Raw genomic sequence first — 135,400 nt, 5'->3', positions numbered from 1 at the left:
CCTGCTGTTAGGTGCATGTGAGGGATAACATTTCACTAAGAAAAGGTCATTCCACAGTCTGCTTTGTATTCAGAGCTTCAATGTATTCAATTAAAGTTGCTTTATTCTGGTGTCCTGTGTTATTTCTCATACATTTAAGCCAGATACAGCCTCTGAAGGTAGGAAAATCAATTTCTTTCTCTTGTTTATTCACAAAACCACAATTGAGAAGGAAAGTTCTTATTTCCTCCGGTGGCAGTTTTGATTAATACTGAAATGCATCAGCATACGAGAACTAAGAATTTGTCATGAATACAGTAATTCTGAAGTCAGCAGCTCCACCCTAAAGCTTTTCAGTTAAATTTGCTCCTTGTAGAGAAGACAATGTTCTTATTGTTCAGCCAGTCTGTAAAACATTTTTAATTTAATTTAATTAGGTGGAACAAGCTTAAACTGTAGATACAGTCGTTGCTCAGGGGATGAGAGGTTGCTTATTTTATCTAATTCCTCTCCATGTCCATTTTCTGTCCAGAGCCACCTGCGAAATAAAGAGAAATATGCTGATTAAAATTTTGTTGTGAAAATGTCAAAACAATTTAAATGAAACGTTTCTTCAATTACATCATTTAAATGTGACATTTGCAAAGACAAAAACTCGATGTTACAACTACCCACAACTCTGGCAACCAGCGCTCTGGCAAACAGCTGGTACAAGAATCCTACTCGATTTTCCATCATCGCCCTTTGTGCAATGGCACGAGTTTCACCCCACTGCTTTGCACAGGATTTAAAGTATTATCTGTGATGCTTTCAAGAGAGCGGGCCAAAAGACCTGACCTCTGTGCAGACAAAGTGTCTGAAGTTTATACAAATTGGACTGGGTAACTGCTGTTCGAGTGAGTGGCTTGAAGAACATTTTAATGTATTCTGCTTCGCACATCTAGTACTTTTAATCGCTTTACTTCAAAAAAGCTTAAATCTCAACCTATGTCCACTTTTGAGTCACTGAAAGTCCAGTTCTCTCTTCTTCAAAGACGAAGATCAGCCTCAGCTCTTTGAACTGTCGTCAGGCTAAAAGGGTGGAAAAGGAAACGAAGAGAAGCCTTTATATTAGTCTACACGTAATAAGCTCAGTGTTGTCTTCAAAGACTGAAGGAAGGTCACAATTCTTTGAGGCCTTATGGTTGGAAGTCTGCATTAAACCTGCCAAGAATAGCTTATAGAGAAAGTGATTTCCATGCAGCTAAGGGACAAACAAAGATCTGAACATCCGACAGTGACATGTATCGCATCCCTCCCCCTTATCCGATAAAGCATTTCATAATATCAGCGGTGTCATGTTCCCCCTTCAGAGCTAATAAGAGCCACTGGCAAAGTTTGTTATGTTAAACCAGTGTTTGTACGTCCTTGTCCTTGATCAGACTTGCCTCTCCTTGAAGCTGATCACGGTTGCGTTTGTTTTTGCTGGAGAGTCACCACTGTAACTCTCAGGAGTGGGAAGGCTGTGCAGACAACTTCACACATTATTTTCGAAATACCTTTTTAGGCGTAGCAACCAAGCACACACACACTGTAAACTTGTTTGCATCCCTTGAAGATTGTGTTATGTGGAGACGCTCTCCGACATGACAGCTGAGTCATGACAGTCCGTGGGAGGACTGCTCATTGGGCCCTGAATACAATCAACCCAAGCACAGCGCAGCCCCACCTCCCTGCAGAACAGCAACAAAAATCCTCCACAATTTAGCTTACTGGCGTGATCGCGTCAAGTGAGCAGAAATGAAGGCCTTTATTGTTTAGACACTCTGACAACAGCTCTTTGATTCCCCCAGATGTGTTTCGGATCAATCTGGAGCTCATTTGGAGGCTGACATTGTCTTTTTAGATCAGCACCTCATCTTGTTACATTTATTCACAGTTGTCTTTGTTGCCTCCTTTCATGTTTACCATAATCAATGAGAGCAACACATGTTGAGGGCTTGTCCTGACATCACCGTACCAGATCGATTAAAATATGAATTGATTTCTGTCTTTGATCCAGTCTGCAAATACTTATTAACTGCCGGACAAAGAACAGATGTAGGATACACAGAGCTGACATGAGCAGAGATGCAGACTTAACTCTGGCCCAAAAAAAAAACATGAAACATCGACATATGGTCTCTTGACGTCCTCATCTGTCACAATCTGTTTGTTTTTTTTCTCTTCATTGGTCCCAGCTTTTTAATATCCAGCTTGCGTGTTGTATTACCTTGAAACTTACTTGTGATATCTCTCCCACTCCAACTGATGCGGTCTACTTTCCATACCTGAGGTGTGTTGTCATCCGCTCTCTACCCTCCAATTACCTTGAAGTTCAAAAGGTATTCTATGGCACCCACCTGTCCCACCCCCGCATAGTTTTCCTGTGCCACCCATTGACCTCCATGATTAGAAGCAAGGATATCACTTACAGTCTAGCCTGTAGGCCACTTTAGTGTATAATCACAGAGTTCCTGTACATCGTCAACCTATGACGGATTCACATGCAGGCGGCAAGTCTATCTCACAGCTCCCTGCAGCATATTTCGCATGGCGATGACACACAGAAGAAATGGCTTTGGCAGCCATACAAACTGTAATCATTCATTTTCCCCTCATGGCCGTTGTCTTGTACATTTATTACACATCTGCATCAATAGCCAACTTGTAGAAAGCATGTCAGCCACCTAATAACTCATATTTACTGCAAGCATTTTCACCTCATGGCATCTGTACATCATCAGTCGCTCTGAGCGCACATGTGTTGAGGTATGCGAGATGTGTGGTTGTCAGGTGAGCGTGCATTCAACCTACTGTAAGACTTAAAAGTGTATCAGTTACCAAGCTTATAATGAGGCATCTGGTCATGACATTGACTGGCATTGAAGCCTTTATGATTGAATACCCTAAGGGCAGAGCAACTATGCCTCTGCTATCTCTTGCCTTTTGCCCGGATCTGTTACAGTTTGGCAAGTAAAAATCATTCAGCCGTAAATGCTAAAGGCTTTCGCTCTCTCTCTCTTGCTCAGACAAAGAGCCATTCAAGGGCCCTTGCAGTACTACGAAATAATTTTGGGTAGTGCTCCAAAATTGGCATTCCTGCTTCATTATTCCTCAGGAGGCTGTGATAGTCGACATGCCTCGGCTTGTGCTGGCTGATGACTGACATCTAAAGCATTGCAAGGCACAGACCCACAATAAAAGTCACAAATGTCTACTTCTCTCTGTTTCTCTTTCCTCTTTTAGGAGTTGTGCAAGTGCAATCATAAATCATGCAGGGGAAAACCTTGTAATGAAGTGTCTGCTTCGTGTGCAGCTCATCCTACACTCATAGTCACAGGTGGAGAACATCAAGAGGAAAAGATAAATACTTGAAGTAGTTGTGTATGATCCAGTGCCAAGAGGGAGGAACCTTCTAAAACAATCAGAGTCATAATCTGAAAAGTGTTCGACATCAAAGGGAGAAAGTACAAGCACTTTTAAAAAATGTAAAATGTGTGCAGAGAGTGTGAATAGTGGAATTTGTGGAAAGATATTAACTTTTGGCTATTTTCTTCACATTAAGACATTTGACAAAACAAGTTTCCACAGCCTCAGAGCACGGCCTGTCACAGCAAACTAAAAGGGGTTATTATTAGTTAATATAAATATGGTAACATGTGTCTGAACAAAACCTACAGTTGCCCCTCTGTAAAGCAGTTAATGGGCCTCACCTGTTGTGTTAACAGGAAGCTATTACTTATATATGTAAGTCAATCCAGCTCCAGCCAGGTCTTTAATTGGATATACCCTCTAATGTTACACAGTGCAGTTCAAGTCTATAACCTGGTTACACAGCAGGCTCCACACAGTCAGGACAATAGGCTCGGATATCAGTGACCACAGTGCTAATGTAGCCAGCCAACCCCCTCTGCAAGTCTGCAGCCTGCACTGAGGGGAAAACAGCGGCCACAGATGTTTGTCATCTACCCAAACAAAGACTTTCGAAGTTTCCCTTCTCTTATGCTTCAGCTTACTGCTCTCTCTCTCTCTTTTTCACTCTCTCCAAACAAAGATAGCGTCTTACCCCGTAACAGATAAATATAATGGGCTGTAGGTGACCAAGTCTGCAGTAATCACAGTTTCACAGCGACAGATAAAATCCCAGGATTCAGTGCTCCCTCCTGTTTGTTGTGTGTTGCTTTAGTCATGCTGCTGCTCACCTGTACTCCGGTGGGTCTGGCTGTGTGAGGCAGTGAGCGTGTGGACTGCCCCTTTTCAGTTCCTACGACTCTACACACACACACACACACACACACACCCTCCCCCTTTTTACCTCTCCTCTCTCTCTCACTCTCTCTTTCCCTCTCTGTCTGTCTCTCTCTCGCAATTGAAGCAGGCGAAGGATGGGGGGTGGGGGTGGGGGTCAGTTGGAACACAGAAGGCTCTTTGTCTGGGATCTTTTCATATGGTTTCCTTCAAGCTTGCATACTGAACACATTATGCTATAATATATTTTCATATTCAACACAGGGATGTTGGGGGACCAGTGGGCCCCACTCTGTTCTCTCCCCCCTCTCTGTTACTCTCTTGACCCATTTTCCCGCCATGCACGCCGGGCAGAGAAATCCAAATAAAGAGTGAAAACTATGCGAGAAAAATGTGGACTAAGTTCCTGCTAAACCCACTGAATTTGTTGATGCAGTCTCTGGCTGTTTTTTGAATAATAGACCTCAAACACAGAAAATGATTTCCTCTCAAGACTTAGTACAAGAAACATCAAATGTGATAATAATAAGACCCTACAGAGCTTCTTACCATGTGTGTGCTCAGGACAGTAACTCATGGACAGCTCATACTTGTTTTACAGTACACGAGTTTTGGGCTCTATGCAGAGGTGTTATACCAAAGACTATGTTGGTCACTTATATCTCCTCATATGTCCAAACATTTGAGTTACAGAAAAGATCCCACAAGTAAATGTTAGCGACATCTGGTTCACTGTATGTGTGTCTAAATATGCGTCTGAGGCTCGGAAATGATTAGATCTTTAGATTTATAGATCTGGAGTCTTCTGCAGAGTAACATTTGGATATATTTCATCTTTAAAATCCTTCACACTGAGTCCTGAAGGCCCTCAGTGAGATGAGGGCTGGCCATTGGCACTGCGTTGTTGGATCTGTTGGAGTCATGGTGGAAGAAATGTATCTTGAACATCTGCCAGGCTTTAGGAGTAACGTCTTAATCTCCCTTCAGCTATAGGATAAACTAACTTAACTTGATGCAGTGATTCTGCTTGTGGTTCACCGCTCTTAAAGCAGCCGACTCCCCAAACCTCTACTCCCCCAAATCACTTGGTATCATGAGCATTTTTCAAAGAACACAAAATATTTCCAGCATCTTTTGTGATTCTGAGCGTGTTGTTGGTGATTCGTCAGTCATGTTTATCTGAACCTTACCTCAGCTGATGGATGGTCCTGCCAAGCTGCTCAGACAATCCATCACCTTGAGGCTACTTTAAGTGATGTCTCAGCACTCCCTCTTCTCCTCCTTCAACACCCCTCTCCTCCTGCTCTCACTGTCTCTCTCTGTATACTTCTATCATTTTCTCAGCTTTCATCACACGTCTGACTGCCCAGATCAGTTTTCCTTCACCTTATCTTTGTATTTTCTTTCTTTATAGTCCCACTTTCGGCTACCTATTCCTAGTTTCTCCTTCAATCTCAATCACCAATCTTCTGTGCTGTCTCCTTTGACCCAACCTCCCCTGACATGTTTGTATGTATAAGACCCCATGCAGCTGGGAGAGCAGCCATTAGCCACTTTTTCTGTCTTTCTTTCTTCTCCCTTTCCAGCGGCTGTGCTCCTCTGGCGTGACTCTCTGAAGGGCAGCTGTGTGTGTGGGAGACCAGGGACCTGAGGGGAAATGTTGCACACATTCCTTCATACGAGGGGCTTTCGCTGCAGAGTGAGCGCCGTGGAATTTCCCAAGTGATCTGGTTTGCATTCCCTCTCAAGTTGAATCCATCCACAGAAGTTATTAGAGAGTGTTTGCTACAGCTGAGGCCTGAATTGATTAGAATCACACACAGGCCCCTCTCTGCTTTCTTACTCACCATACCAACCCTCAGCTCATCCCTCTGGATGTAATGGGATACGGCCACAGGGCTGTTCAAAGGCACAGCTTTAGTATGAACATGGAGAAAGATGGAGGGAGAATGGAAGAATATTCACTGTGCTTGTGGATGTTTTGATGGGTAGATGTTCCTCAGTGATTATGAGGCGCAACTCAGTCGAGCTCATAGTGTGCAAGAGAGAACAACTCCATACCGAGTGCGGTGATTACCAATCTTCTAGGATACCGAAAGCACGTAGGACTAATTTGGTTCAGGCACCCTCATGTTTCTGTGCTGCCTCTGTTCATTTTCAATCAACCAGACATCTGTAGGTCTCATAAACTACCTCAGCGGGTATTGTGGTCTGAAGCAGAGATGGATACAGCCTGGCAGAATCAGGGTGTGTCCACTCGTGGTTTGATGATGCATACGAGTATAAGTATAGTATGATGCCTCCACAGTATCAGTTTATAGTAGTGCCTAATGACAACACTGATTTCTCATTTTAAGTACAAGCAGGCTTTGATATTAGCGTGGCTCCTGCTAATATGTTAGGACTCACACAATCCAGTATATATACTAAATATACTCCATGGCACAAGTCCCACTACAGTATAGTTTTTTGGTCTAAATTGCTTCTACAGACTGGGCAGGGCATCTGAGCTGCTAGTGGACCCTGGAGTTCTTTTTTTGTTGTTTGTGTGTTTCTACATGTGTGTGTGTGTGTGTGTGTGTCTTCCATTTATGAACTGTATGTGTGTGCCAGACTTAGACCCACAGCACCATAAGCATATGGTGGGAGTCCCGGTGCACTCATACACAGACTGAGACTGAGCCCAAACCTAAACCACAATCAGCTGGCTCAGTGTGTCTGGGTAATGTTGAAACACACAAAGAGCCAACGGTGCTATTTACACTTGACAAAAAAACAAATCAGCTATAAGGCAACAGTGCCTCCTTTTTAAAACGTTCTTGGCAGCGATACTGCTCAGACATGAGGGAATCAGAAATAACTGCAAATGAGTCTCGGAGGCCTTGCCCTGGACACAATCGCTGTTTCCTTCGCTGCCAGCTCGTCTGGTTTTGATTTGTAATGTTTTAATGTAATAAATTTCTGATGTTATTAAGTTTAAAATCACACTCATCAGTGTTCACATGACTCCTGCAGCCAAGACAAACAAACACCGGATGTTGCAAAAAAGAAGTTTAGTCAGTTTGATTTAGTCCAAGTTTATTAGTGCAGAACAAACAGGCCTTCTTATTCCACGTTTCCATGTATGGACAATGTGCCACCAAGGTTTGGACAATGTTTGAAAAGGTAAAGAAGTGCCTAGTGAGTGACACAGATTACACAGCGCTTTGGGTGAGAACAGCGCTACACAACAAGAGCTGCAAGTCTTTCACACGCAGTGCAGGTTGTAATCTGTACAGGACGTTACTTAATTCAATGGAATGTCATGCAACACTATTACTCCTTATTTGCTCGATTGCTATGTTAAGTGTCAAAGAATAACGGGAAGTGGGTGGGAACTCAACTATGTCAACCCCCCCCCTTAAAACACACACTCACACACACACACACACACACACTGTAACTCTGTAACTTGTCGCTCTGCTGCAGCCTGACTTTAGCTCCTCTTGGCTGCATGCTTCCAGCCAATCAAGTTTAAGCACCAAAAAGTAATTATGAACTGTAGCTTTTCATAGCAGTTCTTGATCCATCACATCAGTATATGCACAAGCTTATGGATCAACTGACGTGACATTGAGACATTCAAGCATTGAAATCGTCTGATTCTGTTTGGCGCAGCCCATTTCCATCTAAATGCCTTTCTGCTTAGTAGCTGGGCCTCTCTGCAGATGGGATAGGAACAGGGCAGGAATTATTCTCCCTACAAGAGGCTGGCTCTTTGTTTGGATCAACGCTCTGCAGAATGTAATCAAAATTTATGGGGAGACAAAAACAAAATGCCAAACACCGATCGGGTTCAATGCCACGCAAGCTGAGGACTTAATTTGTGTCACACAAAGCAAGGTCCTGACAAAATATTTATTCCTCTTCCCTCCTGCAAATTACATCAGTACGTGGCCCAAAATATCTGCCGCAGTTATTGGAAATGTGTAATGTAGTGAAATGCCTGGAAATCAGAGGCCACAGTGTGTGTTTGTGTGTGTGAGAGGGAGAGAGAGGAGACAGAGAGAGAAAAGAAAAGAGTCGAAACAAGAGTACAGACAGAGAGAAAGTGAGTGAAATTCACACATTTTTCATTATCTTGTATCTCATTTCAAGCCTTTGCAAGTTTAAACTTAGCCTAGTTACAACACTAAGTGGTCGCTAAATTAAAACGGGTTGCACAACACTAGATATTAGATATTAGATATTGAACATTTACACTTAAAACTTACTGCTGTAACTGTTATGTAGTTAACTGAACTTCTGACAGAGCTAATGCAATTTAAATATTTGAAAATATAATTTTCTGTGTGTGCTACAACTGCATATCATTATGGAATCCAGATATATTGACAATAATAAAACTTTGAATTCTTGTCAGCATCGGCATGTAATATCTGCAAAGCACAATATTTCAAACTTGAAATAAACTGCATGAACACAACTAAGTCTGAATCTTGATGTAAGTTTATGTTATATGGTAAAATCCAAAGATTGGCAGTTTAATAAATCACTGGGCGACTAAAACTGTAATGTTTAGAAATGCTACAACTGTATGCTACAATGACTTCCTGTTTACATTCTTGATCGCTTTTGATTGGACGGTGCAGCAGATGTTTCCTAGAACATTTGTAGGTTTTAACGGTGCAATCTAGTGATGGATTTATGGATAGCTCATGAACCCCAATCCTAGAGGTGCCGTTTATGGTGACATCAGTAGAGGGCTGTCGTCATACTGTCACAACGTTTGTGTCTGTAGATTCAATCAAAAATCCTTCAGAGAGCAAAGTTTCTCTTCTGCCTTGTCCTGATTTTCAGTAGAGATTATGGCTCAGCGCTCAGCGTGATGGCGCTGCCTGTGCCATTGTCACAAGTCATTTGATTCATTCCAGACATGGTGGCTTGTGATGATATTCATCTCCATCAGAAGTGTCTCAGGGTGTATTTGTGCAGTTTCAGTGCCTTGTACCCCCCCTCTGCCTGCATCGTGTCTGGAAGCAATTAAATTCATACCTTCATACCTCCTGCCATCTGGACTCTGCGTGGTCCTCTCACTTTTTTACTCCTTAAATTAAGGACTCAGTTGACTCAGTTGTTTTTTTCCATTCTATGGACTCATATGTATCTGAAAGACACTGGAGGCTTTGTGTATCAGTTTTTCCTTTAGCCTCATTCTACATTTCTCAGTGAAAATATGCCACTGGAGAAGGCTTCAATCTCTCACCTGGGAATAACTTACTGTAACAGGATTTGCTGAGTTAATGTACAAATCACGCAGCTGCAAAAATACTCAAATATGTCAAATGATGCCGTAGCGGGTTTATAGTGAGTCATAGTCTTTTGAATGATTTCATTCATAATGCGAGATCAGTTCACAGGGCTTATTCGGAGAGAGGGAAATGTGATAAAAGAGCGAAAGCAGAAGATGCTCACTGTCATTTCAGCTGCCAGGTTATCCTTCAAGGTTTGCCAAACCAGTGAGTCGAGTTGTAATAGGTGTTCCTGCTGTTCGAATTTGAGCAGAGTCTCCACAGTATGCTCTGCTCATCACTGTCACTCCACAGGTTTAATGGTCTTTCATTGGCCTGCAGTGGATCCCATTACTTTGAGCTCAGTGAAGATACTGGCGAAGACATGACTTTTCCATTAAGGAGAAAGTGCTAAAGGAGTCCACATGGAGGCGAATGGACTGGTCATGGTGAAGCTGCTTCAGAGGCTGGAGCTGGTTATTTATCCTATTTGGCTAGATTCGAGAGACCACATGAGACATGCCGTTTCTGAAGAGGACCCCTCTGAGCTGTCCACCAGCCGCCTGACAGATGGGACTAACAGCAACAGAGAAAGTCTCCCCTGCACCCTGGAAAAAAACATACTCAGGACCTGATAATGAGCATCTTCCATCTCACTCTCACCAACTTCTGGCTTCTTTTAAATCAATGATGAATTAAAACCTACTCAGCCTTTTTCAATAAGATTTTACATGCTGCTTCAAATTCATGAACAGTTGGTATACCTTGACATGTTTTTAGGATAGACAGTCATGCAACTGTCATTGAACTTACCCGCAAGCAGCGGGAGCTCGCTAACTCTTTTTTATGGCTCTCAGTGATTGGTCTGTTCCACCACAATGACTTATTCAATAGTGGTTTGTGCCAGTAAAAAAGATTCAAAAATCCCCAAGTCAAACCCCAGAAACTCAGAGGAAAGAATTTCCTCTGTAAAAGTTACAGGCAACTTGATCACGGTTGTATGTAAGGGAAAATCCTGACACATTCATGAGAGTTCACATGCAAAGTAAATCTGTGTGAACATCACTTTTAAGGAGAGGGAGAGGGAGAGATGTCCAGGTTTTATGGGACTCCTAGAAAATAAGGGAATACTGGAGCTCATTGTGGAAGTGGTGGGCAGCCTCGTTGTCGAAGTGTTTGGGGTTTGGAGTGTGTGTGCATGAGGGTATGTGTGCTTTGATGGAATGAAGACAGGCGGTCACACCCTCTTTCATTTCTTTTATTTCAGTGGTTCAGGATGAGAAAATTGTTCTTCATGGTGGTTTCCAGCCTGAACTCTGAGAACTGGTCTGACTGGAAAGATTTTAGCCATTAGTCAGTGAGGGAAGCCAATCAATTAAAGTACAGTTTTGATATGAATTTACTGAAGACAATTCAAATTTATTTGTGTAGCACCATTCAACAGCAAGGCCAATCAAAGTGCTTTACACGAGACAGAAAGGCATTTAGAAAATATATAAAACAAACATAAGCCATTATAAAAAAAGACAATATACAATTATTTTAAAAAGAGCAAAACAAAATAAAATAGAACGTAAAATAATGAAAATAGAACAAGCCAAATGAACAAATTACAGTGTTGTGCAAGATATGAATCCAAATAGTCCAAAGTGAAACTGAATAAAAGTCATTGGCAAACAGAAAGGTTTCAAACTGTGATTTATGGGAATTGAGAGGTGGAGCAGACCACAAGTTTTCCGGGATTTGTTTTGTGCATCGACTCAGTGCTTGTACGGGACCATAACCACCTGGTGACATTATTATATAAATCGATGTGTCGTCCGCATAATTGTGATGAGATAATTTGCTGTTTTCCATCATCTGCACTAGTGGTAGCATGTAAATATTGAACAGACAAGACCCGCAGATACGTCAAATAGGATTTATCACTTTGCCAGAAGGTCCAACCCAGTTTTCCAGCAAGTCTAGTAATATGTTGTGGTCAACCATGTTGAATGCAGCGCTGAGATCTAATAATACCACCACTGAAACCTTTCCACTGTCTGTGTTGAAATGGACGTCATTTAGGACATTAACGAGAGCAGTCTCACTCTAATGTGGAAAACATCAAAACAATTGTTTAGAGACAAAAAACAAGGCCTTTTAGTGACTTTACTTAAAAACCTGTAATTGTCAATAGTGAATTGTTTAGATGACTTTTTTTTAATTGCTGACTGTTGGCAGCAGCAGCAGTTAGGGGAGGGGGGAGACGCACGTGGTCTAAGATGTGTAGATATCATATAGATAACCTTTAAAGTCATTTATGATCTGAATCAGGAGGGGGATTTCAGAGGTTGCACCATTTCCTCCAAGGTTGTATAGTTAAACGGATCAAATTGTGTCATGCTTATTGAATAGGACCATGAATTAGCAGTAGGTCTATGTGCAGGGACCCTATCTGTCATGGGCATCTTCTCTTCAGTCTACGTTGATGCCAGGTAGATTTACTTGGTGTTTATTTGAATGGCGGTGAGTGGATTTCTAGCAGTGCAGTTTTGTGGCATCACTCCAGTTCCTTTATCTTATCCTTCATGATCGTCGTTTGTCAGAGATTTTCCCAACAGGGGAGAGGTGAAGGACGTTTGAGGCAAACTTTTGATGACCTTGCTGGCCTCATCAGTCTCATCAGAGGGCCAGGAGAGAGCCGTTCCCTCTTTTTGTCTCTGTTTTCACCAAGGTTGTTGTGACAGTATGTGCTGTGGGATTATTTTTAATGACACTGTTATGTGCATCAGTGAATCTGAAAAGGAATGAAGCTGGGCAGCAGGGAGAAATTAGGAGACTGATCCGTGAGCTTGTTGTCAGCATGCTGACATTGATCCTGTGCTGTTTTGTCTTTGTGGCGCCGAGGCTGCTGTGTGTCAGGGTGCATCATCTTAGGCCTGGCCGATGGGTGTCGCAGACTAAACCATAATTGGTCCACCAGGACTTTAACTCCAGGTCTGCTTAAGTCTGCTGATGAAGATGCAAACATCATTGGTTCAGACATGTGGAATTATTAGTTCTAGTCTGTTTATTTATCAATAAAGGAATTTTCTCTTTTTGTCACACACCATAGCATCTGGGAATTTCTGATAGCACCATCTTAGCAGAGTCACAGGTTCACTCTTTTCTTTAGATGTTTTTTCCCCCTTTTGTTCCACATGAGACTTTTCCCTCGACTGGCACTCTTCATAATACTCCCATGTCCAAACTTATCAGCAGTCATCTCTGCTTCTGTCTCATTGAGATTTACACTGTGGTCTGTGTTTATGCCCACCTTTGGCTGTCCTCCAGATGTCCCCGGGCCACAGTTGGCTGAGCTGAATCCATAAATTTTGCCCTCTGTGGGAGTACAATCTTGCACTTATCTTCAGGTTTAACACCTAGATTAACCCAGAAAGGAGAAATCCTATTCATAGCAAACAACTTCACCGGTTTAGTTTCAGCGAGTAGAGATAGCTGTGCATCGATTCTGACGAGCAGAGCAGCCTCGTGCATCAGCATAGCAAAGCAGGAAGTGTATGATTGAAGTTAACCGTGAGATGATTTTCTGTTGGTTTTTTTCTGTAAGCTGTACATTTAACAGCTCTAACATGATCAAATTTCAATAGTTTTTGATTATCATTGGTAGAGAAGACTAAATTAGACTATAGAAGCTACTGCGTGATGAACGAGAGTGAACCGGTTCCACTGGGTCTGACTTCCCCTAAAAAGCTGGACAGACTTTTAGGTCTCCAGCAGAAGGGGGATATATGTTGAAATGATGGTGATTACTCCTGTTTATATCTGTTGGCTCATAGTCTATTATTTAATCCCAGAATCTCTGTCTGCTTAATGTGATTTATTAGCTGGCTAATCAGTTTTATATGCCTTGGAGTTTTGGGAGGCGATATTACTGTCAGCTCCTGGTGAGAGGACTCAGCGTCCATAGTGTTCAGTGTCCTCTCCGAACTCCTGTCAATGTCAGTCACAGCTCAGTGGTCATGTAAGCGTTGATGGCAGTGTAATTGTTTCTTAAAGATACAGTTCTTGATTTATTTCACTCTACTCATGAATTCTCTGGAGGAGTTTTACTTTTGTAAAGTTTAAAATAGTGTTTTTCTACATTTCTTGGTCAAAAGAGAATTCTGTTTCAGTGTTGTGTTAGTGATTGTTGTACATTTTATACAGCACATTGACAGTCTCTGTATTGTTCAACAGCATTCAAATGTAGTTATTTTTTAGTTTTTTTAATTGTCCATCACTATGGAACCAAAGCCCAAAGCAAACCAAAGCTTGTTTCACTGTTCTGCTCTAATGGTAAACATCATAATAAAGATTTAAACTGTCTTAGTTCTTAATCATTGCTGGACTTTGTAGTATTAACTGAGTTGTTCCCAGACTTTTCACTTGAACGAAGACGGAGGCTCTGACATTTTCTTCTCGACTTTCTCCGTCATGCTGTATGTATTTACTTCCTGAAGCTAGTTTTCATTTTGATTGGTGTCCTCTTTAGGAGACATGACGCAATTATGTTCTAGTAACCGTCAACTGGCAAAATACAGGAAAATCTCATGCTACATTATTCGTAAATTAAATTTTTGTAAATTACATAAAAACACATTGACAATTGATGCACGTGTGTTAATTATGCATCGAGGGAATAAATGTCAGTGTCAGTATATTGTTATATTGATTATTTGTCCTATCCTTAGTTAATAATGCCTCGTTTCAGCATAAGTGTCAGCATAAATTGTTGTAAAACTTTAACAATGGACAGTTTGGATAAAATGTTTATCACTTCTAAATACGACCTTCATAGTTTTTGCCCCACTGGTAGGAAAGATGTAACACAGCAAAGTTTCTCATCCTCCAACTGTTCTGTTTTCTGGTGTGTGATGAATATTACAACCTTACAGTGTCTCTTCCATGGCGACACATTGTCTTTCTCTTTTTTTTTAAATACAGTAAGAGTTAAGAAGCAGCTGAAGATCATCCTCAGTTCTTCTCCATCAACCATGATGGTTAATGACACGTAACTCCTAAAATTACTCACTTGGGAAACTAAATACCAGACAGGACTGAAAACATTCTTTAATACCACAGGTGGGTGATTCAGTCTATGAAAGCACAATGTGGAGGAACATTAACTCTATGATCTTGGTGCACCACCTTTCACTACGCCCTTGTGAGCTATGCTAGACTCTGGCCAGGTGATTCAGATGACTGGAGCTTCACTCTGCACTCATGCATACGCGTGTACTTGCACGTACATGCACACACACACACACACTCACTTATCTTTACCAGAAGTGTTAAATCAGCCTCAGGTGTTGTCAGCCTGCTCCACCTTATTGACAGCAGACATGGCCTCATCCGGATGTCTGGAGAAGATGCTGCAGCTCTGACATCATTGACTTTTCCCATAAATACCAGATCCTCCATCATGTCCGCTACTGCTCCTGACCCCTAACAGGCACTTTGGAAGGCAGGGTAATGTGGAATCAATACCCAAATTATTCACACGGCGTGTAGAGGAAGTGTCCTTTTCAATTTAAAGTGAACTCATTTGTTATTGTAAAGAGAGGGTTACACCTTAGGCCATCCGACTTGTTTATCCATAACTGCCTGTGAATGCCGGTCGGGTTTAATCCCATCTGCTCAGCATATGGGTTTGAGGGGAAAATACTCTTTGCTTTTTACAATGACCAATTAAGCAAACATGTTTTTTCACCTGATACAATTTGTAATGGAAAACCTATCTATGCCTCCAGAAAACCCCTCATCCATGACCACCAGCCACCCACCTGGATGATACCACTGTGGCCCTTACGTGCTTAGAAAAGCAACACACTAAATAAAAACAGACACCAGAGACTCTTTTTTTAGGCATCCCACACAAGCCTGTTTTTAAGCTCTTGCCCCATTGGCACGACTGAGGGAGACATATAGTTGCAAACTGTTGAATACCCATAACCTCTCTTGTATGGATGCCATAGCCTGCAGCTCCCTTGATTGTTGCTCTTCCAGTCAAATGCAGGCATTCCAGACGGCAGCAATGAATGTGTTGTAAATAGACAAAACATGCTTCAACAGGCTTCCTACAAGGTCTCCTATTTTTGTGACAGCTTCTTTCTTTTACCTCTCTGTCTATTTTGATTTCTGTCTTTGTTTTTCCTACTCCACCCGCTTTATTAGTAGGCCACTCTTCAGACCACAGATATTCTCTGTGAACCGAGCCAGTTTGGTTTAGAAAATGGAGTGCAATGAAATGTCCTTTTATAATCGAGCCAAGGCCTGAGTAGTTGGAGGGGGCTATTTTATTGGAGTTAAAGTCACAGCCGTCACAGCTCTGCGGTTTGTGCGTCTGTGAGAGTCAGACGGATGCAAACAAAGCTTCAGAAGCAGTAAAAGTCAACAAAGAAGAGAAGGATCCCATGGAGTGACAAATTAGATTCAATACTTTCAAGTGGATGTTTGGCATGGTGCATAGTTTGTCCATGTCTGTCGTTTCATTAGTAAGCATGTGTAAATCTTTTACTATGCCTTTTTTTTTATGTCCGTGTATGTGTGTGCACTCATGAGCACGCATGCATACAATGCGTGCCTGTCTGTGTGCAAGTGTGTTTAGTCTACAGGCAAAGGGAAGGAGCTTGTGGTTTGACAAAGACGAATAGCCGAGTTTGTTCCTCTCCTGTGAACGTGTATCAGCACATGACATCACTTCCATTTTCATGCTGTCGCTGGCTGGTGGTCAATGTGCTCTGGGCTCACAAATATATAATAAGTAGAATGCATCACTGGAAAACAGAAGGAGTGAGAAAAAGACAGAGCGAGATCGGGTGCAGTGGATGATTAGATAGATGGTATGCCATTGTCACAGGATAGAGCAAGCTGCTGTGGTGTTAAGTGCATGTGCAACATCAGCTCAAAAATACGCTGAGCAACAGTAACAGTGTTTTTAGTGGAGAGAAAGTCATTATATTAAAAGTATAACACACACTTAGAGGGGACAAAGGATGCACAACATAAACTGTGAATGCAAATTATGTTGATTATTGTCAGTCAAAACTCAACTCAGTAATATATATATCAGTACAGCTTCATTGCTAACTGGAGGCAGAATTTTGTCACGCAGTTAGTTATTTTGGTAGATTTTCTTTTTTCATTAGAAGAAGCAGAAGGAGTTTTTAAGTCACTAAATGTAAACAGGGACTAACATATTACCACTTTCTAAGTCAAAATGGCTAACTTGTTGGCAAGTAGTTGTGTATTTACATACCCAGAAAACATGGAGAAATATTAGAAGTCATTTGGAATCGTGTTTAGGGACCCATGATGTGTGTAAGTCCAATATTCACTCTGCTTTTAGCTCCGTTTTTGGTCTCCTCCAATTCCAGAGGGAAATATCTTACTCTTTGGCGGCTAAATGCTTCAGTATGTACAGTGGCTTGTTGCTAAATTTGTCTGTTTGCAGTTTGGTGATGCGCAGCCAGTTTTTACAGCTTTGTCTCTGAAAAAACAGCTGCGGCCATGAACCATAAAACCAAAACAATGAGCTAAAAGACGCTCTGAATAGTTGATGGGAACTGAAGAGATAATTCGCTGTGGGATCCTGAAAACAAGTGACTCCCTAACAAATCATATAGTCTTTAGATCCACTGTTATTATGAAAATATTGACAATACTTGCTTTTATCAAACTACTTTGCATTGCTACTGTATACTGCCTGTCCCTGGTTTATGAGCTGTTTTGTCTTTAGTCCCATAATGTCCAACACCTCATAAATGGCATTTAACACCATAATATGATCGCGTTCCCAGCAGAGGTAAAATAAGCTCTAGACCTACGGTGAAGTTGTTTGGCGGCTCTGACGTCAACAAGTGTAATTTGTTACTGTTGTTTGAGTCTTATCACGGTGCCTGTAGTCCCTTTTCTTCTTGCTTGGGCTCACTAACATTTCCCGCCATATTCCTTTGATTAGGAGCACATCTGACTCCCATTAAAACTTCCACATGCAGATCCAGGGGCTGCTTTGGAGATGGATGGAAAAGTTTTTTTTTTTTCGTCTTCCCTTCTTTTCATCAAACCAGAGGCCAACTCGAGCCTTTAGCAAAGAGAGCAGTATCTGCCTCACAGTGAAGGTTTAGATTTAGGAACCAAAGTGTCAAAGCAACAGTTTTCTCATTTACTCTTTTTTTTAGCAACACACTCAAAGCTTCAAGTTTTCAACTTACCATCAAATGAGCAACTAAATGTTACTTTAATGGCTAAACCAACAGCATATACGGGTATGGTTTTGAAAGATTGCTGGATAATGCTGTCTGCCTTTGGCCACACAATAAAGTCCTCCACCAAATGCCATTCAAAGCCTGAGCATTATGTTGAAATGGATGACAGTTTCACTGCGCTTAAAAATTCACAATTTAATTTTCCAACAGTTAAGTGAGAAAGGGGAAAAGAAAAGCAAAGGAAGTAATGTTTAATGTTTTTGACAGTAGTGGACATAGTGCTGACCGTGGTACAACCATAAGGCCATAAAAGCAGCTGTGGACAAAGACGAGCTGCGGCCAAGTGGGCCACTGCCTGGAAAGGACAATAGGAAGTGATATGACTAATCCACGGATTCCAGCGAGGAAATGACACACTGTGGAAAGCCTCAGAGGCCTTGAATCCCACAGAACATCAGGCGATGTGGAGTCCACCCCTGAAGGAGAGGAAGTCATTTCACAAACTGGGCACATATTCTGATTCCTGTATAGCGGTCTCACTGGCCAGATTGTCACTCAGACAACAGTACAGTGTGTTTTACAAGAGATAAATTCTGATGGACTGGAAGACTGAAGACGGCAGCATGTCATCACATCATGTCGGCACAGTTTACAGAGCTCCATGTCTCCTGATTCTGTGTGTTTCAATATATCAAATGTCTCAAAATATTTAAAGCCAATAAATAGTCAATAAAAAGATTAAGGATTTCCACGTCTGTTATTTATAAAAATATGAAATACAATATGAAACATCCAAATGCTTTCACAGATTGCACAGATTGCAGTTTTTGGGGTCTGTTCAAAAGGCAGCATTTATTTCTAAATGTGTAAATATACTCTATTTGTACACATGTGCATGCATCATACAAGCCAATGAACAGTTTATTTAATTAATCAAAATAGAAGTCTTTTAACATTTTGACTGCTCTCTGGAGCGATCAAAGCGTGGAACACCATATGGGATGTATTACCATTCACGCCCTGTTTCATATTGGCTACCAACACCTCTATATCATGGCAGATTCATGGCACTGACAGACCAGTTATTTCGGGTCATGCAGCCTTGCCACAACAACCCAAGCATGCTGTAATTTGAGCCGGTCGCCAGGAATTAATTGTCTTCTTTTTCGCCAGAAAACATAAATCAGTTGTCTGCATCCTTTCAGTCTCAGCCCCCTTTTGCATGGTGAGAGGAAGCTAGGCCTGTGCACTTCTGACACGCTGAGGTGGGTCATAATCAACCATGAAATCAGCCATTCAGGATGCAACATGCACTTGGGAGGTAAAGGTGAAGTTCAAAAGTCTCCGCCAGTTCAGAGAAAGAAAAATAAAATAGGTACAGATGGGAAATAACAGGAAAAATTGATGTGATTTTCCTCATTCATCAGTCCTTTTTGTTGATCATATTTTATTTCAGTGTACTCGGAATAAAAACAAGATGTCTGATAAGATCTGGACACATAATCAATAGTAACATATTTCTAATGAATGAGTTCGACATAATAATAATGTCGGACTGGTTGCTTGTTTTCACAAGTCCCTATTTCCTGCATGTCTGGCTCTTTTCTCGGATTAGCTAAGTGTTTGCAGGGTCCAACTAAAACAAAGATGACGTTGGTAGCTCGAGCACTGCCCTAAACCACCATCCAATCTATCTGCTGATCTCAGCCTAGATCCTGTCCAGACAATACCCGGCTTCCCCGTGCTGCACCAATCAAAACACATGCCATTATATGGCAGCCGGGTTAGAGGCCTGGAGACGAAAAACAAGGAGAAAGTAGAGTGAAGGTGATGGAAGGAGAAAAGAGAGGAGAAGAAGGAGGCAGAAAGACAAAAATACCAGGGTGAGCTGTTGCTGCTGCAAAGCTAAAGTCATCAAATGGAGAGAGGCATTTGTGTAGTCTATTTCGACCACCCTCTCTGCCTTTGTTTAGTCTTTTGTAGTGTTCCCATAGCCATGACTCTGCTGGCTGCACTGCCTCTCCTCTCCAATGCTCTCAAAGAAAACCCCTTCAGTGGGACGGAGAGCAGTCCCCAGCCGCTGGTGCTGTGCAAACCAGTGCTGTGATGAACTGAAGGGACTGGGGCTGCTGGTCGGTGGCAGTGAACTCGGTCCTCCCCTGGTGCTGTCTGACAGAGTCTCTAATCCATTTAGGTCGAGTGCTGGCAGAGAATCTGAGGTCTGACAAAGCCCAGCTCTGTCTCTGTGATCCAGCTCACTGCGTTTTAAGCTTTTACAGATGTGTGGAGAAAGTGGGCATGGAGCAGGCCCAGGTTGGGATGGCTGACTAACTGGACACAGGGTGCTAAATCTGCCTGTCAACAACAGCCTGATGAATCCTGCTTCCTGTCTCTCCAAGCTAACCAACACGCAATGAACTCAGACAGCCAGGGCCTGATGGGTATTTCCAAAACTGATATGGCAGAATTTGGATGTGATTGGATACTTCTTGTTGTGTACAGGGCATGCAGCCAAGAGTCTTATCAGCCCTGATGTTGTCTTTCTTGGTTTCTGTCCCAGTGCTTTCCAAAAGGAGAGGAGGGTCCGATGAGGAATGTAATTTCCTTTGACTTCCTTTAAGATCACTAATGAGTGATTGCAATGCTTTTGCCATGAAGCAAACCACTGGAAAGTCTGGAAAAATGTAACATCTCTCCGATCAGACAAGTCATAGCAACAATTACGGCAAGAATGATACAGAGGGCATCAAAGCCGACAACCAAAGTCGACTTTGATGACGGGCCGTACATCTAGATTATGTCATGGCAGCTGAATACAGAAAGATTTATTCAGCATGATGCTGAAACAGATGTCAGCAGCGTTGCCATGTGAATGCCCCTTGCTTTCCTTTTCCAGTCAAGAAATGATATACAGGGCCGTCACGGTAAAATCCACATCCAGCTTCTCTTTCCCCCGAAAAGTTCTCATTGAATCAATTTTCTTTAACTCAGATCGAGGCCAAAATGCAAAGTTAAAAAGACAAGGCACATCATGAATCGGTTAAAATGGGAAAAAGAGAAAACAGCATCCTCTAGTGTACTACTGTACGATCATGCAGATCAGAGATACATGAGTAGAAAAAAATGAGCCTAATAAAAGCTGCACCCATGAGCCAAGATACACACCTACCGCAGTGTAAGGTCAGTGATGTGACAGTGTGCAGGGGTGAGCTGAGGTGACGGATGAATGTATGACAGAATAATTAGATCTGGACAGGAAAGACAGAGGGTGTGTAGATTTGAAACAAAGATGATGGGCCGTGCGTGTGTGTAGAGATGGAGGATGTGGTGCTTGGCTGAAATAAAATAGGCGTGTGTTAGGTGTGATAGCTGCACTTTCCCTGTGTCATTTCCTGGCCACCTGTTTGCCAGGGAGCATGAAAAAGAGAGAACTGTGCTTCTCTACGTTAGCACTTTTTCCTCCTCTTCCTCCTCCTCTTCCTCCTCCTCCCCCTCCTCCCCCTCCTCCTCAGAGCAGTCTAGCAAATACTAGGTCAGACTCCATTTGAGAAAAACAGTAACACACTAGTCATTTCACCAAACATTTCCTGACAACCAGAGAAAGGTTTCAATGATGTGTGGGCTGTAGTTTCAGATTTTGGCTGAGCCCAGCGTGTCTCGTAACCCTAGTATTTCATGCAGACCTTAAATAGTTGGGGATTTAATGTTGAGGAAGTCACTAGTTCAGGAGCAAATAAAAAATCCCAGCTGGATGCTTAAAAGGAAAAGCAAACATAACTGTACTTGATGTTTTAAAGGAACAATTCAACATTTGGGAAAATATGCTAATGCTGTTTTTGTTTGTTGAGAGTTAGATGAGAAGATCGATACCCCTCTTATGTCAGTTTTTGCAGTATGAAGCTAAAGCCAGCAGTCACTTAGCCACTTATTTGGCTTAGTTTATATACTGGAAATTGCTAGCATGGCATTGTCTGACTGTTACAAAGTTCATTTTCAGAAACCTCTAAAAATCACCTATTAATATGTTGTATCATGTTTGTTTTATCTATTGTTCCTACAATTTTTTTTTTGTATAGAAACAAGATATAATGTGCATCAGAGGTGCTGGAGAGCAGATTTTGCAACCTAGCTGTCTACATGTCTATGCTAAGCTAAATTAACTGGCAGCTGAGTTTAGCTTCATATTTAGCATGATAATGGTATCAATTTGCTCATCTAACTCTGGACAAACAGTGGTGGAAGAAGTATTCAAAACTTTGGCTTGGTAAAAGCAGGAAATCCACAATGTGAAAATACTATTACAAGTAGAAGTCCCACATTAAAGAGTTTATAATAATACTAGCAACAAAATATACTTAAAGTACCAAAAGTAAAGTCCTTATGCAGACTGACCCATTTCAAAACTATATTGTTCATTAATAGCAATTGTAATTACTTTGGATTTCCCCTGGGATCAATAAAGTCTTATCAACCTATAATAATACACCATACTGTCAATTATATTTTGTATTATTTTCTTGAATCTGTAAAGTAGCTAATAATTCAGTTTTCAGTCAAAGTGTAATATTTACATCCAAAATACTAGATTAGAAGTACAAGATAGCAGAAAATGGAAAGTAATGTAAAAGTACCTCAGAATTGTGTAAAATATGTGATATATATAAATATGTGTGAGGAGCTCGACGGCATCACACAACAAAAAAACTAACTGTGCTAAATGCAATGTGAGCAATCAAGCCGATACAAGACTGAAAACCCACACCAGAGCAACACAACAATGTTATTATTGTCTGTAGAATCAAAGGAAGGATAGGACCATTTCTTCTGGGATTGAATCCAAACCAGCATTCTGCTTCCTAAATCTGAGTCAGTAACCATCGTGTGTGCTTTCCAGTGGCATGTCTAATTACTGGCTGCAGCCAGGGTTAACTGACAGTTTGGGCTCTACCATATTTCCCCTCATAAACCTTTAGTAATGTAAGGCGACACCACACAACCCATTAAAACAAGTGAAGAAAAAGTATGTGACAAATACCATCTTTTTGCAGAAACTGCACACCCACAGGTTGCAGAGGTTGAAGAACACATTCCAGGAAGAAACGGGTTCAGCTCAGGTTATTTCACTGCAAAAGCAAAGATTGTATCTTCACAATACAATGTGTTGTAGCTGGATATAATACTGTGTTTTCCTTCTCACTGGGACTTTTTCCAGGATTCAATGTTTAACAGAGAATCCATTATAGAAAAGAATCATAACTGTTGCGTAAAATCTTCGAAACACGGAAAAAGTCTTCAGTCTATCCAAATATTCCTGTACAGAAAAAACAATCATGCAGTTATATAAGTGAATGAAATAAAAGCTCATCAGGTATTGATATAACAGCCATGTAAGTTATGAGAATATCCCCAGAGACACACCCAAATATAAACAGCCTGAAATACTCGCCTGCCAATCTAGCCAGCGGCAGCCATCTGGGCCTATCCAGTTACAGTGCTGAATAAGAAAATGAGAAAATAAATAGCTAGCAGTACCAAGTTCCTGTTCAGGCTGACTCAAGAAAACCGCCCTCTCCCGTTCCAGCTCACAGATGATCGAGCCAGTGTAAAAGCTCACTAATAAATTCAGCACCACAGTCCCCGAGGTGTCTGGGATTCGGGGGTCTTGATTGAGGGGATGTTTGACCTTCTGGTTGGAGCTTTCTGTCTCCAGAGGGCTGTTTTAAGCGCTAAAAAGTTGTGCCTGGGTTTCAGTTTCGTGACCCACTTAAAGGCTATGTGCTGGCTAATGTGCCCGAAAGGTTTCTCATCTGGCAGCAAAGCTGGTTTGCTCGACTCCTGCTCTGCCAAACTCACAAGCTCAGCAACAGCGCTCTTATTTTAACTCCCCTCTAATTAGGGGCTGGGCTGACCAGGAGGAGAGAAAGAGGAGGAAATGGACAAATGGAAAAATGGCCACAGAAATAAAGAAAAGGAGAAGAAAGTAAAGATGTAAAGAAAAGCTGTGAATCTGAGGGAGCAAATGAAAAAACATGGGTAGAGCTGAGAGAGACTGAGAGCTGTAGATGATTTTTATTCTGCGCAGAAGGAGAAGGAATGCTTTGTTTGGCTTTTCAAGAGGTCATGTTATGATAACCCTCAGCGTGAAAATATTTATGAACTCAGTGAAGTCAAGAAAAAAAATAGGATCTTAATAGCACATCATGTTGGACGTTTGCCGGCACAAGTTTCTCCTAACAATGTTACACCAGAAACATGAAATTGTTGTAACAAGACTTACACCCACATGTTGTTTTATTCAGTTCAAGGAATATCTCGGCAGAAAATCTTCCACTCTAACGTGGATGAAACTACACGTCAGAGGTGGTCCCACTTTCAGCAAACGGAAAGTTGTTCAGCACTGAACGCAGTGATGTTGTTCCAGTGGAGAATGTGTTGCTCTTGCTTCAGGGTGAACAAGGTCAAGTACTCCGAGGTCATGCTCATCCATCCTCTGGCAAGTGGAAAGATGTCAAGTATGTATTACTACTGCATAGCCTGGAGTGCAGCCTCATATCTGTAGCTGTGGGTGAGCACACATGCAGACTTTCCATTTTTGAGGACCTGCTAATGCTGCTATTATGTTAAATCGGATGTTGCACACTTACTAACATGACTATCTAGTCTGAGCGCCAATAATATTACACAACTGCAGACACACATGGAAAAAAAAAAAAGACGCATGTAGATTCAAAAATGTGGCTGAAGAAGTGAGAGCCCACAAGGAGTCCCTGCTGCTAAGTCTCAACCATTCGCAGAGGATGTTGCACAGGAAAGGAGTGACAGATGCTTCAGATTGGTCCCAGACCAAAATATTCTCCTCCTTTGAAGACATATTTTCCTCCCTCAGGACCCCTCTCTCCCTCCCTGTCCTCCATCTTCATTATTCCTCCTCTATTTCTCTGACCTTCTTCCACCCTGCGACCAGGCCGAGCCACTTCCACTTCCACTGCACTGCGGTACCGCCACACTGCACCGTCACAGATATGGTGTAAAGCCAGATTTTTATTTAGTTAATGTTGATGGAAAAGGTCGATCATGTTATTATCTCAATTACGTGAGTAAATGGGAAATACGTCACATGCAATGGCCTACACTAATTCTTTTCTCTGTTTTCACACTCTCCCGTCAAGTTTTATAAAAAAAAATTATGAAAGTAGACACACAACAGATGTGAAAAGCCAGTGAGGTGGTGCTGGTGCTGGTGCTGGTGCTGGTGCTGGTGCTGGTGCTGGTGCTGGTGCTGGTGTCGGGGTGGGGGCATTGAGGGTCTCAAACAAAGTCGTTCTGGCTCACTGGAGTGAAATCCCCACCAAAATCAGCGGATTGGCTACAAGTTTATCTTTCCCGCATTGACAGGAAATCAGATCAGTGAGCCCCATCAACAGGAAATTAAAGAGAACAACACGGTTTAGACAAAAGCCAACAAACCCCTGGTCGATCCAGATCCTCCCAGCAGCAACCTCAGCCAGTGACAGGGCCTGGCAACGCCTGAGGACGTCCTGACACTGAAACACTCATCAGTCCATTCTGTAGATAAACAGCAGCCAAAGCCTTCAGACAGCAGACATCCTCGTGTAAATAATGAATGTTTGGAAATTTCCACCTCAAATACTAGTGAATGTAGCCTCCATCCTTTTTTCCAGGTTGATTGGGGCTCATTTTATTCATATCTCATCAACGTTTTGAAAAGGCTCAGCCAATGGAAGGAGTTTACAACATGAACACATAAAACCTTTGGGTTAAACATTCAATGTGAAGTTAAACTACTGCAAAATCAGATTTGAATGAAAACCTAAAGATAGATGGTTGAATTTCTACTTCACAAACACCCTCTTTGACTACAATTAGCTTTCCTTAACTGCACAAACTGTAAGCCATCGTGGTCTCATTAAATGTTCCTTTTTTATTGTTTTAGCAGCGATGGCAAAGTATAATCTGTCTTAAATTCCTCGGGCATGACTGCAATTTGTAACTCGGCCCTCTGTTCTCTGCCGACAGTCCCTGTGGGATCTTGAGTCTGACTCTGTTTCCACAGCTGAGCTCGAGTATCTATAAAACTCTTTTACAGATGATCCTCTCATTAATTCACTGCGTTCAGGTTTAGAGTTAGCAGTAGGCAGGGGGAAATCACTTTGGATGTATCTACATAATCAGTACTGACCGAATCAAAATATAAAACTCTGCATTAGCTGCAAATCATGCAGCAGATCTAAATGAGTTTGGTACGCAAAATCTGCAAGAATCACACCGTATGTAATAAAATGTGAAATGATGTGCTTCATCTATGAACATGGACATTGGACTTTATAGGTAAGTGAGGTCCGAAGAGCAGATGTTGGCCTTTTCAGTCAGTACTGGAGGTAATTCTGACACTGTGAAAGTATTCAACAACAAATTCAGTGATTAGAAATCAGACAAAAATATTAGATACTACAGATCTCTCATAGTGTGGACCTCATTCGACGACCCCCAGGGGGTCCCTGCCAATTTATTTTCACTAATATTTAATCCATAAGTAACACATTTGTATTATTGTTGTGTTATTGTATGATCGACTGTTTTGGTCAAGGGCTTTTCATACTTTGTGCCATGAAACATCTTAAAGCAAAAATGAGAATCCTGAGACAAAGTCTTATCAACTGGGGGTTCATGGTCTAGTTTGTGTTGATGTAGGGGTTTTTCATGTCATAAAGTTTGAAATCCACTGCTACAGACATATCCATCATATATATATATATATATATATATATACACATTGTATATATCACTAAAATACTGCTTTAAATCAGTGGCTCTCAAACTACACTGAGCAAAAATAGAAACGCAACACTTTAGTTTTTGCTCCTATTTGAGATGTGTTGCACTGCGTGAGGCAAACGGAGGTCACGCCACATACTGACAGGTTTTCTGACCCCCCCAAACCCCCCAATAAAGCAAAACTGCACATTTCAGAGTGGCCTTTTATTGTGGCCAGCCTGAGGCACACCTGTGCAGTAATCATGCTGTCTAATCAGCACCTTGATGTGCCACACCTGTGAGGTGGGAAGGATTATCTGGACAAAGGAGAAGTGCTCACTAACACAGATTTAGACAGATTTGTGAACAATATTTGAGAGAAATGTTGTTTTTTTTTTGTATATAGAAACTGTTTTAGATCTTTGAGTTCAGCTCATGAAAAATGGGAGCAAAAACAAAAGTGTTGCGTTTATATTTTTGTTCAGTGTATTTGGCTTGTGCTCCACTGTATAGTCACTGGATGTGAAGTTAGTTGGATTGTGAAACAGCCTGAAGAGGCGAAAGTACCAAACTTCTGTTCAAAGTATTATAAATACATCTCATATATGATACATATGTGCAAAACGAAGACGTAAAAACACACCAACACTGGCTGGTGCTGTTTACTTCCACTACAGTGGACTCAAAAGTTGAGTCTGCAGAGGATTTTTCTTGTCCTCCAGCCTTTTAAAGGCCTCTTCAGCCTGTGAAATGTGCCACTGATAGAGTCTACAACCAATCCACATCTACAGTTTGACATTTCATATTCCTGCCCTGTAAATCCAATGAAGATCTCATTGATTCCCTACATTGATTTAACTTAGCCTCTCCCGGGTGAAATACAGCACCGCTCAGTGATGGGAACTTGTGTGTGTGTGTGTGTGTGTATACTGGATGTGGATGTACAGTATTTGTGGTGTGGTGGTGGGTCATATTGGGTTGGGCTTCTGTGGCTTTGGCTGCACGCCCCAGGACGGCTGCACAGCGGAAACCAGCCGCCTTTGTCTTCGACATCCATCCACACATTCTCAGCTGCCAGCACACTATCAGCAAGACCTAATGGGGCTTAGCTGCCCCAGAAGCCTCCCACTATACGTCCTCAGTGAGACAACAGCAGTGCTTATAGATATTACAAGTGTTGCCCTAATTGAAATCCTTTATTTATTGAACTTAGCATTTTTGCTGGCGTGCGGCTGAATTTCTTTGGGGCATGTAATTCATTTTGGCAATTAATGAACCTTGTTTGAGTGGATGCATGCAGACCACAGACGATTATCTTGTGCTGGGTGTCATTGAATTAAAATCTTGGCAGGTGCAGAGATGCAGGCCCAACTCAAGCTCTGCTCTGTTTGCTGTTTGATATAAGCAAACAAAAGAGTGTCATTTGTGTTCCAGGGCAAAATGCCCTCTGAAAGGAATCGTGTGTGTGTGTGAGAGAGATCCAAACCCTGCTGGAAAATTCAGGCCCAGGTGTGACTGTGATCTTCAAGGTGCCGACGTGGCTCCGGTCAAACCAGTGCACGTGTTTGTGAAAGTCACCTCTTATTACATTTTGGAAATATACTTTGCTTTCTTGCAGAGTTAGATGAGAAGATCAACACCACTATGATATCTACAGCACTTACTACATATGAAGCTACAGCGGGCAGCAGCCTAAATTAGCTTAGCATAAAGACTGGAAACACAGAGAAAATGCTGCTTCTGTCCAAATGGTAAAAAATATCAACTACCAGCACATCCAAAGCTCCCTAAGTAACACAGTACGCCTTATTTGTTTAATCCATTAATTACACTGTTTTGCTGTTAACAGCTTTTATACTAAACTAAGCCGGCTCTGTTTGTGACTTCAGCACTTGGTACATTGCCTACAATACCCTCTACCTATTATCCAAGGTGTTTCTTGCAGATATTTTTTTTTGCCCAACATGATGGAAAATGTCTTTCCTGCATGAAACCAACATTTAAATCCAGTATTTCCATGAAATGCGCCTGATTGCTCCACTCTTATTCTGGCTTCGTACTGGGCAAATAGTTTATCTCTTTGGGCAGGCAGATGACATCTGTGAGGAAACAAAACACCTTAAAAGGGGAAGAAAATACTGTTTTTAATTCTCTCTTAAGGTCTGTGAAGGGAGCGCTGTGTGACTGACTCATGGAATAATGTACAGAGTTGCATAAATTGGGGCTACACAAAACATCAAACTATCCCTTTAAGGGTGTTATTTCCTTCATTAAACTGTGCTGTACTCTTGTCTTTCCATTCAGAGGGAAGATGCAGAGTAAACAGCAGACTGTCAACCCACTAGTGGCTTTGGTGGATCCCCTGCGGCCCCAAACTGTGACACTGGCCTGAACTCGGGGTGCCGACTCTCTTGTGCCCTTACACACGTAAAGCACCCGGCGAGCAATTGAGCAAATAATAAATGAAAGCACAGAGCAGAGGCCTGCAGTCTGCCTCTCTGACGGGGGCTCAGAGGGGGTGTCGAGGGTCAGCTGCTTTCTCAGAGCGATCTTTTTTCAACCAGGAGTCCAAAGTCAACATTCCAGCTAACCTACAGCCATCAGACTGCAGACTGAGAATGAAGGAGAGAGGAAATGGAGGGGAGATGGAGAGAAAATGACAAAAAGACTATCCTGCAGAAAGAGGGTTTCTTTTTCTTTCCTGAAAAGCTAAGGTTTCCCAGGTTTAGCTCTCCCAGCTTTGGAAACCCACATACCTACAGTCACTCATGTGGGTAGACATCATCAATGACCTCTAATTAACCAGATGATGGTCTGCTGAGCAGAAAATGAAGGAGACGATTAATCACTCAGAGCACCTCCAGGCCTACTAAAAAAGGGGGACGTAAATGAAAAGAGCTGTTGGGTCTTTTTCGCTTCTGCTCCTCAAGCCCAGTAACGGGACATGTCCAAACTATTCTGGTTCACAAGCAGGAGCAAATAAAGACTTCTGTGAGGGTTATATTGGCAATATCTATCTGCCTGACAGACCTAATGGAGAAAGCACAGCTCGTGCGTGTACAGTACACACTGTGGCCCACAGTCGATCCATGACAGGGCGAATACATAGAGAAATGATGGCACTACGGGTTTCTTTGTGCTATCTTTTAATAAGATGGAGGGAATTTACTGCCTCTGTTGAGATATAGCCTCTCCTCTTTTACTTGTTTATGTCATGCTTCCTCTGCGGGTGAGTTACTGTGGCGGTTTGGGGCGATGACGTAATTGTGGAAAGGTCCTGGGTGCAGTCAGACTTGTAATTCTGTGAGGAATTTCTCATCTGGTCAAGGCTGGCCAGGTCTGTCTTTATAAATAAAGATGTTAGTCTTCAAAAGAGGAAAAACAGAAGAAGAGGAAAGGAGAGATTTACAAACGCTCTTGGTTACTCAACACTGTCGGAACACCCTGATATTCATTTCTAATCCCCCCATAACACGGTCACAGGTCACATTTCTGTGCTGTTTACAGTATGAGGTTCTGCAAATATGAACGGGCTAATGCTGAGCATGAAATAATTCGAGCCTTGATCCAGGAAAATATTATCCCAACCAGAAGAATCCAGAATTTGTCTTCCAGACGGTGATTTTGGGGAACATTCAAGGCCTGATCGTGAATCAGTTATAAGGTTTCTGCATATATCTTCACTGCCATAAGCAATTCAGTCATTGCTAAATAATCTTTGTTGATCTAAATTAAATCATAGCCATGACTATACAGGTTTAGCATAGCAAGTGTTCATCTTTTTTTTTTTTTAATAAAACATGATAGTCCCAGCAGGAAAACAACCTCCCAGCATGCAACAGGTACAGTGCACTGCCATGAACAGCTGTGGGAGTTTTTGAAGTGGGAGTCTGGGCTGCTTCATTGGTACAGACTCACCCCATGTCTGCTTTCTAACCTCATCTTCAGGGGTGATTAATGGCTCTTGCACAGGCCACTCTCCTGAGCTGTTTATGTCTTCAGAAGATAAAAGAAAATCATGGCTTTATTAGCCAGACGGAGTGGGTCTGTTTACACAGCAGACAGGCCTCATTGGACAGCTGCACCAGGCCTGCAGCACACAGATCTGATCTCCTTCCTCAGACGTAATAAACTATCCCATGTGTGTGCTGGACTAATATGTTAAGTACAAAACGGTACACAAATTCCGAAACTGTTTACTCCTAATGTTGGCAAATAGACATTTTACCCTCATGACTGCTGTCCTGAAACAACAAAAAACATGCAGCTTTGCTTGGATTATTATTAACATGTTTGTGCCTTGCACCTTCTGAGCCAAACACGACTATACTGTTTCAGCTTGCAGGGAAATTCAAGATCATACTAAAGGAACACATGTCCTTGTATTTGTATCACTCTTTCACAAAGCTCTCCACCTTGCAAATGCTGTCTGTGAACTGTTTGCCTGCAGCGCCATCATGTGGTGAGGGTAGTGACACTACAAGGCACAGAGGAGTTTGGCAGTCATTGCATCATTCAGTCACAGCTTATGACAAAATCATCAGCCATCATCAAAAAAAAAAAAAAAAAAAGGTCAAGAGTTCTGTTACAGTATCACATTATTTTATTAGCCGGTACAGAGGATTAACTGTTTGTTGTAAGGCTCTGTTTTACTAACACACGTGAGACCAAACATGACAGCAGCTTACGATGTACACTGACAGAGGAGTCAGTGACTTCTACTAACCAAAAGGACACATTTTGAAATCTGGAAAAAATTATAGTGTTTCAGTACATTAAAATGACAAACACTTTGTACTTCATGTAACTTGCAGAGCATCTTATACATCCTCTCCATAGCGCCAACAAAGGCTTCTGTTCAGACAATAGTAAAACTATGGGCAGGTGTCGCCTTAAACCAAGAACCTTTGGGCTAAGAAAACAGTGCAGGATCAGTAACTGTGATGACATTGTCTAACGTGTGCAATATTCACTATAGCTGAAGCATGCGAGTTAATACGACACTTTTGTCTGCAGGAAAGGATGTTGAGGAGGATACATGAGCTAAAAGCGCAGAGAGGTGTGTGTGCTGCACAGTTGGATTGTTCAGATTGTTCTCAGTTATGATTTCTGATTCTGCTCATTGACTCATTTATTCACTACCGTTTCTATAATGTCAGTGTTGTTGCATTAATGTAGAACCAGTTGTTCTCATCTTTGAGCGTACACCGCTGTTTTCTACAAGAAGAATAGTCCAAATAAAATAAATCCAAAGCTGAAACATTTAATCAGATACTTAGGTTATAGGTGCTTTGCCACTTGAGAAAATAAAAATACTGTGTACAACTGTGATAAATCCTTTTTTTTTTTACATTCCAGCAACAGCAAATAAAACAAAAATGAACACTTTTACATAAGTAATTGTATGTTATATATAGGGTTCTGCTTCCTGTAGGTAAACTCACACTAAAACGGCTTTTCACTGATAGATGGTAGTGTTTAAGCTGAAGAGGATGATGTGGTGAAATACAGTACATCATCATGAATAAACAAACAAAAAGAAAAATCATATAGTGAAGATAACCTTGGCTTATCAATTAGTCTACAGTCATATAGTGGTTTCACATAGTTTTATAAACTGGGCTGTCATGCAATCACTGTATGTTTATGTATGTTCTGCAATGTATCTGATGCAACACAAAAAAAACTGAATGACAAGTAGATGTGAAATAGTTCATACATCAATAAGAAGAATCAGAAATCATTTGTAGATTAAATTAACCCCACAGTTTAAAGACGTTAGTTGAAAGAAGAGTAGGACTAGGTAGTCATGTTCAGGGAGCCAGTGGTCCCAGCCTCAGCTCGACATGGTGCGTGAGCCAAATGGCCTCTGCGGTGGCGTCGGCTCCCTCCTCGCTCGGCCTGATGGGAGCTGCGAGGTTGCGGAAGTCGTGTCGGATCTTAAATGAAACTACAACATCCGCATCCTCTTCTTTCTGGGGGATCACTTTGATGAAGAAACCAATCTTGTTTGATTTCCTGAAGGCAACAACGCTGTGGAACAGACAGAGGGATCAGGTTATGAGTTTCCTCGCACTATTACTTGTCAGTGTGTGAACGTGTGTGTGTGTTAACTTACTCTGGGTCATCCTGGAAGTCCTGAGGTTCAGCCAGCTCATCATACTCAGCAGCAGCATCCTTTCCTGCCAACACCAGTTCCTTACTGGGTACGATAACCTTAGTAAATAAAGTAAATTAAAATAAATCAAGTTCCAACGTTCAATGACTTTCAGACTATTGGATGAGTCAACCTAGATTTTAAACGTTTCTGTTTCAAAGCATGTTTATGTCAATTCATACGTTTTGAGGAAAAAAGAAAATAAAAAAAAAAAATCGCCCTTCAGACAAAAACGCGTTTCTCTTGTTGTCGCTTCTCTTTGATGTTCGACATTCGCTGTGCGTCTTGATGCATGTGCAGTTTGACACAAGAAGGCTGTTTTCACATTCACCTGCTGAAGGACAAAAGCTCCTCTGTGCTTAAGACGTGTGCACACAAGCACAATTTTGTGACATGACCACGTATTTGGAAAGCTAATCGGGCTCCAGTATGAAACTTAATGAGGAAGATGGAAGCCTAGGGTGCACATATAGACTTTTGAGTCCAGCAGTTAAACTTTTTAAGCGAATACTGTTTGCATATCCACAGAGAAGAAAGAAGTGGATTTAATAATTTTAACACAATAATTTAATCTCTTGTGGATAAAAAAAAACAATCAGAAACAAACTTATTTCATTATTAGTTATTATTAACTACAAGCAATGTCTCTCTAACAGCTTTGGACCCTTTATGTGACCACTATCATTTCAGCTCTTTGAGGCGGCTCTGCTCCTTCCAGACTTCATGTTATCATGTCCCAAAATCCGATTTGGACACAACTGATTTATGTTTGCACTCCTCAGAAAACAAGTCAGTCATATCTGTGTCATCATACGCGAGTGGGAAAAATGGATACATGTAAAATGAATACAGCGTACCCTTGAAGTCATCAGCAAGCTTACACAGCGTCACATAAAAACACATAAAATACAAGCCATCCTTGGGAAGAGCTGGTTGATGAAATCAACCAAGCATGGCTAGCTGTGGTTCACACTGCCCTCCAGGTGTTTGAATATCAGATCAAGCAGAATGACAGGACTGCACACTCTGTTTGACCGTGATGTGAATGGAAATGGGTCATGAAGATGCTGTTTTAGCCAGGAGCTCTTCCGTACTTGGTAAGGCCCATGACTTCATCTCTAAAGAGGACAAGACGACCGGCCTGTAGTCACAGGGAGCATGGCAGCGGCTGCTGGCGAGCTCAGCGTGCCATTTATCACAGGAACGCGGCACTCTTAGCAGTGCGTGTGACAGCTGACAGATGGAAGTAGAAATGGGACACAACTGCTTTGCATATGAGATGATGACAAGGCTACCTATTCCACACGGAGCAGGCAGCGTGATGGAGCTGACCACCCAGCGCTCCCTGAAGCCGGCTAGCAAGATCACAGGAATACTGCTTGATATAAAATATTCAACAACAGGCAGGTGGTAAACAACTGCCACAATCTGTGACTGTGCCCATTTCCTCTGTTCTGTATTTAAGCAATGATGCCATTATAGCTGTTGAAGCTCCTTTTTCTGATGTTTGCCCACCATGTGGGGCAGAAGTACTTGCAAACATATTATTGCTTCATTCAACAATCCAGCAGATAATGTGAAAGAAAATGATCATCCCACTGAAATGTTCCTGACCGCCTGACAAATATAGTTCACTGGCCTTTAAAAATCAGTCTTTGCGTTCAGTTTTTAGCTGTTAGACTACAGAGTCAAGTAATAATTCTCTACATGTTTGGCACAGAGACTCTTTTCAGCACCATTACTGTTTAAATCATATTCACATCATATTGTCAATGTTTGGAGTAGCAGAGAGTAATGACTACTGCTCACTACTTTCTGCGACGTGTTTATTCCAACAGATAAAAGTGAAAGAATAATTAAATACCTATAATTACATAATTAAATACCTTGGCAGTGCTGTTGATGTCGTCAGGATCTTCCTCCTCACAAGAGACCAGTGTGACGTGCGTGATGTTCTCCACTGGGTTGGTCAGGGTCAGCAGCACTTGGCTCTCCTAAATGGAGAAAGCATTGGGCAAAGGACACAAGTTTTACCCAAATGGCCTTTCAAAGCTGCATGAGTTCACTTGTTTGGTAATGCAGTGCTGCTCTGACCCTCTTTTGATCACTAACATGTCTTTAGGACAAGGGATTCTTGTTGAGGACTAGGTTTAACCAACAACAATAAATACTTGGTATTAACAGCATGTTACAGATTCAACAGATTGAGGTTAGTTATGAGAAGAGTGGATATATGCAACCTGCCAGAACCAGTGCACACACTGACCTTCATGTACCGGAGATTTGGAATGGACATAATTCTCACTTCAGGGATATAACTCCTGCGGGAGGAATAGGCAGAAGGCCAGTCAGTACACTGTAACACACTGACATCATTCAACCACATTCATTAAAAGCTTAGAGCTGATTTTTGGTGGTACAAGTTAGAAATCATTCCATAACACAAACCGTGAAATCCTTAAAACATCAGCAGGCTATTTGTACAGGATGGATTAACCCCCACCCCGAAAAACTGGATTTATTTTTCAGAAATTTTTTGGTTATTTATTTCAAAATAACAAAATCCATTTAGGGTTAAGCTACTTTTGCATAAATAATATCCTGAACATGTGCTTACAGTTGTACTTGGCTAAACTGAACTTCAGGGCTGTAATCTCATTACACGACATCAAGCTTCAGGCTGGTTTGTATTTTTCATGAATTAGCAAAAAGATAAACATCATCACAAAAGCACATGTTAGGGGACAGAACTGATGACCTATACTCACACAGCCACCAGCTGAATTTTAAACTTGATTGAAGTGGGATTAAACTCTGGTTTGCTCAGGTTGTGCTCACATTTCTGGAAGAGGAAATTAAGAAAACAAATGTTATCTTTATGCGATTTACATAAAAACAACAGCCTTTGATTGGCGAAGGAGAATAAAACTGACCCTGCAGCGCAGTGACCGCTTCATCAGGAGGTGTTTGTGTCTGGGGTGGAGCTGAGACGCCCCTGCAGGCTGGAAGTCAGGCTGCAGGAGCCGCTGGCGCAGCGTGGTCACTGGGAGGACACAACAAAACTGAGATTCAACTCTTCCTAAATTAGACAGACAAAGCAAAGTCATCAGTATCGTTTTTCTTACCCTCCGGTAAGCTGATGGGCCTGGTATAGCAATCGTCGGGCAGGGGTTCCACTTCATCGAGGGCCTGGGCAGGTTCGATACTGATCTCCTTCTGGTCCTCACCCTCTTTAAGGCTGGTGAAGTTACACAAACACTGCTATCAACAGTCAGTTGTCTTTGGTCAACATTATAGTCAAGTTGTATGGTCATGGTCAGTTGGGAAAAGAGACTTAAGATCTCAGTAGTGGTGCCTTCAAGGACAATTTGACATTGAAGATTTTAGACTTGGCTACTGAAGGGCCTTCTAAGACCTTCTAAAATATGATGCATCCAAATTCAGAATTATTTTAATGGTATTCATGGAATTCATGGCACTCAATACGTCACTACAGTGTCTTTTGTCAGCAAATTATTAATTTTCAAATGCCAAGCAGTGTCCTTGAATGCATCCCGGTGGTGAAAGTTAAAAATGTTCTTCGCTCACATCTATATGAGTATAAAGTGATGATGTAATTGAGAGAAATGAGGGTGACAAACTGTTCGCTGTGATGAATTATATGTGTCTCAAACCAAGATTCAAGGCTGTGCAAATTGATTGCAAAATCATGGCACACTGAAATTAATGAAACAAAACCTGCCGGAAGGTAAGAAATCAATTTATCCAAGTCACCAATAATATGTGGTTTGACAAAGTTTTACTAGGTAAAAAAAAAAGTCCCACGTCAGGAGTCAAAAGCAGCAGTAATTCTGACAAAAGACGACTCACGAAAGACCAGCCAGGCTTGATATGGGAGCTCCAGGCCTCTGCCTCTGCAGTCTGGTTCCAAGGCCATATTTTTCCTGAGTGGATTTAACAGGGGAAAAAAAACAAGATACGTTTTTTTTTTTCCTACTGAAAATCACAGAGGACACAAGACAATGAATTAAATCAACAACCATTTTTCTACATGGCTACTTTTAGCACAAAGTTTTGACAACTATGACAACTTTAAAAACTGGAAAGAAATGATTTTTGACATTTAAATAAACAATAAGTGAGCCAAAAACAATTTCATTTATCTTATGGAGAGAGACACTAGAGGAGCCTTCCTGCCGAGGGCAGTAGGAGAGAATCAACTCTGACAGACTGACAGTTCAGCACTTAACTAGTACAAACATATTTTTGTCTGGATACACCGACAAATAAAGTCTTCTATTTCTTCTCTCCCTATGACCGACATAAAGGCTCCCATTGTGTGAATCTCCGTCTCATTTACCCAAGGAGACATTCATGTGATCTGTGAGGTCACTCAGTAACAGATTAGACAGGAACAGAGATAAAGACAGCACTACTGTAAAGATGGGACTACCCAAGTTGTGAAAAATACAACTCACCACCACATGAATAGTGTGTTGCTGGGGGGTAAAAACCAAAATATCAGAGTGCATAAGCAAAGAAAAAAAACAGAGAGAACAAAGAACCAGGTGAAACCAAAGCGATTTAGCAAACATTAGTGGCATTTGGTGACATGCAACAGCAACAGAAATGCATCAGTGATGGAAAACAACTGCAGGACATCACAGCTTAAGTGTTTAAAAATGGTTCCAATAGACAGTAGGAAAGATCGGTTTGCATTACTGGATGTTAATTACAATTAAAGCAGGATGCAGGAGGTGTAAACAATATGCTAACAAGCTCAATAAGCATGAAGGCCACGTCCACACCAGGGCGACTACATGTGAAAATGTACATGCTCTGTTTTGACCATTCCGTTGTTTTGGACATTTTTGAAAGCAACCTGAAAAGGTTTATGTCTTTTCCACATGTAAACAGAATTTTCAAATGTATCCGCCCAACCATAGACATGGACTCAAGCCAATCATTACAGCCGCCAATTATTTCCTCCTGCTTTGGTTTAAGGTGTGCATGTCGTATAATGTCCTCAATGGCAGGTCGTAATATTAGTACGATTTAGTTGGAACCTCTTTATCAAATCTCTTTAATATATTTATAACTGTTGGGAAGTTTTTTTCCCCCCAACAGTACCTGAACATTTTGTGACAAATTGCAGTGAGACAACAGCTGTTTGACATTTGAAAAGGTTTAAGAAGAAGACATTTTTGAACAGGCAGAGAGGGAGTTAAGTACCGAGAACGCCAGAGGCATGCACTGTCGTCTCCTGGCCAGCTTCTTCCTGTCTCTCTCCTGCTTCTCTCTGTGGGCCAGCTGCTGGTAATACTCGATCAGCTTGTTGATCTGCAGGGAACAATTTCATCCAGAGACTGGTCATCAACCCAGGGCCCCCTCCCCACCCACATTCCAGTACAAGACAGTATATCACTTTTATTTTTAAGAATATAAGGGACTTTAGAGTGTCACAATAACCCAGAAAGAAATAAAAAGGTAAAACTGTAACGTCTTCCCTCAAAACAATTACTTAACATACTTTTCATTAACGAAGTGTAAAGAAATGTTAGAATAATGATCAATGAAAGAAATAAATAGAAAATATTTGGTACAGTAATTGAAGACGTAAAAATAAAAGCTGCATCAAAACTAATAGAAATTAGTTGCAACACCCACTTAAATTATGAAAGAATGAAAAAAGGAGGCATTTATGAGATTACTTTTTGTCCCATTGACACTGCAAAACAAAAATAAATTTGTGGTTAAAGATGTATTAATGTGAATCCAAAAGTTCTGAGTCGAAAGGTTTTGACAGGTTGGCAACATCCACTGCACTCTGTCCTCTCCGTGAGATGGAGAGCTCCCTCCCTAAGATCGAACTGTCCAATGAAAGCATGGCCTACATCTTTGTCCTACATCCCGTCTGTGAGATTAAGCTCAACAGTAAGCAAAACTTTTGGATTCAGAAACTTTTGGATTTGCATTCATACATTTATAATCAACTTTATTGTAGTCGCAAGAACATTTTTTGATTGCAGTTTTGAAGGTTTTGCTCTCAGACCTGTCCTGTTTAACTGTATAATAAAGACACAAAATGAATCTCATACATTTATGTTTTGTTGCTTACGGCGCATTTGTGGCCTCAGCAACTAAGCAACTACTTAAGTTTGCTTTTGCCTTGGGGGGGGGATGTGTGTGGATATTACTTATTCACAAATACATCTATTCAAAAAGAAGTTACGTGTGATCAGGAAACATGTGAGCAACTCGAGAGAATTTAAATGTCCCGAGGGGGAAACTTACCCGTTGAGTATGAGGGTTCTCTGGCTCCTGCCATCCACCACTGGCTGCAGTGAACAAAATCCAAACCATGTGACTTAGACAGCCATAAGAAACGAATACAACAGATAGCAGCTTCCTTCATGAGCTGAATCAATGAGCAACTATAGACGTACAGCTGGAGTTTTGGAAACATTCATATGTGACCATGTTAATGTGCCATTAAACCAGCACCCACCAACTGATTTGTCAGCCATTCCCACATCCCTGGAGGTCCAACGACAGAAGCCACAGGCCAGGTAGTAGGCCTTCTTCATGGCCGTCTTGGTGGGGTCATCGGGCAGAGGAGCTGGGATGTTGGTGGCCCGGGTGGACAGTGTGTGCATGCAGCATGGGCAGTCAAAACAATTGGCACACCTACAGTGGAGCACAGACAATCATGAATGAGTGAAACAACAAATAGGCTCTGTAGCTTTCTTTATGCTACTGCATGTCAGTCTCACCTGTTCTTCTTGAGCTTAGCCTCTGCAGAAGGCATGTTCTCCAGACAGCTTGGACAATAGTGGGAGTCCACCTGATCACCGCGGACAGGAGCACAAGAGAGGAATCAATTCAGCTGAATTTATTTTAGTCTGGTTTGTTTTGAGAACTGCTGCATTAACGATGGTGATTATCATTAAGCGTAGTTAGCATTTGTTTGGGCAGTGTGATATTCTGGGGAAGAGGGGAACTGAATGTCTTTTACAGGTGGTAAGATTTATGTTTCAGCGTGTTTAAGAGGTAAAAATAATGACCAGTGATGTGAGGTTGCAATAACATTGACATTAGATGAGAGACCTACATCTGTCTGGGTGTGGTGTCCAGGACTGTGAACCACATTAACAAACTGGATTTAGACAATGGGAAGGTTAGCTAGGGAGGCCTACCGCTGTAACAAACAATTTTACTTGTCGGACATGCCGCTAACATCACTTATAGATGGGCTAACCCAATATTTAACAAGCTTAAAGAATAGCAAACGCTAGCTAGCTTGTTCGTCCATTTGTGCTGTGCTAGGCGTAACGCTAACTCCAACGGAAGTTCTACGTCGCTGACAGCCAATGAGATGGAGGGACTGTCGGAAGGAACGTTGATTGACAAGCAGCTCAGCCATTCAATGAGCGAAGTTACTGGACTAACCCCGCCTACCTGTCAAAGCTACTAGCTAGTAAGCCGGCTAACAACAAAGTAGCTAAATAACGCTAACAGCTAGCTTGGACAAAACCCAGCGTCCACAAAACGTCCACGTACCTCGTGAGACACACATTCCAGAGATCGTAGTTCACTACAGTAGCGACAGAAATACAGCTGAGATAAAGAGGCTCTGATCCTTTTCTCTCCACGGACCAGATAGACGACTCTGTCTGGCTGCAGAAGGGACGCCATCTCCTCACCAGCGCAGCCGAGTCGGAGAGCGGACTGAGCGCACTGCTCCTGTCGATGTCACCGGCGGTCGTCTGGCCTCAGAGGAGAAACATGGTGTGCTCCATGTCGGCCTCTTGTGGTGCAGCCAGGCACTGACAGCTGTGAGGCTGCACCCCCACCACAAAACCAGGGGGAGTGTTTTTGCACTTCCACTTTCAGACAACTTTTCTGTTTTTAAACATTTTAGACCTTTAAGACCTTTATTTGTTACATACACAGTTATACACAGTATAATGTGCAGTGAAATGTTTTGAGTGCCTTTTCCAGACTGAAACAATAATACAATAAAAATAATAATAATATAAAATAACATACAAGGTGAAATAATAAGAGCAGAAACACAAGATAAATAAATATATATATAAAGATAGAGATAAATAAATAAATCAAAGTCTGAAACCTGTACAGAATATGGATGCATAATCTATGGTATTGTATGTTATTCTATGGTATGGTACGGTAATCTATGGTAATCTATAGTATTCGACATAAAAAATGAAAATCAAGACAGAGAAAACCATAAAATTTGTTATATATCTAAATAAAGTTTAGAAAGAAATTGCATTTAAAAGACTTTTAAAAAAAAAACACACAGTAGTTACAGATAAAAGGAGGTTATGTAACTAACGTCTTAGAAATCCACAGTAATCAGTCATGTTTTAAGGACTGATTTAGACCAGCTGACAGTTTTAGCAAACGTCAGGTGTCCAGGAAGCTTGTTCCACAGGTGGGGAGCACAGAAAATAAAAGCTGCTTCACCTTGCTTGGTTTTGATCCTGGGAACACTGAGTGGACCTGCATCAGATGACCTGACAGGTCTGAATTCCTCATAGCGTACGAGTAAATCAGAAATAACACATTTTTGACTTCATTTAATGTTTTTTATGCATAGTGTCCTCTAGTCGCCTATTTTTCTCTGAAGATGAATATTAATATGGTTCTATTGTGGCAAAAAGCTTTAGGAAGTACATAAAAAGCCTCTGCATATCCAGCATGGACAAAACACTGAGGTTTCAGCACAGTTTTCTGCAATTCACAGTGAACGTCAACTTAAAAAATATATCTGAATGACACTGAGAGGAAGCATAATGAGTGGCACCGGTGCTGTGTATGATGGGTTCTTTTGTGTGCCCAGAAGCTCATTGTCTCATAATCCATCCAAGCCCTCACCAGACTCATTTTGCATGAAAACCCAATCTTTGCAGGGTGCAGTGGTGCGTGCGAACCACTTCCTGCAGTCCAGAGGTTTGTAAAGGTGACAACGTCACGAAATTAGCATTAAATCAGCTGCAGAATCCAATATCAAAATGCATTTTCAAGTTTGGTATGTGCCTAAACAGTGTGCATCATAGAACAAGGGGAAATTAATACAGTGAAATAACTGATTTATTTTTGCATTTAATTGTGTTACATTGATCACATCGCTTGCTCCAAGAAGACTATGTGGCCTCGTGGGACACTGCAGATCTGACCACTGATTAACATATAGTTTATGAGGTGTTCTAGTAGGACTGGAAAGAGGCCCAGCCACCCACAGGGCACATGGCCATGTACCAGCTCACCATGGCAACAGCTGATCCCAGAGAGGAGAAATGATCCATGAATAAAAATTAAACAGACAACGTGTCTCCTCTTTTCAGGCGAAGCTTATCATCTTGTATTCATTATGATTCAGCAAATTCAAACTTGTCACTCCAATAGACTTTTTTATTTATGTATTTATTTCTAATTTTTCTCCTCGGTCTGAATGAAGGCTGTTTATGAGTGTTCACAGTAGGTTGAGCACCAGGCATGCTCACAGTGGCAGACACACAGAGACCTAGTTAGTTGTGCTTTGCTTTATTCTTGCCACCCCACATGCAGGGCTGATGATACTGTTTGGCACCAAAAACTTCAAGAAGTGGGTCAGTAAGTGGGCATAAGTGCAAAATAAGTGACAACTTGTAGCCCAATAGAAAGCTGCCAATTCTTGACTCCAACCTGTTTTCATTGATTGAGCAACTGCCCCCCCCAGAATAACAACAACATAACCCATCACCCACACACAACAGGGTGAACACCTTTCAACCAGTTATGATCCGGTGAGACTGCAGCAAAACAAGCTTATGTTAATCATATAACCTGGTTTATCATCTTTCAATCTAACTAACTAACTAACTAACACATTGGAGATCTAAGTTTCCATCTTATTATATCAATAGTACTCATTCATTCATTAGTTAATCATTCATTCATAGTCTATCATTGTATACGTCGTTGCGTCAGCAGAGGGCGTCATCATAGCCAGCTGTGTCCCCCCTCCCCTCTCCTCCCCTCTCCTCCCCTCTCCTCCCCCCTCCTCCTCCCCTCCTCCCCCCGCCCGCAGCCAGAGGATTTAAATCATCCGGGGGGGAGAAGCGGACAGACACCCAGAGCGAGCGGTCACCATGTCGGGGAAGGACGGCGCGATGTGGCCCCTGTTACCGCTGCTGCTGCTCGGGGCGCTGCGACCCTGCACCGCTGCAGTCTCACTGTCACAGGTAGCTGCTGGTGTCCACACACACACACACACACACACACACACACACGGTCACACCTGTCCACGCGCTGCTTTAGGCCTGACGAAGCTGTAGCTCAAGGAAGTATGATGTTTTTCTTCTAGACGAAGTCAGTAGATGTTCCTGTACTGAGCGGATGCATTTCACTCCTACTTAGACTGGTTGTTAAAACAGAAGGTAGTCAGTAATGTAAGGGCACTGCTGCCACACAGGTGGGTGTGTGGGCATTTAGCAGCATGTGTCATCTCTTATCAACCCTGATGGTCAGTTTTAACCCTCCTGTTTTCCTCAGTTCTACTATTTTGTCCTCCATCAAGGATGGTAACATGCAGGCTGTTATGTTCAGGCTCAATCTGAAGCCTGATGCTGATTGGTAGTCAGACTAAATGTCTGACACTATGAGGATTTGAGGAGTTGTGTGTGTGTGTGTGCGTGTAAATAATTACCCATTACTCTGAATTTTGACTACTACGCTCTGTGCTGCAGTGTTGACAACACATGAGACACCCACAACAACAAAAATAGTATTTAACAAAGCAGAAGATTGAACCTTTTTAAGTGTATCAACTTGTTGAAAGAAACTTATCATTAAAGGAGGATTATTGTGAGACAGAAGTCGTATCTCATGTCAAAAACATCCTTCTCCAAGTTCGAGCTACAGAGGCAGATGTTTACCATTGCAACACTTGGAATGACTTGTTTTTCTGTCTCTAATAGTTTCTCATATCAGAGTTCTTTGTTTGATCATGAACTTATCATATTTATTTATATACTAACTACTGTCAGGTTTTTCACTGTTACCATATTGCTCATTATTAGCCATAGTCCTATTGTCAGTACTATAGCTGCTGTTATTTGGTTTGTCATGGCGCTATATAAATAAAGATTGATTGACTTATCAGGAATATTCCTACCTATTAGGAGTGTGGCATGAAGGGTGTATAAACTGATGAGGAGAAATGTTGTCCTCTTACGTCTGGCATCCAAGCCCTTTTTATAGTCCAGATTTGTATTGCACTGTTCTTCTAAACAAAGGCGAGGGCTTTGTTCTCCTGTATCTCAGTGTTTGGTTCCTGCTAGTGGCTATTTCAAGTTATTGAAAGCCAAATGTGAATTAAAGATCATCCTCAGACTACAACAAATGTGTCTTAAATGATTTCAAATTTTGGCCCGAGGACCACTGGTGGACGTGCAGATGCAATTTGCTGTGCTGATCAAAGAAATTGTTAGTATCTGATAGTGGGTTTTATTTCTCAGTGGGTCAAAATTAAGTGTTCTCACTCAGGCTGTGAGCTTTAATTCAGCAAAGTGCCTCTGGCTCTTTTGAGTGCTATCTGCTCTGTTGACACTGGACTCGTGTTTTGTAGTCGGGCAGATGTCGGTCTAACAGAGGTCTGAGATGGATGGGAAAAGGTGAAGTGTAGCAGCTGTCCCTTATTTGGCTAAAGCTTTGGGATCCATCTGGTAAATAAACTGCTGATGTTTCCATTAGACACTGGACAGACTGGAGAGAGGTAGATAGTTTTAGATGATCCTCTTTTCAATATTCTTTTGGCACATTAGAATTCTTTTTCTCAGCTTTCACCCAGTTAGAGTATTAATCTCAATTACCATATTTCCTCGTTAAATGCACTGGACTCATGTGGGGCTGCAACTAGCAATTAACTTTATTGATTTAACCTGCACATTGTTGTCAAATGTCATTTTCTAACCCATTGTTTTCCCAAACCTGGTGCACTACCCTGCATGTTTCAGGTGTTTTGCTGCTCCAACACTCCTAATTCAAATGAATAGCCTCTTATCAGGCATCTACAGAGCTTGATGACAAGCTGATTTGAATCAGATGTGCTGGAGCAGGCAAACGTCTACAACCTGCAGGGCAGTGAGCCTCAAGGACCAAGAATGGGAGATCTCTTAAAGCCCAATGATCAATTTACCATCATGTAAGACGAGCAGTGAATCCTCTCATTTGAGAAGCTGGTATCAGCAAATGTCTGACATTTTTTTGTTTTGAAATGTGACTCAGAAAATGACTGGTCTAAACTAATCATTAAAAGGAGTGGGTGACTGAAATGTTACAAAACACAGCACCCATAATCAAACATTTGTTTGGCGCGAGAAAGGTCAAGGCCTACTGTTGACGAGAAAATGGGTGTTAGTAGGAAATAGAACTCCAAAGCAAATAATGGACGTCCTGCAGGACAAGTCGATATGGAAGGTGTTTGCCGTTTTGTGTACTTGGACACGATCTCTTATGAGCAAACATACTACATTAAATCAACACTGATTGTGTCGAAACAACTACAACCTGCTCTGTCCTGTGTTTGTACCCCCAGCAATGTCAGTCGTCCACAGATGACACCATCTACAAATACCAGGCAAAGACTCTAAATGGGAGTTGCACTGTGAACCTCAATGACTACAAAGGCATGACTGTCCTCTTTGTCAACGTGGCCACGTACTGAGGATACACCTATCAGTATGTGGGTAAGCAGCTGCACTGTGGGCATCATTACTTTGTGACTCTAAAACCAACAAGGTTCTCCACCTGAAGACATTTTACTCTCTTCTGTTGTCAGAACTGAATGCACTTCACGAGGAGATGAAACCTTTTGGATTCACCATTCTCGGCTTCCCCTCCAACCAATTTGGGAAACAGGAACCAGGGCAAAAACACGAAATCCTGCCTGCATTAAAGTGAGAAATGTGTTTCATGCAAATCTATCTGATCACAGCCACAACTCGCTGAACGAAACCGTTCCAAACTCGGCCACTAATTTTGGGTTAAAGCCATTTATAACTGCAGTTAGGCAAAAACTGTCAAAATCAACTTTTTGGAGGAAGATTTGGAATCTCAGCCTATACAAGTCCTGAAAGCATGCGAGTCCCCTATGTTTGAGCCACAAGCTTCTCACTTGACAGTATATATATTGTAATGCCCTGTAACATAAGAACGTTCAAAGCTGGATGTAGAGAGGAATGCAATATTGGTAAATCCCATCAATCAACAAAGCTTCATTTAATTGAGGAAAGCGTCCTTTGGCAATAAGATCAGTTTCTGTGAGTGACCTCTAACACTCATACAATTTATGTCTCAGGTTCCATCTTATATCCACTGCAATAGACTGAGTGATTGGTTTTGCTCAGCTTGTAGTGGCACCAGGGCAGCTGCTAAGCCACAAAAGTGCTCACAGGCACGTCCACTGATAAGCTGCCCTCTTTCTGGATTCCAGGCATGTTAGACCAGGCAATGGATTTGTTCCAAACTTCCTGCTGTTCGAGAAAGGGGATGTGAATGGAAAAAACGAGCAAGAGGTTTTCACTTTCCTTAAGGTATGTTGTGGTCTGCAAAATGTGACTAAACTTGAATTTATACTGTGTCAATAGAGGCGGCCTGTGTATCATTGTGTTCTCCAGCTGTGCACATACTTAACACGTATCTCAGTCTCATTACTCTGACGAGACAAGTTGCTCTCACGCAGTTCTTGTTTAATGAATAGTGCAGACAGAACTATGGTCACACCCAGCACAGAAGCATACGCAGACAAACCCAGTAGGTGTTTTCCAAACATATGACTGGCTATTAATAGCTTTGCTTTGTTGCAAATCGGAGTTGGCCATGAGCCCGTACAGATCTGAAAGGTGGAGGTCGCTCACTTGGCATCTCATTATAATCCTGTGCAGAACTCCTGCCCTCCAGTTGGAGACGACCTCGGCAACCCCGCCAGCAGACTGTTCTGGGAGCCCATGAAGATCAGCGACATCAAGTGGAACTTTGAAAAGTTTCTGGTGGGGCCAGACGGGAAGCCGGTGAAGAGGTGGCACCCGAGTATCAACATTTCTGAGGTCCGAGCTGACATCCGCAAATACCTGTTCAATAAGTACACACACATTTTTAATTAGATCTGATTCGTCGTACTGTACTGTCTAATGAAGTAACAGACTAGTAGTGATATTGTAAAAGTGAGTAATGGCAACAGTTTCTGATCCACGAAGATGGCATGCTTAAATGAAGAGGAGGCTCGAAAGCAGTAACTCTGTGGTGCCTCGTCTGAGTCGGGTTGAAGCCAGCTCTTGAGTGCATTCAGGCTGCCCTGCAACCCCACAGCATGTCCTCTTCTCATCACAGGGCCTGTTGGTCATTACAGCCTGTATGTTAATTACTTCTAATAAATCATGGAGAACAACACTGATGTGTGGACCTTTTTTCTTTATGAGAAACTGTTATACGGTGGGTGTCATTTCAGAGAGGTGACTGTGATGTAGCAAACATGTGCCCCCCCCTCCCCCGGCATTTCCATCCTGCAACAAAAATGGACAAGATGAATAAACGGCGTAAGATTCTAACAGACATTTAGAATAGATTTATTAAGCCAGTCAAATACAAAAAGTCTCACATGTGCTTTTGCCTACAGCAAAAAAAAAAGGAAAAAGGGCTACAAACCAAGAAAATACAACTGCCAGTAATTACAGTGTACCTTTCAAAGTGCAAGTCCACTAATTTCTCATTTCAGCTCTCACCCATGAGGATTTTGTTCCCTGTAACTTAATATCTTGCTTGCTAAAATGGAGTTTTGTTCAAATTTATCAGCACACTTTTTGAAGCCCTTCATCTGACTACCTGATATATGCTATACTAAGGAAGTTTTACTGGGCATTCAGCTAAAACAGCTTCCTTTTCAGATTGGATCTGCCATTTTCAAATGGTGACGCACACGGTCTCAAGGAGCGGATCCTGTGTCTGTTATCAGGGCTCTCGAGGACGTGTTACAGCAGCTCACAGGTCAGTCGGCATGGCATGGATTGCTGGTTGAAGTGGGCAGAGAGCGAAGCCAGACATCCTGGCAGAGGTTTTCCTCTGAGGAGTGGCTGTAATGCTGTAACACTGGATCTAGAGCCTCTGAATACAGATGAAAACCTTCCTCTTTCTGTTTGCTTGAGTAGAATTTGAAAGTTGGAGTACTAGGAGTTATAGTTGCCCTGATTCCAACTCAAACTAATGAGAAACAGGATGAAGAGGAAGACTGTCACCGCTGCTGCCTAAAGGTTTTGGTGCTGTAACTTCTAGATACTGTGTCAGGGCTTAAATGTGGGTAATAGTACAGGATGCAGTACAACGTGTATGAATATCTGAACGAGTGGTGAAATGATCAAATCAATTGTCAAGTAGAAGTGTTGTGTTTAATGAGATTAGGTCCATCATCATGGGGGAAAAAAAGGTTGTGTATGTACTGTGCATTGTGTACTGTGTCTGATACAAACATACAATGTCAATAGCTACAATATATTGGGATTACACTAACAACATAGAACAGCTTTACTAAAGACAATGATTTACACTTAGTCAATGCAACTATCAAAACAGCAGGATATAAATAAATTATCAATAATCACAATCATGTTTTTGGTGTGATACCATCAAAATTCATTTCCCAAAATTTTTCGTATTTCAACAACCACTTTTGAACAGTTACACATATGGGACAGTTCTAACATCGATGGTACTGAAGAAATCTTCATAAATCAATTAACATTCACATTGTAAATTCTATGATCCAATGTACCTATATAGTCATTCATTGTTGGAATGAGTCTATGTAGTCTTAGTCGTATTGGGGAATGGCTTCCTGCAACCCTACAAGTAATAAACTAAGTTTCAGGTTGTTACATATTTGCAGAGAGACACGTGTATATTTTTCTGGAAAAAAACAAAACAATGTTAATTATTTCCAACCTATTTAACAAATGACTTCAGTTCCTGATAAAAAAATCTAAATAATATTTCATGTATATATTCAGAATAGCGAAGTGTTTCACAAATAGCCTTATAAAACGCAAGTATAAACAACATTACAATAGGATATCTACAGTTCAGTAGGAAAATTATAGATCAAATCACACCTTGTCAACTCAAAAACAAACTGATTTCATGCTACTACCCAGACTCTGTTTGGTGGGTACAGTGATGCTTTAGTGCTTTCCAGGGTCAATGTTCTGTCGCTCCCTTTTTCCAAATCCTGCTGCTGCTGCTGCCGCCGCCGCTGCTGCTGCGGACTGATCTACAGACACACAAAGGCACAACATGACATTATCTTCAGTCAAAAACTTTGCTGCTACGCACTTTTCATTCAAAATAAATACAGTAAACTATCGTATGGTGTAGTCTCATGATTCAGAAAAAATAAAAAAAAATAAAAAATCCTGGGATCAGTGATGGTTTGCATGAAGGGATAACACCGGCAATATTCTATATTGTTCTTGTATACAAAGAAAACCACATTGAATTGTTCCCACCTCAAGCCTGACATAGCTTACTTTTCATGCCATAAAGCACCATTGTTGTCCAAGAACTATTAAAAACACACTATTATACTCTGTGACTTTCCTATTTTGAGTCAATCTCACTTACACCTTTCTAATGTCATAAATGCACACTAGTATGTATATGTATGTATACCATCACTGAAAATTGTCCAACAAATGCTGTATTTACTCCTTTTTTAATCAATTTATTTAGTCCTTTTAATAATGTCACTATATATTTGACCTCTTTCAGACATTTACATCTTCAGGTCTGAGAGCCACAGACAGGACAGGGAAATCAACAAGTATTAGGAGATGAACTGCTACTACGAATGCATTGTTGGTTTTGACGGTTGCTCTTTCGATTACGTTTTGTTGACAATAAGGAAAAAGCAAAGCAACACCAGTCTTATCCCTTGAGCAAGTAAAATGGAGCACAAAAAGTTGATTTATAACAAACGATAAGAACAAAGCATTGTTCTTCTTAGGTGGCTGTATCATACCTGCATTCTCTGGTGGTGGTCTTGAACTCTCTCCTACTGCTCTGGCCCCTCGGGGCTGCGGGAATGACGACTGCCAAGGAAAACCCTGACCAAAGAGAAAGCACCCCCTTAGTTCAGGTCACTAAATATACACATTCATCACAGCCAGCAGTCCTCAAGTGTTTGCCGTAACCTAACAATCACTACTGAATACAAGTGTGGGTAGATTGAGCTACAGTTAGACCTCATTACATCTGCTTGTTCCTCCCAAAAGATTAAGGGGAGTAGAGCTAAGACAGTGAACCTCAGTGAACCAGAGTCACTCCAGAGACAGAGACAGAGGGGCCCCTTAGAGGACCCTTACCGGGGTAACAGGCTGGAAGTCTCGTACAGGGGGCGGTGCTGCTGCGGCGGCTGCGGCTGTGGCGCCTGCTGCATTGGGCATCCGGGGAGGGAAGTGTATGGGCCAGCCCTCAAGGCCCTGCGGTCCCACCTGCACAAAGGGACCACAGTAGGGAGGGCTCAGCGGGCCGTTCACTGAGCCTGACGTGGGGTCTGAGGTACGTCTTTCCTGCTGCTGCCCCTACGAGGGATCATAAGTACACACGTGATCCCCAATCAGTGCACGGCTGCTACTCTCAGCGAGCACAATGGCCCTGGGCCACTGCTGACCTTCAACCCTACTGCAGCTGCCTCCCACTGAGGAGTGTAAATGTTCCACCTGTTGCTCCCGAATGCACTGACAAACGACCTAGCTGGAGTGAGGCTCTTGTCCTGGGGTATTGATTTGTCTACTTTTAACTAATTTTGGTCAACATCTATGTGGCAGCGTTCGGTCACAGGGGGGCGCTAGTCTGCAAGGTTTCCCACAACTTATATCTTACTAAAGATGCATCTCAAAGGCTTGTCGAGCAACTCTCAGTGAATCCCTTGGCCCTGATTAAACGTTCATGGCCAAAATGACCAATCATATTCACATGCTCAGACTGACAGCACCATTTCATTGAGAATGTCCAACATGTCTGCAACACTACCAGGCTCAGACCTCGGCTGCAGCCAGTACCTGTTTGTGATGCTGCATCTGCAGTCTCTCCAGCTTGCATCTCTCTGTACGTTCTCTCTGACACTCGTTCTGTGCCTGATGAAGCTGAACCACAAACAGGGACGCACACACACACAAAAAAAAAAAAAAATCTCACATTAGAGAGCAGTTACGGCATAAAACATAATATATAACATAACGTAAAATTAAAAACAAAAGCTCTCCTAATAATGCCACATACAGGAGAACATACTGTAAAAACAGTTTACCTGATTGGTCAAATTAGTAATCTGACCCTGGAGTCTCTCAACTTGCCGCCTTAAGTCCTCTTTTTCCTCATTCATTCGCTCCCTGTCGCTCCTCTCTTTTCTGAAGTCTTCCTCAAAGATCTTCACCTGTAGTAAAAAACAACAATTAAAAGTTGAGGAAATGCACATATTACTTCTATAGACCCATGTATATCTGTGTGTGTGTGTGTGTGTGTGTGTGTGTGTGTGCGCGCGCATGTCGCTGCCTGTCTGACCTGTTCTTTTAGTACAGCAATTTGAGTGAGCAGCTCCTGTTTCTTCAGGTTATTGGCCGCATCGGCAAAGTTACCCTGGCCAGGTGGTTGTTGGGAGGATGAGGGGGGGTGCAGGTTTAAGGCTTCCTCTAAAGCCTGAAGTAAGACAAAGTGTAAGTATTAACACTGAGAGAATGTCTGTGTTCTTCGTCTTCATCTCTCCTCCTGCATCTTTTCCACGCTCACCCTGTTGAGGCGTTGGATCTCCTTCTCCTGGTACTCCCTCTGTTTGCTGAGGGGCAGCAGCTGATCCTGCAGGTAGCGAATCTTCTGCTTCAGCTCAGTGGTCTCAGAGTTCAGGCACTCCTTCTCCCCCTGAAACATGCCCATTTTTTCTGTTGTTTTTGTGTCCTGGTTTTGAAATGTTTCGCCAGGAGTTTGTGTCCTTGTATTCTCACCTGCACATTTTCAATTTTGGACTTGGCCAGCAGCAGCTTCTTGTCGTAGTCACGCTGCCTCTGCTCTCGCTCTGCCTCCAGCTCAAGCACAGTTTTCTGGGACTCTGCAAGCCGTTGTCTGAGGTCTGTGATCTGAGACAATGTGAACCTTTTAGTCGAGGTCAGAATTTATTTGTCCACTAATCACAGTTTTAAGGCACAATTCACATGAACACAAATGAAAAACAAAATTGTTAATTCAGTGATAAAACTCTGATGAAGATAAGGACACAGGCTTAGAAGCATGTTAGAATTTTTTTTATCAAATTATAAACTAAGCCACAACGACGAGGACACATTTGCAAACACGCAGTTCTGTTTTTGTGTAAAATATGAACAAGCCTAGTGACGCAAATAGATATATCTAGGGTTCTGCGGTTTAAACCCAAGGCTGCATGGTGTCCCTGTCTCTACAAAGTGTGAATATAGGTTTGTTCACGACTGTGGATGTGCACGCGCATAGGTGAGTGTGAGAGCGTGTGCATATTTGTGTCTCTGCTGCCCTCTGACTGCACCACAGCAGGAAGTCAGCGGGTACCAGAGAGGTGAGGGGAATTCTTTTCTTACTGAAGTGCGACAGGCCTTGTGGTAAGTATGCTCTCAGATAGCGAGCTATTGCAAGATTGCACCTTTTCCACTGGACAAGCATACAGAAACACACACACGCACACATCTAAGAGTCCTGTCCCTAAAGATATTTCCGAATTAAAAAAAACAAAATCCTTGCCATCTGACATTTCACTTGATGTAAAAAAAAAAAAAAAATTATTATTATTTCATTGGCATCTTGCAAAATGTTCACAAGTGTCACAACATTATAACTATCATTTTGAAAGTCTGCTGGAAAGATTATACTATTCTATTTGACATTTACTGGCTGTGTGGTGTTCAATAGTGTTCATCTATTTTATGGCAAAGTTTACATTGTTTGGGAAAGAAAACTTTCTTTTTTTCTTCAAAATGTGTTACTAATAACAGTATTAATGGCAATTCAGGAAATGAATTAGACTGAAAAGAGAACAGGGAGACACAGTTGAGTAGAGCTCATTTTGAACCACAGGCAACAGAAGAAAGGAACAGTATACTCTAAGCACATACATGATTTATATTGAGTGAGAACAATTTTATGAAAAGATGGAGGACAAATACTACATGTACTTTTTGGACTGTGTGCAGGAAGTCTTTAAACTCTGACAGGCCAAAATGAACAGAATGAGTGAAGAAAAAAAAAAAAAAAAAAAAAAATGTGGCGCTTCAAAGTGAGTTTTGAAATGACAAAAAAAAATTAGAAGGAATTTGGAGAGACTTGGGTATTGGTGCTCCTCCAACAGCTCTGCATCAGTCGAGGACACAGAGGTGTCTTCCCACACCCTTCATAACAGCTGTAAAGTCATTACTATACCTTCTGTTCAAACTGTGACTTCATGGAGTTCCACTGAATGTCCCACTGCTTGTTCACCTCCAGAACCTGCAGGCAGCGCCAGAAAGTGAAACAAATGACACTGAACATATAGGAAACAAAATACACAGAGACTTTCCCCCATGGCAAAAGAGGATGAACACTATGAGCAAAAAAGACTCACATCCTTTCTCTGCTTCTCCAAAAGCTTGATCTTCTTTTCATACACCTCAACATCACAAGGTTTGGTTGGAGTTTTCTCTGCAGTTTTTCCACTCTGGGGGCACACAAAGCATTCCTAAATCCACAACAATTCCTCCATTACTCTAACCCCACTTCATAAGAGTGTGTGAGTGGAAGTGGAAGCTATTACTCACAAATTCAATGAGAAAAACTTCAATGAATTTCTAAAAGCGAAAATACAGTTTGAAATAAAAATGTATTCGGTATGTTAATATTTACATTAAGCGAGGTTGTAAGGCGTGTCTGTACATTATGAAAAAAAAATTATTGGCTATGTAATTCAATTTTAACTACCTTCTGTGGTGTGGTGGCCTCCATCTTCGGCCTCACAGCGGCTGATTCCTCCTTCACAGGCTCCTCTTTGGCCTCTGGAGCTTCGCTGTCAGATGGCGCTGCAGATGGAGATGCTGCTGCTGCTACTGTCGCTCCTCCTGCTCCTCCTCCCGTGACCAGCTCCTTGAGTTTCTGGTTCTCTTGTCTGAATCAGCAAGAGAAAGAAAGTGATAGCATTTGCGAGCAAATTCCCTTACGAGAGTTTGCTGACGTTTTTGCGCAGCTTCAGGATGTCCTTTGGGAAGAACCTATAACATGCGCTGGGAGGAAAGATGCCAACAGAAAGCAGTGGAATAATCCCCCATCAAAAGTGAAAGCATGGTCAACTGTCATCATCTCTGATAAAATACATACTAATGGGAGGCTGACTCACACTACATTCAAAAAGGTCATGAGAAACAAAAAATAGAATGACCAGAGGAATGAGAATGAGAATTGAAGTTGAGTCTATTGTTTAGTTATTTGTGGTAAATATACTGTGGGCGTGACAGTTTGTTCAGTTTGGCCTAACTAACAATAATGTTTAAGTAGCACGAAGCCCGGTCAAATTAAAAGAGAAGGACAAACATTACCTCAGTTGTTCCAAGTCTCGATTCCTGATATGATGATCCTCTTCCATTTTTTTTCGAAGCTCATTGTTTTCCTGTCTGAGCTGCTCACAGAGAGTCTAAAGAGCCAAAACACTAAATCAGCACAATATCTGTATAATTATGTACAATGACATCTGTATGCAAACAAGAAGCCAGAAGCAATTGCCTTTTAACACAATGGTACATCACAAAAGGTCATTTTAGTGGAAATTATGTTGATATTCACTAGGAAACACATCTCTGCTTTTCTAACACATGCTGCTATATCCATATATTATTTTCAATGCACAAACTGACGACCATGACATTTTTAAAGTTTATCTGAGATGTTTTGAAATGAAATGAAAAAAAAAAATTATAGTTAAACAAAATAAACTAGACTAAAAATATGAAGAGCAGGTCACTGCAAACGCTGCTTTACTTTTGTGTATTAAAATGAGGCCGTAATGTATATTAGACGTTCAAAGTGATGCACTTCCACTTGTACAGGCTACAAATAGACGTCCTCCTCAAGTGGATATCTATGTAATATAGTAATATAATATTTATGATATTGTTAAGAAATGTGCCAACTATGAAGCAATTAAGTTGTTGCAGTTAAAATTACAATGCGTTCGAAGATAGAAAAGCTCTAGCCAGTAGTTCTAGATGTTTATGGTTATGTATTAAATGACCAGCAAGCACAGAGACTGTACAAGGCAGCAACATTTATCCAGAAGGGATATAACTTCTTCCATACATGCTCTACAAATAAAATCTTTCCAAACAGACTCCTTTCATAATCACACAGCTCACATCTTTTGAAGGCCATTTTACTGTCATTTAATCACATTTAATTTATTATTATTATTATTATTATTATTATTATTAGCAGCAACACACACACACTTTCTCCCACTGAATAATAAGTTTGAAATAAGCTCTTAAGGGCCGTTAAAGCCATCTTGGAGGAATGGCACAGTCGTGGTGTCACATACCTGTAGGAGGGAGGTCCTCTGCTCATTCTTTTGGACCTTAGAGGAAAGATGGTGAAACTCCACGGCCATGCGACCGAGGTGAGCCAACAGCTGGTTCGGGTTGGACTCCTCTGCGAATATGCTGAAGGAGCTCTCTAGTCTCTTCAGCTGGCTTGCTAGCTCGATGTTCTCCTGAGGCAAGAGGGGGATCACTCCTGCTACTGACCCGGCCTGGAGATACCCACACAGGGGAAGAGTCAGTCAGTCATTACTCTCAAGCTGACTCAGTGTGCGCGTTAACAATTACATGTGTACTTCAGCCAGCACGAGACTGAAAGATCAACATACCATATGAGTAATCATGCTACTATTTCTATGAAGTGCAGCACCTGATTTATCTGAAAAGTCAAACCAGTTTTCCCGTTGTACAGCTGATTGTGCACCAAAACTATTCTGTTCCTGTTTGGCAACTGTGCTAAAGTAGGCTGTGGATGTTTTCAGGCTAGTAAATAACTTTTGATGACATTTGTGCCTAAAATATTCTGGCATGGTGTCCTATTAACACATCCCCAAGGATGCAGTATGTGAATGAATCAGCAGTGTAATTCTAGTCAGTAATAATCCTGGACTTTCCCCTGGCTGACTCAGGCTGGAGCTACCAGTATTGGGTTTGTTGGTGAGTCACCTAACCAGAGGATATGTTCCTAATATTGAGGAAATCACTATCAGAGGAAAAGTTGAATTTAGCCCAAATAAACTAATTAGCCTAAATAATAAAGTTGCCTGCCTAATAACTTTTAAGATTCAGCACCAGGAGTATTGTGATATTCTAAACATACTAAATAGCTTGTTAAAGGTCTTTGAGACACAAACATTTCAATTCCTGTGGTAGTCTAAAAATTGTTCATCTTAATTTGTGTCAAAGAAAGTCTGCTACGTACAGTCAAGGCATCTGACATCTTCCCATCCATATTCATGACCTCAAACTCTGGTGAGGCTTCCTGTAAAGACCAAAATGTAAGTAATACCATAGTGAATGAAGTGTCCATACCGTAAGAGTAAAGTACACATCCTCCAGCTAAGCGCTGCCAAGTGTCATAGTCAATGCCCTGCCTCGAATGTTAACAACATTTCTGACAAAGTAGTTGTCCCACACAGTATAAATTACTTACATTGGGCTTCTCAGGCTGAAGGGTCCTCCCTAAGCAGCTTGTTCGCTCCTCCTTCTGCTCTGCAGTGGCGTGTAAACAGGGTTTACCTGATATAAGCCACATCAATACCAAGGTTAATGCAAGTCTCAGTAGAATTCAGTAGTGACTCAAGTAGCACAGCAAGCCATAAGACTATTAAAATGTATCTACAAAGTTAAATTCATGATGACCATCAAGTCTGTGAGACCTACTTTGTGTCTCAGTCTGAATGGGCCCTCCCATACACAGACTGGCGGCAAAGCTGGAGGACTTGAGGGCCTCGTTGTCTCTTACAAGTTCCTCCACTCGCTGCCGAAGCCTCGATGCCTCTGATTGAGACTCTTCCAGCAAATCGCCTGCAAATTTCAGAGAGATCTTGTCTCCGTCCAGCAGCACTTCACTTAACTTTTTTCCAACAAACACTGCTAAGGCTCTGTCTGCATGTGCAGTCATTACATATGATAGAAGTTCAGTGAGAAATTACGTGCAAGTGGCACTCCTTTAGTGAGTCACAAAGAGCAATCACATCGTTGAGATGAGAATCATCAGGTTTTACTACATTCCATCTCATGTGGCGCAAGACAGTTTCCCTTCTGCATTTATTTATTTTGACTGGGAAATCAAGTATGTAATCTGTTATAGAAGACATCATACAATGTCTTTGTGGGTACATTAAGTTAACATTGGATAATTATAATTAAGTGCTGCTACAAAAAGTAAGCTGAAGCCAGTCTTCTGTTATAGATTTTACAAACTACAATAAAGAAATGAATGTCATTATATGCTAGCCAATCTGGAAAAATCAAATCTTCTAGTGTTAAGTCACAACAGATGTGTACTGCCAAAGAGCAGCTGGCGTTAGCCTTCCATCCACAGCCTTGAGGTAACCATCCTGCCATCAGGAACCTACCTAAGCTCTTAAGTCCCTTCATCCGCTCCCTCAGTATGCTGTTCTCCTCCAGTAGCTGTCGATAGCTGCTTCCCCCGCCGGCATCCTCCCTGGCCATAACCTCACTCCCACCTGGATCATAGATGCGGTACGGGCCTTTCCCTTCCATCGCCGTCGTTCACTTCCTAGACATGGTCCTCTGAACTGTGGAGAGAAGACACAAGCTGTTATTTTCAACGTAATGAAAAACACATATATAAGTAACGGGAGCTGCTCCGTGAAGCTGCTGACCTTTACAGAAAACAAAAAGTGCTGATAGCAAAGCCATAGACATAGAGGACTGAAGAGTTGTGCCGACACTGGTCCTGGTTCTCTTTGCAACAAAAAGAAAATGGAGAAACAACTCTAGCTTTAGAGTAACAAACACCAAATGTGTTCACCTAGATGTTCGCACAGAGGAAGGCAACAGCTGAATAGAAGCAGTGGCTGTACAGTGGGAGGAAAATTAAATTACACATTACTTACTGTAGAAACCCCCTTGAACCACAACTTATACTGTAGCAATATTACAACCACTCATAATGTAACAAATGGCGTTTCTGTTACTTCTTGACAGCAGATGAACTATATTCCACCCACTCAGATGTGCAGCTATACGTACTGCAAGTTACCCAACTGCAACACAACCTTTTCGACCCTTCTCTCACTCTCGGGTACAAACTATCCTCGGAGTGATGAAAATAAAGACCAACCCACAGCTTTGAGAGGACAAATAACGCAGCGGTATCACCATAATGCCATCACAGTGAAACATAAGGCAACAATGTGCTAACGTTTGCGATGGCTAAAGATGACAACTACAACGTCCATATCCGAGAGGAAAAAGGGGACAAAAGCTGAGGAAAAAAACACTAAATATTGCGTGAATCCTGCTAACCAACATCTACCCGACAGATGAGAGTCAAATACAGCACGATCTACCTAATGATAGCTACCTTGATTGGCTGAAGAAGGCTAATATTAGTTTTCGCTGTTGTCATGCAAATTGCTAGCAACATCCTCGTTAGCAGTCGGCTAGCTAACACTAGATGACAGTGCGGGACAGGAAGCCGTTAGCTCCGCTTTTTCACCCACTACAGACACTTTTATCGATGCAGTAAGTCAGTCGGAAAGCGGAGTTAAACGACAAATGAAAGAACAAAGAGGTGTCTATTGTCTGGATACCTTTCAGCTCGCAGTGGCCTCTCGTCTCTCTGGCCAGACATCTATTGCGGAAGTGGTCTGCTGGTCTGTGCTGTAACCTGGGAAATTCCACCTCGCAACGTTTGATGTAAACAGCGATGATTGACAGCCCGGCGGACCAATCAGGGCGCGGCTCTGTGTCAGCGGGGCACCAACAGGAGCCGCCGGCCGTAATGTAAACACTGGAGCTAAATGCTCCACATATTCCTATTCCTGCCTTTCATGGCGGAGATTTTTACAGAAATGATCGACCCTGTTCACTTGGTGCACTTTTAAATGTGTGCACGAGTGTTCATGCACAGTAAAAATGGAGCAGATGACTCAATGACACTCGGGTGAGTAACACTGGTGATCAAAAACAGTCTGATTTTTTTTTTTGTTTTAGCTCGTAATGATTTTAATTAAATTGCTTGTTAATCTTCGTTTTACCTGTTAAAACTCACGCGCCATAGTCCAGGGACAAACCCGACCATTTTCACTGAATGACTTTTGTCTTCATTGATAATTTTAGAGAAGGGGCTGGTGGGGGTTTCTGTGATTGCATCACATTTTTCCTCTGAACTAGTTCAAGTTGCGCTGAGCTTTTTAAGTTCACACTGCAGGCCAACAAGAAATACGTGGTGTGACAGCTAAGAGATGTGATGTTCATATTCCTACTAGGGCTTCGACAAATGATTATTTTCATTATTGATTATTGATCAATTGATCAATTAATTGTTCAGTCTATAGAGTATTGAAAAAAAAAATTAAAGTGCCCATCGCAATTTCCACAAGTTGACACATTCAAACACTCCAAAAGGCACTCAGTTTATTATCATAATTTACTATAATCAGCAATACACTACATATTGATATTGGAGGAGGTGAGCCAGTGATTCTTTGGGTATTTTTAATAATATATGACTTAAACAATAAACTAATTTGACTAATTGATTAATCGAGTTATCATTTCTTCTTCTGATTGTGATACTTAGTATCACATGGAAGTTTGGGTGTCTTAAAATAATAATGGTTTGAATGTTTTCCTGATGTTGAGGGCAAATACAACCTTTTTTTTATATATATATGTTAAACATCAGTCACAGGTTAAGAGGTGTTTGTGAGGCAGCTCCGTGTCACACACAGTAATATCTATGTTTGACTTAAGTATCAGAGGTTTCTTGCAGGCATCTGACTGACCAAACATGAATAATTCAGAGCAACAGTGACATCTTGTGGGAATTAACAAACAGGTAATCTGCGGTCATATTTATTCCTCTGGGAGATACAAAGACCACTTCTTAGTTGATTGGAGACGCAAATTATTTCTGGTGCATTTTGGTTTGTGGCTGCGTACAACTAGACTGAACCACACAAGGGTACTTGGTTATCCCAACTGAGTATTGTATGTTTCTAAGGCTCTGTAATGAGTCATGGTCATTAATGACTGATCATTTATCAATCAGAATCCCACAATTGTTTCTCCCTTTACTTTCTGTAATGCAAAAAATGTGAAAAAACAAAACAAAAAGCAGCTTAAAGCACATTAGATCCGATTGAAGGGTGATATGCCTCAATTAAAACCACGTACAACAATAAAACAACAGACAATAACATTTTAATAACATGTTTGCTGGGTTTGCCCTGCAGTGCCCCGCTGGCCAGAAAACACCGGTGAATGTGTGTGAATCTGTTATCAGTTGGCTACGGGAAAAAGCAAACATACAGTTCATACACAGATGTTGTTTTTCCCTCAGTCCTGTGCACCTTGTCTTTGTTAGGATATGCACAGTGTTTCCATGGTCAGGCTGCTGTGATGTTCTGAGATAATAAACGGGGGCTCTGAGCCCCCCCAGCACAAAAACAGAAACCTGAGGATACGGGAAATGCCAGCCACCTTTTAGTCCTCCTGGGTGACAAATTGCACACTTTGTTTTCTCCTCTCACCCACTTTTTAAAAGCACTTTTACCCATTTTCCTCATTGCACAATGATAGAGGAGCAAGCATATGACATGTGGGAAAGTGTAGTCATCAGATTGAAGCCCACAGTGTCACAAGTACACAGAGTATGCACCTCACCCCTGCTGAGACACAAGGACAGTCCAGTCTCCCATCTCCTAGCAGCAAAATGAGCAGCTGATAGTCATTAGGTCTGTGCTGCTTGATACAAAATGTCCTTTTGTTAGCTGACTATTGACTCCAGCTGTCCTCTCAAGGCCTTAAACCTGGGACATCCTTGCTGCAGAGTCACTGGCAGATATGCTTCAATGCTAACTCTAAACAGGTTCTTCACATTTCTTTTTATTTAAAATCTATAACTGTCATCAAGAAAACAGGGGTGCAACAGCAAAGTACATTTCTCCCAGGATTATGTATAAAAAACAATAATCATAATGGCTACATCTTATTGTTGAGCTAAATTTTGTGTTATTTTGTCTGTAAAAACTAAAGTCTTATTGCCTTGTTCTTAAAATGAATTTAGCAACATGCCCATAAAATATTACAATTAAAGAAATATTGAGCAGGTTTAAGTTAAGCATAATATAATAAACATTGCATTTAAGACACATTTTTAAAGAGGTTTCTTAGGATTAAATAGCAATTAATCCCTAAAACAGAAAATGCAAATACAATTGCAGAGCTTGTGGTATTTTTTAAGCCATGTCGGATTTGCCTCCCATGTCATGTTCCAAACAGAACAACAACCCACATTTCAGTGACAAAATAAAATTATTTAGCCTGCCGTGAATAGATAAAAAAACAAGACAATGCCGAAAATTCTAATGATAAATTGAATACATTCTCTATACTACAGCTCAAATGTTAAAACAAATAAACAACAACTCACCCACACATTCAGCTTGTGTCGGAGAGGCACTTTTTAAGGAAACTGGTGAATAGGGGGGAAGCAATTTCACTGTGCGACTTGGGGAATTCCCATAACCCAGAAAATGGCCTGATACTGTACGCTCAGCCTGAACAGAACCTGGTGTGTATCCAACTGTGTGGCCTGCCTTTACTGAGTAACCCAACACTTTGTATCGTAACTTGCAGCACGTACACCAAGCTGCACACATTAATGCGTGTCAATAAAACTGAATGAACAGAGGAGGCCACAAAAACATGACACATGACCGCTTATATGTATTCATTTGTATACGCAGTAAAGTGCATGCAGCACAATATATGGCTTGTTTGCACTATCAAATCCTGATGCTCCCATAATCATGGAGACTGTAGATAAAAAAAAAAGTCAAAGGCTGAAGCAACACTCATAACTCTTTGAAACAGCAGCTTTGAAATATGCAAACTACAGCCTAGTTCATTTATGCTGCATGATGTTCTGAACACCGCACTAGAAACTTCCCCCGACTGTCAAAAGGGAAATATGAAGAAAAGTGTATATTTTGACATCGGCTTCATATTAACACCGTGCTACTGAAGTCCTCTCCTTATCTCTCATAATTATCATCAAATGGAGCATTTTCAGGTTGGGTGTGCCATTAAAACTAGAGTGTGACTGACTGCTGCAGACTCTATTTGTTGCCTTGGATTTTGGCGAACTGCAGGGGATTTCCTTGCCACATACATCGTTTTTTTTCTTCTTTCCTCTTTTAACTCAAAAGATGGCCTGACAACAGCTGCGCTCACACATATGCAACGAACTGAGACAGTGACAAGAACAGAGGCAGCTGTCTGTTGCTTTTCCTCTGCATTAATAAGTGTGAAGTGACATTTTTCAGTGTAAACGACATATTTTCTTTTTGTTCATTTGCATGTGTGGGGGTGATGAAGTACCTCCACAGTGAGTTTGAATGTAGAGCATCAAGGGGATTGAAAGGACTATCAAGTCTTGAGTTTTTTGGATTTTGGCCTACAACATTAGCTACTAGCTTTTTTTGTCGGCCTTTACTTACATATCATTACCTTTACGAACAAGAACTTGCGGGTATTTTTGAGTTTGCTAACCAGAAGAGGCATTGAATTGGAGTGGGAGTTTCCTGATGTTTGATATTGTAGTTCCCATTCTGCTCAGCCCAGTGCTATTGCCAGTATCGACACAGTTAATCATTGAACTGTCCAGCCAAATACAAAGCAGGGCGACCCACCCAGAACATATACTGTAAAGTGAGAGAAATGTGAACTAATATGATTTACATTTAACATGAATGTAATTTATAGATTAAAATCTATTAAAATGTTCACCAATAACATCAGAGGAAAGACAACATTTTTGGTATTTTTAATGATTTCATTCAGGTACATATGACATCTTAAAATCACAGTAATCGTTGGACGGCCTGAAATCTGAAGGCACTAACGACTTGCTAATTTCTAATGTGCAGTACATGTGAATCACCCTTCCACACTAACGTGATCGTCTTCGTGTTATGTGATGTTATGACTCTGTAAAAACAGGAAATACATCATCCTGGCAGGAAACTCAGACATGAGAGCAGAAAACTGGCTTGGAAAGCTGGGAGGTCATAGGTCACTTGGTTTGGCTGAGGAGAGGCAACAGTTTAGGGATGATGACAGGAGATACTGACGTGAAGCAGCACAGTTTCACTCTGTGATCAGCCTTGTCTCGTGGCTTGTCTCACTGAAGTCTGTGAACAGAGCTGCAGAGATGTGGCAGCTTTAATCCTCCCCTCCACAGAGCACCAGCAGGGTTTTACGGTAGTCTCCTGAGGTGTCACCCTAAACAGTGATGGGAAACACACAGAGAAGCAGCTTGAATTAATGGAAAATGCTGTTTTCATCATTTGGTCATGTCTGCTGACATGCTACTGGTAGCAAAAAGTTTGTCTTTCACTAATGAGTGAGTGTCATGGGGACAAAGAGGACTCTGCAAAAGTCACCAAATCAGCTTAAGCAAACAAAGCAGTTAAAAGAGGAATTACCCTTTGTATCAGCTGACACTCATAGATGCAGATTTCTAGCTTTATAGTCACCATCACAATTATATGAGACCATATCTTTTTTAAGAAAGAGTTCCTCATTTTGGGAATTACAATAACACTCTCACATCTGTATGGTAAGTATGAGAATACACACCACAGCTGGTTAGCTTAGCATAAAGACTGGAAACAAGGGGAATCAGTTAGACTGGCTCTGCCCAAAGGTAACAAAATTACTCCACAGCACAAAGCCGGAGCTGATATATCTAGAGGTGCTGGTGGGTGGATGTACTGCACAGAGAGGCATATTTTCTTATTTCTTTGAATGTTTTTTTAAATGCACCTGTCATTGACTGTAAGTTTTTAGTGCATTGGTTAAAATGTATTCAGTAAATGCACAGGCATTGTATTTGACAAATCACTTGAGTCAAAATCTCTTTTGCAACCTACATAATTTGCAAAATATGACATTTTTGCTAAACATAGCTACACAACTGTAAGAAAAAAAGTTCAAAAGTACAAAATGTTGTTATTTCTTCACTAAGTACACACTTAAAAAAACAAAATATGGCAATCCTTGCTGTTGCACAATCTGATAATATTTCTGGCAAAGCCAATCCAGGGCACCCTACTTGCTTGCCTGTATTGATGTCACGGTGATTTCATCTGTTAGTTATTATAGAACTGCGTCTGGGTACTTCCTGTCTCTGTGGCTGACAGCCAATCACACAGCGGATGTAGAGAGGAAGTTGAGCATGCAAGGGAAATTCCTAAACAGCTGTGCCGTGGCCACAGACCCATAGTCCACCGCAGGAAGCTATAGATTACCGTACCCCACCACCCCACCAAGGATGTGCAGCACACATTCACACAGACAAAAACTCCGCAGAGACACACAGATGAGATGAGAACACAGCAAAAAAACAAGCAGGAGTGTTAGTAGACAAATACTGCGACTTACAATCATAGTTTCTACCTGGATGAATTCATGGAGCGAGACATCATGCGTTTCCTTGAACTCTTTACGAACATTGAAAAGGTCGACCTCGCTACGGGACACCATGATGCGGATCAGTGCTCTGTCGTCTGTACCAAGGCCCTGCAGAGGAGATCAATAGATACGTTGTTTATTCCGATGTAGAGAGCCCTCAGCAGCAGTAATTCCAAGAAATGATAGAAGAAAAAGACACAAAACCTAAATGTGCTACATGCAACAACAGATGTGAGTTTATCACTTTTGCCTTGTGTGGCATCGAAGGCCCTGGTGGCATGCTGCAGGCTTGCCGCTAGAATTATACAACATATTAAAAGAACTGTGAATAAATACCTTCATGGCTTTGTACAAGCGGTCTGCAAAATAAGAGGGCTGACTCTTCACACTGCGAACTGCAAAGAAAGAAGAGAGCAAGAAAGGGCTGAGGAAGTCACAGAATGGATGTTGTTAGCAGTAAACACTGCGACCCACTCAAAAGTCAAATATTATAATACTTAAGGTGAAAAACATTAATTACCTATTGCATAAAAGGCATTTTTGACATCTCCTGACATCTCCTTCTTGATAATCTGTTCGATGTCCTTGTTGGTGTATCTGACAAACTCCTGGAGTACTGTGAATAGCAGCAGGGGTATGATCAGCCATCACAAGCTGCATCCATTTCATTTTGTTATAGAAATGCTAATAAACGCACACATTTAGAATTGCAATGAATCGATCAGGGTGATCTGTCTGTCTTGACCTTTACCTTTCCTAAGATGGGGGAAGCTTCTGGTGCACAAAATACTCATGAACTTCATCTCCATGTCATCAGAGTCTGCATTGCATGCATCAGCAAGTTCCTGATGAGTGCAGGAAGAACAGCAGGAACAAACATTTAAATCCATTTTTCTGTTTTATATTTAAGAGGTAAAATCTCACATTAAATCACCTGAGCATCTGCATGAGCTCTTTCCATATCTACGGGGCCCTCCTCTCTTGCACCCTAAACAGAGCAAAGATGGTTAAATGTAGATAATTATTAAGTGTAAATGTAAAAAAAAGAACATTTTGTATTTTCTTTAAGATGTAATTTAAGACACTGTGAAAGTAAACTGTGCATGAGATAAAAAGCTTTTTGTGCTCTGCGACAGTCAGCAGTCACACTGCAACCAGTGAGTGGGCGTGGAAATTAAACACAGTCTATGTTCTCATGATGAGCATTACCTGCACAAGAGAAACAAGGATGCGGCAGAAGTGGCCTGATGTCTCTGACTGAATGGCTTCCTCCAGAGACTTCTTATAGGCTGTGAGGAGTGGGTACATGATATGTCACATATAAAAGGTTTCCAGAACAAGAGAGTGATTTTAAAGCTTTGTTTGTCTTCAGACTCACCATCCTGATAAGCAGCGTTCATGGCGTGTATTTCCTCATTGCTCCTAGTGACCAGGATCTCGATCAGAGCATGTTCATCTGTCCCAGCCCCCTGTGAAGATGAAGAGTTTTTAAGTACAAAAAGAAGTTTCACAAATCAACAAAAACACAAGAACACCATGTAGGACAAGAGCATGTTTAAACAATTCCTCCTCAAAAGCCCTGACAAAACACATTCTGCTATTTTTGTTCCTATTTTCATAATCGCCATTTGCATTTTAATGAAAGACGGCTATAATATTTCATCAGTCACCAAATGCTGCACCCAATTGATTGATTCACAGTTCAATACAGAGGTACCATGACTCTACTAAGTCTAAACAGCTCATTGGACCATTCAGTGTTTGTGACCATTTAAGACCTAAAAGTGAATTAAACATGCGTCATCCATTTGGTTCTTGTATCGATTTATATTTTGACTGTATGCTTTCAAACAAGAAAATTATTAAATTCCACTGCATCAAAATTTTATACTCAATCCTTGTCTGTTCAGAGAAAAGGACGAGTTTCTACACAAGGAAATTCTATTATTATACAGGGAAGTTATTTGACTTCCAAATACATTCTGTGTAATTATTACAGTATTAAAGCACCAACTACACTTCTCTGGAAACATCAACCATTACAGGCTTACAAAGTAGTTAACAGTGTATTTCTAGGGAATACATTCGACCTGTGAGCTTCTCTCTCTACTACACAACTGCTGTAAACCTGTAGGTACTGAACAGGCCTGTCACTTCATCAACCGTACCTCCATTGCCTTCCTCATCATTTTGGCATCAAACTCTGCGGGTGTCAGCATGAGCCCAATGATCAGCCTCTCTAAGTTCTTGGACAGCTCAGACTTCAGGTCCTTCATCAGATCCTGACAACAGATTAAACACACAGAGTTGTAATAAACTTGTCCATGCAAGGAATATGTTCCAACTTGAGTCTGTGTAATTAATTTCTCTCACCCTTCCCAGGAGGGATTTGAAGGCCTGTCTGATCTCTTGCCTCTGTACATTGCTTCTCTGTGCAACGATATCAATGATTGCGTCCTCGTCTGTTCCTATAGGCAGTGACAGGCAGTGATGTTTGTAAAACTTGTTTTGTAAAATTGTAGTTGAGTAAATGGCCTTTATCTTTAAGGGGTGCATACCGAATCCCTTCATAGCTTTCCTCAGCGCTTGTGCATCAGCAGCAGGGTCAAAGCCGGATGCAGGGCGGATTGTTGGCCTTAGCTAAAGTAGTGGAATGACACAATTAGGAGTGTGAGAGTCAGTAGTAACATACACATGCACATAATGTGTGGCAAAGAGAGACAGTTTCTCTTGAGTAATTACTTATTAAATTAAATAACAAGCTTAAAGCACAAAACATGCAGAAATCTACAATATATGCAAATTAGAAAAGAGTTTGTGGTTCTGTTGGATTATTCCACTGATATCGTAATTCTGAAAACAGCATACAAAGACTTCTGAAAATAATCTCTTCTAATAATCTCTTGACATTTGTGGGGGATTGTGCCCTTTTGAGGTTAGAGACCGTGACACCAGCAACAATGAAAAGGTGGGCAGGCTGAAAAACACCTCTGTTTTATAGAGCGTTAGTGAGACAAGCTATTGTTGACCAAAATGCTGAGATCATTTTGACATTCACTCCAAGGACTAAGCGAGGTGGTTTGGAGGGCATCATAACAAAACCGATTTGTATTTGAGTGAACAGACATGGCAGTGTTATCAGCACAACATTCATGGCACTGCAAGACACAGGTCATCGCAGGGCCAGCAGGTAATTAGGATGCATGCCACTGCCAAGCCAAACATGCAATGACACATCTACAGTGGGAGCAGATGGGGCCCAAACCTGGACTTTGGCCATGGAACTTAATTCCCACATCTTGTAGGCTATCTGAGCAGCTTCAGGGAAGAACTCTCCAGCTAGGCTGTAACGATCAGTTTAACACAAGACAACACACTCAGCAAAGCCCAAACCTCAAGCAGTACAGAGTGGGTACATTTCTACGTTCTTCTATTATTAAATAACACTGCTTCATTACTTTCAGACAATCTTTGGATATTAACCTCACCAGGTAGTTTTAGACCAAAAGCTTCTCCCATTAAGTCAATTGGCATTTTTTGCAGTATCATTGCCTCAGAAATAATAACTCCTGAAAAGTGGTGCCCTATCACCCCCATCTGGCTGCTGCTGTTGCTTGCAGCCATACAGTAACTTACTCATCATCTCCTCCACACAGATTAAGCAGAGTCCTCTTGTAATCCCCTGATGTGTCATCCTGGCAGGTTTAAACATACACAGAATCTGTTAATAGGTGTAGAATCTTTGGACGCTCTTCAATTTTAAGTTAATTTTAAAAAATCTCATTATTGTTCAACCAACCTTTATCATGTTATAAAGTGACTTCTCATATCTTAAACGGAAAAACTCTCGGATGTCCAGCATGTCTATTTCAGAGCGAGAGATCATGATCCTGATCAGGGTGTTGTCAGCTGTACCGAGACCCTGGAAACGGAGGACGAAGGAGGTGTTCTGGGGTCAGGATACTACGGCAACTGTAAGTAGTCCTGATCATTTTTAAATATATAAAGAAATAGACTGCGGCCTGTCACTAATAATGTCAAAATGATATTAAGACGTATCTGTCGACAGCAGATTGGAATCAGGCTGAATGGCTATTTTTACCTTCATTGACTTATAAAGGCGCTTGGCAAAGAACATGGGAACACTCCTTATGCACTGGACTGTGAGAAAAACCAAGAAGAGAGCAGTATGTTATCTTAGTTGTTGACATTCCCCATGTTGTTATGAAGTGTTTCTTACCAACAGCCAGCATCAGCCTCTCAAAGTCCCCAGAGAGCTCGCTCTTTATGCTGTCCTCTATGGACACCTCTGCAATCTTCTCATAAGCATCGAATACTAAACAAACACAGGACAAGATTAAATAATGTTATCAATCTACGCTCATATTTAATGTATATAGTAATGTTGAGCTGATGGTTTGTGAGCAGGAAATGTAAGTTGAGTCATGTAAAAGTAACAAAGTCTTGCTATGAAATGTGCTATAGATATTCAGTGTCTCTGGAGGATAACCTCTGATAACGTTATGATATTTGATACCTTAAAAGCATATTACTTATTCCCAGCAAACTAAGCCCTTTAGTGCTATTCGCAAATGTTAACATGCTACCAAGCTACATTAAGATGGTGAACCTGGTCAATTTTACCTGCTAAACATGAGCATTTTAGTATTATCACTGTGTGCATTTAGCCTCACACAGCTGCTAACGTGGCTGTAGATTCCTGTTGCTTTGAGCCATAGACTGCATTATGCTTCAACAAGCAGCTAACTGTATCAGAGGTTATTGCCAGAAGTTACATTTTTCTCTTTTTCTCTTATTCTGCTAGACAAGCTGTAATGACCTACTCTCTGTGACGCACACGTTCTGAACAACAGGCCTCAAGCACTTTTCTTGGCGTTAGACAGAGAGGGGACAGTGGTAGAGGAGTCTTACACAATTTGGCCACAACTCATTCCACACTTAGACTCTGACAACAACTTTTAAAGTGTGAGAGATACTACAGTGGGAATGTCTGGATGCCTCACTGTCGTGTTAATGTCCCTGAGAGCTGTGCTCACCCATGTTGAGGTGGGTCATACTGCGGTTTCCCAGGATCATGATGAATTTGGCCTCGTCTGTCCCAAACTGCTCTTCTCCAGCTGCGTACAGCTCCTGTGTAGAGGGACAAAAAGCAAAAGATGAGATAACGTGGAAATCAAAAAACAAAATACTTTAAAAAATCCAAAGTCTATTGTTGCATGCAGTGCTTCTCTACCTTAATTAGTAACCTAATCATTCATTGCGAATTAATATAATGTGTACGATTCTTGAGTTAAAAATCCATTCATTTGGTTAATTTGTCAGATAGAAGCTTAGTTGGTGAGGTCCAAACAGAAATATCTCAACTATTGTTGGATTACAATATATGTATTTTTGTGTTCATGGTCCTCAGAGGATGACGTCTACTGACTTTGGGAAGCCCTAAATGACTTTTCATTCATTTGTCCTGCAAAAATAATGACATTCCCAACATTAGTTTTGCTGTGTTTTGGAAATTAGCACTGATAAGCAAATGCTAAACTAGGACATTAAACATGGTAAACAAAACACATGCTAAAGAGTATGTTAGCATTGGCACTGTGAGCATGTTAGCGTTTAGCTCAAAGCACCACCATGTTTAAGTTCAGCCTTTCCGAGCTGCTAGCGTGGCTGCAGGCTCCTAGTGTTGATGGCGAATGTTCTGAATGTTTGAACAAAGTCTTGAATAATATTGGCACAATCGTTTGGTACAAAGTCACAATACATTACAATGAGACCACTGAACTGTCACCAAAGAGTCAATGGCTTTTTAGTTGAAGATGATAAAACGTCAATAAGCCCACACATGCTGCAAATCTCCACTTCTCATAAAATGTTCAAATTCTTACTTGTGCATCCTGTTCCACCAGGTCTGCATCCACCACTCCTGACTCATCTCTGGTCCCCTGAAACCATCAAACCAAAACAACCCGCCGCTCATCAGTCAGTGCTTCAAGGTACTGTGGCTATGACAGTCAGCGTATGGTTCACTGGATACTTCACTGGCGATAAAATCAACTCCTCAGCGTACTGACCTGAAGTAAAACAACCAACATCTTCTTGAAGTGACCCGAAGTATCCGCGATGATATCCTCCTCTATGTCTCTGCCATAGGCTGGACACACAGACATCAATGGCAAATGTTGAGAGATGCCAAAACAAATAATATGCTGGTTTAAAGCGATACCTTATTTAACATGCCTCACCATCCTTGTATGCTGCAACCATCTCATGAGTCTGTTTGTTGTTTCTAGATGCGAGGACTTCAATTAGGCATCTCTCGTTTGTTCCAGCTCCCTTAAAAAAGAGCATTAAGTTAAATGTAAAGTAGCTTCTGCTTGACCAGAGTACAGTAAAGACTCCTACTATTAGGTAGATGTCTTACTTTGACTGCATCATGGATTTCTTTGGCGTCATGGTAGGCTGGAGTTCTCATCAGACTGACGATGAGGCGCTCAAAGTTGCCCGTCAGCTCATACTTGAGATCCTCAATCAGGTCCTGTTGCAACAACAAAGGCATAATAATAGTAATAACACACTACTGACTAAATGTGTTGGAAGTTACTGGCTTACTCTCCAAACAAAAATAAGAGACAGGATGACGGTATGTTTTCTTGTACCTTTCCAAAGCTGCATTTGTATGCTGTAATGATTTCCTGCCTCTGTGCATTGCTCCTTGAGGTGACCAGGTCCAATATGGCCTCTTTATCGCTACCTGAGGAACACAAAGACACATCTTTCAACAGCCTTCATCTCTGTCACAGAAACTGGTCTCTGACGGCATCACTGCTGTGTGAAATTCTTTGTGTGATCATTCAGCTAACAACTCTTTTGCGTTCCTGGCAAAAAGTCTCAGAGGAGTGATGCACTCACCCATCCCTTTCATAGCATTGTAAAGGTTCTCAGCATCAGCGCTGGGATCAAAGTCGGGAGCATTTGTTATTGTGCCTCTGAACACCTGTAAGAAAAGTGGTTCAAGTGAATCTCAGAGGTGAAACATTTTTAATTGTGAGGATCAAGAACACAGTGATGTCTAAGATGTCTGGAGCTAAGACACAATACACAGAGATGCAACTTGTTTGCACTAAAGTTATACGTAAAGAAGAAGCAGTTATCATACACATGATATACACTGTAAATACTCCGGTGTATCTGAAGTTGAAATTGCATTTGAATAGCTATTGAGGTGGGGCTACTACTAGCTGTGGCACCTCAAGGCAAGTCTAAAAGTATTAATAATGGCAGCGTGGCTCATGGGATGCCGACATTTCCATAACTGTTTAATGGGTTGCCATGACGTTTGGTGCAAACATTCATGGTTCTCAGAGGATAAAGCCAAAAGACTTTTTCTCTGAATTTTCAACTTGCGCCAGTATTGTAGTACATGCACAAAGTACATGACGCCAGTATGTCATGTACTTTGTGTTTAGTGCTAATTAGGAAATGTTAGCATGCTAACACACTGAACTAAGATTGTGAGCAGCATGCTAGCTTTGTCAGTGCATTGTGAGATGCCACTCACACCAACCTAGCCAGCTCAAAAAGTTGAAAAAGACGCTCGACGTTAACCTTCCCGATACACACTTTGCACGGAATACCCCACTGTCTGACAGCGCAATGGCTTGGCCCACACTTTGCTGAGCAGTGGACTGTAAAAGTGGCAGTGATGGGACACTGGGACAGGAGGTGAAGTCGAATCTGCCATTGCAGCAGCTGACTGCTTGCATGTCTCACCCCAAGCACATCACCTGTTGTGTGTGTGTGTGTGTGTGTGTGTGTGGCCGGTGCCTGTGAGTGGGGGCAGGAAGGTGGGTGTGTGCAATCAGCAGGGAGTCAGGTTCCACAGAAAGCAGCTCCCATACAAAATAAAACGTGTGTAGAGGAAGAATAAAGCTCTGCATAAGGGCACTGTTGTAAAAAATAAAAGCTGTTGCTCACCCATCACATGTTGGCCCTAAATGAAGTTGTGATGTCATGAGCTCATTCACTATGGGAAATAAGAAAACTTGGCCTTAATACTGAACGCTCAACCTGCAGCTGCTGCTGTAGAGATCACTGCTGCATTGAGGCAGGCAGCCAACATGTGCTCTCCACCCTGCCGAGGGGCCACTGCACAGGCTCTGATCCTCTGCTTCACTACAGCGACCATCACTCTTCACGACAGCTGGAAGGCCTCACCCACATAGCAACCAGGCCACAAATACAAGCCCCTAGCAACAGGCCTTTCACTAAACTAAACGCATGTCTAAAGACGACCCTTATGTGGAAAAACCTGGATTTCATGCTACCAGCTACATTTCTACCCCTTCCTTCCTCCCAAGGTGCTGCTTGTCTCTTCTTATGCCAGGGCCACAACTTAGTAGGTTGTGTTACACCTCAAGTAAAACCAGAATAACAGGGTACTGACTTACAGCTCCGACAATGAAGTTAGACATCTGCCACAAGCTTTGAATAATTCTACAAAGTCATTCCTTTGGCAAGATGCTGCCAGGTGTGTCTATCTGATGTGCAGGCGCCGCAGGCAGCAGTGACACCCAACACTGCTGCCTTTATGATGAGGAGGACGCACACGGTGGCAGAAAAATGACCTCACACATTCAATGGTACACAAAACCATCCATGTTCCACAGACAAAAGACCTGGTCAGCAGCCGGATGAGACCCACAGCATACTTACAAAACGCGAGATGAGAAATGTTGTCCACTCACCATGTCTATATTTGGTCTTCTGTGTCAACACTGTGCAGGAATCAATAGTTTCGGGCCTAGAACAGAGAGAGAAATGCTGATCCGGGGCTGGAGAGCAGCACTGCAAAGCATCCCTGCCCTCGTGAAGGTGGCACTCCCCTCCAATGTGCAGGAAACCATGTTACAAAGAGACAGTGTGCATAATGACGATCCCTCATTTACCAGAGTAAATCTAATGAGGTGGTCTGTTCAGTGTGCTGCCTGACAGCCGGTTAAAACTGATCACCACCTACAGCAGTTCTGAGTAACACAGCACAAAAAACAGAGCAGTTTTTATTAGACTTGACCTCATATTCACCTAAAACGGAATCTGCATTGAGCAAACTGGCAGGAAAACTATTTAATCCCATTTTCCATGCTGCTATACTCAAATGCAGCCATTCAGACAAGTAGAGCTTATGGGGGCCCAGCTGCTATAGAGAAACTAGCTCTGCTAACTTCCTCCCTCACTGACCATATTTCTGACTTTGCAGAGCAAAATGACTAGAAACAGATTTCTTCTTCAGATGTGATCAAGCTGAAAGGCAAATATAGACCACTTTTTAAATGCTGTACTGTTTGTTTAAGGCAGAAGGGAAGCTCTCCCAAAATAGCATGCACAGTTTAACTTAATCTCACAATTAAGGCCGAGGGAGGGGGGGGCTGGGCCGCTATATATACAGGACCCCACCCTTTCTGTACCCCATAAACTTCGGAAGCTTTATATCTAACCAGGCTGTAGATGCTTTTCTTCTTAACATTTCTCTGTGACAAAACTCTCTGTAATTGTGAATTATATCATTTCTACATCCACTTGTGCACCAAACCAAAGTGTCTCCCTGGGGTGCTCTGCTGTCTGCTGCAACTCATTCACACACTTCATAATGGCGCATCGGCAAACTCCTCCAGAAGCAGTTTGGCGAAGAGGAAGAGGAAGAGGAAGAGGAGGAGGTCTCCTTCTGCCAGACACTGTCTTACCTTTCTCTGTGCAGGAAGTGTCGGTCAGGGTCCCGCTGTCTGCGCGCTGTCCCACCCGGTCTGCGTGTGCGTCTCCTCCGGTCACACTCGGGCCGTCCCGTTACGTGTCCTCTGTGACGCAACGACTGCGGCGTTCTCTCCCTCTCTCTCTCTGTGTGTGTGTGTGTGTGAGAGAGAGAGAGAGAGAGAGAGAGAGAGCAATGTCTTACGGTAAAGAAAATACTATTTAAGACGTCTGTGTCCGGGCAGGATAACATGAAATGAAGTTTTGCCATTTTAGCGTTTATTCTCGCATTTATAGATTTTTGTGCAAATACACCAAACATGTAATTCTGTCATTAAAAAAAAAAATGATTAAAAGCAACTTAAACACCACATCAGTGTCACACCGTCGTGTCACGCTACATTTCTGAACTTTGTCACATGAGATTGTGAGAGTTCAAAATGTGATTTTAAGGGAGGGGGGGGCAGCCTGCCTGCTCTATTTCTGTCCTGTCAGGCGTCTGTTCCAGTAAGAGGGGGAGAGACACCGGCATTAAGGGGGGAGGGGGCGTGGGAGAGAGAGAGAGAAGCCATGTCAGCATTGTGGACCACAGAGGGAGAAATGAGAAATTATGATTCAAATGAAATAAAGGCTGTAATTAAGAGTTTCCCATAAACCTCCAGTGGTGATATGATAAGAGGAACAAACACTGAAACAAAGTGGAATGTGTTTTTGCTCACATATATATGTCTGTGATGTTTAATGCTTTTTAAACCACCATCTTAGTTCTGGGTGATATTCTTACACTATGTAAGGAGTCTGGTGGCAGAAGAGATGGTGAGAGCGGAGGGGTGACTTCCAGGAAGCTTCAGACAGTTCAGTAGAGCCACATAACACAGGCATGACTCAGTGTGTTTCACTCTGACTGAAAGCTAAACCCAGTGTCACTGGCTTTAGTCCTACGTGGTTACTATCAATGTTTCCCTGACATCACCTGACCTCAGTATTAACATTTGCACACACTTTTAATTCATGTCTCTGTTTGAACAGTCCATGTTGCACCCTGTCTATCAAGGAATGTTTGGCTTGTTTTCCCCTCATTCTTCTGTCTTATTCTTTGAATTTTCCATCAGCCGGTGTTCAGAGAGAGAGGAGACCATATGAGGTAAACACACACAGAAAAAGGAGGCATCACTGACGGGATGTAGTTGTTGTATACTGACCTCTTCTGCTGTGAAAATGCATTACACATCCACCCTCATTTCTGAACTCGGTAACATCCCCAAGGGCACAAAACATGGTTATTATGATTATGAAGTGTTTATGTATGTTTTTGAACATATTTTGATTAACTAATTTTGCATTCAGTATGTGTTACTGACATGTAAGGAGATTTTACATTCATCTACCCTCTCCCAAATCCCTTTGAAAACAGTCTTCATTCACAAGCATGGTGGGATATCATAGATCAATAAAAATAGTAATAATAAAAGATAAAAAACACAGGCAACAAAGCCTCCCTTCAAGAATTCAGCCATCTAAGGTCTAGGAAGTAACTTCCAGAATGTCCCAGATAATGACAGAATGGAGTTCATGTATATAATGGAATTTAGATAAGATAAATCAATTTTATCTCTAGACCATTTAGTCAGATATTCATGGCTTATTTGAAATCAATTTTTTACAACATGCATTTAGGTTAATATATTGAGCAGGTTTTGTCTGTTTTATTTTGTTCCTAGCAGAATGCGTACTGGATCCAAACCCAAATTCTTTGTTGAAAACCAAATGCAGCAACCTGAATTGTACTTTCTTTGCTCTTTTCCATATGATATTATGATGATTAGCATGCTCCCATACACCTGTCCCTTCATCTCTCTCTGCCCCACGGTCTTGAGCTGACATCTGCAAGATTGCTTTGTTTACTTTGTGTACTTTACTGGACTTGTAGCATCGTCCTACCATAAACCTATTGTCATATATTTTATAAAGTACTTATTCAGTTGATGATATTTTCAGATTAGTTTTACACCTGCTTTGACTCATTTCATTATTTTGTACCTAATCTACCAGACACCAAGAATGAGAAGCTAGCAGGTATGATTTTATCATGGGGATAGGCATCCATCTCTGATCTAAGGGTAATTTGAATTTTGCAAATTGAAGTCATGGTGTCTTATGGGTCCAATCAGATCTCCTAAACCAAGTATTTACTGTCTTAATAGTATTACTGGGATCATTTGGAACTGATAAAGTACCCTGCGAAAATATTAATCTTGAGAAACTCTTCTTAACATTGTGAGTGTTATAGACGCTCATCTTTCTAACTAACTAACACATATACCTAAGTAAACAATCTTGTGTTGCTCACTATTCCATCACTCCTCTGCTGAGCAACAGAGTTGTGCACTTGACCCGATGGCAGTGCCTCTGACTTATTAAAATCTATTTCATGCCTGGAAAAGGGCCTAAACAAGAGATATTTCTATTTGTGTGATAAACGATAAACCATCATCTGCATACAATAAGATCCTATGATTTTGATAAATTGACATACAGTGAATATTGAGGTAGGTTCTAATGGCCTCCACTCGCGGATAAATTGCAAATGCAAATAAAAAAGGTGACAGGGGGCAGTGCAATGTACAACGAGCGTTTACTGTTTGTAACAACAGCCCGAAGCAGATTATGGTACAACAACTTGACCCAGCCAAGAGTGTGAAAAACAAAAAATCCTATTCTGTGTGATCAAGTCCTTGTTTCGCTGACACAGTTGTATGATGCTGAGTAACCTAATGTTCAATGAACCCTGTTTGGTCACTACTGATAATATGTGGAAAGGATTTTCTCCAGCCTCAAGGCTAGTGTTTCAGATAAAAGCAAACTGATAGGCTGGGCAGGTGAACATTCATCCTGTGGTTTATCCCTCAGACTAATGTTTGCCTCTGTGAGTGTTTTGGGAAGAGACCCCATTTCAAGGGAGTGATCAAACATGTTCGGCTCAGGCGTCACCATCAACGATGTAAATTCTTTACAAAATTCAGAGCTAAAGCCGTCAGGACCCTGGGCTTTTCCTGATTGTGAGATGTGGACAGCTTCAGTTACTTCCTGTAATGTTACAGTACCATTCAATTCTGCTTTTTGTGCTTGTGAGTTTATGTATTTAGAACATTTTAATCATTTTATGATTCAGCAGTGTTTTGGTTGCAGCTGTGATTTCACGTTTTTTCCCATACAAGCCATATATTTTTTAAAATCTAAACTAACCTGTGATAGCTCATTATAACACTAATCATTTTGTTAGAACCACTCAATCCTCAAAGCAGGTTATATTCCCTAAAATGTATGTATCTATCCCATAAAAAACCATGGAAGAGAGCACAAAAACATTTTTGAGATTCTGAATAGGATTTGCTGTTCACAAGTCTCACCCTGTGCTGTCGATGCAATAATGAGCACATTATGATCCAAACTGGTCGGGAGTTAGAAAGGCTACTTTGTAAGTAATTCCATTGAGTGGGAGGGTCACACAGGCCAGTCTTCTGTATATATCGCAGTAGAAATCATGTTTCCTTCATCCGAATCAGCACGGATATTTCTGCTTCATTACACAGAAAACAGTCACTCCTCGTGGGACTGAAAACAAGGTAAAGAACTTGTGTATCTATTGCATAAAATGACTATCTGACCTTTGCCTTATCTTTCATGTGTGAATGTTTGTGCTGGACAGTAATATTAGCTGGAACAATGCAGCCCTCGACCCCCTGGTCATAAAACTGCACTTTACGTGCATAGTAGCTGTTAGTTAGTTAAACAACCAGTGAGCTCAGCAGATAGGAAGCCTGAGCTTTAAGTTTGGTCAAAGGTACTTTGACGGTCCACACAGGCTGCCTTCCCACTCGCCTCCCGCCCGCTGAGGTGGATGCCAGGAGGGATTAGGTGAGCTGAAATCCCCTGATGGGAGATGAGAAGGTGAAAGCTACCTCTCAAAGAGTAAGTGTGCAGCCTGCTGCGTGCATAAGCCATGAAAGCTGCTTTGTCCTCCTCTGTTTCATTAACTCACAGGGCCATTAGCCTGGCAGGCTCACACCTTCAGGTACAGATGGGGACACGACTCCCATAAGGCAAGAGAGAAAACTCCAACGTAGCTGCAGTGATAAGGTCACAGGCTTGTTTCTGAGCACATGCATGTAAACACACTTTGAGAGCATCTGTACACCATAGATATATTGTCTGAGCGGAAAAAATAAAACACGGTCATTTATTAACTATGTTTTATTCATGGGTGTCATGGGAAGTTTCTTTATCTCAGTTTCTACTGTTGCCTCTTTCAGATGTTTCTTTTTCTGCTGGTTCCTTTTTGTGAAGGACAAAGTCCAAAGTCCAAAGTCATAGATGAATGTACTCCCTAAAGTCTTGAATTATCTTGAAGGCATAATCAAGATTATCAAGGCCACAGCTCTGACTTACATGTAACACATGAGTTACCCACAAAAAGAGTCAAGGTTTCTACTATGTTTGTACAGAATTTTGGTTTAATTTCCTCAGCGGTTTGTTATTTTCTGTATTTTCATTTTTACGTCCATAATGTGTTAAATACTGTACACTTGGGTTAAACGTGGGCACCTTTTAAAGGTAAAACAAGCATGTCAACACAAGTAATGTAAACACAGTTGTGTAGTTTGACACCTTGCATGTCTAACGCCAGCACAGTGTGGACAAGAGAGACACTAAGGTGTTCATTTTACAGTGCTTTTAATTTTATTTATATATTTTTTTCATTTGATTTTAGCAGTGATTGATCACAAGTAGCCATGAATCAAGCTGAGAGGAGGATTATCTCTGACATGGTACCGCTGTGGTGAGGTGAGAACACACTTTGAAAATTAGAGAATAAATATCTTTTAATTGCCAGGGGAAGAGCAAATCACAAATCAGTCACCGGCAGTTCTCGGGCATGTTCAAGGAAGTAATTGTGTAAGTGACTGAAGGTTGAGTAAAGTGCAGACCTCGAGCTGGGCGTTGTTTTTGTGCTGTGGGTGGCGATGAAAACTCCAGGCATCAGCACTATCATATCAGGGGGGTGATAAAAAGAGCACATATAAAAGAATAATGTGACTTACAATTAATTGTCTCTTCAAAGCACACCTGTAAAGCGGAGGATTACACAGAACAGGTGAGTGAATTCAGTCTTCTTTTGTCCTGACTGTAAATTTAGTGAAATATTAATATATTTATTAATCCCCTCGTGGATTAATAAAGTATTTTGATTGATTGATTGATTATTAGTAGGGCATGTCATTTTATCACATCAACACTATTAAGCTTAAAAAAAAAAAAGATGTCTATCCAGGTTTTTTTTTTTGTAAGTAAGTTTTTAGCCACTGTCACAGTGGCTAAAAACAGATTTTAAAAGTTTTTGAAGCGGAAATGATCCAATGTATGTTTTACTCTCACCTGACAATTATTCACTGACAGGTTCACTGATCCGCCCTTTCTCCCCCCCACCCTCTCCCCTCACTCCCCCTTCACTGCACTCCCACCTGCCTCTTCATTCCCACATCTTTCCATCCTGCTCCAAGCCTTCAGAAACATGCCGTGCGGCGCGCTCAAGTCCCTTCTGGCGAGCCTGTCTCGGCGCAAACCCTTGGAGCCAGAGGGGGAGCAGTCCACCTTTAACCGATGCCTGACCACCATGGACCTGGTGGCCCTCGGTGTGGGCAGCACTCTCGGGGCTGGGGTCTACGTCCTGTCTGGAGAGGTGGCCAGAGACACTGCCGGTCCCAGCATCATCATCTCCTTCTTCATCGCAGCCCTGGCGTCCATATTCGCTGGGCTGTGCTATGCAGAGTTTGGGTCACGGGTTCCCAAAACAGGCTCAGCATACCTTTACAGTTATGTGACTGTTGGAGAGCTACTGGCTTTTATCACTGGGTGGAATCTGTTACTCTCCTACGTCATAGGCAAGTGTGATACACAGATTATGTTTTTATACACGATCATTTACATTTATCAGTTATCATGTCTGTTATTCAATGATGTACATTTGGGAACAAGTCACTTTTATAATACTTATTTTGTTGCATAAAAACTTGATTTGAATTTGCCTGTATATGCTATAATTGATTTCTGTCTTAATGTTAATCCGTGGCTCAAAATAGAGATTTACAAAACATATATATTGTCCTCTTATGTAACATATTTGGCTCAATGAGACCACTGAAACCCATGAATGATCAACCATCAACATGAGACTCTTAAACAGCCTGTGACCTTTCACATGCTGTGGAAGCAGATTCTTAATGGATCGTTTTTATGGCGAAAGTTTTAAAGCTTTGTTTTTTTTCAATCAAAAATCATCTCCTTTTCTTCCGTCGCTTGTTAAATCTATTGCTTGCATGCTGATAAACTCATAAACCAGGATGTGGTTTGAAATAAAGTCAAAAAGTGCGAAAGGCGTACCATACAGTATTTTACTGTTTATGACTGCAGTTAAACGATGATTCAGGCTGATTGGTTTATTGCATCTCTCATCTTTATCAATCAATCTTTATTTATATAGCGCCAATTCATCTCAAGACGCTAATAAAGAGCATTTATTATCTCTCTGTCACTATGTGCTCAGGGACATCCAGTGTTGCGCTGGCGTGGAGTGGGACATTTGATGACCTCATAGGGGGAGCCATATCGAAATACTTTGAGGACCATGCAGCCATGGGCCTCCCTGGCCTGGCACCTTACCCAGATGTCTTTGCTGCTGGTCTCATCATGCTACTGTCAGGTAAAATGATGAGGCAGCAAATGTGTCATTATGGTGCAAAAATGGTGCAAAATAAATAAATGACATTCATCATATTCTACACGAAGGTGTGCTGGCATTTGGAGTGAAAGAGTCCACAACAATCAACAAGATCTTCACGGCCATCAACATCCTGGTGCTGCTGTTTGTGGCAATCTCCGGATTCATCAAGGGTGAAATCGCCAACTGGCAAATCAGTGAAGAGGTTCTGATTAACGCCACCGCAGAACTCAAGTAATGTCAGAGCAATATGTGTGTTTGGGTGTGTGCAGGATCGTGTCTTACATAAATACAGTAGAGTTGCGCTGCTGGTTCTCACTGCAAATAACCTCAAAATAATGCTCTCCCCTCACTGCAGAAACTTGACCTCTACTGCCAATCTTACAAGTGTGTATGGAGAGGGTGGATTTTTCCCCTATGGCATTAGTGGAACGTTGGCAGGAGCTGCAACATGCTTCTACGCATTTGTTGGATTTGACTGCATCGCTACAACAGGTAAGAGGACAACTGGATGGATCCTTTACTAGATTAATATGAGATCAAATACACATAATAGAGTATGTGAGCACAGAAATGTGTCACACACAGTCTTCAATATGTTTGGTGTTGTGCTGCTGAAATATGATTAATGGATTAGAAAATTGCTGCAAAAAGGTACGCTATATGGACAAAAGTATTCGGACGTCTATCTTTACACGCACATGAACTGTAGGGTTTAAAATGGTGTTGGCCCAACCCTTTGAGCTATAACTGTCACGGCCGGACTGAGAACCCAAAATGTGGACACAGGACCAAAACCAAACTCAAGTTCACACTGGTTTATGAACAACAGAAGTGGAAAACACAAAACGATGAGGCTGTCACTCCTCATGAACAAAAAGGGGAACAACTAAGGAACAATGGCAGAGCGCAAAAATAGAAAACCAACAAAACGCGAACAGCTAACAAAGCAAAACACAAAACTTAGCTGCAGAGTTACAGGGGCTGATGACCACAAACGAAAGGTGAACAGCTAACAAAATAATCCAAACTTAGCTGCTGGTTACAAGGGCTGATCTAGGCAATCAGAGCACAACAAAGGTTCTGAAGCTGGAGACGGGACCCAGTATCCAGGGCAGGCAAGGCAGAACGGAGCAGAGGTCGTAGCCAGAGCAGGAACCGGTCTGAGCAGGAACAGCAGAGCTGGCAAACTGACAGGGGGTGAATGCCTAAACCAGACTTAAGTAGTTGGCAGGCTGATTAGTTGCAGGTGATCACACAGCTGCCTCCACTCCTGCAATCACACTCAGAGAGAGACACAGAGACAGACAAAACAGTGCCACCTCTGGCCATAGGCAGGGGCAGGAGCAGTGGTCCTGCCAATAACAACCTTAACTCTTCTGGGAAGGCTTTCCACAAGGTTTAGTAGTGTGTTTATGGGAATTTTTGACCATTCTTCCAGAAGCGCATTTGTGAGGTCAGGCACTGATGTTGGACGAGAAGGCCTGGCTCTCAGTCTCTGCTCTAATTCATCCCAAAGGTGTTCTGTCAGGTTGAGGTCAGGACTCTGTGCAGGCCAGTCAAGTTATTCCACACCAAACTCGCTCATCCATGTCGTTATGGACCTTGCTTTGTGCACTGGTGCACAGTCATGTTGGAACAGGAAGGGTCCGTCCCCAAACTGTTCCCACAAAGTTGGGAGCATGAAATTGTCCAAAATGTCTCGGTATGCAGAAGCATCAAGAGTCTCTTTCACTGGAACTAAGGGGCCAAGCCCAACCCCTGAGAAACAACTCCACACCATAATCCCACCTCCACCAAATTTTACACTTGGCACAATGCAGTCAGGCAAGTACCGTTCTCCTGGCAACTGCCAAACCGAGACTCATCCATCGGATTCGCAGACAGAGAAGCCTGATTCATCACTCCAGAGAACACGTCTCCACTGCTCTAGAGTCCAGTGGCGGCTGCTTTACACCACTGCATCCTACGCTTTGCATTGCACTTGGTGATGTGAGGCTTGGATGCAGCTGCCATGGAAACTCATTCCATGAAGCTCTCTACGCACTGTTCTTGAGCTAATCTGAAGGCCACATGAAGTTTGGAGGTCTGTACCTATTGACTCTGCAGAAAGTTGGCGATTTCTGTGCACTGTGCACCTCAGCATCCGCTGACCCCCGCTCTATGATTTTTCGTGGATTTGAGTTTCTGTTGTTCCTAAACTCTTCCACTTTCTTATAATATCACTTACAGTTGACCGTGGAATATTCAGCAGGGATGAAATTTCACGAACCGTCTTATTGCAGAGGTGGCATCCTATCACAGTACCACGCTTGAAGTCACTGAGCTCTTCAGAACAACCCATTTTGCATCACAAATGTTTGCAAATGGAGACTGCATGGCTAGGTGCTTGAGTTTATATACCTGTGGCAAGGATTGATCACCTGAATTCAATAATTAACACGTGTGGACAAATACTTTTGTCCATATAGTGGACAAACTGTTTTTGCATGAAAATGTTTCAACGAGGATTGTTGTGATAGCCTCCGAGCAAGGACTCATATTACTACAGGATTTGTCATATTTGTGGGGCTTTTTATTTCATGTAACAGCGGAAAGTGAAATATCATTTAAGGTGGCACTGATGTCTTTGTGTCCTTCTGCACAGGTGAGGAGGTGAAGAACCCCCAGAAGTCTGTCCCTTTGGGCATTGTGGCCTCGCTCCTCATCTGTTTCCTGGCATACTTTGCTGTGTCTGCTGCTCTCACCCTGATGATGCCCTACTACATGCTCAGTGAAAAAAGCCCCCTCCCAGTGGCCTTTGAATACATTGGTTGGAGTCCTGCCAAATACGCTGTGGCTGTGGGATCCCTGTGTGCCCTGTCAACTAGGTATGACAGAACTTGTGGTACATTAAGTACATTCAGTCAGTGATTGATGAGGATGTGAGGCTAATATTAGTGACTTTGAGTGAAATGTCACCACAACTATTGGAAACAGTGCCATAACTGTAAATGCATAGCTGTAAATGACTTCACTGACATCACTATTCACAACAGGAATGATGTTACGGTTAGGGCTCACTTCGCTGGTCAAACAGAGGACGATAGACGATAATCAAAACACAGTCACAAAAGAAGAGTTCCACTCCTGAACACAGGTGGTCTCAGAAACATTAAATAAACACAGTCAGGAAATATGGAGGAGTCTAAACTAAACAGTCATAGGGAAGAATGTGTTTATAGTCATCACCCATCAAATTTTTTACATCTCTGCTGTAGTACTGTACTGTGTGCAGTAAGTGTGCTCCAGCGAAATAAAAAAAATACAAGGTGTGCAGAGCCACCAAGTTATGTGATTGTGAATTCAGCGCAACCCAAAAAGACTTAGGTCAGCTGTATCTCTGAAGGTGTCTGAAGGGACTCTGGCGTTGGCTTTGTGCTGAGCTGGTTCTAAAAGCACTTTTCTGGCCATTGACTGAGCCTGTTTGTGTTTGTCTCACCAGCCTGCTGGGCTCGATGTTCCCGATGCCCAGGGTCCTGTTTGCCATGGCAAGAGACGGCCTGCTTTTCCACCCCCTGACCAAAGTCACCTCCAAGGGCAGTCCTGCTGTAGCCACCATATCGTCTGGATTTGTGGCAGGTACAGATGTTCCAGCTGTTCATCAACTTCTGCGCGCATGTCGTGAGATTTATGGTCTTGGACATAACTTCTCTGTTTGTCATCTTTAGCTATCATGGCTCTGCTGTTTGACCTGGAGGCACTGGTGGAAATGATGTCCATTGGCACTCTGTTTGCTTACACACTTGTGGCCATATGCATTTTAATACTGAGGTATTTTAATTTTAATCAGCTTCCTCTCCCATGGTGCTTTACTGGAATACTTAGCAAAACTTCTGTTACATTCTTTTTGCAATGAAGGTACCAAGTGGGTCCATCTGAGGACACAGACCTACAGATCCAAGAATCAAACACCAAGTTTGGCTTCCTGACGCCTCCGTCATCTCCCAACTCGTCCACTTCAAGAGCAGTCACAACCTTGACTATCATCTCTGGTACGTGAGGCGAGCCTTACTGAAGCACATCAATTGTTCCTTAAGGACTCTGGTACCTTTTCTTGACCACTATCATTTTCTCAGGTCCACAAACTGATCTCTCTTACTGATCTTTTCTTTTTCCGCAGTTGTATGTGTGATCGCTCTGTGCGCCACCCTCAGCCTAGCCATAGACGCTCTGGCCCGCATAGAAGCGTGGAGCGTGGTGATTGTCTGCATCCTCGCCTTCATCCTGCTGCTCAACGTTTTCCTCATCTGGCGGCACCCACAAAATCCCACCAGGGCATCTTTCATGGTGAGAATATTTTCATTGTGTCTCAGAGTTAATAGACCCACATGTTTTGTATAAGCTTTAATAAGCATCCCCTATTTTCTCTGTCTTCAGGTGCCCTTACTCCCTGCTTTGCCTATAGTGAGTGCGTTCATCAACATCTACCTGATGGTCCAGCTAGGCGGAGACACGTGGCTGCGATATGCTATTTGGATGGCAGTGGGTAAGTACATGTTTCTGCTTGAGAGGTTTAAGGTTTTTATCGAGTTAGTTGCTGAACTGTAATGATCCCCGCCTTCTCTCTCCAGGGTTACTCATCTATTTTGGCTATGGTCTGCGTAACAGTGTTCAGAGGAAGCGGCTCATGAACAACCAGATGCCGATTAAAACCATCAGCAGCAAAATAGACAAGGACATCATTAAAGAAGAGAAATTCTGAGCTCGACAGGAGAGCGGAGGAATAGATTGAGATGTTACAGTGAGTAACTGCTTGAAGTGTGTAACTACTGTTTTACACGCGCCGGTGCTGATCTGTTTCTACAGTATCTGACAGATGTACTCTGTTGAAATGCAGACAGATGTGCTGACTTGTTAGCTTTTATTCCACACTGACACTTTATGACATGATGATGGAGTTCAACTGCCAGCATTGAAATGATGCCTGACATATTTTTGGACCTATATATGTTGCCTTTATCCATGTCAGAGCCTAAAGAGTCTAAATCTACTATCAAAGTGATTTACACCTATGTGTAAAAAGAAAAGAAGGGCTCATGCTGTTTGGTGTTCATAATGATTATTTCATTACACTTAAATAACACGTTTATACTTTTTACATTAATTGTAGAAATGCATTTTAATTTTATACACTTCTAATTATCATTATGAATAACTAGAGAAATGTTTTTTTACATAACAAAATATAGATTTAGATGTACAAAAATACGTTCAATGTAGATACAGATTTGTTTATTTTTTAGTCTGTTTAAAGATTCACTTTATTAATTGTTTGTTGTTTCAAAGTGTAAATATGGAAACTGTACATGTTTTCTAATTATATATTGTAAATGTATTAATTCAAATAAATTAAAAAAAGAAGGAATCCAGTTTTAAAGACGACTACAATCTGGAGTTCATTATCTGTAGTGTATGCTGATAAAAAAAATAGTCCAGTTCCACTTGTAATCTTGGATAAAGAGGCAGTGGCGGCTCACTACCCACAGTTCACTGAGAACAAAAAGACCATTCACAGCAGCTTACCTGTGTCATGTTCACAATCGTGGCTTAGCTGGTCACTCAAAAGGAAAGGTTTACATTCTTCTCATTGGTTACAGCATGCTATGGATTTAACCAAATGTGCAAAACCTTGATTTCTTTTCCTGGTTAGAAACATTTATCATTTATGTAAGTGAGTGCAGAGGTATTGTCAAACTTTAGTTGCACAGCCTATAGCCTACTTTTGTGTTCAAAAGTAATGTTTTTTGAAGTTGATGCACATTAAAATCTTGTTTTCGCAGAATTATTTGGCACTAGATTTTTAGGACATTTAATGAATCAAGATATCAACAGGCAGTACTTCTTTCACAACAGATAATTAGAGGTAAGAATGATACAGCTCAACCTTACGGGATACGTTAATCATTACTTTTTATGTGTGATTTTGTGCATTTTATATTCATAAAAAGCTGGTCAAGCCTGTGGAAGGACAGCCAGTACTTGTAGGACGTAAGGTTATTGCACCAAATATTCTTAATAACCACATGCCACAGTCTCCGTCTGGGCTGTGTGGTGTGTTTTGGAGGGCCAGACTCATGCTGCTAGCACACTTCTAGTCCAGCAGCTAAGCAAACAGGCTGTGCGATTCCACATGGAGGGGCCTCTGTCTCTGGGCCCTCATTGGTTCGCACAGGCTTGAAAGCCTCCATTGAGCCAGTCAGGAGGAATTTGGGGTGCTAATGCCACTCTCAGGAGGAGGAATTTGCGTGATTCTGGTAAACAGCTGACTGCTCACTCTGCAAGCTCTGCCCTCCTCCTCTCCTCTCTCTCCTTCCCTGCTTTTGGTTTCCGCAGTATGTTCTCTCTGTTGAACTTCATGAACTAACAATCCACCGACCACTTTAATATTCCGCCGATCAATCATGCCTTTGGTGAACTTGTGTGGGTCAAATTGGAGGCTGGTGCTGAGCGCTCTTCTTATTTGTGCCATAATCTTCGAGTTAGGTAAGTGACTTATTTCACTTGCTGAGCCGTTCTGTGAACATGTGATCGTAGAAGTACAAAGGAGGGGAGATTTCTGTTGGCCTAAAGCATGCCATGGCTTACTCTAGGAGTCGGCATATGTTAAAATGATACCATTAGCTCACACACCAGTCTTACTGTAATCTTTGCTATTAAGAAAGTATCTACTTGTCACTCAATTCATATAATTAAACATGGACTGAACCTGTATTTGCACTGCTGATGTACGATGTACACTGTACAGCTTATTGTCAAAAACAGGATGGAGGACAGAGGACCACTCCAGGCAGAAAACCCAAGCAGAGCAAACCGAAATCAACCAAACCCAAGACCAAAGCTACACCTGCAGCCCAAGCAAAGGCCGTCCTCACACAGGTAGTTCATCTAGTACACACGGATATGTTTTAAGAATGTTAATCAAACATAAAAATGTTTGCATCTATGATGTCTTTGCATAACTGCATGATTTTGTAACTGACAAATAAAGGTGCTAAACAGAGGGAAGTTTAAGAAGGTGGGAGAGACCATAAGTGTGCAGACGGGAGACACTCTGGAGCTGAGGTGCAGGGGCAAACCTGTGAAGTGGAGCGTCCCGTCTTACCTGGAGGAAGAGGATGATGGAAGGCTCAGGCAAGCTTCATGGCTGATAAAGCTTTCTTATGCATGACGTATAATTTATACTTCTAATGAAAAAATGATGATCTGTTATCAGTCAGTCTGTTCTTTGACTCTTTCCTCTCTGCAGCATTGTCCAATACGAGCGATATGGCGTTCTGACATTGGTGAACACGACTGGTGCAGACACAGGCGAGTACACCTGCTATCCCATGTACTGTGAAGACACAGACTGCAGGAAGGAGTACGACAAAGCTGTCAAAGTCTTCATCTTCTTTCCAGGTGCAATGAATAAACTTTTTTGACGCTTACACATGCACTTCTCAGAACTCTGCTTTACGCCACCGCCTGCTTGATAGAAAGCCAATTCACATTCAAATGATCTTATTTTCAATCTGTCATATATGACCACTGTACTCAATCAGACCCACAGGAACTATTTGTTCCATCGTCCGACTACTACAAGGGGATCCAGCTGAGGACCAACTGGCCAACAGTCCTCCCCTGCCAGGTGACGTCACCTGCGGCCAGAGTAACTCTACACCGCGAGTTTCCACCAGTGGAGGTGGTGGTGGATGGGACGGAGATCTCCTTTGATGTCAAGAAGGGCTTCACCATCCATCGGCCGCGGCCTTATCATGCTGGAGCCCTGTTCTGTGTAGCCAGTCTGGGCAACCTGAGGCAGAGCTCCATCAAGTACATGCTCATCTATGTTAACTGTGAGTGCTGCCACTAAGTAGTTCATCGCCTTCATTTGTTGTTTGATCAGCAACACTAATAAGGTCGAGAAATACTATGTATTAAGAGAAACCAGCAGAGGGGTGATAAATGTACGTATACTGAGGATCACAATCATGAGCTGTTTGGACTCTCCTGTCCCCCTAACTTGCTATAGTGCTATATCATGCAAACAGATTCACTGACTGCTAGTCAAAGCAAACAATTTCAAATAAAACCTTTCTTCAAATTCCACCGCCGACACTCAGTCTACTCCGGCTACTTTCAGATACTCTTCCAATTTATAAACTTGAAGTGACACTAATGTCTCTCTGGACTCTTTCCGCATGCACTTCAACTACCATTTCAGCTCCTCTCAGTGCTTTAACTGAATCTGCAACCCTTTTCATTTCTTGTCATTATTTCAGCCGATAGTCCAACTTCACTCAGGGCTTCAACTCAAACTCAAACTTCAGCTCAATTCTACAACTTTAACAGCCAGTTGCAGACACAGCTTCATTTCTGCTGACTAATGAATGTTACTCTTAAATTACTGTTTGATGTGACACATGCCACATTTGCCAACAGACCCCATGGCGCCTCCCGCTCCAGCGATCCAGGCCTCGTCGAGCTCGGTGGCTGTGGGGGAGAATCTGCGTGTGAGCTGCTCTGTGGTGGGAGAACAGGACGTGGCCATAGAGATCACCTGGGAGTACCCAGGACAGGAGGTCAGACACTTGGGGACAGATTAGAACTTTTTGTAAGACAAATTAAGGGAAGGATCTGTAACTGATGAGGACCCTCTGTCCTTATCACTTTCTTTCTTTCAAGCTAGTTTGTTATTAGTTCAGAGGCATCCAACCTTTGGACTGCAGAGCACCTGAGCATAAAACTTTGTCAGCGACCTATTTACTTTTAATCTGCAGATTTATTGCTTACTGCTCATTGTTTATGCACGTTTATTTCTGAACTGAATGGAAAACCTGTGCTGGTTGCAGATTGGGAGGCCTCTGTACACACAGGAGAGCATCAGTCCAGTGGGTGGAGGAGCAGCTCGACAGCAGTCTCAGTCCGTCCTCCTGGTGGACGAGGTGAGGGATGTGGACCAGGGAACGTACACCTGCACCGCCCAGAACCTGCAGGGAGCCAAATCAGTGTCCACCACCGTTAAAGTGGTCCCCAAAGCTACGAAACCATAAACCATCATAACCGGGTGATTCAACGAAGAAGAGAGAGAGAAGAGAACATTTTTCTCTGTCACAGTATTAAACAGTATTTCATCAGTCACATTTGAATATATAATTACAACTAAATGTTTCCTCTCCTTCTGCTGCTCTGAGTAAGATGGAGACGTGCTGCAGCATTAAAATGATGACAGAGATTTTGTTGTTTAGATGAATGTATGTAAATTGTTGTGCATCAAGCTTTTGTATTCAAAGTTTTATATACGCACATTGTCGCTTTGCCTCTTTCTACTTTGATCTATTTCTCAACCACGCCGATGTTGTGGGCAAAGACAATAAAAATGAAATAAAATAAACAGTTATGTGTGAGATATTGTATTGTATATGAATCACAGCATGTGCAATGTTGCCATGTAGCTTTACATTTAATTTCCTAATATTGCAATTTATTAAGGAATAGTATTGATCATTTTCAACATGCAGTGATATTGTACAGAATATTTCTTCATAAACACTATCGTTTTGTAATTTTGACATTCTATATTTCATAATTGTGACAGTTTCACTGACGGAGAAATGTTGTCACACAGAGAAACAGAGACAAACTTATAAGTTAAAAGCTTGACAGAAATGCAGATCTGAAATTACTGGTCAAATAGTAAAAAGACAGGAGACTAATCTGCAACCAATTCTAATAATCAAGTCTTTCTAAGTCAAACATTTCCTAGTTCCAGCTTTTGAAATGTGATTTATTCCATTTCTTGTCTTTGTAATTTGAATATCTCTGGGTTTGTGTCAGAAAAAACAAGACATATGATAAGTATGGTGTAGATTTAGACAAATAGATAAAACAATTCATTTAAAAAATGACAGATGAATCAATAATCAAAATAACAGTCAGTTACAGCTTTACAGAAACAATCATGATGGTTTCTCAACATTGTAAATAGCTGCATTAGTCTGTTTGGGGCCGCTGGGGCAACAGTTAGTTCCCCTTCTGTCCCCAAAGTTAAGACTCTGTGGGTTTTGTGTACATGTGGCATCACATACATTGCAAACAGCCAGTGATGAAAGTACTCAGATCTGACGTAAAAGTAGCAACACCGCAATGTAAAAATACTCACAAGTAAAATTCCTGCATTCAGAATCCTACTTCAGTAAAAGTATTAGCATCAAAATGTAAAGGTACTCATTAATCATGATACTGTACACTATCCTCAGTCATCAGTCCATTCATGTGTACATCACTTTAATGTTGCAGCTGGTAAAGGTGGAGCTTATCTTAATTTATATGCAGCTAGATGTGCTAGCCTGTGGATGTGTGCTTCAAACAGGATTGTGATAAAGATGCCCTCTAAGATCTGAGCTGTTTTATTTGTCATTTGTACTCCCTTTATGCTCCAAACATATAGAACATATACATAAGTAATTACTTTTAAAATACAATAGGATAAAAAAAAAACCCAATAAATATAGTTATTTATATACATATGCTCCCAGGAAATAAGACAGACAGACTACAGTAGCTCATAATGCACTACCAAGTGGTGTTTCTGGTTATTTCTCTTCACTGCTGCACCTTCATGTCTGGTCGCTAGATGGCGCTGCTCTTCTTTATAACTATGATGCGTGTCAGTCCAGGCACCGGAGGATGGGGATGGGGGGTGGAGGGGATGGGGGGGGTAGCCACTGCCACATGTTTCCCTGCCTACCTCTCATGTTTCCTCTCAGTGTGCCCTCCGCTGTTCAAACCTCCGGGAGGGAAAGGACGCGGTCCCAGTGTGCGCTGCTGTGCCTCCGCGGGCTGATCACTGTCTGCTGCTCGCTCCTGGAAAATAATCTGCGGAGCCACGTAAACACCGTTTGTTTCATTACATAACCGGCGAGAGACCAAACTGCAGCAGAGTACCAGAGCTGGTCCCAGAGATGTCCTGCCTGCAGAGCATGGTGAGCGCTGGGTTTTTTTCCTGATCTTTACTTGCGCACATGCAGCCGGGATGTGTGTCAGTGTTACTGCTCTGTGATTGATGGCAGGTTCAAAACTTTCTGCAGACCGGACCTGAATAAATGAAGTTGAGGACATGCTTGACTGTGCAGATCAGAGCTTGTGAACAAACCAGACTGTGTCGCTCTCAACTGGTTTTAGTCCTTAAATCTGGGTTAATCCTTACAACTTGTTTTCACTGCTGTCCTGGTATTTGTAAGATGTTGCAGTGTGTGTGTGTTTGTAAGAGAGAGAGAGAGAGAGAGAGAGAGTGGGGGGGACTGATGTATGAAAAATGATTTATTTGCCTTTTATTTCCTGTCACTCTGCAGCTCTGGTGGTCTCCTGCACTCCCCCAGCAGTGTGGTGAATAATGTTTGGCCTGCAGGGCTGTAAATGTTTGGGCTGAAGCTCACACTCCAGGCTCTCTTTTGATGCACAGGAGTTTGGGGACAAAAGCTGTTTCTGTGTGTGTGTGTGTGTGTGTGTGTGTGTGGAGGTTGAGGTTGTGGGTGAGGGGGGGGGGGGACACCAGCTCAGTTTTTGGGGACTGCCAGGCTGTTGTCGTGGAGACCAGAGGCCACAGGTGACCTCTGACCTGAGGACTCATGGAGCGTTGCAGGAAGGCTCCTTTGAGTGTGGCCGTTATGAGTGCGAGCTGACGCAAGTGAAGGAGCACGTGTGACAATGGGGAGACAACAGTGGTGCGAGCTGTCGGTGGAGACTGTGTGGTGGCCATTTCTGTAATTTTAGGACTATAGGACAAGTCAAAGAGGTGACAGAGCGGTGAGCTACTGCTGCCATGTGAACGCGTGTGACTGATCACTGCATGGCAATCATGGAGACAGCTTAAGTGTTGTGTAGCGTTGAAGTCACCGCACAAAAATGCATTCAGCCCACTTCATTATGACACGGAGCACAAGCTGGGAGATAAGACTCCACCATCAGCCCTCCTTTATCTTCAACTGCAAAAGCAAACCAAAACAAGTCAGATAGTGCGGAGTTAGCTAGACTTGTGTGATTGCCTGTGAGATTACAGATTAAAGGGCTGACTTCACCAGGATCACACACAGACTAAAGACATCACATTTTTCCGTCTCCCTCAGAGGCATCTGTTCGTGCAGATAGTTTTTGTTATTTTAGCAGAAGTTTTAAGTTACTAGTTGCCGGAACTTCTGCCAACAACCCGATAAAATGGAGGTGAGTGGAAAAAGAAAAAGACTTTTGACTCAACAGCACGAACTACCTGCACAGGACGTGTTTGTTTCTGTGATTTGGGTGAACTGATCCTTTAAGGGTGCTTTAAAATAAATTGAATCATCTGCTGTAACAGTTTTGGCAGCTACATTTTTTTTTTTTAGTGTGCACTTAGCTGATCCATAGAAAACCAATTGTTGGTCATTTTGAAGATCAGTTTATAGTTTAGGTGATTTATCAAGCAAACACAGTAAAACATGCCGATCACAGCTCGTCATCTGTGAAGTTTGTGGTTGCTTTCCTCTGCTTTGTGTCGCTGCAGCCTTTTTGTCTGTCTGTCACTCTAAATAAGCAACTTGAAGCTCGGATGACTTGTGATGGCTGTATTTTTGTGTTGAACACTGTAGACTTTAAGAGAAAAATATAAAGCTTCATCAATTAAAAGAGGTGACGCTGATTATTGCCACATTATCGACGCTGGGATTTTCGATCAAAAGCATTGTGATTCTTGATTCTGCCAATATCCCAAAGCTCACTGGGAGATTTCTGACGACAACCTATTAGCGCTCTGCTGCTCTTCTCTCAGCAGAATCAGGTGGACAGCTGATGTGATGTCTTCGTTCAGCTGTTTGAGCTCCCAGGGGGTTGACACTCCCCTGTGTGTGTGTGTGTGTGTGTGTGTGTGTGTCTCCTTAAGGCACTGGCAGCTGATGAAACACTAATTCTGCTGAATGGTCAGATGTCTGCTGACCATTTGCTTACTGTAACGAGAGGAGGATAGAAACTCCTTTCCATCAAACGCAGTCATTTCGAATTAACGCTTAGTCCTGATGTAAAGCTTAGATAAAGGTGCAACTAAACACGCTGCCCTGTCACAGCCAAATAAATCCAGCATCCTTGTGCATCCACTGTGAACCAGGCTTTCCTTGCTGTGTTGCATGTAAGTGCAAAGCAGGTCAGTCATGCATACTACAGTCTAGCAGATGGTGTAGCAGGACGAGCACCGTTATAATGGCACTGTGGTGGCTGACAGAGATTTCCCCTCAGGCCAGCCAGCTAATCAAACACTAATCAGCCCCTCTTGCACTCACTGATTCAGTCTGGCTCCCCTCCTCAACTCTGTGTCTTTCTCCCCTCTGATTTTCCTCCCCTTCCTCCCCATTTTCTCATTGTTTGCTCCTAATCTCAGGCTTATCCCATTACTCTATTCTCTCTCTCCCGTCTGCACTCATCTCATGGACTCTTAATAGACAAGGCCGTGCCTGATCGCTGTGAGGAGAAAGTGTCGTGCTCTTACACTTGGAGCTTTTGCTCTCTGCCTGTGGCTGGCCTGATTCGCTCTCTGGGCCGTCTGTTGCTGCGATTAAAGCCTGGCCGGGTTAAGAAAATCACTGTGGGACTTGGCCAGGCGTCAGGGCTGCTTGCCTGGATTCTGCCACAGTTGGATATAAGGCTGTTTAGCTCAAAGCTATCGCAGTGGATGCTAACTGTTTGCATGGCTTGACTTATGTCAGTAGAATCAAAAGAAAGTGTGTGTCTGTGTTAATAACTACCTCTGTAATTCTGCACTAGATGACCACATTAACCATCAGCCCACTCAGACATGTGGTTATCCTCTCAGTCTTGTCTGAGTTGGACAGCTGCTCAGATCTGATCGGCCTCAGTAAAACTTTGATTTATCTGACACAAATTCAGTGGGATCATGTTGCAGGACGTAGAGGCTTGAACTGACTTATTGTCTAAGTGTGTTTTCTAAGAGAACACACCCTAGTTAATCATTATCCCCCAGTGGCAGGTGTTTCCTTATAGCAGAGGACTGATCTTTGAAAGCATGTTGCTATTCCTCTTAACGGATTTAAAACTAGAACATAAGAAAACTTCAACCTAATCAATTAAAAGGAAAATACTTGCTAACAATTGCTCAGCTGACTAATATATAATGTGGTGAATGGAACCGCTTGCAGTGATGAACCGACATTGAATAATCACCCACCTCTGCCGTTTTCTTCAGCTCTACGGAGCCTTGCAGCATCTTTCAGCTCAGGTTTGTGGCTTTGGTTTTGGCCGGTCGGTTTGCAGGTCAATTGTAGATATTGGGAAGTTGTATTGGTGTCATTGACTTCAGAATTAGTACACAAGGCAGAAAGACCAAGTCTACAAAATAATATCTGGAATGCAGATCCAACATCACAGACAGCATGCATTTCTCTGTTTTCCTAGTCTAATCCAAAGGGGCCAGAGGTCTTTACATACACCAGAAATATACAGCCTCTGTGCACCTGCTGTCTACTACATAAATCAGAAAATCAGATGCACTGCTGCGACTGTGAAACCAAACCTTTGATTTAATTTCCAGAGAAAATAGGCAACTTTTGAAAAACCCTTACAAAACAACTCACTAGCAAAGCACAGAAGGTCACAGATTAATGATATATAAGTGTAAGTGTGAATATGCATGGGTGGATTTGGCGTCATGAGGGGCTAGCTTAGTGGCCCACATGCTTATTTCTATCAATCAAAATCTCCTCTGCTGCCAGATGAACCTTACCCGGCATATACTTAATATTTAATCATAATAAAGTCTACTGTGCCCAGTATTTTCAGGGTTATTACTGGCTACATGGTTGGCTGACCTGCCACCTGATTGTGGAACAATAGTATTGTCCTCATGGGTAAAGTGGGACCCCTTGACCTGCAGAGGGGAAAGGTCTGAGAGCGTAGGAGGGTGGACAGACCCCATACTGTGGCCATTGTCTGCAAATGTCACCAACTTAGAGGGAAGACGGAAATAGGCGCTAACTCCGGCAGCACCTCATCCTGGGACTATTGTCTCGTTAACGAATGTAGCCTATTTTTCCCTCATAAGTCAGCCGTAGTGTGTTCACCTCAGCTCAGCCTTATCGTTTCCTCCTGCTTTTATTGATCGGCCTTATCTCCCCGTGAGGAGCGCCCGCGCTCACCTGCCTTCTATAGTTATCAGCAGCAGTGGTTACCCTGTGTGTGTGTGTGTGTGTGAGTACTGGCCCCTGTCTCTTTTATTTAGTCTGAAGAGTTGTAGCGTTGCAGAACAAAAGGCCACGAGTTGAAGCCCTCCTCTGCGAGTGGGCATTGTTGTTTATTTATATCTGCTTGTACAAGTAGCAGCCGTCGAGGCGGCCGCAGCTCTGTTCTCTCTAACAACGGTTCAGTTTGCTGTCACATCCTGTTCTTTTACATAAAATCAATATGGTGAATTTAAAGGTTAGATTCAGTCAGCCTGTGCCTGCGCATGTCTCACGTAGGTCTCACAGGTAATAAGTGGAACATAGGTTAAGACACACCGGCACTGTAATTCTCATATTTTACTTTCCACACCACATTTTCTTGCCGAGAGTGAACATCGCTGTTATGGCTGCATGGGGATTATGTAGCCAGCAGGTCGGCTTGTTTTTGCACCTTTACACTATGGTACAGATGAAACACATGAGGTATAACATGTTAATTAGTGAGCGTAGAGGAGCTGGAAGGCACATTTGTTTCCCGTCTTCGTGCTGAGCTGAAGCCATGCTGGTTCAAGCTTTATATGTACTGTAAACATGAGAGTGACAGCAGCTAACTCTCCCAAAACATATTTCCCAAAATGTCAAACTATTCCTTTAAGACTAGAACTCCTCTATAATTATCATTTTTGTTTTCTGTGAAATAAGAGTGAAATAAGTCCTGCCAGCTTCCTCTAAGTCCTTATTTAGAGGATTTCAAAATGTCATCTCCTAAGAGAACTAATTCCAAACTGACAGACATGTAAATCTCAGGTGGGTGTTTGGCCCAGGACACTGTTATTTCTGAGGAGCCAGACATACAGCGTGCCTCCAATACCTGCTTCCTGTAAAGTTATTGTCCAGAAGAGCTTAGGCAGAGGAAATGAGTCTAGCCTGGGTTGTCGTCTCGTCTAGTTGACTGGTCGGACAGGTACAGTATCTTCTCTGTTGTTTCTGCCGTCTGTGGATCTCCACAGTCCTGCTCTGTCCTCCCTCCTCCTGCTGCTGCCATTTTTCCATCCATTCACACACACACACACACATGCACCACCTTCACCACCCCTCCAGGTTCCTGGAGCTTTCTGTCAGCCAGCTGGGAGACATATAACTGAGAATCTGTGGAATGGAGACTGGATATGCCTGTGGGGCCCGGAGGTAATGACAGGGGTACAAGCGGCACCTGCTCAAGTGTTAGACTGGGCTGCCTAGCTTTGATGGGGTTATCCTCTCATTTCATTTTTCAGCCGATTTTCTTCAAATTGTGCTGGGCGGGCCAAAGGGCATTACAAAACATCACATTCTTGCTCAGGAATGCCTTTAATAGCTTGCCAATCTGTACATAGTGAATCTCTGGTTGGCAAGGTGCTTTATTAACTGGGATTCCTGTGTGCCCACCTATCGGTGCCAGCTTTAAGAAGTCTAGATACCTTCGCTCCCCCTCAGCTCTGCGGCCTACATCACATGGTGAAGAAAGGAGTCCCTCTCTCCTGGTTAGGGAGCAGAGAACAATGTCCTCTCTTTTCTCCCTCCTCCGATGCAAGCGTCTCCAGTTTGAGTTATGTAACGTGACACGGTGCAGAACCCGTCCAGTAACTCAGCCTCAGGAAGGGAGACTTACACTCAGACTATTGTCCAGACGGTCCACGCTGAGACAACCCCCACATATTCTCATTTTCCACTTGCTCCTCATCTGCGCTCTCTTACTTTTTCCTACCTTCTGCCCTCTTTCTCTGTGTCCCTGCTGTCCATCTTTTAACCCAAGTCTGATCCCTCATTATTGTCTTATTATCCGTCAGCAAACAAGATGTCTCTCGTATGTCAGTGCAGGGTCTGGCTTGACCGCCTCAAAGCTGGTTCACATGCGGGGCTTTTGTTTTCTAGAACTGGGAGAACAAGTCCAACCACACTGGCCTCCGAGAGGGCTCAAAGTGCACAAAGAGATGAGCAGGTGAGGCGGGGAAGAGGAGAGGGTGTAGGCATGGAAAGTACCAGGCTCTCTCAGGGGAGTCGAGACTGATTTCTGCAGCGGTGTTCAAATTAGTGATTCCTCCCAGTTTCCTGTGCAAAATCGGGTAAGGTGAATCTCAGGTAAATCCCCCCCGTGATGCGGCTGTGTTGAAACAGTCCTCACGCACAGATTAAGATCAGCTTAGGCGTCTATTTAGATCAGTGCAGAGTCATCCTGTCGTGGCCTGCAGGCCAGCTGCACGGACCAGGCAGCTCCCTCCCGTCCACACCTCCCAACTGCCATCACAGACTGAGAAACAGGAAGTCATGTGGCGTGATAATCAGGAGCGCGAGCCTGAGACATAAAAAAAGAGAGGAATAGAGTGAGCATGAGATCAGGAGCAGAGAAGTGACGTTTCAGGTGGACAACCTTCCAGGTAAACAAGCAACTTTTTCCCCCTTTTTCCTTCCCGTCTTTTGATGTCTGTTGGCCTCATTTCAACAAATAATTTGGGTTTTTGTTTGCTTAAAAAAAGTCTTGTGATACTTAAAGCACCACAAGTCCACCGTCTACTGTGTGATACTGGGCTTAAGATCAAAGCAAGAACTCACTCAACCTCTATGTGTGTGTTTTTTTACATTCCCGAGCTTGCTGCTGGGAAAGTTTGACTTATTTATATGCCAGCAAGCTCAATATGCTGCGAACTCGCTGTAATTTAAGGCTGCATTTGTTAAAGAACAGCTTAAGAGAAGAGGAAACCAGCCTGATTGTTAATTACTCTGCCCACGAGGCATGCTTGTTTGCAGTGGAGCTGAACTGGAAGTAGCTAACTTTTTAACTAAACCTTTTCTCCTGGGCCGCTGACGTCACACTGTGCAGCAGCCTCAGCCTCCCTGCACAGAACAAATATGCTAATTATCTGTTAATTATTGCGTGTCCCAAAGTGGAGCCACATGGTGCTTTAAGAACAATAGATAAGATTATCTGCTCCGCTGAGCTGTGCATCTTGATTTCTTCAATCAATGCTCCATTACGTGTAATCTTTTTGTGTTTTTTTTAATCATCGCTGGTCTGATGGTCTGATTGTGTCCCTGGAATTCCCCCTGAGGACTGTTCATAACTCAGTGTACCCAAGCTGGATAACAAGATTTCACTGGACTTAACTTTTTTTGTTTTCATCAACTGTGTTATAAGAATTACATGTCACAGCCGCACAAGGTGAAAATCTCCTGGTTCTGATGCTTCCCTGTTGTTTCTTGTCGCTTTGTTGTCATCGCTTACTTAGATAAAGCTGATTTTTCAGGAGCTCCCACACTCACTTTATTTACACAGAAACTCCGCAGGAGCAGAAAGTGCTGATCCCCCGACTCTGCGTAAGCGTGTGTCAGCATCAGTGTTTACTACCTGACACGCAGCCCGTTCGGCTCCTCTTCTGCCGTTACAGAGCAGATAAGATCAAAGCACAATCTTGTCGGGACGTGATGGGTAAAGCTTTTCATCTGCGTGGTTTTGCTTGAGCCTACATTTGAAAGCATTAACATTTAAAGCAGTCACACTCCGGGTCAATATCTGCGTATTCCTCTGAATCCCAATCAGCTTGTCAGCTGCATTTTTCCTGTTTTCCTGTTTGTGCTGAGTGTGTGGTCTAACGCCGAATGCGTGTGGACGGATGCGCGCACGTTCACTGCAGCTGTTAAGCGGAATTGGTTCAGGTGTGGGTCGACGTGGGAACCGCTCGATTTCTATCACTGTAATCACAGAAGCGGTGACTCCTACATGAACCGCTCCAGGAAACAAAGACGCCACAGAGAGAACAGAGAAAGAGAGTCTCTGCTTACGTCCCACCCCCATCTTCAATGTAATGAATTTAATAAGGAGCTTGCTCTCGTGCTTTTGTTCTTATCAGCTCAATTTAACACTTTATAGCTCCCCCGCTCTGATTATGTGGTAGAATTATCGCTCATTAAATGTCTGATATTACCAACATAGCTCTCACGGCTTTGGATAATAGACACTGTTGTTGAAGTTTTTCTTAAATAACCCACATCAATTGAGGGCCTGTAGCAGAGAAACCAGGCCCCTCCATCCACATCAGCCATATCAGTGCTGTATGGGTTATGTGAAGGGACATTAATAATTACCCAGTGAGAAATGTGAGGAATGTGAGTTTGTTTCCTCACATCGCTCTCTCTCCCTTTACATTCTTCACTGTGAACTTCTGCTCTGTGTTCAACGAGGCTCTGCTGATAGCGGCAGTTGGCAAACACTGTACAGGCTTCGCTCGCTAACAAGGTGAACAGAAACCGAACAGAGAGAACCTGAGCTGGATTCTCGATTAGGTGAAACAGACAGCATGCCATTCCGTTGTTTGCTTTCTCACAAATTCCAGCGACGTTGGGTGGGGAAATATTGCTGCACGGTGCTGTTTTTACAGTTGAGTTCTGCAAAGACATCAGGGGAAGACTGTGTGTTTATCCCGTGTGATATCTGGAGGAAGTCTGGAGGAATAATCGTCTCATCGCCGTAATATTCTCAAAACAAGTAAACATATTGGTTTTTAATTATAGCTCTCTCATCTTGCCTGGACTGCTAACACCTGAACATGGAGCCAGAATCAGCCAGACAAGATGTATCAAAATAAGAGCTATGTATATAACATGGTGCCAAAATGTGTCATGCCTGAGAGTCAAAATAGAAGTGGGAACATGTGTCATTCCTACTAGTTCAGGAGGTTCAAGATGCTCAGGCGTAAGTTATCAGATTTTGATGAAACATTGTGAAACTACTTGTTTCTGTAGTCCACCACCTTAAAACACACCGGATGTCCCAGATCACAGTCCTCTGTTCTCGGTCTTTCAGAAAGCCTCCTAAAAGTAACATTACCACCTCTGACAGCACTAAAAGCCCTCTCTATTGTACCTCTATAGAGATATTGTTGTATTTCTTTTGTCTAATTCTTTTTATATCTGTTGACTTATGGCTGTTCACATTAAACTTTATCTCCGTGTATTTGTGCTTTGTCAACACATGTGCAATGTCATGCCAATAAAGCCAATTGAATTGAATTGAAGTGAAGTGAAACTTTAAATATGAAAAAGTAAGTAAGTAAAGTATGTAAATGTTCACGTGCATGTATAAGACCCTCCTCTTCACTGTTAGCCATTACATCAGCTAGAGACAGCGTTTTGAAACAGTTTTGTAGAAATGAGATGCTGCTTTTGTCTACCTCTGTCTGAAGTCAAGGACCTGTTGTTTCACCTGTTGAGTTTTGAGTACCACTGTTGTAATTGTTCACTACAACAGTGGCGGTCGGGGGTTTAGCAAACAGTCAATTTTTCAGTTTGTTCTGAGATTGTTTCCTCCAGTTCAGCCCCACAGAAAACTGATGCAGGACTCATCTGGCTTGTGACGGTGGGCCAGATGGATAGTGTGACACACACAGTTGCTGAAGGATGCATATAAAATTAGAAAGTCTATTTTAGTGAGGGAACATGGTGTGTTTTTGAATCATATTTGCCTTTATCAGATTTACCTCTAGCGTTAGATGTATTTGGCGTGTTGTCTTTAACACTCAAGGCGATTGGTAGATTAGTAGTGTGTGTGTGTGTGTGTGTGTGTGTGGCATGGGTGGAGGTCATGTGGATGTCACTTAAAAACCACTGGGGTCAGGTACTTACCTTATGCTGCTAGTACTAATCTGTCTTTTATCACACTCACACAAACACCCAAAGAGGCTGAACTTGTAACCTCACAGAGGGATCAACACAGGCATTCATCTAAACAATGTTAGGGATTATGTAATCGGTGCTTTTTCACACCACAAATTGAAGCCTCTTTGATATTCTAACAAAACAGACTCTTTGTACTGTTGGAGGAGAACCAGGACAGCGCTGTTGTTGAATACATTTCCCCATAAATAACACGATGATAATACTACATTTGGAGGTGAGAGCTGGCCCTGTGAACACACTCCCTCGGGTGCCGTCATTACACTGAAGAGCAGCCTTATGTAACATCCGTCAGATCCAGATCAATAAGGCTCCACGAAACACCAGTGCAACCAGTCACCCCAGATAACCCCGACATCGCCACTGTAGTCAGAGCCAGTAATTGAATTCTGTGCAGAAATACAATACAGTGAAGTCAGCAGAGGCAGTTAAGGCTAAGGCACACTGTGCAGACCGCCATCAATAGACGAGTAGATGCAAAGTGAGGAAACCCACCTCAGCGGCGCGGCTTGACAGCTGATTTAGTGGAGTGAGTCCAGGTCAGAGGCAGCCACAAACAACCAGGGCTGCAAGACTGAACAGAATTATAAAAATGAAACCCGGTGTGGCTACAGATCCTCTAAGGTAGCCATTTTTTTTTTTCCTATTTGAGTTTCTCCTAACTTTTTTTTTTTTTTTTTAGCAATTATGGAGGCTAATGTGGAAACTGTTAATGAGACTTTGATAGCACTTAGTGTTCAAAGTTAGAAGTCGCATCTATCTACTCAGCATGGAGAGCCATTTGGTGATGGAGCCAGATCGATTCCATTAAAGGCCTAATGTCATTTTATATCGATATTAGGATAAGATAATGAGACGGATGACATAGGAGGCATGGAAACATTTAGTGAGGAAGGATTATCTTAAAATAGCTCTAATATACCGTCAATTCACTTGACAGACTATTTATAGATAGTTATTCTACTGTTCAGTCACATCTAAGGGTTAGAAACTTTTAGATTTATCTACAAAACTGAAGTGAAATAGAGACTGTTCTATCTAGCTGATGAAAATGTATGTGAGGTTGGAGATGTACATCACAGGACCAGCAAAATAGGAAATATAGCATAAATATTTCATTCACAATAAGGAGTGCAAAGTGTATCTACTGCTTTAGCATGGTATCCAAGCTGCAGTGTTCCCTAAAATGTGTCAGTTCTCCCTTGTCAGTACTCGCAGAATCGAACGTCTGTGTCAGCCCTCGACTGTCTGTGTGCTCAATGGCGCTCTGTATCTACGGCCACGTCCAAATATGACCTGCTGACCCACGTAAAGACTCAAATGTTAGTCATCAATGGAGACAGTGTGAGGCTGAACACTGGACCTTCAGCTTTAGCGCCGCCACATCTAACCGCCAGTGAATTATGTCCCATTTTTCACTGAGAGGCCTCTCCTCGACTTGAGTGTCGTGAAATGAAAGTCGACCTTTTATGCGAAGCTGTGCATGCTCTCTCATTCAGAAAACAGAAGACGCGAATCACCTCAAGGTGACCAGATTTCTGTGTGTGTGTGTGTGTGTGTGTGTGTGTGTCTTGTCAGACTCTACAGATTTATGATACATGAACGATGGAACATTTCATGACTCTGCTTTTCAACGTCTTGGCTTCTCCGAACGGCCTCGGGGGTCTGTGGAGAGGAACGAGTCTGCCTGATTGTCTCCCATACATAATGAATAACCTGCGAACAATTAGAGGCTGCTGCCGAGCACTCCTCTGATGTCATGCCCCACAGCCAGAGACACTCTCACACTCGCTCATTACACGCCAGCATGTAATAGTCAATCAGAGAGTGGAGCGCTCCTTTGCTTCACATGTCCGATGTGAAACTCTCATGATGTGACATTAAAGTCACACTTGGATACACATGATTTTTTTGTTTGCTCTGTGGTGGAGAGGAGTCATCCAGAATATCCATTATTGTGTGGGATAACTACTAAATACTAATTAACACTTATTGTTAGCATGCAAAAACATTAAACTAAAATGCCGAAAATCATTGTGAGCATCATGCTCACGATTGTACATAAGTACATCCCTACAAACGCCTGACTGTTGGCTTTTAATAGTGTTGTATTCTTCTTCTGCATAACTAGCCTGTTGTGGCTGTTAAATATGGTTTACTAACTTTAGACACTGCAACAAACCACCTGAATATCCTGTCATGGCGTTATTTGTGGATAGAAAATGTCCCATGAATAGCTCTGTCAGGCAGTCAGAGTAGGAGTTACTGCAGTTTTCTGCAGAATAGATGAAATAAGGCGAGTTGCAGATTTGGTAATCGCTCTATATTGTTTTACACAACTAACAGCTGTGAAAACTATCTAGCACAGCTTTGATAGAGCTTATATAATATAGCAGAGTGCCGCTGTGTGGGAGTTTTAGATGTAACCTGCAAAGTTACCCCACAAACGTAAACAAACTTTGATCATGGAGCAGGGGAGAGAGAGAGAGCGCCGGGGGAAGAGGACAGAGGATCTGGAGCCGCGAGCAGTTTTTTGTCGGGGCTGTGCTGAGTGACCTGCACACACACACACACACACACACACACACAAGCGTGAGCAAGCGTCTGTGGGAGTGAGCGCTTTGTGCATCAAAAACGGACGAGCCCGAGCTTGTGTTCTGCAAAGCATCTGTGGAATTTGGCTTCCCTGTCCTTCTCTCCTCTGTCTCAGTGCCAGGGGTGACCTCTCTTGTCTCTGAGGGTTTGAAATGTCCCCTCTTCACGCTCAGGCATTTCATTGAAAGCTTTGTTTCCCCTTACAGGACACCTGATTACAATATTTTAGGAGAGAGCATCGTTGAAACCCTCCACTTGAAGGCTGCGTGTTTTGTTTTCTTTGTGATTATAGTAAACTGGCAGTTGTATGGTTTTCTAGATGCATCAGGATATCTTGAAAAAAACTAATGCTGAAATAGTCCCTGTAAAGCCTCACTGCAAGCCTTTAGACTCGCACCCCTTCGTGGCATGTTCACATCCTTTCTCCTCAGTATGCTCTGCTCTACATCACAACATGTACCCACCAGATAGAGTTGGGGGGTGCGTTCCATTTCCCATACTACCATTCTATTTAGTACGCCAGAAAAAGATTTAGTTTGTCCCATTTTACAGTATGTCAGATGCAATATGCCAAAAAATACCAGGGCGCCGTGCTGTATCTGGTCACATTTTATAATATGCAAACCAGTATACTGACTCTTCTGACCCACAATCCTCTGCAAAGTGGAAGATACATCACGTTGATATTGACTGTCTGTGATGTCGTATTTTGTTTTATGTCCAAGGTCATAAATGTAGCACCACCGCAATTTTTTCCAACAGTATTCAAATTTTGCACCATGCACAGCAATGGATGTATGAGCAAGAGGGTCAAAGTCCAGCACGATGCTATATGACAACATAGTTTGTCCACAATCATATACATACTGTATGCAACTGTATGTACTTTGTACGCACTGTCTAAGTAAGCAATTAGTAAATCTGTGAAAGGTTTTCACTCATGTAGTTATTTTACTGTAGAGTCGCAGCTTACAGCATTAGACAAGTGGGCCAGTAGAAACATGAGCAGCAGATGCAGGTGAAAGTGTACAGTGTCAAGAGGATAGAGAGGCTCACCTGTTAACTATGCTGCACTTAGATACAACGATGTTTAACGCTTTGTTTGATCAAAGTTAGCTGCTCCTGAAGAGGCTTGTCACTGCTTTGAAAGAAGCATAAAGCAGGAACAGAGCACTTTTCAATTAAACCATAACTTTTAAGGCTGGTAGGAAGAACTGCTTTGATCCCTGTGTGTGTGTGTGTGCGTGTGTGTGTGTGTGTGTGTGTGTGCACGTGCGTGTGATTTAAGGAGCGTTGTTGCATTTCAGGGCCCCTTGGTTAGTCGAGGCTGTGCTATAAATCTTGCCGTGTCTCCTGGTTTACTTGGTGCCATAAAATAGAGGGCAATTATGGAAAACAACTGGATGCAAGATTTCTTCAGTCCTGCAAGGTTTGTGGTTGCAGCCTAAAAGGATTTTTACCCTTCTGTCTGCGCAAAAGGAATTGCTTTGCCTCACCCACCCTCACCTCAACCCCAGATTCCCGTCAAGCATCGATTGGCCTCTCATGTCTTTGGCAGATAGAAGACACAAACGGAGTAAAATACCGTGCCTAAAAATACTGTGTCAGACCTTGGGCAGTGGCCATTTGGTTGGCACACTCGTGATTTATTCATATGGTGTCAGACATGTACACACTCAGCATGACCTGCACTGACTCATATCCATCATGTCCTCCTATGACACCAAGACACACTAAGACAGTAAGACTTGCAGGTCAAACTGCACCAGAGATTAACAGAGTTCACAATATGTCACATTTCATTTGCTCATATTCATCCTCATTGATTATCGGGTGTCGTTCCTCAGCCTGAGTTCAGCCAGTATTATATTGGCTGATTAAGAGCCGGATGCTTTAGTGGAAAGTTTTACATCAGGAGAAATAGTTCCTCATGAATATAAACATGAGCAGCTTGGCAGCTTTGATCTCAGCCTGGCGGAGAGCCCTCAGTGGAGTGGGCTGGAGCTGCCGTTGCACAGCTCTCTCTGCCGATTTTAACCATTTGCATAATTGTTATAACTGTCGAGGCCAGCAGTGCAAAGCACTTGATAAATGTGGATTGTATTAGTGGCAAGAGGAGATGCCAGAGTGTCACTGCGGGTGTCTGTGCTCATATATAGTATTTATATCAGTGTGACAGCAAGAGAGAGACATTGCTTTAAGGTACCATGTGTGTACTCACTGAGCACTGGCGGTCAGGCGGCAGAATGGCCCAGTCATTCATTGGGATGAGATCAGGTTTGAGCCCCCTTGCAGGCATGCACCTGCCAAAGCATCCTAGAGCAACCACCACACTGGAGTGTTTGCATGTTTCATCCAACAAATCATGTACATCATGTAAATTTCACTAAAAACAAGTCTCCAAAGCTTTCCATCCCACCTTCCAGGCAGTTATTTGGTTTAATTCATGTCTCTTTTGCGTAAAAAGAACTTGTAGAGATAGGTAGGCTTGAGATAGGTAATCAATCCATCCTAGTGACCATTTGTTTGCTTTATTTTTCCACAAGGTTCTGCTCTTGTTTTATAGTGATGCAGGAGCCAGTTTAATTCTGAAAAATCTTTCTAATCCAGGAAACGATCAAATACTTCTCCTTTGACAGCATTCATGTTTGTTCATTGGTGATCTTTCAGTTGGATATTGTAACAACATGCCTTAACAGTGGAGCGTTTTTTTGTCAAACAGGTCTAATGTCCTTGAATGCACACAGAAGGAAAATGCATTTCCACAAAAGGAAACTTTCCTTATGATAGATTACCCATTCTCTGGTTTATTTCAAAACCAACCAACAGTTGCCTGCAAGTTAGGAAATTAATCTTAATTGTGGTGTGGTTGGCCTCTAACGAAACACAAGTTCCCGGTATTGCCCTTTAAACTCTATCTGTTCTGTCAGTGCCACATAGGAAGGCTGAGCACAAAAGGAGAATTTGCCCCCATTGGATCGTGTTTATAGTCCGAGAGACTGCAGCATGTTTGTGCATTTTATGGTCTCAAGAAGGTTTTATGGCTATCTGGGTTGTGTTTGCACAGGAGGAGAGAGGGTCAAAAGGGTGAAATCAATAGTGATCCTTAATGAGGATGTCTGAAAAGAAGAAAGGGAGGGGATATGCGGGGGATTTGACAAACGATGGTGGTGGAGAGGTTGTCGAGCGAAGATTTGCTGCGTCGAGCTGAAGAGGCTCAAACTCAAGTTGACAAAACAATAGCGTCTCTTAGGTAGGTGTTGGGGTAACTTGGCAACTGATTTAGTTTTTGTCAAAGTCAAGAGGAAAATGCTCATTGTCTTGTTATTGTTTTCTCTGCAGAAGGTTGCACATCTCCCACAGACAGCTGTCATATCTGTCATGGCCATGTGAGACTTATGAAGCCCGCTGTGTGATTGGAATATTTGGATACATGTGATTTTCATGAGACAGGAAATTTACGAACAAAATAAGCGGCTGCAGCACTTGATTAAATTGTCCGTAATGTGTATTGTCACCAAAGCACTTCTGTCTGACTTTTTTTTTTTGAAGGAAATGAGCCCTGCTGTTGTAATCTAGCTGGATCAGAGTTACATAAAAGGATTGTGATGTGACATATGCTGCCCTACGTCACAAAACAACAACATAACCCTGATCCTGCAGACTTTTGATTTACCGGTCAGAAAGGATAACATGAGCGGCTGGGAGGCAAGACTGATGCTCTCACAAAATAGACATTTTCAAATTGGTTTTGGGATTTGTCCTCTTCTTTTGTAAAGCCATCGTTGTGCATGCGTTGTTCTCCTATAATGGGGTTTTCATGGAGGTCCGTTTGTGTGTTTGTCTTGTAGTTAAGTGTTACGCTGTGATGTTGTTGGAGGCTGAGTTGTTTTAGCTGTGCTCTGAGACGGTCGTCTGTACAGAGAAGCACAGCTGAAGAAACGTCTTCCTCCGGATATCAACATCCACCCAGGGTAGTTAGTAAAGGGGCAACAGGCAAGTAGCCTCACTGTCAGCTTGGCTTATTGATGCAAATCGATCGCTCCACCGCTTTGGTCCACACTAAAATATCTCATCTAGTATTGGATGGACTGCCATGAGTTTTTGTAAAAACATTGATGGTTCTCTGAAGGTAAAGGATACTGACTTTGGTGACCTTTCATCTAGCTATTTTGTGTTTTTAGCAAAAGTCCTAATGATTTTAATGACTCCTTTACATTTCATCTAGCAGGTCAGAGTTTTCCAGTAAAATATCTCATCAAACGGACTGGCACAAAATACAGACATTCATGGTTCACAGAGGATGAATCATATTGAGTTTTGTGATCCCCTGGCATTTATTATGTTCTGATATCATATAATAATAATATCAATCATACTATAATTATGTTTAGTCCTAATCGGAAGATGCTGCTGTGTAAATGTGAGCTAACATGCTAAAATATCATTATATGTATATGAATAAGCAGAATAAGCATATTAGCATTACCAGTGTGAACATGTTACCATGGTGATGCACCACAGTGCAACGCCACAGACTCGCTAGCTTTGTTGTAGACTATTATTCTTGTTAATTCAAAGTGACTGAATAAATCACTCGATCAATTCATCAGTCAATCCACAGAAAATGAATCTGCAACTGTTTTCATGATCAATGTATTGTTTCAAACATTTTTTAAGAAAGAATGCCAAAGCTCCCAAATGTGTGTCATTTCTGTTTTTTTTAGTTTCTGTGAGAGTAAACTGAGGGTCTTTGGGTTTTGGACTGTTGGTTGGACAAAACTAAACAGTTGAAGATGTCTGCTTGGGCACTGAGAATTTGTGATTTTTGGTATTTTATTTACAATTTTCTCACATTTTATTGACCATCAAATCGATCAATTTAGAAAATAATCACCAGGTTAATCCATAATGATTGTGATAGCTGGTCGAACCCTAAAAACTCCAGAATGAACAGGTCCCTGGCCTTGAAAATGTTATATGTGCCTAGAACACTGTTTGCCACAAAGCAGGGAGCATCTTAACATAAGGCCTTAAATGAAATGTTGCCATCAGGAGCGTGGGCGTCTTGGTTATCAGCTCATTATTTACTACCTACCTCACTTCCTTTTAACACTCGGCTCATTTTTTACCTTTTCTGTTTTTTACAGAGCACCTCACCCCCCCATAGAGCCCTGTAACCGATGGCAACCTCAGTCCAGACTCTTCCTCTGACCCGTGGCCCCAATAAAAACTTCCGTGATCCTTTCCCAGCTCCGCCCCTCTCCTCCCGTTGCGGCATGGGAAGTGTAGGCAGTCTGGTGGAGAGGCCAGATGTGTCTCCGACTAAAGGCAACCGTGCAGTGCCCCAGGTGAGACCCAAACAGACCAACGGCCTCCTGAAGAAAGGCTTCCCCCAAAGAGAGCTACTCAACTACCTCAACATCACCAGGTGAGTGCCGCTGTGAAGAAGCAGATGCTTTGTTAGAGCATTTCACGTGAGGTACCATAAAACATGACGGGACTTGACCTCGGTTGACCTGCTGTTCTTCCAAACAGAAAAGAGCCAAAAGCAAGTCCAAGCAGTGACGGCAAGAAGGACATAATCTCTGGTCTCAGCTCTGCCAGTGACCGCGAGGAGGACAAGTTATACGCCAAGGTCTACCATAAAGACGGCACCGAAATAGATTTGACAAAGAACTCACTGCCTAGTGGGGGCAAGTATGAAAAGGTGAATACTGTTCCGCCATTCCTAAAAGTTTAGTTTCATTTTTGGATGATTAAATCTCATATTATCTCAATTAAAAATTAATTACAAATACTTTAAAAAGCAGTAGGTTTGAGGAGGACTGAGTCTCATTCACCAATTCAGGCATGGATGCAGATGAATGACTTCCCATTGAGTTCTTTTTAGAAATGATCTACAGCCAGTGACTGGCTGCTGCGGCTGTGTTAAATTGATCAGTATCACGTTCATACATCTCTGGCAGTGCGATGCAACAGCCCCCATAGCCTGTTACCAGCATAAATCAACCTTAAATCTCATCCAGCTCGCCAGCGGAGAATGAGAATCTGCCATTTGCTATGTTCAGAATTTATTGCAGCAATCAAATCACACCTTTTTTTTTTAGCTTGAATTGATCAATGCTAAGAACACAGAGGGTAGAACGGTATTGATTTAATAGAAACATTGTGATATATGTTCCATAACCCGGCCCCCTTTGCTGTGAGTGAGGTCTCTCTCTCCCCTTTAGCCTTCACTCGGCCACTTTCTACTGTCTGTGCATCCTTTAAAAGCGCCCTGAACTTTGCCGGCTCTTTTTTCTTCAGGCTCGTTTTAGATCTTCTGCCTTCAAGCCGGTGACCCCCAAAAATTTCAGCTCCATGCAAAACCTCTATCCGTCTTCCAAGTCGGAGGATGTGGACCATGGTGTTTCCAACGGACTGCACAGAGCCTACGCCCATGTCCCCAAAGCTGTCTCCACCTCTTCCTCTTCATCCTCACCCTCCCGTCATGGAGCGCCAACATCCAGTGGTGGTACCAAGGTATCTCAACACGTGAGGATTCATAGAGTTAAACTTGATGGAAAGTTGATCAGTGGGCCAAGGAAAAATAGAATTAGGTTTTGGTTTCGGGATCCAGTCCTGGACAGAAAAACAAGACAATGAACTACTCATGATTAGCGTTTTATTAATATTATCATTTTATTACATCAAATTAATCTTTTCTCAGCCTATTATGGAGATGATTAACTGTATAATTATGACTGTGAAGGCCCTCTCCTCTGTGCGTGGGATGAGCCAGGAGGATGATAACCTGTCAGATTCGGGCCATAACTCCATGAGCAGTCTGCCGCCGTACCGGCCTCCGTTCCGCCCACACCTTGCTCACATCAGGTCTGCCGCAGCATTATTCTCTCAGCTCTGCTTTATATTCAAAAGAGACATTGTTGTAATTGATTTTTTATGCTTTATGACTGTGTAGGGAGTGATGATGGAAGAGATTTTAATGGCTTTGGTGGTTTCTTTTTTCACCGTAGTGCATCTATGGGCCACATCAACACCATCGGCTCCCTGGACCGCACCTCTCTGGGCCCCAAAGCCGTAGGGTCAGGGGGCGTGGCCATAGGTGAGATGGCGTGTCGGAGCATGGCAACCCTGAGCCGTCTGGCTCCATATGGAGGAGAGGCTCCGCCTCCTTATGAATGGACACTCTCCCTGTCTGTTGAGGAAGTGGTGAGTACTGGGCAGATGGATGGATGGGAGGATGAGCATGATTTACAGAGTGCTAAGTCATTCATGCTGTCTTTTCCAGGTCCGGGATCTGGAGGAGCGTCTGGTGGAGAAAGAACATGAGCTGAAACAGATGAAAAGAAACCTGGATGAGAGTGAGGGCGCCATCGCTCAGGTGAATCTCATTGTATTCATCTGTTCTTCTTCAGTCTATACGTCCATCAGCCTCTCTTTTGAAGTTTGACCCCCATCTGCTCGCCGCATGCAGGTGTTTGAAGGGAAACAGCGTCTGTGGGAGAAGGAGGTGGAAGAGCTGAAACGCCTGTATGCCGCCAAACTACGCCAGGTTTCCCAGCAAGCCCAGCGTTCCCAGCGCAGCCTGCAGTTGCAGCTTTTCAAGGCCCAGCAGGAGAAGAACCGCCTGCAAGAGGAGCTCGACAGCCTGAAAATGGAAAGGAGCCAGGAGGCTGGAACGATAGCAAAGCGAACGAGTCCGACTCTGGAGGAGACGCAGTGGGAGGTGAGGCCTTGAAAGGACCGATTTTATGGCATGGAGAAGCAGTTAAAATGTAGTAATTACAGGGGACAGTGGAGATAACCGGATTCCTTCCTCGTTTGTCCTGTTGAAATGATAGCGCCAAGGCTACTGGAGTCAGTAAAAATTATGTGTCTCCTGCTCTCATCCCTGATTTTCCTATTATGTCCCAGGTTTGCCAGAAGTCAGGGGAGATCTCCTTGTTGAAGCAGCAGCTGAGGGACTCCCAGGCGGAAGTGACCCAGAAGCTGAGTGAGCTCTTCCAGCTGAAGACGCAGCTCAGGGAGACCCGCACAGAGCTGCGCAACAGAGAAGGCCACATAGATGCACTACAGCTAGTCCTGCAGGGGACACAGCGCAGATGCCCCTCTCAGAATGCACACGAGGATGGAAAAGGAGCTGAGGAGAGTCTATCAGCTGGGGTAGCAGGTAGTTTTATGTGTCTGTCTTTTACCTGTGTGTACATATTGTCACTGGCAACGTTTGAATTACACGTTACTTAGGTGATTGTTGACAAAGCACTTAACCGAAGGCAAGTCTCAAAGGACTTAACATAAAACGGACCAAATAAAACTGATCAACAATCAGTTATCTGAAATCTTGAAAGTATTTCAAAGCTACTTAAGCCAAGGGAAAGAAAAGTAAAAGAAGTAAGATAATTATATCCTGCAGATGTCTGTTTAATATCACAGCAAGTAAGGCATCCAAACTGGGTTTCTCATCAAAACAGCAGGAGTTCAACTGGGTTATTTTGAATTATGTTGTTTGCAAGCTTGGACCCAAAATCAGGTTATTTGACTAACCAGGTCAGGAGCAGAGCTCTCTGCACATTCAAAAGCAGCCCACATCTTAAATTATGTTTCCCCTATGGCTCTGCTGGACTGTAGCTGAAGGCATGTGAACCTCTGCGTTGCAGGAGGGTGCGGGGGCTCCACAGAGGAGCGTCTCCGCGCAGAGCTCCTGCTGGAGCGACGCCAGAGCGAGGCCCAGGCCATGGCCTTCGAAGAGGAGAGGCAGACATGGCAGACGGAGAAGGACAAGGTCATCCGCTACCAGAAGGAGCTGCAGGCCAGTTACTTAGAGATGTACCACCGCAATGAAGTGCTGGAGATGGAGCTGCACCAGCTGAGGGCAGGCAGAGAGCGGGGAGGAGGAGCAGGAGCAGGAGCAGGAGCAGGAGCAGGAGCAGGAGCAGGGAGCAGAAATGGGACATTGGAAAGAGAAGTGCCAGAGCTGAAGAGTGAGAGAGCATGTGAAAAACAAGAGGACAAACCTTCCTCTGGTTTACCGTGGATAGATAGAATTGAGTCATCTGAAATTTGAATGTGACTTATTTGCAATGCAAACTGTTTTCTTCCTGTAGTATGGTTTTTACGGATGTTCGCCAGGAAAAGGAACAAAATACATTTACTGGGTTAAAATTATAAGATAATAAAAATTTAGCAAACTCAGTTTTGACCTTAGTCAAGACTATAAAACACCAAGTTATTAATTCTAAGTAAATTAGTGACTTACTCCAACAAATTGAAGTTTTAATCTACTAAGCCAAGATGATCAGATATTAAGTCAAAATTATGAAACATGAAGTCGACATGTCTTACCATTTTTACTTGTATTTTCATCATGCATAACATTTTATCTATTTTTCTTCTTTTCCTGGCAAACGTGGGCCTTCATAGGTTCCTGCCTGTTTGCCATTTGCTGCACCCTTGTTGATTGTTTAATGCTCTTATCCTGCAAAACTGGACCAACAACCTCCTACAGAGCACACTCACACTGAGGGAAGCTGCACACAAATACTTTCTGGGCCTCTTTGGCAGAAGAGTCGTGTCAATAACTATAAAAATACAGCCAAGCACCTGGACTGTCCAGTTGAGGACTTTTATCCAACTATGAACCTGTAAATGAGCAAAGACTGATATGCTGACTATTTTGTGTTCATTTGATAGTGACTTTGTGGTTTGGACTGCTGTATAGTCTTGACTAACCAAAGGATTCAAAGGGATTTCATGCGGCACAGCAACATCTCAGCACCTGCTTAATCTGTTCAGAAGGTTCTGTGGATTCAGGGTTCACCCAGGCGTGGGGAGGAAAGCTGCATCTCTGGGTTAAGTATGGAGGATTACAGCTATCTGGTGCCAAGGTACTAATGCTATTTAGTTGCCATCAAGACAACTATTTGTACCCTACTTTAAAAAACAAAACAAAACTGGAAATGTTGAACCTTTTCCCCTTTCAGTTTCCAGCTCCTGTCAGGTGAGATCTATATATTTTGTATATATTATTATTTTGATTTGATTGGCCTTTTGTGTTTGTTCCAAGCACACTGTTGTCTTAAATGGGCAAATATCCACATATTTTGATTGCAGTGAAAGCAATCAGTAGGTTAGGATGCTAAACACGACTGCCCTGCTTATTAGTGCGATTTGTTGCACATACCCAGCCAATAACATCCAATGCATGACGTAGGTGAAGTTGTTCTCTTGTATTGTTTATTATTATATATAAACATTCAAAAGCCAGCTCTCAGTTGACCTTTCAACATACTGTGACTCTTGTCTATTTACTGGAATCAAAGCTGTACAGCATAAAAATATATGTTTGGATTCATAATAAACATTTATGAAGTGGTGTTAAAGCTGTTTCCTTGGTGCTTACCTCAGTGGCATTTTCTGATCTAAATCGAAGCTGCAAAATGCTTTATGATTTTTCTGTCCACCGTTGTCTGAATTTAGCTCAGCAGAAATCACTTGTCAAAATGTCCGAGCTGTAACTGATGGCATTCACCCGAGGGCTCAGACGCCTGCTCGCTCTGAGGGGGCTTAAAATCTCCACAGAGCGTGCTAATAAAACCCAAGGACAGGGGCTTTATGACAGAATGAACAGAGCCGTGGAGGCTTTTGGGACTAATGTGGCTTTTAGAGGTTTAGCCTTCAATCCTTATCTCAGCCTCTCCCAAAGGCCCTCCCTGCTCTACCCCAGCCAGTCCTCACATACCTTCTCCTGCTGTACAGACAGCAGAGAGGTGGAAGGTCAGCTGCGATGGAAACATAGGAAGGTTCCTGTTTGCACAGAAAATAAGCACTTCTATGGAGACCAGCAAATGTACAAACTAGAGCCAAGCAAAGTGTTAAGCCTTCATCCCTGCCAAGGATATCTTGGCAGAGATGAAGGCTTAACGCTGTTTTTTTTTTTTCACATCCATGTTTACGGCTATGCATAAGTAAGAGAATATATATATAATTGTGTGAGAAGTGAAATGGCACATGCAAGTTCATAAAGCAGGTTTTTTTTATGCAAGGTTGTAATCTAAGTAGTTATGAGCTGTGGCTGACTCACACTGCCCATACCTTGGCATTTAAAACATTATATAAACTGGGGCTTAATATAACTGCACAGTTCAGGAGTGGTTTACTGAAGTGGGATGAGAAAAGATTCTTCACGTTATCACTGTGGGAGGGCTGCAGCACTGAACAGCATCAGTGCCGATTCCCTGATGGATTAGCATGATTATTAAACACCAGCTTAAAATCTATGTGGAAAAAAATTGTTTCCTTGTTGTGAAACTCACTCAAATTAAAACCTCTAGCTTGAGATTTTGTAGACTCCAAGGCTATTTAGTGTGAGTGGATAATACAGCAATAGCGCCACCATGTGGTGATAAAAGGCAGAGCAGCTAAAATCCATGAAGGTAAGAGTTCAGTGAACGGTGTATGTGAGGTGGGAGCAGTACACCATCAAAGGCCAGTGCACTCCTCCAAAACCGACTTGGAGTATAAATTTTTATTTTATTTTCAGATGCAAGTATATGAAACATGTTAGAGGATAAATATTTACAATAAAGGTTGCACACACGGGCAGGAAATGCAAACATTCAACAAAATTAATGACAGAAGTACAGAGCGCTAGCGGTCTATCTGAAGGAACACTCGAAGAAGCGATGAATGATTGTCAACCAAAGAAAGAAAAACAGGAAATTCAGTGAAAAGTCCACAAAAAAAAGTGCTCTAACCCATTCCAAAAGAAACCAAGATAAAATGTTTTATCTTATACTCTGACTTTAAACTCAGTGTAATGTTGCATCGTCAGTGTGAGCTATGCTGGTGTGGTGCTTTCCGAACAAGATAGCCTCACCACGCTGTGAGGTGACATCACCATTTTTAAGAGGACACCAGGAACTATTAGTAATGGTCACTGAAACGTGTTGTCTTGTACATCCAAACGGATGTTGTGACTCGCTCCCCAAGTGTATGCTTCCACACCACCAGTTGAATAATATATACAAACTCCACTAACACCCATACTGCCAGCCTCTATAGCGAAATATGCATCATCTTTGTTCAAGACTCCTTATATAAATGTACAACTTTAATACTAACTGCAAAGTGTGGTATGAACCGATACAATGAGCCCTGAGGAAATGTATGGATTTTATCGTTTCTAGTTTGACTCGATCTCAAATAAAAGCAAAACCTACGCAGCAGAGGCATTTAGTATATATCAAACAACAGCCACAATGATCAGAGGACTTCCCCACCCACGACGAGTAAAGCTGAATCACAAGCCTACAGCCACTGCAAGTCAGACCATACGGCTACCATCACACCACTTTACATCTCCAAATCACATGGCGTGCAAGCTTAGGATACACAATGCGGGGCAGAGTGAGGCGATGGCACAACCGTGACGTGAACTGTCGAGTCGTTAGTTCTGAGTTCCGCAGTAGTGTTGGTTATGCATGTTGCTGTTCAGTTTAATTTACTATTTTACATGAGCCGTTGTGGCTGTTGCAATGAAAAATAGAAACAAAGCACATTTCACAGTAGTATATATTTTTTTGTTTCCTTTTTGTCATTGTTTGTTAAATACATACATAGAACAAGACAAATGGCTTCTACAATGAGGAAAATCTTGCTGGTGCAGTCAGTCACAAAAAAACAAATGAAATGAAAAGAAAAAAAACAACAAAAAGCTGTTCCACCATTGAAGAGTTAATTGTTCTACTGATCAAACGGATACATCAGCCAACAGTGACTTTCAAGCTACGTGAGGAGTTTATTACATTATGGAGGAGTAATGGGTCACAATCAAGAGTTCAGTTCAAGAAAGACCTCCACAGTTCCCTTCACCAGCAAAAAATAAACCTTCCACACAGTTTGTTACTTTGTCGTTTTTCTCATGTGTAGCCGAAGTTTATCACCATCCTGAAATCTGAAACTGCCTATCTATACCATTTATCCACACTCAACCAACCATTCACAATCATTCAACTGCTTCTGTTGCAAAAAAAAAGGAAAAGAAAAAAGAAGCAGTCATCCAACTCAAACAGTCGATAAAGCTGAGAAAACAAACACTATAAAGTATTACATACTTTAAAAAGATAAGCCTATAACTCCGCAGGCATTTGCAAATGAGTTTCAATGAATGATCCTTTTTCAGAGGTGCTTCTTCGTGAGGATGTTCTCTTTACTGACAGACTCCTCACCTACTACAGGTTGTAGTTGGACCATCCACGCTGGACTCTGTATACTACGCAAAGTTGGAGGGTCCGAGGTGGGTTTACTGGATGGCCAAGGTTGTCCAGAGGAGCACTGGGATAAAACCTTAATGCTTACAATAACAGGCCAAGAGGCCAGGGACAGAGGAAAGAGGGCCAGAGCAAATGGTCCTGGAAATGCAAAGAGCTCCAGGGAACTTCATCCTTACTCATGAGGAGAGTGTGTGGTATCAAAAGTAGATCTGCTTGGCATGTGACGGATTCTGCTCCATGGGGCAGTACGGACATTTCAACCTGGGGAAAAGACAGGGGAGGGTGGGGAGAGCAGGGACAGGATGTTAACGTGTGCCGTTTGTTAGTTTAAAGAACCATATTGATTGTTTTGGCTGATTATCTACAATCTTTATAAAAGGCCCCATATTATGCTAAATTACCGTTTTAGAGCCTTTTCAACAGAAGTGCGTGTCCCCCATGTTCCTACAGACTACCCAACCATGAATAAAGACCTCCTTTTCTCTTGCTACATCTTTCAATTAATGTGTGTGAAAATGTGCAGTTTACATTTGGTTTTGGCATGTATGACATCATAAGGGGATCTGTTGATCATGTGATTTCCTCCAGCCTTTCAGCAAGCTGACCCTACTCGCTGAAAACCTCCTGTGTCAACATCGCCATTGTTTTTTTCTTCACTAACGCCAGCTCCTGCTAACACGAAGATTGATCTGTTCATCTAAAACTGAGCTTTCAGACAGAGGCTGAAAACAACGGCATCGGCCATGTCTGTATGAGAGTAATGTAGTAAATAATAATAATAATGTATTTTTAAACATTAAACCATGTAAACATGTTCCAGTCAGACCTCCAAAAAGACTAAACTTGAAAAAGAGCAGGATAAAGGACCTTAAATTCCTAGAAAGTCACTGGTTTCCTTCATTTCGACAACAAATGCAGGCTTAAAATGTGGTTGCTGTGTTGTGCCAAAGTTGTGTTATCACTGTGTGATAATTCAGTTGGCAGCAGGAACTATTTTGAAAAGCAATCGTTCCTAGAAACTGTATTTGCTCACTTAAATATTAGCTTTTTAAACGCAAGAAACCACCAGTAATCATTTCACAACGTCCATGTTTGCCGTCTGTCTTCTGGGTCTGGTTTTCTAACAATATAGTTCTTAATTATAACAAAATGAATCACCAATAATCACCATGAATGTAACAGTTCAATGTTGTGATCCAAGATAAGACTATGAAAGTCTTTTTAACCGTTGCTACTGACACAACACTATGGTACTGTACTGTTGACTTACTTCCCAGCATTAGTCAGTTTGTTGAGGGCATCTCTGGAGATGACGTGGCCACAGATGAGCTTCATGGGAGGATTGCTCTCTGAGGTTTGCTGCCTGAGGATCGGGCAGGCGAACACAGAGTGGTACCAGCACTTCTTCCCCAGGTCAATTTCAATCTACATGAACAGATGTGATGTGAATCAACTGAATGGTGAAAAGGAAGAAAAAGAGGCGATAGATTCCTTGTGGAGTTTCAAAGAGTCTTACAGGCAGCTCATCTTTGTGCGTCCAGACTCCGCTGCACTGTCTCTGCTCGATCACCTGCTTGATGTTCATCAGCACTGGCAAGGCCATACAGCCTGATGCAAAGCTGCAGATAAATAGACAAAGCAGTGGTGATGAATTTTGATTATAGTTTTATAAATTGGCTGTCATCACCATGTTAAACGGCACCGTTTATACTTCATCTTGAACCGCAAAAAAAAAACTGTTTCAACTTTAATCTCAACTTTCACATAAATGTAAAGATTTAAAAAGGAAATCAGAGATAAGGTGTTTTCTAACCTAACGCTGAGTGGAGACTCTACGGAGAGGCCCAGTAAAGCACAGGCATCCCTGGTGAAGATGTTACAGATCTCAGCCCACTGATTTGTCTCCAGCAGACTGCGGTACGGAGAGTTCTCGATGCCGTGACGCAGGTACACCAGACTGCCCATCAGGATCTGAATATCTGCAGGGATGAAACAGTACAGGTAAGGAAGACCACAAAAACAAACAACACTACTGGAGTGTTGTGATGATAATAATTTATATAATTATCATGCATTTGTCTCAAGAACGCTTAAACGCATAAATTATTGTGGGGACTCTTCTTAAAAGAAGAAGAGTTTACAAAAAATGGTAAAACACAAATCAAACCTCTTTGTGTGTTTGTGCCAGAAATGTTGAAATGATTGTTTATTGTCTACCTCTCTGGTGCTGAGATGCAAAAGGCTGGAAGTGCCTGGCGTACTGCAGGGCCTCCATTTGGTTGCCGATTCCCCCACTGAGCAGGCTAATGAAGTACAAGCGGTGCAACTTGAATTCTAGACTACTGTTCAGGTCCAAAAGGCGCTGCCGATTCGTCACAGCCCACCTAAGAAGGCACAGACATGAGTAAGTACAGCCAGCTATGTCCACACTTATAGTGATCAACGGCCTAGGGGGAGTTTCTTAATAATCACAATGTGTTCGAAAGTGGGAGATGAACTTTTTAAAATGTGACCATCTACCAGCCACAGACAGATAAATGTTCAAATTCACCAGCCACTTGCTGGGAAATCATCATTGTGCATCTGAAATCTCTTAGTGACTTTCGTATTTTAGCAGCACTTGGCAGGTGGCTGGTGCCAATTTCCCACCCTGAGGGAAAGCCTTGGCAGGACCAAAGTAAACTTTATCTCAATAGAAATTCCTCAAGCATATATGGGCTTTATGGAGGTGGTAACTTGTGCTAAGTGTCCAGATTTCTTCCCAAAGTTTGATTAGTCAGCCAGATAGGAAACATAGCGTAAGCACTTTTGCAAGCTGTGAAAATCTGTCTTTGCCAATGTTTGAAAATAGTCACTTTATTTTGATTCTCTTTACAAAGATGGCGACTGTCTGCACACAGATGAGGGTAAAAAGAAAGAGAAAACTTACTCAAGTGCCGGCCTGAGGTCCTGCATCCTGAGTGCTTCAAGGATTCTGTTTAGCTCCAGGAAAGGCTGCTTCATACTCATATCTATAACTACACCAGACTCCTAGATAACAGGAAAAGGCATTCTGAGTTATTGAGAACTCTTCCATCCTCTTAAAGCCATTCAGGCTATATTTACACCAAAACCATTAGTTTGACAGATTCACAGCTACTTACCTGACAAAGATCCTCTGCTACACTGAGCATCCCTTGTCTGTACAGGTGCTCCACAATGGTCTCACTCAGGTATTTCTGTCTCTCTGGGGTGTCCCACACTGTCTCTGCCACCACAGCACTGATCTCCGCATCAAAATTCTGTGGAGAAGTATATTAGACATTAAATATTCGAATGTCAAATGTTAATGTAAAAGAAAGATGCTGCCGGTCCTTACTCTGTCAATGGCTTTGCCCACTTTTGACACACTGCCATGTATGTCCTTATGCCGGGACGCTAGCATCTGCACTGTTTCTTTAATATTTTTACAACACTGTGCCATAGTCTGAGATAGAACTGAAAGGTCTGCATCTTGTACTCCTGCAAGAGAGAAAAAAGGGAAGTAGTCACTGTGCATGTCTACAATAATATGTGCCTTATTAGTTATGATACATCACTGGTGAAGCATCACAAAGCACCATTTTAACTCCTAATGGAACAAAGAAGTTAAAATTACTAAAAAAAAAAAGGCTTAATTCACTTAACTTGCAAATGTTGTATCTTCATATTGTTCAGTCACTCTTATGTGTATCAGTTTTTCTTACCAAAAGCAACTAGCTGTCCTCGTATCTCACAGACACTGCGCAGGAGCTCATCTAGCCTCTCCTCAGACTGGTGGCCATACATTACAAAGCGATGGAGCACTTTCTCCAGCTCCCGCTCAACACATGCACACTGTTCCATGGTTCAGACTGGAACACGCACACACACAACAACAACACCTAGATGAAGAAGAGAAAAACACAGGTCAAAGCCAGCGAACTGTTAATACATCCCGACTTATACTAATACGTCACTATCAATACCAATATTTGATGTTATTTTGAATTATTTTCAGGCTGCAACTAAATAATTATTTGTTTCAATGAAGTGCTTCATCAAAGACGTCCCAAGAAACATGTCAATCGCAATTTCCTAAACACACAGCATACCTAAACACAAAGAATAATAAATCATGCTTTGTAACAACCCCTTAGAATTTACTTTTAAAGAATTGCAGATCAAATCATGTACTTGGCGCATCGACCCTCAAGGCTGAAATATAAATGTGATTGTGCTATGTAATGGCAACACCATTTCAAACTACTTCAAATGAAACATATTGGTATTTCTGACTTGCAATTTCTTGTTACTAATCAGCCATCAGACATGCCCATAATGGCACATTAGCCCAGCAGATGAACTGATCTACTTCAAATAATCTATGATTTTGTTTTCTCTTTAAATTGAACTTCCTGAAGTTGATTCAACACAAAAGAAAATCCTACTTAAATTTAGCCTGAGTACATATTAAAAAGATGTTCCATTGTTTTAATGTCACAAACCAGCTGCAGTATTTGGCTGCACTGATGACATTTTGACAATCCCATCATCACACAGCTGCCTCAGCCCAAAGGCTAAAGGTACCAAGTGTTACTTTGAGAGCTGGAACAATTACTTTTTTAGTCTAGAGAAGTAAAATCAAACCTATCCAGCACTGCCCTGATTAAAAGTTTGGCCTGGTGTGACACTGCTAACACTTAGCAAGGCCTTGACAACATCAGAGGCAGGCACACAGTGTACTCTGAGGCCTGGTGTTTACTAACGATGGTCGCCACTTGAGTCTCTGCTGAACTAAAGTATAATCCAATCAGGCTACTAAACATAATATTGATCAGTGATTTTGTTTGAGCAGATGCTCCACGTTTGGATTCTATTAGCGTCTGGTTGTGAAAACATCAGATTATTGTTAAATACAGCTTTACTGTAACGCACCGCTTCTGAGCTGGACACAGAAAATGTCTACCTAGCTAGCACTTACCGTAATACAGCTAACCAACACAAACGCAAGCTACATTTCTATTTTAATGACGAAACGGCGCGTTTTGTGTGTGTTATTACTCGCTAACAATGATAAATGTGAAGTATCACGAACTGTTAACCAGTGTGCTTTGATTCCACGCGATAATGTAGAAAAATAAGCTGTCGCACAGCTAACATAAACAAACGGTATGACAGAGGCTGGCTAGCTACAAAAGCTCGCCATTGCTAGCAGCTACTTAGCTAGCTGATGTTAGCCAGCTGCTGACTGACAAGGCCCAAATAATTTCAGGAGAGAATGACAACCCGCTTGCCTTCATTATTTCGCGCTAACCCAACACTTAAAACATCTACAGTTTGATTGAAATTTAAGATATGTTTAAACACACGCCACTCACCTATCCTGCTAATTAGTTAGCAAACATTAGCGTTAGCCACTTGCCTGTTATGGCAACACTTCACCAGCAGTCGTAATGCGGATCTTCCTGTGTCGCATTCTGCCTTAACGGGACATTTCACAATAAAAGTCAATTTCTCTGCGACACAATAACAGCTCTTCGTGCACCATTTTTATTTTGACTTGAATCAGATTTCTTCTTTCGTCAGCTCATGCTTTAAAGGTTGGCTCAGTACTGATGCATCACAATGTAAATATCATGTTAATGTTACAGCTGGTCATGGTAGAGCTGATTGCATCTGTTTGATATAGTGTGTCAGTAGTTTAATCTGCAGAAAGGCATCGATCATATGTTTCGTATGTAAAGTCTTAATCTGCAAAGTGTAGGTGCAGCAGTCAAATCTGTGCTGTGGAGTAGAAAGTTTACCCCCCTGATAAAAGTGTAAGGTATCATAACAGGTAGAGTACATATTCCTCAAAATGTCCATCACTAAAACACAAAAAAATACAGCTAAAATTAAAATGTGGCTTGTATAGAGTTTAAAGTCAGCCACATCCTAAAAGGGCAACTAGGTCAGTTCACAAAAAAAAGATTTGAAACGTGATCTTTTCTCACTGTTTGTCATAAATACAAGCACTTGGCATCATGAGACTGGACCCCAGTTTGGCATCATATCCCACAGATAGAAGCAAGCAGATAATCAGAAATAGTTTTTAAAAAGAAAATCACGTTTATTTATCTGTACACATGAGGTGCTGTGCCAGACAGCATTTGACATTTGTTAAACATGTGATCACTGAACATTTCTGCCAAGCCCTTATGAAGTTATACATTTGTCCACTTACAGATTCCAATGCAGCGCATTGTACAAGCATGGCTCAGATGCTGAGGGTGGGTGAGGTCTTTGGACAGCAGGAATGCTTGTGTGACTAATCAGTGATGTAGACTGAAGCTCCTCATTGCTGAGGTGCTCATCATTCTTCCCCTCTGAGTCCTCCTCCAGTCCGCTGTGCTGCCATAACCACAGAGGTTCAAATTTATCAGCACTTCTGTACACTTGAGTTCACACTGTCTCATACCCAGCACACTGATATACATTCACACATGCACACATGTTGTCCAAGTTTGATACTTTTCCAAGTAACACCTGTGTTTATGTATAACGCATACTGAAATAGTGTATGCTGGTTTACCATATGAGCTGTAATCATATCATCCGTCCCCTCCTTAGTACCTGATAAGTGTGCAGACGGACGATGATTCATGTTTGTCATGCCATTAGAGCCTCCAGTGAAACATGAAATCACTTGCAGGATACTTTATACTCTATAAACACTAGTCTATAAACAATAATGAGTATATACAGAATTGATGGTGTAAAAAAAAAAAAAAGACATATAGATGTTATACAGCTCCACCAAGGTCAAAGACTCAGGCTAGCCCCATAGCCACATTAACTGTGGCACACATATGTATGACACACCTGACAGAAAGGGAGGCCAAATTACATATGTATGATGGCACATATATAATAGATTGTTGACTTTCCAGTGTTGGGAGCAGTTTCTCAACCCTTTGATTCAACAGATGTACTAGCAGTCACAGCCTTATGCAACATTCAGTTGGGGCAACAATCAAAGATTTTCCATTGGTTTGCCCTGAATGACTTAATAGCTGAGAGCGAATATTAATCACATGAGGTATTAGGTTTGGGGCACAGGGCTTATCCAAACTTACTATCATCAAACATGCCTCACTGTGGCTCAGCAGGTGCTAGGTACAGTAAAATAACATGATCCCTTGCTGTGACAGTTTTGATCAGACATTGTGGCTGCAAGATTGGCAAGCTTATATGAAGCTTGACCATGAAAAAAAAAACGTGACTTAAAACATGTGAGACCACCTTAGTTATGCAAGCATTCTTAGGTACCATGCAGCGCACAGGAGTTCTCCACGTGAGGTGTGAAAGTCGGGTGGTCTCTGTTAACCTTTGACCTGTTGTACCCCAGCTCCACCTTAGCATTCATGCTCGCACAAACACATACAAGCATACATTAACTACTCCCTCAGTGCCAGGCATAACGTCATATGTAGCGGTTAAGTGGATAATGTGTGGGCTGTGGTCCGAGCTCTCTGTTCCTTTCTTTCCCCACCAGTGTGCCCAGGCAAACAGCTAAAGCTAAGGCTATCTGGCCCTGATAGTATGGGTCTATATATAGAGGAGCCCTGTGACTGAGCTGGCTGTAAGTGTCAGATTCCAGCCGCACTCATCCGTCCTGGCCGGATCAGCACCTGCTGCTAACTATAAACCCACCCACCCACCCACCCACCCCAGCTCACACTGTAAAGCCAATGTCCAACCGAAAAGATCCTGATTAGACTCAGTAAGCAGTTTCCTGTAGGCCAGCTCTGAAGGGAGGGGCAGAAATAGAGATGGAAGCATTAGGGGATGTAATGTGTCTGAGCGAGATGCCCCTCTTCGCTTTTTCTATTCAAGTCTGATACATGGCAGTGTCTTTTACATTCTGAAGTTGTCTAGCCAGTGTGGCTCTGCCAGGCTGAGCTGCACAGAGCCTCTCAGGCCTGGATTCAGCTGTGGATTTTGAGAGACAGTTCGCCGGATGAGGGGTAGATTTTGCAGCACAGAGGAACTCAATGCCCTTGGGAAAGCCTCATCATTGGCCAAAGGTACAGCACCAGTCATTCTGTCTTTCTCTACTTGCACAGGGAGCAGGCTCTCTTTCTCTGGTCAATCCTACCATACCAATGCGATATGGAAAGTTAAGATAAAGGGTACGTATTTGGCAGAGCTAATCGCAATGCTGTCATTTTTCATATATGTAAGCTTGATAAATCTCAGTCTTTATAGTTTAGAATAAGCTGCACATCACATGTAATGCCATGATAATATCTCAGGAGCTTTTAAGCACAACTAAATGCTTTTAGTCACTGAATATATATCCTCTTTCATTAATTTATAGTTGCTTGCTACTGCTTTTTAAGGCATAGTGACAGTTATATTTATTTGTGAACCACTTTTGGAGGTTTACCCTATCAGTGTACTGTAGGTATTCTCATTTGAGGGTTAAAAGCTAAATTTGCTGTTGGCAAGGTAACAGAACAGAAACAATGCACAATGCCTTAGCCTCTATACATGTTATTGATAATCTTTTGCCTCTTGATGATATTCACCAGGGTTACTGGTGATATAAATGAATGAACTACACACCCTCCAGGTGACCATATCTTTCTAGTCCAGGAACAGAGCCCAGAGCAGACTAGACGAGCAGACTGGACTGGCCACAGTGAGAATTTGGAGCTAGTGGACAAGCGATGGACAGCTGGAGTCTCCAGGGGGACAGCTACTCCTTCCTGCGCAGTGCGCCCCGCACCTATTCCCTGTGTCATCGTGACGGCACCCCCAATCACGTTGAAATCTTTGACATAATCAACGTCCCTACTCAGCGCAGTGCCATTTCCGAGACTACCTGCCTGTGTGACATTTTTGGAGACGACTGTGAGTCACCCTCCCTGTCAAGCAGCCCAGCTGTAAGGGCTTTTGTCCCCTCCCAGAGGGAGGTGGACGGGACAGCTGCTGTATCACCCCTGGTGGATGATCTGAACGACTCCTCGGGCTCTTACCACTCTGCACAGGGCTTCAGTGAAGGGGAGGAGGGCTTTGAGGATTCAAGAGAAAGGCTTTACAGTCCCCCGTTGCAGAGTGAGTCCTTGGCGAGGAGGCAGACAGAGGGGGAGGGACTGAGCTCGGGGCATCCAGAAGTTTCAGAGGACAGGAGCCCAGATTTAGAGCTAAAAGGCAAATCACCAGTACCTCAGCTTACTACAGCTAGCCCCTCATCCGAAGTCCTCGACACTGGTAAGAGGACCCCTTCTCCGAGGCATAATAGTCCCTATACCCTCAGTCCAGAGGGAAGAGCATCATCCTTATCTTCTTCCTCAGTTGAAAAAAGATGTTCACCCTCACCATCTAATCCTAGACAAGCTCATTCAGAAACTGAACCAAGAAAACTCACTCCTGTTTTCCAAGACAGACACAACAGCCCCTCACATCAGTCTGTAACTCCAAGTCCCTCCCCCAAGCATAGGAACTGTGTCAGCTCATCACCCTTTGAGTCAGTGAACACCCAATCTTCAGACCTCAGGGTAGCACAAGTCTCACCTGAGCTAAGGAGCAGCTACTTTAATCAACACAGCAGTCCCTCACCCACATCCACATCCAAAGATTTTTCTTTAGATTTTACAGAATCTGCCTTTGAATCTAGAGCCATCCTTTCATCTCCTTTACCATCATCCATTAGCACAGAGTTATCCTCTCATTCAAGTGAGACTCCTGAGCTGAAAAATAGGTCCTGCTCCCCAGATACTCAAGCATCTTCTCCTTTTCCTGAGCTAAGAAGGAAGGTTTCCCTGCCTGATCTCTTCAGCAGAGGCTTCACCCCCGATATAGAAGATTCTACCCACACCCCTGAGCTAATTTCAGATCTTCCCACTGCAAGAAGAGACAACGCAACTACTCCTGAGAGCCAAGATACAAGGTTATCAGCTGAGCCTGTCAGCACTGTGTCTACACCTGCCCCACGATACACACCTCCCTCACCTGTCATCTCAATCGCGACATCTTCTGAGCTTTTGGAGAGTCGTGTCTCACCTGAATTGAGACACACAGCTCGCTCACCTGGCCTGCTCAGTGCTGCTTCTCCATCTAAGACTGGGACAAGAACTCCCTCTCCTGGCCCCTCACATAAAATAGGACACATTTCAACACCATCTGAAATCGAGGCCCACGTGCCGTCACCTGTAGTAAGTTACAGTTCATCTCCATCACCTGAAGTTACAAGCAACTGCTCTCCCATAGAGCACAGACACACAGCTTCCTCACCTGAAATCAGGATTACAGCATCCTCACCTGAGGTCAGTAGGAGAGAGCAATCTTCTGAAGTGGAAACAACATCACCCTCTCCTGTCCTAGAGCCTCACTTTGCCTCCGCCTCATCAAGAAGCCCCACTTCATCCCCTCACATCACAGGGATTTCTTACTGTGTTGTTCAACCTGAAGACAGGAACAGTCCCCCGTTTCCTGAGCTCTCCCGTCTCTGCAGCCCTGACCCTGATAGGACACTTGTGTCCCCTGGAGCGAGGAGTCCTACCCCAAGCAAAGACAGTATACAGAGCGATAGAGCAGAGTCCGCTGGTACACCACAAGACTCACCACGTATATCAGGCTTCACAAGCTCTGTCCTGCAGCCTGAAATAACTCAACATCAATCCAGGTTCCAAACACCTTCACCGCAGCCCAAGCATCATACTCTCTCACCTGAGCCAGAGTGCCAAAGTCCCACACCTCAGTATAGGAGTAAAGATCCATCACCCGTTGCCCCATCACCAGCAAACGTTTCCACAGAGTACAGCCCTCAGTATCCACAGTGTTCTCCACCTCTTAGAAATACACCTGAGGTTGAGAAGGAGTCCTCTACAGCTGATATTACAGAAACACAGTACCCCACACATTTGGCAAAAGAGAGTGTGTCACCCTCACTGGATTTAGACAAGAGGGATAAATCAGTCACACCTGAAATAGAAAGCAGATCACCAGTGGCGGCAGTTAATTCGCCTGTATCTACTTCACCTTTCTTAGCTGAGGAAAAGGTAGACAGTTCACTGACACAACAAAGTACAGAGAGAGAAGCAACACCCAATGAGGCAAACAATCGGGACAACTCAAGTTTAGCCGTATTCTCAGAGGAAAAACAAGCCATTGATTCCACTTTTTGTCAGAAAGAGGACACTTATAATAATCCCCCCACTGAAATCAATTACTCCCCTAATCCTCTAGACAGGAGTCCACCTGTCAACAGGGCTCCATCTAACGCACCTGTGCAGAGATTGCAAAACCCACAGCCTCAATTCACTACTTATCCCCTTACGTTTGAAAGCAGCAGCTCATTAAGATCATCTTGTGCACCTGAGCACACAAGAAGACACCTGTCAACCAGTGTTCGACGTGAAAACAGAGAGAGGCTCTCAGAGGACATGGCCCACCATGTAAACAGAAGGCGGACACCCTCTCCGCCACTCACCAGGTTTACACCTGTCCACATCGTAGCCCCTGAGAAACCATACAGACAATGGCAGAACAGAGGCCATAGCCCTACTCAGGTTGTAGGATCTTCACTGAGTGGTAATTTTAAGAAAGTGGTGACAAATAGGGAAAGCCCCAATGTTGCCCCTGTTGACAATAATAGCCAGGCTCCCTGGGTCAGGCTAGGAACGCAATTGGAGATGGAGAGGGAAATGCAGCTGGAGGAGGATAGAGAAGTAGGGAGGAACAGGCAAAGGGATAGGGAGATGGAGAGAGAGAGAAAGAGGGAGGAGCAGCTTACTGAAAAGGGGAAGGGGTGGCAGGGGGACGCCAGTTACAGAGGGGAACAGGTTGAGCTGTCATTCAAGTCCAGGAATAGAAAAGGCCCTGCGAGTCGCAGAGCAGCTCCCACAACCAGAGACAACCGTCAGGGACTGCCAACAGTGCATTCCTATTCAGAGAGCTTGCTTGCCACCAGACAGCTACAGCAACAACAGAGTCTGCCCAGGCTTGCTCCCCAACAAGATACCAGGGGTGGTCCTTCCAGACGGCTTCAACATCCTGCACCCCAGAAGAAGAACAGCGCTCCTGGACGCGTGGCTGCAAACAGGCCCTGCCGGAGTTCCAGCTCCAGCATGGGGAGTGAGCTTGACGAGACAGACAATGAGGTGAAGTGGTTTACAGACGTGGCTTTCAGCAGCCTGTCAAGCCCTGAGGTAGATTACCTTGACATGTACAACTCAAGCCACCGTTCATCTACCAATATTTCTCAAACATCTACCCAGGAGAGCCCAGCTGGGGTCAGTGCTGCCTGGCTGGCCTATGCTGACTTCAGAGGTTCTGCTCCAAGGCTGGACAATGATGAACTCTCCTTTCATCATCCATCTGCATCCTACTCAGATGGCCTAGATCCATTGAGGCGCTATGAGTTGGGCAGTTTTGAATGCGTAGAGGTGGCCGTGGAAAGAGAGGACTCCAAGAAGGTGAGAAGAGGAGTGCCGAAAAGACAGATCCAGCTGAAGAGAAAGAATAATTCTGAGGGGAAGCAGGATGAGAGCAGTGAAAATAGTAGTCCTGGGCTCCCGGTGATGGTGGAAAGTCCCTCTCTAGAGAGTCACTCCAGAGAGACATATGTGAGACAACACAGTACACCAGCAGCAATGCAGGAATGCTACCCTTCTGAGCGCAGTCCTGAGCCCAGTCAACAAAGTGACAGAAAATCCATACTCCAGAAGTCTGTTTCTCTGGATGAAACATGCACTAAAACCAAGATGGCCTCTTGTCTCATCAAGAGTGTGTTGTCCAAGAAGATGCAAAGTGTTGATACACAACCTGATGAGCGGGCAGGAGAAGAAGCGAGCCCCACTTTTGAGGAGAATGCAGTGGAACAAAATCTGAGTTCCAGTCTTCAGTCAGATTATAGTCTCTCATCGGAGGGTCTTCCTGTGAGAGGAGAACCAAGAACAAAAGATGAAGCCAAACCACCAAAAAGCATTGGCGTGAGAACCAGTAACAGGCCAAGTTCATCCAGCAGCAGCAGAGGTGTTAATTTTTCACAGACCGAGAGTGAAGAGGCCGATTCTCAAAGCAGGAATGCAAGCTCATTAAAATCTGAAAAGATATCGGAATTGAAAGTGCCATTTGAGAGTAAACAGTCAGGAAGTGGATTACAACGAGCAGATGACAGTAAAACATGGGACGAAAGGGAGGGTGGTGACTCAGCAAATGCCACTGCCAGGAACACAGGAGCTCCTTCTGCTACCGGAGCCAACCGCACGCAGGCCAGGGTGACAAATAGAGACCAGGAATGTGAAAACACAGAGGACCATAAACAACTGCAACAGGCTGACAAGGACGCATACTCGTCAAAAACACAGGAGATTACACTCAAAGCCGTGGAGAAAAAGAAAGCCTCCCTAAATGTCTGTCTCACACCTGAGGCAGAAAACAAACCTGAGGCGCCTTCACCACAAATGTCTTTCACAGAGAAGGAGGAAAGGGTAGAGACCAGCGTAGATGAGAAAACAGACGAAGAAGAAGGAAATGGGAACAATCCAGTAAAGGTCCCCATTCACAAAGTTAGAGATGTGAGGCGGCTTGTAAAAAATACTTATAATCTGTCCTTCAAGGCAACCAGTGCTGTAATTCCATCAAATGGTAATGGTGAAATGTCGGAAAATTTTAATGAGGAAAGGAGGGAAGAAATCAAAGAGGAAAGGAGGGAAGAGGTCATAGCAAGGGAGGAGAGGGAGGTAAGTCAAGAGTTAAGGAGGGAGGAAAGGGAAGAAGAGTTCAGGGTGGAGAGTAGAGAGGAGCAGAAAGAGGAGGTTAAAGACTTAAAGATGGTATCCTCATCTCCGCCTCTTCATAGCAAAGGAAATCCTCAGTCTCGTCCACAGCCAATGCAGATAGAATACAAGGCTGTTTGCTGGAAAGAAGACAAAAATAAAGCGACAGCCAGCAAGAAAGACTCAGAGAATCCAGGTGACAAACCTCCAGCTTCTCCAAAGCTTGTCCCCGAGGTAAGCAGAGAGTCACAGAAGTCCTACACAACAGGAGACGCAACGATTGCCAAACCATGCCAACATGATCTAAACATTGCAGCAGAAACACAGGAGACTATGAGAGAAATGCATAAAGTGAAAGACAATGGTGACAAACCTGTGGTGGTTAGAACAGACAGAAAACCTCCCATGCTCGGAAGTCTCCCCAAACTGCCCAGTAAGGAAAGAGAGGTGTCTACTGCTGTAGTGCTAATAAGGGATGGATCGAGCAAGACAAAGACATCTCCGTCTCCAGCCCAGGAAGAGATTCCCACCCCAATCCAGGTCCCAGTTGCTCCATCTTCACCGAGGTCCGCTACACCTGATAGTGCTCCTGGTAGCAGTGGCCACTCTGTTTCCATGTTATTAAAGGAGAAAGGATACCAAGCGGACATTGGAGCAGTGGTGGGTGACAACCAGAATGCAGCTGGAGGTAAAGGGGTTCCTCGGAAGCACGTGAACTGCCTGGAGATCCCCCTTCAGACCAACGCTCCTTCGGACGGGGGTCGGATCGAGTCTCATAGAGAGCGGACATTCTCCTCCTCATCCACCATGTCTGGCCCCTCAGCAGTGTCTGACAACACAGACACTCTTAGAAAAAACAGAGAAGATGAGGAAGTAAGTATTAAACCTACAGTAAGAGACACAGCAAAGCAAAAAAGTTCTTCTCCGCCAAGGAATACACAGGAGCAAACACCACCTGCCACCAAACCAAAAGAACAATTAGACTTTGAAGCAGTGAAAAGACAGGATCCAACTTTCCCCCCAAGGTCCCCTGCAATGAGGAGATTCAGACCACAGGCAATTGAGGTTAAGTCACTGTCTAAAGAGACACAGAAGCAAGAGATGCCTACAAATTCTACAGGAAGCAACAGGCCTCAAACCATTGAAGTTAAATCTATAGCTAAGAATTCCCAAAAGCCAGCTGTGCCTCCAAAACCAAGCTGCAAATTTAAACCTGCAGATTTAGCAGCAATGCCAAACGAAGCACAAAGGCCATCAGCAACAACATCAATTGCTAAATCACAAGGAGAGGAGAGGCCTCAAACAATCGTAGTGTCCTCCCCGACAATCTATAGAAAGATCTCCAATGAGTCCACGTCAACGTCTAACTATACGAGAAAACTAGCTGTGTCTGCAGTGTCCAGCCTTAAACCTCCACCATGCAAAACAACAGCAACCACTATCAGCAGTCTCTCAAACCAGTCAACAGCACCATCAGAGACAGAGGCATCTAATGACAGAGGTCAGGAGCAAAAGCTAGGGGCCGCGCCTCAGAGCTCTAGTTATACACAGAGACCCACAACCATAGCTTCAGCTCCAACATCAGCTGCTGGCCCTGGTTTAACCTCAGCTCCAGGTCCAGCTTCTGACCCGAGCACGAGCCAAGTCCGTGCACCCACCTCAGCTGGAGCCATCCAGCCAACCCAGCCAGCTGTTACAGATCCAGACAGCCAACCACAGTATTCCAGGACGGCATACCCTCATGAACAAGCTATGCCGGTAACTTCAAACAATATCAAACAACCCGCTGCTGTTTCCATAACACAAGTGCCAGGATACACACACCAGCCAAGTCGCAGATCACTCTCCAGCGAGCGATCCCGGAGAACAGATGAGCTGCATTTTTATGCATCAGACGACCCTCCAAGCTACGACGAAAGAGAGAGCTTCAGTCCCCTCATGCTCCCAGATCTGACCCCCAGGAGGTCAAATCACTATCAGCCCGCCTCCCGCCCTCCTCCCTGCTCCTGCACAGCTGGCTGCCCTTCCCACCCTGGTCTTACCCCTCCTCACCATCACCGCAGCCCCCATAGCCACACACCCCCTGCCCCTCCACACTCTCCAGGCCAGGCACTGCCCTACCCAGTGGCTCAGCCCCCTCTCCGTCCTCACCAGTGCAGACCTGACCCTCAGCCTATGAGCTACCAGCCGGGCTCTCCCAAATCAAGTCCTCTCGGGCCAAGCCAGCCACCAGCAATGTACCAGCCTCTCCACCAGCCTCCTCCCTGCCCTCCCCACCCCTCACTCATGCAGGCCTGTCCTGCTGACCGCCCGCTGCAGCCACCACAGCATATTGACCCTCGTCGACCCCCTGTCCATAGGTCCCCCCAGCAACAGCCACCAGGCATGGCTGGGGCCTCTTACAGCGATCCTGGCCACAGCCACTCTCCTGGCCTCCCTCCTATGGATCCCCAGTACCTGTGTGGCCCTCAAAGCCTGGGGCCTTCCTATGGCTCTGAATATGGGGGTGACAGCTCCAGTTTGTACTCGGAGAGTAGCTATGGGCAGACACCTCGTAGAGTTCTCGTTGATCCTGAAACAGGGAAGTATTTTTATATCGAGGTGCCTGTCCAGCCACTGAGGAAAATGCTATTTGACCCAGAGACTGGCCAATATGTGGAAGTGCTCATCCCACAGCAAGCAATGTCACATTCAGGCCTGTATCCTCCTTCAGCAGCCCCCTACCCATCTCTCCATAACCCCAACATGTACACCCATGCTACACAGTACGTGCCTTATGCAGCTCCTCCTCCCCCAGCCCACCCCCAGGCTCAGCCCCAGCCACCCCGATATCCTGAGGCCTCTGCCGCAGCAACAATGCACCCAAGCGGACCTGGGGTCAGCTACAGGAATCCCTCTGGTCAGGGGTCCAAGCCTGAGCCCCACAACCATCCACCATTGGACCAGAGCTACCTGGAGAGTATGTATTATGTCCCTACAGGGATGAATGCGAGCCCAAATCCCACCCCACCAGACTATTACCACAAACATCCCCCCAACCTACCCCCAACAGGGGGGAAAAGGTCCTGAAATAGAGGATAGAGGCCGCCTTCCTGGAGCCTGTTGGGTTTTAAATACACAGTGTATAAAGGGAGTGTGTAATGTTAGCCTGTAATGTTATTTGAGTTTTCACATTGCAACTGAAGACAGTAATTCTTTGGTTGTTGTTTATTTGCTGCTGCTTGTTCTGTGCTAGGCTGCTTTAAGATATATGATTCTTGAGTTAATAGTTTTAAAAACACAAGAGAGTGAGCCTTTTTTATGAGGTGTTCTTAAGATTATTACCTAAATCTAAAATGATCTGTTGAAATTTTTGTCATTTTTGATACTGGCACCATAAATCAATAGGTTTACTCATTTTCTGATGTGTGTACTTTAACAACAGATATCTCCAAAAAAACTTGAAAATACTGTTTTAAAAGAACCTCATATTTATTTTATTATTGTGTTTCTCTAATATTGAATGGGTGACTTTGTGCACATGATGTCCGCAACAACAAAGCCAATAAATAATGTCACATATGCATTGCTCTTTTTTTTCATCTGTTTTTCTGTAGATTCTCTCTATAGTTCACCGTCATCTGTGTTTACTGACCAGCCAGATCATATAAGCAAGGTGTTAAATACTGGAACTTTATAGTCATGCAACTGTCAAGCTAATATAATCAAGACCTTCACTGCAAGACCCACATATGAGATTGTGTCACAATTATTACAGTCAGTTACTTCGTTAGGGATTGCATTGATTTCAGAGG

The 135,400-nt window shown here is 42.7% G+C and overlaps 9 protein-coding genes across 18 annotated transcripts; 5 read left to right on the top strand and 4 right to left on the bottom strand.

Moving 5' to 3' along the window:
• Nucleotides 1-31,122: 31,122 nt before the first annotated feature.
• On the bottom strand, nucleotides 31,123-40,419 carry dctn4 (dynactin 4). The gene is made up of 13 exons (XM_070837257.1): nucleotides 40,242-40,419; nucleotides 39,455-39,525; nucleotides 39,190-39,368; nucleotides 38,976-39,019; nucleotides 37,914-38,021; nucleotides 36,552-36,625; nucleotides 35,807-35,919; nucleotides 35,615-35,724; nucleotides 35,450-35,523; nucleotides 34,948-35,002; nucleotides 34,568-34,675; nucleotides 32,643-32,740; nucleotides 31,123-32,557 (listed from the first exon to the last, which is right to left on the bottom strand). The coding sequence occupies exons 1-13, from the start codon at nucleotides 40,374-40,376 to the stop codon at nucleotides 32,338-32,340; spliced, it is 1,389 nt and encodes a 462-aa protein (XP_070693358.1). The 5' UTR covers nucleotides 40,377-40,419; the 3' UTR covers nucleotides 31,123-32,337.
• Nucleotides 40,420-42,808: 2,389 nt separating this feature from the next.
• gpx3 (glutathione peroxidase 3) lies at nucleotides 42,809-47,141 on the top strand. The gene is made up of 5 exons (XM_070836377.1): nucleotides 42,809-42,934; nucleotides 45,289-45,439; nucleotides 45,532-45,649; nucleotides 46,186-46,285; nucleotides 46,637-47,141. Exons 1-5 carry the CDS (start codon nucleotides 42,842-42,844, stop codon nucleotides 46,853-46,855), a joined length of 681 nt encoding a protein of 226 aa, XP_070692478.1. The 5' UTR covers nucleotides 42,809-42,841; the 3' UTR covers nucleotides 46,856-47,141.
• A 160-nt stretch (nucleotides 47,142-47,301) lies between these two features.
• On the bottom strand, nucleotides 47,302-61,710 carry tnip1 (TNFAIP3 interacting protein 1). 6 transcript variants are annotated; one of them, XM_070836497.1, is made up of 18 exons: nucleotides 61,449-61,710; nucleotides 57,400-57,582; nucleotides 56,702-56,845; nucleotides 56,472-56,557; nucleotides 56,241-56,300; nucleotides 55,321-55,530; nucleotides 54,326-54,420; nucleotides 53,715-53,898; nucleotides 53,362-53,454; nucleotides 53,181-53,246; nucleotides 51,740-51,871; nucleotides 51,528-51,656; nucleotides 51,303-51,437; nucleotides 51,049-51,174; nucleotides 50,801-50,884; nucleotides 50,102-50,320; nucleotides 49,759-49,843; nucleotides 47,302-49,011 (listed from the first exon to the last, which is right to left on the bottom strand). In XM_070836497.1, exons 2-18 carry the CDS (start codon nucleotides 57,545-57,547, stop codon nucleotides 48,923-48,925), a joined length of 2,085 nt encoding a protein of 694 aa, XP_070692598.1. In that variant the 5' UTR covers nucleotides 57,548-57,582; nucleotides 61,449-61,710; the 3' UTR covers nucleotides 47,302-48,922. The 6 variants fall into 6 exon arrangements, with proteins under 6 accessions (XP_070692598.1, XP_070692597.1, XP_070692599.1 ...); XM_070836496.1 differs by lacking the exon at nucleotides 61,449-61,710 and adding an exon at nucleotides 58,603-58,691; XM_070836498.1 differs by lacking the exon at nucleotides 61,449-61,710 and adding an exon at nucleotides 58,603-58,691 and having other exon boundaries at nucleotides 50,129-50,320.
• A 1,119-nt stretch (nucleotides 61,711-62,829) lies between these two features.
• anxa6 (annexin A6) lies at nucleotides 62,830-74,351 on the bottom strand. Of its 2 annotated transcripts, none has more exons than XM_070837248.1 (25): nucleotides 74,254-74,351; nucleotides 73,258-73,313; nucleotides 71,423-71,507; nucleotides 71,170-71,264; nucleotides 70,935-71,048; nucleotides 70,756-70,846; nucleotides 70,585-70,664; nucleotides 70,399-70,455; nucleotides 69,550-69,643; nucleotides 68,733-68,828; nucleotides 68,595-68,653; nucleotides 68,292-68,414; nucleotides 68,129-68,187; nucleotides 67,758-67,836; nucleotides 67,051-67,132; nucleotides 66,866-66,960; nucleotides 66,661-66,774; nucleotides 65,871-65,961; nucleotides 65,702-65,781; nucleotides 65,427-65,480; nucleotides 65,244-65,337; nucleotides 65,013-65,108; nucleotides 64,829-64,887; nucleotides 64,463-64,600; nucleotides 62,830-63,301 (listed from the first exon to the last, which is right to left on the bottom strand). In XM_070837248.1, the coding sequence occupies exons 2-25, from the start codon at nucleotides 73,258-73,260 to the stop codon at nucleotides 63,242-63,244; spliced, it is 1,998 nt and encodes a 665-aa protein (XP_070693349.1). In that variant the 5' UTR covers nucleotides 73,261-73,313; nucleotides 74,254-74,351; the 3' UTR covers nucleotides 62,830-63,241. The 2 variants fall into 2 exon arrangements, with proteins under 2 accessions (XP_070693349.1, XP_070693350.1); XM_070837249.1 differs by having other exon boundaries at nucleotides 64,478-64,600.
• Nucleotides 74,352-79,818: 5,467 nt separating this feature from the next.
• Nucleotides 79,819-86,345, top strand: LOC139207514 (cationic amino acid transporter 2-like). The gene is made up of 11 exons (XM_070837250.1): nucleotides 79,819-80,199; nucleotides 80,862-81,017; nucleotides 81,104-81,269; nucleotides 81,394-81,530; nucleotides 83,683-83,905; nucleotides 84,520-84,656; nucleotides 84,746-84,848; nucleotides 84,936-85,069; nucleotides 85,198-85,364; nucleotides 85,455-85,563; nucleotides 85,649-86,345. Exons 1-11 carry the CDS (start codon nucleotides 79,830-79,832, stop codon nucleotides 85,777-85,779), a joined length of 1,833 nt encoding a protein of 610 aa, XP_070693351.1. The 5' UTR covers nucleotides 79,819-79,829; the 3' UTR covers nucleotides 85,780-86,345.
• Nucleotides 86,346-87,478: 1,133 nt separating this feature from the next.
• Nucleotides 87,479-90,143, top strand: LOC139207596 (platelet-derived growth factor receptor-like protein). The gene is made up of 7 exons (XM_070837335.1): nucleotides 87,479-87,560; nucleotides 87,823-87,953; nucleotides 88,066-88,208; nucleotides 88,324-88,475; nucleotides 88,619-88,912; nucleotides 89,499-89,638; nucleotides 89,909-90,143. Exons 1-7 carry the CDS (start codon nucleotides 87,479-87,481, stop codon nucleotides 90,107-90,109), a joined length of 1,143 nt encoding a protein of 380 aa, XP_070693436.1. The 3' UTR covers nucleotides 90,110-90,143.
• A 1,768-nt stretch (nucleotides 90,144-91,911) lies between these two features.
• Nucleotides 91,912-114,937, top strand: n4bp3 (NEDD4 binding protein 3). 2 transcript variants are annotated; one of them, XM_070836667.1, is made up of 11 exons: nucleotides 91,912-92,041; nucleotides 109,714-109,994; nucleotides 110,102-110,273; nucleotides 110,873-111,088; nucleotides 111,318-111,439; nucleotides 111,583-111,778; nucleotides 111,858-111,950; nucleotides 112,044-112,295; nucleotides 112,484-112,739; nucleotides 113,227-113,761; nucleotides 113,818-114,937. In XM_070836667.1, the coding sequence occupies exons 2-10, from the start codon at nucleotides 109,747-109,749 to the stop codon at nucleotides 113,631-113,633; spliced, it is 1,962 nt and encodes a 653-aa protein (XP_070692768.1). In that variant the 5' UTR covers nucleotides 91,912-92,041; nucleotides 109,714-109,746; the 3' UTR covers nucleotides 113,634-113,761; nucleotides 113,818-114,937. The 2 variants fall into 2 exon arrangements, with proteins under 2 accessions (XP_070692768.1, XP_070692769.1); XM_070836668.1 differs by lacking the exon at nucleotides 91,912-92,041 and adding an exon at nucleotides 98,605-98,676.
• A 1,125-nt stretch (nucleotides 114,938-116,062) lies between these two features.
• On the bottom strand, nucleotides 116,063-124,122 carry rmnd5b (required for meiotic nuclear division 5 homolog B). Of its 3 annotated transcripts, none has more exons than XM_070836398.1 (10): nucleotides 124,064-124,122; nucleotides 121,566-121,742; nucleotides 121,199-121,341; nucleotides 120,984-121,121; nucleotides 120,770-120,870; nucleotides 120,058-120,224; nucleotides 119,654-119,819; nucleotides 119,357-119,459; nucleotides 119,111-119,265; nucleotides 116,063-118,101 (listed from the first exon to the last, which is right to left on the bottom strand). In XM_070836398.1, exons 2-10 carry the CDS (start codon nucleotides 121,702-121,704, stop codon nucleotides 118,038-118,040), a joined length of 1,176 nt encoding a protein of 391 aa, XP_070692499.1. In that variant the 5' UTR covers nucleotides 121,705-121,742; nucleotides 124,064-124,122; the 3' UTR covers nucleotides 116,063-118,037. The 3 variants fall into 3 exon arrangements, with proteins under 3 accessions (XP_070692499.1, XP_070692498.1, XP_070692497.1); XM_070836397.1 differs by lacking the exon at nucleotides 124,064-124,122 and adding an exon at nucleotides 123,263-123,306; XM_070836396.1 differs by lacking the exon at nucleotides 124,064-124,122 and adding an exon at nucleotides 123,219-123,291.
• Nucleotides 124,123-126,486: 2,364 nt separating this feature from the next.
• Nucleotides 126,487-135,154, top strand: LOC139206949 (serine/arginine repetitive matrix protein 2). The gene has a single exon (XM_070836568.1). It carries the CDS (start codon nucleotides 126,552-126,554, stop codon nucleotides 134,673-134,675), a length of 8,124 nt encoding a protein of 2,707 aa, XP_070692669.1. The 5' UTR covers nucleotides 126,487-126,551; the 3' UTR covers nucleotides 134,676-135,154.
• Nucleotides 135,155-135,400: the final 246 nt, after the last annotated feature.

The sequence above is a fragment of the Pempheris klunzingeri genome, chromosome 9 (genome assembly GCF_042242105.1).
Source record: "Pempheris klunzingeri isolate RE-2024b chromosome 9, fPemKlu1.hap1, whole genome shotgun sequence".
NCBI classification, from domain to species: domain Eukaryota; kingdom Metazoa; phylum Chordata; class Actinopteri; order Acropomatiformes; family Pempheridae; genus Pempheris; species Pempheris klunzingeri.
Note: the sequence above shows the minus strand (reverse complement) of the source record. Positions and strands in the feature narration are given on the sequence as shown.

Excerpts from the sequence above, each read along its gene's own strand:
- LOC139206949 (XM_070836568.1), top strand. The coding sequence starts at position 126,552 with ATGGACAGCTGGAGTCTCCAGGGGGACAGCTACTCCTTCCTGCGCAGT.
- n4bp3 (XM_070836667.1), top strand. The coding sequence starts at position 109,747 with ATGGCAACCTCAGTCCAGACTCTTCCTCTGACCCGTGGCCCCAATAAA. Across the intron at positions 111,089-111,317 it reads CATCCAGTGGTGGTACCAAG|GCCCTCTCCTCTGTGCGTGG; the intron begins GTATCTCAACAC and ends ATGACTGTGAAG. Across the intron at positions 112,296-112,483 it reads TGGAGGAGACGCAGTGGGAG|GTTTGCCAGAAGTCAGGGGA; the intron begins GTGAGGCCTTGA and ends ATTATGTCCCAG.
- tnip1 (XM_070836497.1), bottom strand. The coding sequence starts at position 57,547 with ATGGAAGGGAAAGGCCCGTACCGCATCTATGATCCAGGTGGGAGTGAG. Across the intron at positions 51,872-53,180 it reads AGTCACAGTTTGAACAGAAG|ATCACAGACCTCAGACAACG; the intron begins GTATAGTAATGA and ends ACATTGTCTCAG. Across the intron at positions 51,438-51,527 it reads AGATCCAACGCCTCAACAGG|GCTTTAGAGGAAGCCTTAAA; the intron begins GTGAGCGTGGAA and ends GTCTTACTTCAG.
- rmnd5b (XM_070836398.1), bottom strand. The coding sequence starts at position 121,704 with ATGGAACAGTGTGCATGTGTTGAGCGGGAGCTGGAGAAAGTGCTCCAT. Across the intron at positions 119,460-119,653 it reads GAGTCTCCACTCAGCGTTAG|CTTTGCATCAGGCTGTATGG; the intron begins GTTAGAAAACAC and ends ATTTATCTGCAG. Across the intron at positions 119,266-119,356 it reads CGCACAAAGATGAGCTGCCT|ATTGAAATTGACCTGGGGAA; the intron begins GTAAGACTCTTT and ends CTGTTCATGTAG.
- LOC139207514 (XM_070837250.1), top strand. The coding sequence starts at position 79,830 with ATGCCGTGCGGCGCGCTCAAGTCCCTTCTGGCGAGCCTGTCTCGGCGC. Across the intron at positions 83,906-84,519 it reads CTGTGTGCCCTGTCAACTAG|CCTGCTGGGCTCGATGTTCC; the intron begins GTATGACAGAAC and ends TTGTCTCACCAG. Across the intron at positions 84,657-84,745 it reads ATCGTCTGGATTTGTGGCAG|CTATCATGGCTCTGCTGTTT; the intron begins GTACAGATGTTC and ends TGTCATCTTTAG.
- anxa6 (XM_070837248.1), bottom strand. Across the intron at positions 70,456-70,584 it reads TGTTGGTTGTTTTACTTCAG|GGGACCAGAGATGAGTCAGG; the intron begins GTCAGTACGCTG and ends TGATGGTTTCAG. Across the intron at positions 66,961-67,050 it reads GAAAGCTATGAAGGGATTCG|GAACAGACGAGGACGCAATC; the intron begins GTATGCACCCCT and ends CACTGCCTATAG.
- dctn4 (XM_070837257.1), bottom strand. The coding sequence starts at position 40,376 with ATGGCGTCCCTTCTGCAGCCAGACAGAGTCGTCTATCTGGTCCGTGGA. Across the intron at positions 35,725-35,806 it reads GCCCATCAGCTTACCGGAGG|TGACCACGCTGCGCCAGCGG; the intron begins GTAAGAAAAACG and ends GTGTCCTCCCAG. Across the intron at positions 32,741-34,567 it reads ACATCAACAGCACTGCCAAG|GTTATCGTACCCAGTAAGGA; the intron begins GTATTTAATTAT and ends TTATTTACTAAG.
- LOC139207596 (XM_070837335.1), top strand. The coding sequence starts at position 87,479 with ATGCCTTTGGTGAACTTGTGTGGGTCAAATTGGAGGCTGGTGCTGAGC. Across the intron at positions 87,561-87,822 it reads TGCCATAATCTTCGAGTTAG|CTTATTGTCAAAAACAGGAT; the intron begins GTAAGTGACTTA and ends TACACTGTACAG. Across the intron at positions 87,954-88,065 it reads CAAAGGCCGTCCTCACACAG|GTGCTAAACAGAGGGAAGTT; the intron begins GTAGTTCATCTA and ends TGACAAATAAAG.